Here is a 144,179-nt window from a genome sequence, read left to right as displayed (position 1 = left end):
CTCCTCTCAGCCTCCTCTCAGTACACACATCACCGGCGTTTGGACCGCCAAAATAAAAGCATGAGTATGTATAAATCAAGTAATACTTGCTTGAAAGGCAGAACAATAATAAAATGGCGTTAACGTGAGATTTTAAAAATTTTCGGCATTATTTAATGAATGCGTTAACGCTGTAAAAACGCGTTAACTTGCCCAGCCCTAATTTGTACATAAGTTATTTTACAAAGTTTACTTTACTTTAAAAGCACAGACATCATTACAAGTAAGACATATTACTCATAATTGAGACTGTAATTTAATACACACATTTCAAACAAAAGAACAAAACATGCCACTACAATTAATTAACACATACCTTGCTCCGCCTACCAAGGGTGCAAACTCCTCACTCATCCAGTGTATAACAACAGGTATGTGAACCAAACTGTGCTTTAACAACAAAAAAAACAACCCATTCCACATAACTGTCAAGCTTGATATTTGTTCAAAATAATGTGTCAAACAAATCAAACTCAAATGCTCTTTCTGCTCACCTCACTTCTCTGTTCAGCACAGTCCTGCTCTGCTCTGTGTGGCAACCCAAATGCATGTGGCAAAACAGGTGTGTGGCAATCAGCCTCATTATATCCCAAAAAGGGGTGTGGCAACAATAAAACAAAATGGGAAGAAAATCCAACAGAAAAAAAAAAAAAGGAAGAAAAATCTAAAATAGTAAACCGGCCACTATTACATATTCATTCATTTATCTTCAGAACTGCATTATCAGAGAGAGTGTGAGAGAGAGAGAGACAGCTGGACCCAACCCAGCTACTTATGGGTAAAGGTGGGGTACACCCTGGATTAGAGGTTGATCGATATGGGTTTTTCCAAGGCGATGCCGATTTTTAAAAAAATTTGGTCGGCCCATGGCTAATATCTACAGCCAATTTTTGAGGCTGATATTTTAGGCCGATTTTTTTTTTTTTTTTAAGCACATTGACTGTAAAATACAATTGAAACGCTCAGATGATTAAGATTTGTATGCAGCAATGAAATTATTAATACACATACACAAAGTACTTTTTTTTTTAACATTTATTCAACTTCAAGTGCTGCCCAAACAGGTGCCTGATCAAATATCCTATAACACTGATGGCCGATGTCCAACAAAATCAATATATCGGCCTACCTTTACCCTGGATGTATACCACCCAGTTCATCGCAGGGCAGATAACACTGGTCAACAACAAATTTATTGTTTAAGTTTTTTGAGCTGATTTAGGATCATTTTGGTGTGCTGAATCCAAAAATCACATTAATTGCAATCAGGTCAACTTTCTGAACTATGCTACATATTGGCTTTTTAACATTTTTGCTTACATTTATGGGCATTTTCACAACATATGATACACAATTCTTTCATATTTCTTCCAATAAACAAGTTCTGAAGATTTTACTTTTGCCAATTTATGATTAATGGTTTTTTTAATATTACAGGTGAATGATATGGCTTCGACTAGAAGATCTTGCAAAAATAAGCCTGACGTATTCTGCTACATCTGCGGTGAATACACCATTGTACCTAACAGGAATCCTGTTAGAAAATGATTTTTTTTCTCTTAAAACCTATTTTGGGTGAGAACTATATAAAAAATCAACTGATAAAGTCAAAAATGTAATCAATTTTGTGAGAAGATCAAATTTTTCAAAATCAAATTCGCAAAAAAACCTGACCTGATTGAGAAAAACAGATGTCATTTTTGGATTTAGCGGTGCAAAATGGTCCTAATTCAGTTGAAAAAACCTAGACAACTTGCAAAAAACAATTTTTTGTAACCCAGTGTAATTAGTGACACATAACTGATCACTCTCACATTCATACCTATGGGCAATTTAGATTAACCAGTTAACGCATGTCTTTGGACAGTGGGAGGAAGCTGGAATACCCGGAGAGAACCCACGTAAACACAGGGAGAACATGCAAACTCCACTCAGTGGCTGGTGTTGGAATCAAACCCAGGACCTTCTTGCTGTGAGGCGACAGTGCTATCCACCGCTCCACCACGTCACCATGTTAATGAATTTTCCTACATGTTTTTGTATTTTATTAATTTCAAAGACTTTTATTGGCAAATGACTCCCATTTATGCAAAGGGTTATTCTATGTCCCTGCCAAGATTTTAGGCCACGACCGTGGAAAGTATCAGTGAAATCCACCTTAACCCAGAAAGACCTAGTGCTACCTTGGTGGCAGTTCCCAAATATTTTTTTTTTTCTAATTAACCTTTCCTAAGTGATTTATCACCATTATTATAACATTATCCTCTGTATTTTATGTTTTTTCAGTGAAAATTATGTATTTTCTTGTATTTAATTTACTGATCATGTAGATCAGGGGTGTCAAACGTGCAGCCCGGGGGCCAAATCCGGCCCGCCAAAGGGTTCAATCCGGCCCTTGGGATGAATTTGTGAAATACAAAAATTACACCGAAAATATTAGCAATCAAGGATGTTAAAATAATTTTAGGTCAGTTAATTCTAAGGTGGATCAGAACAGTAAAATACTATCATATAAACTACAAATAATGAAAACTGCAAATTTGTCTCTTTGTTTTAGTCTAAAAAATGTAAAATTACACAAAAATGTTCACATTTACAGACTAGTCTTTTACAAAAAAAAAATGTGAATATCTGAAATGTCTTAAGAGAAGTATATGGAATTTTAATAATATTCTCCTTGTTATTTAATGTTTAGTGTATTTGTAGATCCACTGTGATCTCTAAGTTGTGATTCACGTGTATAAATGATAAACTAAGGCGTAATATTGTTAATATTGCACTTATTTTACTAAAGAATTTTCAGGTTGTTCATATTTGTTCATGTTATGTTCACGTACAATTTGTAGATGTAAACATTTTAATTTACGGAATTTTAAGTGTATTTTTGCGTGTATTGTAGGATATTTAAGCATATTTAAGTGTATTATTTATTTTACGGAATTTACTTTTTTCACTCAAAAGTTCTTATCCTATTGTTTATATTACTTTACTGGTCCGGCCCACTTTATTTCATATTAGGTTGGATGTGGCCCCTGAACTAAAATGAGTTTGACACCCCTGGTGTGGATGTTTATAAAAGCTCAGGTTAAAACTGAGGCTTATTATATCAGAAGCAGAGAAAACTGAAGTAAAAGTGACGTTTTCAATAAAATCTATCATTAACTGTACATAAACCAAGTGTCTCCATCCATTTTCATTTATCCAACTCCATGGATTTTACTGATGAATCAGTGTTGTAGAAGATGACGGTGTTTCCACATTCATTACAGAGTCTCTGAATGTTCCAAATGGGTCATTTCTGATGATGATTTAAAGCTGAGAATTGATAGGATTAATGGTTTAACAGTTATCAAACATATTAGATCAGTAGATGCTTTTGGTCGCTGGTGGCTGTTTGGGTCTTTATGGGTTAATGCTGTCAGCTGCTATAAAACAGAGGAACACTGCAGCTTTAGAAATACAGTGGACTCCCACTGTAGATATAAATGGATCATTATGAGTTCAGGTCAAAAGTTAAAGATTAGTTCACTTTATTATTCCCAAAGGTAAATTTGATCTCCGTATCATAATATATATATCACCTAGCATTAGCATCAGCAATTAGCATTAGCACTTAGCATTAGCAGTGCCCTGCCAATGAAGTTCCAGATCTTCACTAGTACCTTAATTACTGAGGAAACAAAAGGTTAAAGTCAGTTTTGTGAAATTATAACACTAATGAAAACATAATCCTGAATATTATTTTCCATTTATGCATTTAGATTATCATGACCCCCCCCCCTCCCAAATGAACCCACCCACTTCGGTCCTTTGAAGGTTGAGTGTAGAAGCAACTTTACACTGAGATGAATTTGAACTTTTTGAGACTGTTTTTAGCTTCTTATTTAACTGATGTCAAAATGTGTACCTGAAATCTGCGCAGGATACAAGGAAAGAGCAAATCAGCATTTCATAAAGTACTACATTAACATCTGCAAAGAAACCTGGCATCAGAAACCCTGACTGTGAATAAGCCACACAAGTATTGCTGTGAGTACAGTTTGTCCGTAGTCAAAATGTTCTTCAAGTCCTGTTTGATGTATTAGCGAATTACAAGATGTGTCCAAGTTATTTACACTGACTGACAGTTCAAGGTATAATTGGCAGCTGAAATATTAGGAGAACATTTTCAAGTGGGTCAAGATTTAGTTTGAGCTTTTGATTGGCATGAAAGACTAAAGGAAGTGAAACTAATCCACTTTGATTGTGACGGGCAGAAACCCGACCAATAATCAGGCTGAAGTTTGCCTTCAAGGCCTCCAGGACAAGTTAGACACACAAAGCAACAATTCTTGGCTGCGAGTGTAGGAAAGTTACTTGTCGACATAACAAAGAGAGACGACAGATCAAAGTTTTCACCGTGGCAGATCAAAGATGAACATCTGCAGTATAAATAGATCAGTCCTTCTCAGCATCTCCTGGGGATAAATGGTATGAGCTCGGATGGCATGAAAGGGGATTGATGCAACCTCCTGCAAACATGTGAGAGGCGACGGAGAAGGGAAAAATGATTGTGGTGGAAATCCCACAGGGACTTTCAGTGGGAAACAGTTTGTATTATTACCTTATCTGTCTGTAGGGCTTTTATTTCCTATGACACTGTAATATTTGTAGATTACTTTCACACAGTCGTGTACAGTTTACATTCCCGTTTCATCTTGGATTAGCGGATATACTACTGCAACTAAATCTGTATGTATATGTTAAACAGTTTTAATTTTCATGTACTATCTATCTGAACTAACTATCTGATCGAGTCGTTGGAGTCAAAACTCTACAGGGTGCCGTAAAAAGCAGTAAGCATGCATCATTGCCAACAATTATGGGTAGAGATAATGGGAGTGATGTCTGAATGGCATATAAATTGTGTTTCCTGTTTGCTTCTTGACATTGTTTTTCTCAAAACAAGGTCAGGGATTCTAAATGTAGCATTAAAGCTAGCAATCTGCTTCATTTATATGTTAAATAAGCCTCCTGTGGTTTGACAGATGTGTGATGATACTCAAGACTTTGACAGTGAAGATCATGTTTTGTTTTTCTGGTTCGCTCATCAAGGTTATCAGCTTCTCTTAATAATCTTGCTTACCTTCTTTTAAATCCAAACAACACTGTTACACTCTACAGGCACAATTTGCATCAACCTGGTAAATACATTCATACACCTGGTGGAGACCAAAACAGAGCTAAATACGAAAGTACTTGTTGGACTTACTGTTACAACAAAACATTTGAGGGTTGTCCCAGTTTTGATCTCATTCAGGATACAGAGTTTAGACTGGATATGGATTATTCATATCCCTGTTTACATGAAAGAAAAAAAAACATATCATGGTTATTCATTACTTTTATCATTTGCAAAGACACCTGTAATGCTTAAAATACGATCTATTAATTTAGTGAGATATTTCAGCAGCTGCTGACTCGTGATGTGCGGATCGATACTGAAATATCAATATCTCTGATACCAGATCTTTACACTCTAGAATTGTTACACAAATCAAAAAATATTGATATTTTTGAGGTAATATATATCAGGAACACAGTGGAAAGTAGCTACACTATTGGGATTTGTCCAAATGATATGCTATTGGTGGGAACTACTTCTTCTTCCGCCTGGGTAAGTGTGTACTGCGTCACACTTCTCAGTCAGTCTGTACTGAGCAAAAAACAGAACAGACTAAAGGGGAAAACAGAAAATATGCTAGTGTTCCTGAACAAAAACTTGTGAATGAGGAAAAGTGTCAATGTTGGATCCTTTTGTTGAAGTGATACATGTTCAGTATTTTTCTGTTTCATATTTACACTTCCATGTAATGTGAATTAATATGCAAGTTTTCATTTTATAATAGTCCTTAATAATTAAACAATAATTACTGACATGCCTTGTATTCTTTATGACGTTATGAAATACATTACTTTTTTTTTTTTCCACATATTAAGTGTATTTGTACAAAATATCAGCATCGGCTCGGTATCGCCAATACCAGCCTGAATTTTACTCGGTATCGGATCGAAAAGGCAAGCCATGGTATCAAACATCAATAGTGGTTGTTCATTTCTTTAACTATTTGCAAAGATGCCTGTGATGCTTAAAACATGATATATTCATTTAGTGAGACATTTCATTAGCTGCTGACTAACTCTAAAGTTACTACTTTTGTGCTACTTTTTTAGAAACTATTTTATTGTAGACTAAAATATTTTTACCTTTTTTCATGAAATGATTGTGACAACGTGATTTATTGTTGACAGATAATGTGTAATTGGGACTCAGTATGTAATCATTGCACCAGGTCAGAGGTGATTACTGATGTGTATAAATGGGAATAAAAAGAGAAACATTTCAGAAAACAAAATTGTTTCAACTTTATGGGCAACAGTGTATCTGTACTGGAGTAAAAGTGCTTTCCTCGGAAATGTAGTGGAGTTGAAATATCAAGTAGGAGCATATTGAAATACATGAGTAATGTACATGTATGTTGAAGTTATGCTTAAGTTGTAAAGAGTAGTTAAATTTACTGACTCACATTCCAGGAGTGGCATTTGGAAAATGAATTAACCCTGTAAAGCCTGAACCATTAAATAATTGACAGAAAATTCCAGTTCTTTGAAACTGGAGCCTTTAGTGATCCTTCTCAACAACCATAAAAAAAAGTTTTTTTCAAATATCAATTTCCATGTATGATTTTCAATTTTGCATCATATTTGATACATCGTGTTTCAATGCTCAAATATTATTATTTTTGAACAAACAAAAATGTAATATAACACAAACATGTCTAACAAATTGGTAATTCCTTTTCAAAATTGGCAAAGTTCTTCGTCCTTCCTAATTAATGACAATCTAATAGTGTCACTGGAAAGGCCTCTGGTGAACAAATTCCTCCCCCCTGGTGGATTATCTGTGTATTGCATGTATCTAATTATATACATCAGGTTTTTCAAGACAAAAAACATTACACTGATCATGTAGAGGGCTTCAGAACTCATTTATCAAATATGATATGTTCGGTCTTATAGGGTTAATTATTAACATATCTTAATATTTGTATGTAATTTGCTGTCAGTTGGTGATACAGTGACCCCCCAATCATTGTAGGAAACGTAGGTCTAAGTGAATCCTATTTTTAAGGTAATAATGAGGTCTACTCTTTCAGAATATAAAACACTCTGAAAATGTCTTCATGTTTTGTTCCAATTTTAACTTCATTTCTTTAACCTGACAGGGTTAGGAAAGTTATTTTAGATTATAAATTAGCCCTGGTGACTGCAGACAGCCTGGTCTGGTTCTCACTGTGAAGGCACAAAGATGATGAAACATTCAGTTTTTAACACAACCTGCTGATTCCCACAATACAACAGTTAACACAACTACAAACATTTAAAACATACAGTATTCTGCACCAAATGGCAGAAACTATATTCCTCTTCTCAACTCCAGTTGTTCTACTTCCACTTAACTGACAGTTATGTAGGTGTGGGTGGCATCAATAATAACTCAGGAAGTATTTCGCCTCCGTAAATAATATTATTATTGGATTTGTGTTTAATATTTTTCTTGAAAAGTAAATGCACAACAATGAGCCACCCACTACATATTTTCACCAACTTGACCTGATTTGACCTGTTTCTACATCACATTTAAAACTACTATATGTTGTATTCAGTACAATATTTAGAACTCGATGTCTTACTCATGGTCAAATCCAAGGTTATTGAGCTCTGAATATGTTTTGACATTCACTGCAGCAGTGCCCATGAAATCACTGAACGGATGAGAATTATTGAAGTGAAGTTCTGTAGTTGAATAAAGAGGAGAGGAAAGCAGAGCGAAGGGACATTTCTTCTCCTGCAGAGGAAGCAGGAGATTGAGCCTTAGACCTCTGTGTGTGTGGAGAAGGATGTGGGCTGCTGGTCAGGCACCAGTGGAGCTAATTAAGTGACTGGATTCCCGCATAATTTGAAGTGTTTTATGTTAATGAGGCAAAGTGATAACAGACTGCCTTCTGGATACGGAACAAGTGCATTCAATGCTGCTTCTGTGATTCAAAACTAAAGATTTGTTTTCCCAGAATCCCTTCTGGCTCGCTCTACTATGACATACAGACTGTGCTCAGCGTTTACTGGGACCCAGTGGCAGGAGGAGGTAAAGTAATGTTTGTCAAAAACACTTTATCGACCTGCATAAGCTGTTCGTACATCGCCGTTAGTGAAATGCACTGACCTGTCCATCAAGTGCAGGGTGTTAATTACAACACTTGGGCTTTATTATTCCAGGTTTTATCTGTCCGTTAGACATATATTCAGTCAAGTCTGACTCACTCAGTCTGTACTGAGCAAAAAACAGAACAGACTAAAGGGGAAAACAGTAAATATGCTAGTGTTCCTTAACAAAAACTTGTGAATGAGGGAATGTGTCATTGTTGGATGCTTTTGTTGAAGTGTTACATGTTCAGTATTGTCATGTTTCATGTTAACATGTTCATGTAGCGTGAATTAATATGCAAGTTTTCATTTTTATAATAGTTATTGATAATTAAACAGTGATTACTGTCATGTCATGTATTCTTTATGAAGTTATGAATACACTACTTTTTTAAATTTTTATTTAAACTAAAGAGTCATTTTCCCAGAATCCCTTCTGACTCACTCTGCTGTGACATACTGTGCTCGCCGTTTACTGGGACCCAGTGGCAGGAGAGGGTAAAGTGATGTTTGTCAAAAACACTTTATCGACCTGCATAAGCTGTTCGTATATCGCCATTAGTGAAATGCACTGACCTGTCCATCAAGTGCACAGTGTTAATTACAACACTTGGGCTTTATTATTCCAGGTTTTATCTGTCCGTTAGTACCTTAAATGAGTGTAAATATACTAAGGTGGGCTTATTCATCTGTCATCCCATGGCCCCTAGACATTTCTTGTGTAAGAGAACTTAATGAAAGAAACCTAGAAGGGATGAGAACTTATTACATGACAGCGTTGACAGGCAATTGATGGAACAACCGGAACTGGTTGCGCAATATTTTGTGGGGCAAGCAAAAAATTATAATAATAAAAAAAGGGCAGTGATGAAATATAACTGTAGTCAAACCGATTTCTGCGCTGGAATCCCTCCAGTCAGTGTTTGCCTTGGGACTCTACCTGCCTTTCAACTCTTTGACAGTTCATTCGCAGCCGAAGTCACAGGAGAGCTGAGCAGAACAGCAGAGCAGAGCTGCCAATCACAGCCTCTCATATACACATATATAACAGTGGGCACACATCTATCCCAGGGACATGTTATAATGATGCCTCCATGTGCGTTGCTTAGTCATACAGGTGTGTGTGTGTGTGTGTATGTTTGTGTGTGTGTCTGCAAAGGGTGGTTTTACTGAGAAATTCAAAATAAAGGATTTAAACACAATAATTCCCCCTTATTATAAAAGGGACATGATAAAGGTGGATGAGCCGAATGTAACAGATCAAGCCATGGGATATAATTAGAGAGATTCCAAACTTTATATCTATATCAGGGGTGTGAAACTCACTTTGGTTCAAGGGCCACATTCAGCCCAGTAGGATCTCAAATGGACCAGACCAATAAAATATTAACATAACAATCTATGAATGATGTTAACTCCAAACTTTTCTCTATATTTTAGGATGAAAATTAAGTAAAGAAGGTAAAAAAAAATAATAATAATAATTCATTATGAAAATGTTTACATCAACAAACTATCCTTTAAAAATATGCATAAAATGAACAACCGCAAACAACCTGAAATTTCTTAAGAAAAATAAGAACACACTAAAAACACTAAATTGCACTAAAAACTCTCCCTGGTAGCTCATGAATTCATGAGTTTACAGCTAGATCATGAGGGACAACATGTGTCATTACACAGCCCAACACAACACAACCTCATTTGCTCTTAAATCTCACTGGTAGAAGAACTCCACTCTTGTCTTCTTTTTGTTGAATTATTTATGCCTGATGAGTATCATACCTACTAATATTATTGCCTCTATATGTTTTGTTTATTTATTTATTTCATCTTTGATGGGGATGCGTTGTCCGGGACTTTGTGGGGTGAGGAGAGGGATGGTGTGGGTATTGTGCTTTGTTTTGTTTGTTTTGTTATGTAGAAAATCCAAAGTATTGATTTTCTTGTAGGACAACCATTTTGTTTTACCTTGACTCCAATAAAAATAATGTTGAAAATAAAAAGAAAAATAAGCGCAATTTTAACTATTTTATGTCTCACTGTCATTTACACATGTTCATTACAATTGACAGATCACAGTGGATCTACAAATACATAAAATATTTAGTAACAGGTAGAATATTGTTAAAATTCCACTTACCTCTATTAAGACTTTTCAGGTCGTTCATATTTGTTCAGTTTTTTTTAGAGTTAAATACATGATTGACAGCTGTAATTACCAATCACTGGTTAGACTCCATCAGACGTGTGTGAAAGAACTATCCTACTTCAGAATTGTGCTCAGATAGAAACAGTCAGAGGTATTTCTACCCTTTTTCAAGCAACACTGTAGGCATGGTGGCCAAGTGGTAAGGTGTTGGTCTCGTAAACCAAAGATCATGGGTTCAATCCCCATCCATGCCTTGGTTCAGTCTAATCAGTTATGTCTTTACTTCTGATGAAATGAAACAATCAATTGATGGTTTAGATGACAGTGATCTGAACCACAAAATTTGTGGTGCATTCTCACTTCTAACTCCACATTTAAATGTGTGTATTGAAAATCTGCATGCAGATGGACATGCAAAAGTGTATGAAATTAAGTGTTTATCGATGTATGCACACCAAGTGGCTTGGTGGCATCACCACCACCAAGACCAAGCGCCTGTGTAGAACCTTTCTACTTCACTTCCTGTTCTCTCCAAGCACAAAATACAACCACAAAACAGGAAACAGAACATGACAATTGCTATAACAACTCTTAGATGTAAATTAGAGCGGCTAGGACAACTTGAAGGTCTGTCACAGGGAAATAATCTGACATGTTGTTGTTTTTCTGTACTGGCGCCAACCTGTGATGTAAACGCTACGAAATGAGAAACTACAGTTTTACTATTTCAACCCTTTGGATGGTGACACGAGAGCGGAGCATTTTTAAGATTTCCACTCTGGTAGGTGGTTTTTTGCGTTTTCAACCCCCCAAAAACACTGTTACCATCTAAACGAAAGGCAAAATGTTTTGTCGTTTTCATCCGAGAGCGTGGTTGTGTAAACTGGGCCTGAGATGTTTCATAAATGTGCTATGGTCAGATGAGACGTCCATCCCTATATTCTGAACAAGTTGGGGGGTCCAAGTGTCATATACACCAGAAAGGTAAACAGACGCTGACCTCCACAGTGAGGGGATTTACTGACTTGAGAGGCATTTCACTCCTCCTCTCTTCACACCCTGGGGCACTGTGAAAAGGGGGGGTGACCATGACAAATTCATGGGGCCCAGCATTTCCAGGGGGCCTAGTGGATACAGGTTAGAAGTTGTGAAAATTTCATGTAAGCTCCAGAGTAAAAGAAGTGCTGAAGCTGAAAGTCGGACGTCCAAAGTTAAGTTTCAGTTTCGGTTTCATGCCAGTTGCAGTTGCACTTATGAAACAGACCCCTATACCCCCAGATACTTTCTTTTCTGAAGAGCCCACAATGCTTACCTTCCATGGGGTCCACAATTGGTAGTGGTGCCCCAGTTTACACCCCACCATCTACATGTTACAGACTCTGCTTCTTCCCTGGAGTCTCTGTGTTTTATGTCCTCTCAGGTTTTCCCTGGATCATCTCTGGACCTGCTGCTGTGGTCCTGTTTCTCTGCTGCCTCCATCATCATTATTCATTTATACATATAGTTGTGATAGTGTTTATTACATAGTTACATGGATGGTAGAGGTTTCTGTTATTGGTACTAACAAGTGCAGTGGTAGTATATCCACTGTTAGTACTTGGAGTAGTAGTATTAACAGTTATGGGTATTTGCACTAGTTATTGGTAGTTATACTAGTGTGTCAATTGATAGTCTGTTGATTTGATTTGAACCTCACACATCCATACCAATACTAGTCTTTAGCCCTCAAAGTCAGTTAGATAGATGGCAAACCTATAAATACCCCTTAAAATTACTTTTTTAACCACATAGCTTTCAAACCATTTTTACAGATTTGAACTATTTTTACATTATTTAACTTCAGTGACTTTATGAATTTACACTGGGATCAATATTTCAGCTTGTCACATCACAGGCATAAAAACTTTATAATGGCTGGTATTTAACTGCGGCCTTAGTATTAGTTAACTGGAGTTGCTGATTACATTTTTATTTTAGCACCAAGTCTTTAATTCTACATAAAAAAACAACAATCCCATATTCCAAAATCTGTTTTTTTCTGGGAAACAAGAGGATGTTTAAAAGGCACAGTACTTCTGCTATTCAACGCCATCTTGTGTCCGTTATGAGCGCTGCATCTTAAATTCGTCCTCAGTTACCCCAAGTATCTCCATACATACATTTCATTCATTGTGGTTAAACTGACCCCTATTCATCCGGATTAGTCTGCCGATGTCTAACCGCCATTAGTTTTCTCATCACAAACTCTCATTGCCACGATTTTGACATTTACTTGACATTTTGTACCGCCATTTATAATTTTTCATCTCCACGGTCTGACCATATTGTGACAGAAATACATTTGGCTACTCACTAATTGTACATATTCATTAAACTAATAAAATAATAATTTGTTATAACTGGAGGATGGTGACAGCTGCATTTAAACTCATTAACACACAGAGGTCAGAGGCAGCGGCTTCACTGACTAAAGCTGACAGTGATGACAAGCTGTGTTTATGTTGCCTTTAAGGAATATGTATGGGCTTCTGCTCTGCCGTCACAGGCTGAGGTTGTCGGGTCAAAGCCGATTCCTGTGGGCTTAGTAGTACCATTAAAAACCACAGATAAAAATGCAATACTCACAATACTACACACATAGAATTAAATTAATTAAATTAATAATGATGCATCAAATTAGCACTGGTAGCATTTAAATGCATAGAGGTGTTCTGCACATGCACTACAGCTCAAATTGTGTCCTGTAAGTCCAACATCATGCGTCTCATCTGCACAAAAAATAGAGCAGACAAAAACTACACTATGTAAAAATGTGCAACGTTGCCCATTGTCAAGCCAGTTTACCTCTGGGTTGATGACTTGCTAGCATAGCTGTTGACTATTATTATTATTATTATCATTATTATTATTGTTGTTGTTGTTGTTTTTGTTGTCCTCTTGTGGCTTTTTTTTGTACATTTTACTCATTTTTTCATTTGGTGATCATTCTGGCTGTGTTGGCTGTTTGCTTTTGGTATGGTCTGTTGTGTCTCTTCCGAAAAAATTCCCACAAGATATTTCTGAGATACTCAGTTCATAAAAATGGACAGGCATGAGGTCAAAACCAGCTTGACCTCTGAACGTTTGTGCCCAATATCTTCCATTTTTCCATTCCTGAGAGATCACATTTTAGATGCAACATGGACAGAGGGACCAACAGAAACAGCTTTTTAAAGAGATGGGCATAAAATTATTACAGGGTCTAAACATGGTTTTCGAAATCTCTCTGACGGGACGTTTTAGAGACAATTTGACAGATTAGTGTTGCTAAATGACCCACATTTTTACTTTTAAATTCATTTTTACTTTACTTGGACCATAAGGGATTATCCAAAACAAAGAGCTACTCTATATTGAAATAAATGTTGGAATGGCAATCAATTAAAATTCACTCTCTGACGGGACATTACTGTGTTTTGACCCTACAGTAAAATAACACAATGTGCTGTGCACTTTTAATCCCCTTCAGCCAAATATAGTGTAAGATTCTGTTGAAAGTTACTGCCCTATAATTTAGATTAGATTGTCTTTGTGTAAAACTTATTTCATACATATTTATATTTGAAAGTACTCAGATATTATAACTCCACAAGGCCATTGGACCTTGAAAAAGTAAGTCATGGTCAACTATTTTCAATAGGGATGCACCGATACCGATACGAGTATCAGGTCCGATACGCAGCGTGTGTACTCGTATTCGTACTCGTAAAAGTAATCCGATACAAATGCACCGATACCACTTACAGCCGTGTGGCATTCACAGTTCAGTGCAGCAGGTACGCGGTGGTGGAATAATGTGTGGGGAGTGTGAAGAGTGTGGAGGTTTTTCAAAATAAATGACGGTGATAAAAGTAACGCTGACTGCAAGTAACGTTACAGACACAGACAGATACGGACGCAGCGTTCTGTCTGTCCTCTGCGTACATTCCATCCGTTTTCCAGGTGCTCACGGATGCGTACCCAGACGGAGAATACCAGCGGGGGTACGGAGGAGTGCGGACCGCCGCCAGCGGAAGTGAAAGTGAAACTTATCACTCATTTCTCTTTTCCCTACCTGCTGAAGCTAAGCTGTTAAACCTTACCAGTGAAAACGCTGTAATATTAGTATCACATTAGTGTTACCGCTGTCGTCTCCATGTTTGTTTTTAATGACTTTCTTCTTCTTCTCAAAAAACTTTGCTCTTCTTCGCGGTATTTGTCCAGTATGGTTAATTCAGAGCAGCGCCCCCGGTGGATTAATTGAGAAACACTCATCCCAACACATTAAATGTCAGTAGCAGCATTTTTTTCCAGTCAGACTAATGACAACGACAATAAAGCACATTTACAAAACGAACTAACAACTGGAATGGGATTATTAGGCACTCGCATCGGTTCTTGGTATTGGCAAGTACTCAAATGTAAGTACTCGTACTCGTACTGGAAAAAAGTAGTATCGGTGCATCCCTAATTTTCAATATTCTTCTGCTCCACGCCAAGATGCACCCACAGTATAAATTTGGTGCAGATATGTCAGTGCATTCTTCAGATAATGTCGTTGAATGGATGGACGGACGGATGGACGGACAGACAACAAAATGATTACAATACCCCTTCGGCCAGAACTTGGCTGAGGGGTAAAAACTAAACCTTTAGGTGTTCTTGACTGAAAATGTATGCTTTACATATTTATGCTTTTTTTTTAACCAAAAGTGCATAAGTAAATTACCTTAAAGCTTCAAAATGTAAGTTTGTGTGCTTACATGACATTTGTGCTGGAGTCTGTTGAACTAATGGTAGCGAAGTGTTATACACACTGAGGAGGAAAGAAGCACTGAAGAACTAAAGAGTAAATATAATGATTTTCAAAGAAAAATCAACACCCACCCACTACATAAAAAGTAATGAATAAGCTGGATATCATTTAACTCAGAAGTTAAGTTGGTTGAAAGGATACACCTCACTCCAGCTCCCAGAAACTTTACATATTGAACCTTTAGTTGCCTCGATATTAAATTTGCTACAAAAACTTGGGCTTTTGGAATGCACTGTAATCATATATGAAACATCTACACAGAGCAGCATTAAAACTCTTTACACAAACAAAAGGATTTATAAGCTGCTTAGTTTTAAGTAGTACAGAGGTTGTTTTTTCTCAGCAGCATAAGGAAAAATGCACAACACACATCAGAAGTGCACTTTTGTTTTTGTGTTTTTTCAGATGCCGTTGTGTCAGGTCTGCCTGCCTTTATGCTTTAATCTTGCAACAAGGGGACTGTCATAAATTCACACATTAACTGCACAATTTTATTTTCTGTTTTTTGGGGCTCTCTGCTCATCAGAGCAACATTTTCAACAGGCCTTGAAGGCAGCATGATCACGAAAAGAGAGAGGTGAAATGTTTTCTATTATGACACTTAGCAAGAAAAAAAGAACAGCATATGTAAAAATGTCAGAGTTTCCCAGGGAACTTTATTTTTCCAAACAACATGAGCTCAAAAGTACTAAACTTCATAAAGAATTCAGAATACAAAGTGAGCACTTTATTTTCAGTATATCCTACCTCTCCTTTTAAATAATCTAAAATTGCCAGGATCAATAATGCATAGTTTTAACCTGACGGTCTCCAGGCTCTCGCAGTGTGTGTGTGTGTGTGTGTGTGTGTGTGTGTGTTTGTGTTTGTCGACTAGAACTGCCAACAGAAGCATAAACAACACTGACTGTATCTGAGGAAAAAGGGAAAAGGTTGACAATGTTGCCCTTTGCGTGTGTGTGCGTGAGGGAAAATGGGTGTATGTCAAGAGTGTGTGTGTGTGTGTGTGTGTGTGTGTGTGTGTGTGTGTGTGTGTGTGTGTGTGTGTGTGTGACTAAGATGACTTTGACTATACTTTTACAATACTTTCAGCACAAATACACAGTAAACTCTGGTAAAGACATGAAGACAGGTACTCTTTTCTATAAATTATGTTGTATGGGTAACATTTGCTTGTACATGTTAATGCTGGAGTGTATGTGTATTATACTGCAAGTCACTGGAAGATTTATGCTCATTAACTAACTCCGTTTCTATAGTAACAACAGTTATGATATCAGGTCACTTGATTTCGTCTCATGCTCTTCCCAAGTTTTGCATTATTTCTCTTCTGCAACTGTGCAACATTTTCTACCATTCACTCATATTCAGACTAAAGATAAAAGATTCCTCACGAGAGTCTTCACAGGGAAACAAGGGGCTGATACTGTATGTTTGAGTGGAGTATTATGACAGATGGCTCTGTTTAACCCTTCATAAGGCACTCATAGAAATATTCTGAAATTCAAAATTCCAACCTGTGTTATTGTGTTAACCTGTGTTATTGTGTTAACCTGTGTTATTGTGTTAACCTGTGTTATTGTGTTAACCTGTGTTATTGTGTAAAGTGTGTTATTGGAAGTCATAACAAGACTTTATTACTTTGGGAATTTTTATTTTTTATTGTCATTTAGAAAATAAAGGTCAATGAAGTTACCGTATTTGTTGGAGCCTATTTACATTATTACCTCCACCAGGGGGTATTGTGATCACTTTACTTTGTGTGGTTGTTTGTTTGCGTGTTTGTTTGTTTGTTAGCAACTTTACGGGAAAACTATTCCAACCATCTTTACCAAATTGTACCCACAGATAGGTCTAGGCCCTGGGACCAACCCATTAAATTTTGGGCCAAGTAGGCCAAAGTTCAAGGTCACAGCAAGGTCACCAAACCTCAAATTTTCCTATCTCTCATCATTGAGCAATTTTTGAAAATTCATAAAAAAAATTCAAAACGACTCCGATTAGCCTCTAATTTGATCCACCCGTAGCTTATAACAATATCTTGTATCTGGCCCAAAATTCTCCACATCCGCTGTGGAATGTGGACTCTGTGGACATTTCAATTTAACATTGAAAATCCCATTTACGACACATTTTTCTTTATAACTCAACAAATATTGATTGGAATTTAATATAATTTGACAAACACATGACTGGTACCAAGCTTCGACTTTTTTCTGCTGTATGGAACAACCTTGAAACTGTTTCATTTAAAAAGAAATAGTCGATCCACACATGCACACCGTTCGGGGTGCTTGGTGTAGGTTTGCCTTCTCTGAACACTTGTTTATACATTTTTTGGACAGTGGTAAATCAAAATAAGACCAATGGTCATATTGATTAATTATTAAAAGTTTTAGATGAATTATGATTGACTGACTGTTTTCAGCTGCTCAATCCCTCCTCCTGGTCAGACCGTCTCCCTCCTGTGATTAGGGAGAGAGGACAGTTGGTTCTCCCCTTGGTCTGACTGTCATGTTGAAGGAGTGAAGAGTGAGACAGTTTATCTGCCGCTAAATATACACTAAATATATGCTAAATATGCTATATCTGCTAAAGAAGTTTTTTGTTTGATTTTTGTGAAGTTGAAGTCAACCACAGAGAATATTTTTGTTGGTGAAAATAAATTCGGATCATTTTGAATATAGAAATATCTCCGCGAGTGCTTATTAAGGAATTTAATGAGTCATAGACCTCCTCCTCAGACTTCTCTGCTATTTTTATTTTTTACCCTTTTTCTGTTTTAATGCAAGAGTAGCCATAACAATATTTGATACAAGAAAAACATGTTAGTTGAAAGGAACATGTATTTTTAGAACATTAGACCAACATAAGTGCTGATCCAGACACCTGTCATCATCCACATTATCCCTTTGAACGTCATACCTTACATTAGTACCATTACTTCATGGTACCTAACAAAGCAGGTACACTCACTCAGTGTACCTCACTTTATATCCAAGGTAATTAAGTCTACTCACAGGAAAATAATGCACATCTCAGACAGATTTAATGCTTCATAAAAAGTTAATCTGATGAAAATATTGCATTAAAAGTGTTCAACTGAAAAGCTCATACACTCACCATAATGCTGTTGTCAAATGGGAACAAATGAGGTTTATTTTTCAGCAGAAGTGCCTTGGTATTAAATTTTTCTTCCTAATGATCAAAAAAGTCACCAATGGCAGGTATGATCTGATGACGCTTTATAGTCAAAAGTTTTTTTCATGTTGGAAAACAATAGTTAGTGACTTTTTCAGCAAATATATCAATAACTGAATGTGAAAACAAGCCTCTCCATCTGCTGTCATTGATCCAACTCCATTGGTTTTACTGATGAATCAGAGTTGTAGAAGATGACGGTGTTTCCACGTTCACTACGGAGCCTCTTAACGTCCAAATTGGTCATATCTGATGACCATGAAAAGATGACAAACTGCATTTTACACCAATTATTTCCATGTATTGATAGGATTAGTGGATCAACAGGTATTAAACAGTTTACATCAGTAGGTGATTTTGGTTGCCAGTGGCTGTTTAGATCTTTATGGGTTAAAAAGTACATTAAAACCAGATTAAAACATATTTTACTCTTGGTTAAAAGTGGATTTAATTTACCATGAGGCTGAGAATAAAATTAAAAACTAACAGAGGTGAACCACTTGCACATAGGAAAGGGAAAAATTCTAATGAGTTGTCTTGTGATCAAATAAACATTTCATGTTGTAGCCTATATATAAATGCTTTCTGCTAATGGTGGCTGTGGTTCATGCATCCCATGTTCAAATGATCCTTGACTACAGGAGCTGTCTGTCCTCAAAAGTAAGTTTTCTGTTGGACTCACCTCAACTGAAACGACTACATATTGGGTTTTTTTTTTTTGGTTTTTTTTGCAAGATGCCTTCCTCTATGCATAAGTATGATTATTTACAACGTAATTGCATAGTAGTACCTTACTGTAATTTCATTTTGTTCCCGGCTCTTGAATTACAGGTTTGAAAAGATGTACATGAGATAAACTATAGTATGTTTCACAGTCTGATTTAGGGAGCGGGCACATTGAATGGAAATGATGAAAAGATTTGTCTGTGCAGCAAAAAAAATAAAAATAAAAAAATAATAAAGAAACACGATATAGATTCAAAGAGTACAAAAGGTGAGAAATAAAATTGCAAATGTTTGACACAAAAGCAACATTTTCATTGACATGTAAAGTACAATTTCAGAATAGACATAATAATACATTTTAAAGGAGTGCACTTTACAGAAACAAATACAAAACTACACTTTCCTAAAGTATCGATGTGTCTGTGTTTGGTTGACAGTTGCTCATATTTTAACATTAGGTAACTGCATTTGTTGTAACTGTAGAGAAAACACTAGAAACCAGGAGTGATTGTAAGGATTTTGTGGGAAAAACTGCCTCTTTTCCTCTACATGCAAATCTGTCTGCAAACTGTTACCATACATGAAGGAAACTAAGACAGTCATTAGCTTAAAAATGTCATCAAACAACATAAACGATAAACTCCAATACATACTTAGCACACAAATATATGAGTATGTGTATCTTACATAATGAACTTTTAATAACCAGTAAGAGCCCCCCCCCCAAAAAAAAACAACAAAACAACACAGCCGACAAGTGTTCAGAGACCTCCGCCAAGCACCCCGAACAGTGTGCATGTGTGGATCAACTATTTCTTTTAAAATTAAACAGTTTCAAGGTTGTTCCATACAGCAGAAAAAGTTGAAGCTTGGTACCAGTCGCGTGTAATGTCAAATTATATTAAATTCCAATCAATATTTGTCGAGTTATAATGAAAAATGTGTCATAAATGGGATTTTCAGTGTTAAATTCAAATGTCCACGGAGTCCACATTCCACAGTGGATGTGGACAATTTTGTGCCAGATACAAGATATTGTTATAAGCTATGGGTGGATCAAATTGGAGACTAATTGGAATCGTTTTGAATTTTTTATGAATTTTCAAAAATTGCCCAATGATGAGAGATACGAAAATTTGAGATTTTGTGACCTTGCTGTGACCTTGAACTTTGGCCTACTTGGCCCAAAATTTAACAGGTTGGTCCCAGGGCCTAGGCCTATCTGTGGGTACAATTTGGTAAAGATGGTTGGAATAGTTTTCCCATAAAGTTGCTAACAAACAAACAAACAAACAAAGCAAAGTGATCACAATACCTCTAGAACTAGAAAAGCATTCGGAGAGTGCAGACCTCCACCAAGGCAGATCAGCCCCCCCCCGATCACCACCAAAATGTAATAATTTGTTCCTTGTGCCAGTATCAACATTTCCTTAAAATTTCACCAAAATCTGTCCATAACTTTTTCAGTTATGTTGCTAACAAACAAACAGACAAACCCCGATGAAAACATAACCTCCTTGGCGAAGGTAACAACAAAAATCGATGTAATTTCAGAGCTGATATCTATCCATTTTCCATGTTTTCTTGATAATTACCAAAATCACTTAAGTTCTTATATTGCTATTGTACTGACAAAAACAGTGCTTTTAGGCATTCCGTGTTTTCTTTTCTGTTTGTTTTAGTCACATGATACACACAGGAGTTTGTACTTGATTGCATAACCACTGATTTTGATGACTTTCGATGGGCTAATAATTTTTTCCGCAACTGTAGCAATAGATCCTGTTCTGATCAAATAATTTTATATTTGCTCTGGTGTAACTCATTTTTTCCAGGAAATAATCTTTTAAAAAAAGAAACAAACCAAAAAAGTAATGCCTTCTTAACAGCATTATGATACATTGCAATATATTGTATCATGATCCTAGTATTGTGATTTGTATCATATCAGCAGAGTCTTGCCAAAACCCATCCTGGTCATGATTGAGTGGGACAGAGCAGTGACTGAATGTTCAGTCCACATCTTCATGATAGGTTTGAGCTTTATCTCATTTAACTGAGAATAGTTTGTGGGTGAAAATACTGAACTATTTACCGTTTATAACCACAGTCCCCCTCTCTGCTCCTTTCAATATGCTGGGTTCTTTTCTCTCATCATTCTGTTTATCCACAAAAATAAATAGGTAAGCTTAAATAAATAAAATAAAGCAACAAAAATAAAAGGCTTGAAGGGTAAACGCTCCCAGACTCCAGTTCTTGTATTTTTAGATGAACCAAGTCTCGAACATTACGCTGTAGTTGTTTAGCTGCTGTCATGTCATCTCAGCTTTATCAGGTTTGACATGTTTGCCTGTCAGATGCACTTGAGAAATGATTAAAATAATAACAGCTCGTAAGTTTCTGAGTCCTTCTGACATTCAAAAAAATCTAAGTAATGCTCCCTAAGTGCCAGTCACTGATGACAGAGTGCGAGAGGGCTGTGTTTTAACAGATTGACAGTGTATGTCAACAAAACACTGCACTAGATACAGATTATGTTAGACGACACATACAGGAAAAAATAATACATTTAATGACTGTTGTTAATTATGTTTATATGTGATTATTTACAAGTTATTGTGTCAGTAAAAAATATCCAGACAACTTAATACAGTACATTATTCTGTTAAAAAAAATAGAATTTACCTCCAAAGAAGCAAATTTACTGACTTACTGACTTTATTTAAAGATTAGTCTAATCAAGAGAAAGTGAACATCAACATGAAAAAGTAAATTTGCACACATCATTTATCAAGTGGGCTCATTTTTTAGCTAAAGATCTGTATTTTATGGAACTGTTATCCTTTTTAAAATACCACTTACACAGTACAGGAGAAGTTCCGAACCCTCAGCTAGGCTGCATTAAATTAACAAAAAGACATGCAAAAGACTGTTTACGTTTTACACACATAAACATACAAACATGTCACTGTCATTTACCTGTGAATGAGAGCTTTTGCAAAATAGGTGCATTAGTGAGGACAAGGTGTTAGTGTGTTTGTTTGTTTTTTTTGTCTGCATAATGTTTTAATTGTCAGTCTTTCAACTGCACACATTTTCCACCCACTGGGAGAGTCCCTGGCCCACTTTTGGGCCTGGTGTTTTGTATTTATGGGGGGAATTAAACCTTAAAAATGGGCATTTGTTTTCATGAGGCTTTTAAGTGCAGTTGTGTGTCCCATATTTTCCCATCCCATCCCATCACGAGAAAAAATAAGCCTCTATTTGAGTGTGTAAACAATTAATCTGTGACATGAATGACTCAATCACATCTGATTGAGAAATAAACTGACCTGAGAAATGAACAGACCATTTCAGGAAGTGATATGACTCAGTTCGTTCAGATTTATTCTGTAAAGGCCCATTCATTCTCTACATTAAAGATGCATACGTATACAGACGGAGCGATCTGTCTGTCCTTTGCGTTCATTATGTGCGTGTATCTGTCTGCTCCCTGGGAGTTTGCAGATGGAAACCCAAACGGAAAATACGGAGCAGTAGCACTGGGAACCATGGAGACAGGGTTGAGATTTGAAGAGAATAATTTATAGAAATTATGTAAGTTTTCAAAGAGCGACTGAGTTAATGAAAAACTACTGACATATTTATGACAACTGTCCTTCTGAATATCAACATTAGTATCCACTAGGCCTGTAACGGTACATGTACCAAACCAAACCGTTTCGGTACACACCTGTTCGGTTCGGTACACAGCTGTACTGAAACAGCACAGTATGATGAGAAAAAGAAAAAGGAACGAAAGACGTTGTTTGATGCGGAACTTTTAATCTGCGCAAGTTCCAGAGGGACATATTGAAGGACGCACACATTGACCCGAACTACGAAATAGCAGCTGATATAAGGTAAATAAAAAACAACAAATATGATGTGAACCTGGAAGGAAGAGACTGAAGACCCTCCACCATCAGTACAGTCCAGTTTGAATCAGTTCAGGTCCTGGTGAAAGACAACAACGAGGAAAGAGACGGTGATAAGACGGACGTTGTTTACCGCCTATGAACTACGGTAGTTCTAAAACACTTACACTAGCTCTGTCTGTCTGTCTGTCTCTCTCTCTCCCCCGTACGCTGTATAATAGAGGAATAGAACCCAGGAGTTGGACTTTGAAAGTATAAAAAGTTTCACTTTCGTTTCATGCCAGCGTTAGTTATGTTAGTTACGGACCCCCCCACCCCGGCTCCGACCCAAAAAAAAAAAAAAAGACAAATCGCACCCTGCACGCACACGTACAGAAAGTGGCCTTAACAATTTGTTCTCTGCCCTAAAATAAAAAATTTGGTTAATTTTTTGTTGTCATTGTTTCTCTTCAGTTTGTTTAAAGAGAATAACTACTTGTCCTCTTGTTAATGTTGCACTTCATGTGGAATTTTTTTGGGTATTTTTATGCAGAATGTGAACTGACAGAACTGTGATTAGATTTTTGTTGTTTGTTCAAAACTACCTTTCAGGGAAAAGTGCAATACTCATGTTTAAAATACATTTAGTAATATTAATAATTTATTTTATCTTCTATTTGATTTATAGCAACAGAATTATATTCCTGTTTTTCTATATTCTATTGTATCCAAAAATTGGGGGAAAAATGTTTAAAAAAAACTCATAAATGTATTAAAGACATTTCGAGGGGTTTTCTTTCTTCCCGTACTGCACCAGAAAAAAACGAACCGTGGCTTTCAAAACCGAAAACGTACCGAACCGAATATTTTGTGTACCATTACAGGCCTAGTATCCACATTATAATACCTCCTCTGTCATCGCCATGTTTGTTATTTATTATTGTCTTTCTTTTTCTTCTCAAAAACTTTACTCTTCTTCATGGTATTAGGCCAGTATGGTAATTACAAGTGACGCCCTCTGTTGGATTGATTGACATTCATTCCAACACACTGGATGCATAGAAGTATAAAGGCAGTGATGCTTGACACTGTTTGAAATGGACAAACCTATTTAAGTACGCAAAGTGATCATAAATGAGCTTTTATGCTGTGGGAGGCATTTTACTGGCATGGTTTGTAGGGTTGTGCTGTTTGTCAACAATCCTCTAAAAGCCTATTCATGGTCACTTCATGGTAATGTGTTTTTGAGAAGAAGAAGAAAGTCAATAATAACCCACAAGGCGATGACAGGAAGTATGTTGATATCAATGTTGATATTGAGAAGGGTAGTCATCATCTCAAACAGTCGCTCTGCAATTTCTGGAAATTGTTCTCTTCAAATCTCAACACTGCCTCCATGGTTCCTGGTAGTACTGCTCCATTTTCTCCATTTCGGTTTACATCTGCAAACTTGGAAAATGGGCAAAAATATGCACGGAATGAACACAGAGGATGAACAGAACGCTCCCTCTGTATACATATCTTTAACATAGAGCATGAATGATCATTGAAACGAACGTACCTATTTACGTACATAAAGTGACCATGAATGGGTCTTTAGAGGTTTGTTCACAAACAGCACAACCCTACAAACTATGCCAGTAAAAAAACGTCTGCATGGCATAGGGGAGCTAAAAGACTCCCTTGCTGTAGAGGTCGATCACTCATGCCAGTACCGTCCTCAGCATCACTTTCCTCCGTCTCTGTGGACTGATGCTGATGGTTTTTCCTCCGCTGAACTCTCAAATGTACATTCATATTTGTAATGGGAGATTTATGTATCGCTAGACAACTGCTGTATTCCTCTGGATGTTACTGCTGATGGACTCCTAGTCTCATCACGTCCTGTGTTGACGTTCTTGGCCACCTGAGGAGGAGCTGCTCTCCAGTTTTTGACATTTACTGATGTCCTTCGCATAGATGTGAATACAGATGTCACCTTATTCACCTCTGCAACTGAACCACTGGCAAGTTGAGTAGTCTTTCCATCTGTACCCCAACACATCTTTTGATCTTTTCCTCTTTCAACGGCAGATTTAACCCCCCCCCCCCTAACCCCCCGCCCCCATTTGAACATGTAAAATGTTGAAAATATTATAAGCATTTTGGCCAGGATTCAACCCTCCAACCTCTTGCACCGCAGCCCATAGGATTACTTACTGAGCTATCCGTCCACATGCGCATTGAAATGCAAATTTATGCGCCCCAAGGCTTTCTTATGTCTTGTATTAGAAGGGGGTCTACTGTACATGTGCCATTTATGACGTGAGTCTATAAAGGGAGTTAAATCTAGACTAGACTAAAAGCTAATCATGAAGAGACAACTGTCTATTCAAGCAGCATTTGGGTCTGTATGAAAAACAGACGGGCAGCCACAGAAGGTATGGAGTGTATTAATATACAGTGGGAACCATAGAAGTGCATGGACTAAATATTGAATATCTTTGAACACAGACAGTGATTAAGTGAATCACACAAACTTGTCAAACAGAGGCCTATACCTCTACTGTATCGTGTTGTTTGTAATTTCAAATGATTTGGAATTCAATGCCATAGCTGAGGACAACCTTATTAAAGCCAAATCTTTGCTTTGGTTCCAAAAGTGGTCACATTAATGAGCTCAAACTGTATTCATTTAATCAGTGTTGGGAATAACAGTGTTAAAAATAGTGCCGTTACTAACACCATAATTGTTTTCCAGTAATGGGTAATGTAATAAATTACTATTTGAAACGTTACAACACCGTTACCGTTACCAGCAGTGAAATGTGGCGCGTCACTATGCACTGATATCTAACAGCTGTTATCCGTCCTGGCTCGCTCAACCAGGCACGAGAGGTGTGACGTTCACGGACGAGTTGAGTCTTTTGAACGGCTCTTAACAGTGAACAATAAGAACCGATTCGTTGCGAGCCGTTCTTAAATTCAAATTGCCCATACTGCCTTCATGCTTCACCTGTGTGTTCACGAGTCTGAGTTGTCCACGCTGCCTTCACCTGAACGACTAATGACATGTCCGAGTCTGAGTTGTCCGCCGCACACCCCATTCACTTGAACGCAGCTACGTGTGCAGCTAATTTAGGGGAGGAGTTATCAGTGAGTCCGACTGACTGGACTGAAGACATTTACCACTGGATCAGGGAGGAGCGACTGAAAAAAGAGATGTGGGATTAACTGGAGGAGCATCTTCTTCTTATAAATGCAGAGATGCACTTATGTGGTGGAAAAGCCAGGCCCTGGTGGACCCCAGCCTCACCACAGTTATGGTATGATACCTGTCTGCTGTTCTACTTTATGCAACTGGCCGTGAAAGACGCTCAAAAATCAGTTTCCTTTTACATATTTGAAGGTTTTTCAAAAAAAGTAACGCAATAATTACTTTCCCTGGTAACTAATTACATTTATGAAGGAGCAATTCCATTCTAATTCAATTACTTTTGTTGGAAAGTAACTAGTAACTTTAACTAATTACTTTTTTAAATTTGCCCAACACTGATGACAATAAAAAAAACAGACAGCTTTATGTGATTTAAAGCATATATAGTGTTAGTTTGGCTTTGCTTCACTTCACCCCCTTGAACCTCCACCAGGGTTCTAACCCTTGACTCCACCATTCTCCTGCGCCCCCCTGCCCCTCTTCTATTTTTTTCATTTTTTCTTTCCCTCTTGCTCTAAAATCAAACTGAACCTGCTCTGCTCACCCTTCTTATTCATGGCACTTCAGATGTTGCTGTTTCAGTTGTACCGTACAGTGCATCTGCATATGTGAAAGTATCTGCATTTGTTATATTCGTCTTATCTTTGTGCTCCTCCTTCCTTTAATTTGTCACCTGTCTTTCATAATCATAAAGCTGAGGTTTTATTCAACCGCCTGTGCATCAGTGCAAGGCAGACAAAACTACACTTCATCCTTAAGAGCTTATTCAGGTCAAAGACTACAGCTTCTATCCTGCCGCTCATGAGGAGAAACGGGAGGAGAAGTGTCTGCGGCTGCTGTGCGCGATGGCCTGTGATGTGCGAGTTGTTTTTGTGCTCCAGAGGTGGGCTGCTCACTAAGTCTCTGTCTTAGCAGCAGATCACCCATTGGCTTTGTGATAGCACATCATAAGCCTTTGTGGCGACAGGCGCTCTCCCTCCCACAGTTATTCATGTGCAGTTTACACTAAGTCCTATGGCTCTGACAGCCCCGTTCAGCGGGACGTGCAGAGGAGATGTGAAGTCGAGTGAAGTGGCTTCCTGTCTGTCCTCAGGATCCACCTTCCTGTCTGCTGCTCAATGCCACTGACAGCAGCAAAAGGTGACACCTCCTGCCAGCAGCGAGACGATCATATTTCACATCGCACTGCCTTTAAACTGTCATCAGAGAACATACATTCACAACATGTCATTCACAGATGTTTTCTCTCTTAGAATACTTAAAACTATACTGTATGATGTGACATTTTTACACTTTTCTTTTGTCATCTTCAAATGCTCCTAATAAGTGTGTCAAACTAAAATGTAAAAGAAATCCACCAGGTATTGAAACTCAAAAATGTTTAATTCTCATATATTTCTAATAGAAGTCTGACCAATCATTTTTGTCGGTCCGAATGAAATAATTGGCCAAACCTGACTGAGCCTCCTGTCAATCATCCATTACGGCCGTCCAGCATCCGATCCATTATCGCCGTCTCACATCTGATATGTGTCCCTCTCAATCTGACGCTTCATTGACGCTGCTCCTCCTGTCACTGACCACAGTCTACTGTCTAGGATGTGTTTGGATAGAACTGACATGCACATGTAGAAGGGATTAAACGGATTTATGAACAGAAATGACAACTGAGGGGCGCAAATGGGAGTCTGATGAATGAAGGATGGAGATAAAAGTCCGGAAGTCAGCTGTGCTGGACTGAACAGGTCTGCATAAAGCTCAGCTTTTATGACGGTGGGACTCATACAGGTACATGTACATGGTGTCACACACTGTAAGATGATGTAGGATGATAATTGTATGGACTATGAAACCTCAAATGTCCACGGAAAATTCGCGGAGGCCGCGCGTTCACAGTGCGCGCGCCCATCCCCTGGGCACTGCAGTGAAGACACTGACCCAGTACTGCACAGACCAGGTCTACTGATGGAACAGGAGCCGCGGGCCCGCGGCAGGTGGATGATGCATCTGATTACTGAGGGAGGGGTCCGCGGACACGCCAAAACGGACCGGACCTCCACCTCTGCTTCCTCCTCCGTTTCCATCGCGCATCAGATGAGAGGAGGAGATAGGAGGAGGAGCCTCAGAGCTCAGGCAGAGGGAAGGGGGCGGGGCTTTGGAGGGAGGCGGGTTGTTCATGTTCAAACTTTTACTAAGTGCTGTGAGAAATGCCACATCGGTAGGTATAGCTGTAACAGCCAGAAGTGGAGTAAAAATTTTAAAAAAAAAAGGATTTTGTCTTCTACATTTTAAAGTGTTCATTAGTTTCCATTCCCCTGTATACTGCCCAAACATTCAATGCAATCACATGACTGATACCTGTTGTATTTAGTGGAAATACATCTGCACCTGTCTCATTCATTTTAGAAATAATAGAAACTACTATGAGGATCTTAGTTTTGTCCCCTGAACTTCAGGAGAGCAAGTTTTGAGCAGTAAACTTTTCCTCTGGGAACCTCCAGGCCTGAAAAGGGAAGCCAGTGAGTTAGTGTCAGAATCTGCAGCACCTACAAAGTAAACCAGGGGCTGTCCCAGAAAGGATGTCAATCACTTTAGCCTCTTTTACACAGCACTTCTGTTACGAGAATATTTCGCCTTCATTCCAGAACGACATCTGTGTAAACGAAATGGTGGATCATTAGGTCCCACCTCTGTAACACCTCTGGAGGTAGTAACAGAGCCGTGATAAAGGTGGAATCATGATTCTGGAACGCTATGTAAAAGGAACACCTCTCGCTCCACAACCACAGGGTGACGTTTTGATGACATATTGCGTGTGTGACCCCCATGGCGGAGGGATTTCAAAATGAGCGCGGGCCGTGTACAGTAAACAAACATATCAGTGTGACCAGAATGTTGAGCTGGGAAGACGCCGAGATCCGTGAGCTGTTGTCACTTCGGGTGGAGGACTCTATGCATGCTAACATTTGTGGAATGCTGAAAGACTCTGGAGAGGTTAGCAACACCGTTATACTCGGGGTCTCTCCAAAGTGGAAGTGATACGTCACACTATACACTGCGTCTCCGCCCCTTTGATTGTGGAATGCGGGTCCACTGTGTAAAAGTCCAGCCTGTCTCACCTCTGTTACTCCTTTGGTTTGACTGTGGAAATCAGTCAATGGTGGAAAAAAGGTGGGATCACCATCTTGCCTTTTTTCCGGGATCTCTGTGTAAAGTGGCTTTTGTTTGAATTGCAAGCTTTACAGCAGAAATAAACTAGCCTGACCAGCCATCCGGTTTTCTGAGTGTAATTTAATATGAAGAAAACAGTCTGGAATTGGGCCAGTCACTGTGAAATATGCATAATCCATTCTATACCGAACCAGTCACAAGTCTGGGGGGCGGGTGTTTCGCAATGCGTCATGCAATTACTTTTTGTCACAAAACAAAGTCAGTTCCAAGTCCGCAAATCTCTTTACAACTGTTGTTGGTTGTTCACTTGATTCAAAAATAAGGACTGAATTACAGATTACACCCTGTATTCTTAAATTTCTCTGACAAACGCGTCACATCCGTCTTATTACCTCTGCCAAGGAGGTTATGTGTTCATCGGGGTTTGTCTGTTGGTCTGTCTGTTAGCAAGATCATAAAGATTCATAAAGTGTGCACTATGTTAAAAAGTGTCTGTATTACCATCTGTGGAGTAAAATTGTGGAACAAACTGTGTGTGGAGATAAAACAAATATCAAACATAATTCAGTTTTAAAAAAGATATAAAGAATTGTTTCTTGACAGGTAGAGTATTTAATAATGACAATGAGGCCTGTTTGTTTATGGACGATGTACTGATAAATATGTTGTAATTATTGAAGAAAATGGTTGAATTGTTGAGTCTGTTCGTATGACTGTACTGATATGAACATTTTGTTGTGCATAATTCAGTTACTGCACTATGTATTTGTTGTCGTTCGATGTTAAAATTAGGAAAATAGTATTGTTTGATTCTTGTATTAAGTTAGTGATAAAGGTGTAAAAGCACTGAGGGGTAGGATTAAATAAGTTTATACTTCTTCCTACTCCATTTCGACCATGCAAAATTCAGACTTGTATGTTCTTGGAGATAGATTCTGTCCATTGAAATGTTGGATTTTGTTTGATTTTATTTTGTTTTATTTTGTTTTTTTGCATGTTCGAAATAAATAAAGAAAAGAAAAGAAAAGAAAAAAGGATAACTCAAAAAGTTATGGAAGGATTTTGATGAAATTTTCAGGAAATGTTGATACTGGCACAAGGAACAAATGAATAACTTTTGATGGTGATCGGGGGGGGGACTGATTTACCTTGGGGGGAATTTAGATGAAATTTTCAGGAAATGTTGATACTGGCTTTACTGGATTTCTCATTGATAAAGACCAGGAATGTCAAACTCACTTTGGTTCAGGGGCCATATTTAGCCCAATTTGATCTCAAGCAGGCCATACCAGTAAAATAATGACTTAATAACCTATAAATAATGACACATCCAAGTTTTTCTTTTTGTTTTAGTACAAAAGAAAAAAACAATTAAATAATGTAAATATTCACATTTTACAAAAAAGATATGAATAACTTGAAAAAAAAGAAAAAATAGTGCAATTTTAACTCAGTTCCCTAAACTTATTATTTATACATGTACATTTACACACAATGTTTCATAAACATTTGGTAACAGGCAGAATATTGTTAAAAGTTTGGAGTTTGGAACTAAAATTTGAACAATTTCTACAATATTCTATCTCTTATTATTAACACAACTCCAGATCACAGTGGATCCATAAATGCATAAAACATTTAGTAATAGGCAGAATATTGTTAAAACTACACATTTCGGGTTGTTCATCTTTGTTTTTATTGATGTATTTATTTGCATTTTATTGTGAAAGAATAGTTTTGTAAATGTAAATATTTTCACAATTTTGTAATGTTATTTACTTGAATTTTTTCCACATAATTTTTCACAAAGAAAATTTGTAGTTGTCATTATTTATGGGTTATTGTGTTGTTATTTTTACTGTAGATCACATTGGTCTGTATGTGAAACCTGAACCAAAATGATTTGGACAACCTGGACTGTTCAGGTTCATTTTTGCACTTTCATTCCGTGGGCCGGAATGGAACCTTTGGCGGGCCAAATTTGGCCCCCGGGCCGCATGTTTGACACCCGTGATAAAGACGGATGGCTGGCCAGGCTAGAAATGGACATGTTTACAGCCTGTACAAAAAAATTGTTGTTTTGTCTGTAGTGGATTTCCTCCTCCATGACAACTGTAAGGGGATGGATTTTACAATAACTGTCCACATAACCGTCCAAAACCAAAGTAACATCCACAAACTGTGAAATATATGCACATATCAATAGCACAAATCAATAGATGATGTGATGGATGTTTTGTCTGTTGATACATACAGGCTATGATCTATAATGGAGGCCTTTCAGATAGAACTACTCCTCAAACTGATCCATATGATCATTAGTAAAGTTTGTGGCATGTAATACTATAAGTCATCTACTGATCTGCAGTGTTTAATAACTGGTGAACCACTAATCCTATCAGTACATGCAGTTTACCGGCTTTTCATCGTTGTCAGATATGACCCATTTGGACATTCACAGGCTCCGTAGTGATCATGGAAACACCTTCACATTCATGGTGTCACTGATCAAACACACGTTGTTTGACAAATAACAGTTTTTGTAGATGCTTCTTTAGGAACTCAGTTAATTATGTATTTTTCTTCTGACTTTCTCTGTGTTGATATAACCTTAGAATTGACTCTGAGACTTTATGAACATCTGTATTGCCAGTAAATTAAAGATAAGAAAATATCTGATTTTCACTGAAATGCAGAGAATGACATTGCAATAAAAGGTATTTAATCACTCACATAGAGAAAATATTCATTTGGAAGTCGCAGCAAAGATAGTTCTAAGTCTTTGAGGATTAATGCATTTCTTATGTAAATTGACCAGCTGCCAATAAAAACATTTCTTTTCATCTCCAGTAAAAGGAACATTTTATAAAATCAACCTTGAGATTTTCTTCATCAGTTTATCAGTTCACCACGGTGTCATCCCCTTTACTAGTGCTAACAGTTTACTTATGGCTTTTTCAATGGAATGACAAAATGCAATGTGCATTACTTAATTATTTTTTGGGAAATGTTGATACTGGCACAAGGAACAAATGATTAAATTCTGGTGGTGATGGGGGGGGGGGGTTTGATGAAATTTTTAGGAAATGTTGAAATGCACAAGGAACAAATGATTAACTTCTGGTGGTGATCGGGGCCGGGGTTGATCTGCCTTGGAGGTCTGCGCTCTCCGTGTGCTTTTCTGGTTTGTTTGTTTGTCTGTTGGCAAGATTACTCAAAAAGTTATGGACAGATTTGGATGAAATTTTCAGTAAATGTTGATACTGGCACAATGAACAAATGATAAAATTTTGGTGGGGATCGGGGGGGTGGGGATGTTTGTTTCTCTGTCTGTTATCAAGATAACTGAAAAAGTTATGGGGGATTTTGATGAAATCTTCAGTAAATGTTGATACTGGCACAAGGAACAAATGACTAAATTTTGGTGGTGATCGAGGAAGGGGGGGGCTGATCTACTTTGGCAGGGGTCAGCGCTCTCTGAGAGCTTTTCTAGTTTACATCTATTACTATGTATTTTGTAATTGCTTTGATTGTAAGACCCCCTAGTGGTGGAAATGACTTCGATTACACTGGGTTACAAAAAATGTTTTTTGCAAGTTGTCTAGGTTTTTTCAACTGAATTAGGACCATTTTGCACCGCTAAATCCAAAAATGACATCTCTTTTTCTCAATCAGGTCAGGTTTTTTTTGCTAATTTGATTTGGAAAAATTTGATCTTCTCACAAAATTGATTACATTTTTGTGACTTTATCAGTTGATTTTTTTATATAGTTCTCACCCAAAATAGGTTTTAAGAGAAAAAAAAAATCATTTTCTAACAGGATTCCTGTTAGGTACAATAGTGTATTCACCGCAGATGTAGCAGAATATGTCAGGCTTATTTTTGCAAGATCTTCTAGTCGAAGCCATTTCATTCACCTGTAATATTAAAAAAACCATTAATCATAAATTGGCAAAAGTAAAATCTTCAGAACTCGTTTATTGCAAGAAATATGAAAGAATTTTGTATCATATGATGTGAAAATGCCCATAAATGTAAGCAAAAATGTTAAAAAGCCAATATGTAGCATAGTTCAGAAAGTTGACCTGATTGAGCAAAATTAATATGATTTTTGGATTCAGCACACCAAAATTATCCTAAATCAGCTCAAAAAACTTAAACAATAAGTTTGTAGTTGACCAGTGTTATGTTCACAGCCACAGTACCACCAGACCATTAACTGTATTCATCATCATATTAACAGACATTACTATTACTGCTCAGTCCTGTTCAGTAAAAACCACAGTGATTATCTCTGAATCCTCAAACCAATATTCAAACTGCAAAAGAAAGCTGTTAGGATTACACTATACCAGTCAAAAGTTTGGACACACCTTCTCATTTAAATGGCATGAGATGAACCACAGATGGACGAACCAGTGCTCAGCAACACTGGGAACTCCTTCAAGACTTCTTGAAAACATTTCAGGTGACTACCTCATGAGAGAATGCCAAGAATGTGCAAAGCAGCAATAAAAACAAAATGTGGCTATTTTGAAGAATCTAAAATATTAAACATCCTTTGAGTTACGTCACACTTTTTTAAATACATTATTCCATAAGTGTTTATTCATAGTTTTGATGCCTTCAGTGAGAATCTACAATGTAAATATTGGTTAACCTCCACACTGCTGTATTCATCTATAAGGTACACAACAACCTACTTCCACCCAGCATACAGGAGCTGTTCTCAGTCAGAGTCCCAGTAAAACTTTAGGGGGACCTTTATGTTCAAGAAATCAAAGACAAGGACCAACACAAAAGGCAAATGTATATCTGCAATTGGAGTAAAATGATGGAATAACCTCGATAAAGAATTAAAAACCTGCACATCAGTTACTACATTTAAAAGGATGTTTAAAACTAGGGTAAATATTAGGATAAAGTAAGCCAATTATCAGTATGAATCTAAGATTTTGCTTAGATTGTATTATTTATTGTTATTATTGTTTAAAACTGCACCATCTTATCTTGTTTTGTTTCTGCAACTTTCCTTTTTGTAAATAGGGTAGGCATAAATAAGCTGTTGCTTCAGCCTATGCCTTTTCACCCATATTTAATATAGCAGTCCAAACTGTATGAATGTATGTATGTATATATCGTGTTCTGTTAACTGGACGAATAAATTACTACTAAGACAATAAAGCCTTTACTACAGCTTATGTACTCTGAGAGGATGATGACTTCCTGTCTCTCCATCGCTGCTGTCTCATCACTGTCTGTATCTTTCCCTGGATTTATGTACAACAAACCATGACAGTATCCATGTTATCTCTAAATATTACAAGATAGGCTTCTGAGAATGTGGCTGAGTAAAATTTTCAGTTTGTCACCATCTAAATGAGTCAACAATGGTTTTCCTCCAAGTAGGAATCTTACATCCAGGATGCTCATTAATGTTTCCAAATGCCATAAATTTCCAGACCTGTGCAGATGTTTCAGACTATATAGTTTATTTAAATCCAGGTTAAAGACCCGCCTGTTCTCAGCTGCATTTGAATAGAGTTTTTATTCATCAGTTCAGATCTGCACTGTTTCTTCCCTTATGCAAAGAAAATAAATTTCTCTATGTATTGACTGTCAATATATTACTGACTGAAAAATATATTACTGTATAATATATATTTATATCTAAAATATACAGAATAATATATTGTATCAATATATTTTTTATTATATCACAATATATTGAAAAATACATAAGGAATTGCCGCTTTCCATATATTGAAACATATATGACAATATATTTACTTACACATGTAAATATATGTCATTATATATTTAGTAATACACTTCATAATGTATGTATGCATATATACATACATATATTGTCTAGTGTATTACTAAATATATGTAATTATATATTTAGTAATACACTTCAAAAAATATGCATGTATATATATATATATATATATATATATATATATATATATATATATATATATATATATATATATATATATGTACATCTTTTTCATCCTATGTTGCCAAAATGACTAAGAAGCCATCATTTTTCAGTTAACACTTTTTTCATGTATATCACGATGCATATTTTCATGAAATATGTTATTATGCATACCACGTAATGTAAGTGTTGATAAATATCTGCTTTATCTAAACTTGTGTCAATGGAAAGAAACTGAGTTTCAATAAAACTATATGTAAAAATATAGGGCAGTTTTTGTCTTCATTGCAATATATGTTTTATATGTGTCAATATATGATTAAAGCATATATTGCAGTATATTGGAAAATATATGCACTACTTTCCCATATATGGAAATGTATTTTTTAATATAATGCATTATATTTTTCGATATATTGCCATATATTTTTGTTTCATAATGGTTATAAGCTTAAAGTTCTTATGTCTTACCTGTTTTATCTATTTACCAGATTTGTTTTTTGTTTGTTTTTCCTCATGCCTGTACTTTTCATTGCTTCCCTGCTGTAATGCTTTTAATGTTTTACGTAAAGCATTTTGAATTGTCTTGTACATGAAATGTGCTATATAAATAAACCTGCCTTGCCTATATTTTGGACATTTAACATTGATCATTTACATTGAAAAACCTGATGCTGCACTAAACCCCAGATGATGTGCCAGTTCTCCACAGAATCAGATCTTTTCACCACAATGGGCCAAATTGCTGTTTGTATGATTGAGTACAAATCATTAAAAAAAAAAAAAAAAAAAAAAAAGAGCACCAATCACCAAATTCTTAGATCCCCACTGCATAGAAACTACAGATCAATCCAACTTTTGTCTGTTCCAGAGAAAAAAGGTGTTACATATACCAGAAAAAAATAAATAAATCCTGCTGTTTCAAATCAGAGCCTTTTCTGCTGCTCAGATACAGCAATGCTTCCCTCTACTGGATGTTTACATCTCTAATCGGACAGAAACAAGAAGGAAATGTCTGATTCAAGTGCTTTGACTTCTGATCCGCTCTTTAAAACATATCCGAGTCACAAACCGAAACCACACAGTTGAATGTTTCAGATTTTTATTAGAAAAGACAGTGACAGTTACTGTGACCCTCCAGTAATATAATCACACACCAGCGGAACACAATGACCCATCCACCCCCCCAATTTGATTCAATCAACAGACACCCGCCTGCTTCTTCGCTTCCTTCATTTGCAGGTCAGTGTCAGTCAGGCAGGTATCCAGCGATGCTCACATGACACAGAGCAGCTAATGGCAGCGACAGACTTCCTGACAGAGGGGGAATGACACAGCACGGCTTTTTATTTTATCCCGTATCCTTTAAACAGGAGATACTAAGGCCTCTTCCTCTATTGTGCAATGTTGCCATCCGACTCTTTTCCACTTTCTGTTTAGTCGGTTGTATCTTTACACATGGACTGTACAGGAGCTACAAAAGAGGATGCCGAGAACTAAAAGAGCTTTCATCGCATTCATGTACATCTAATGAGACGGTCTCATCAAATAATGCGCCTCATTCTCACACACAAATATATATATATATATTGAGAGAGAAATAATTATAGAGTATATTTATTTTGTTCTCCCCCTTTAGTCAGTAAAACTAATCTGGTGTCCTTTGGCCTGAACTGGCCTTTAAAGCAGGTTAAAGAACAGAAGAAACAAATGAGTTCACAAGTCCTCCAAGTGCTGCAAATGAAAGTGTTGAAACAAAAGCTGACAGTCCTGTAGTTCTGCAAAGGTGTGAAATCTTTACCGTGCACTTAAATATATTTCTACACACCAATTTCACACCTCCGAGTTGTATTAAGTGCACCATAAAGTCACCTGAAGTGGATGTAGAACATTGAACTATAAAACAGTATGAAGACGGTAAAACCCAGTAGCCAACAGTGACCAAGAGTGAACTGAGCAAAAACAAGAAACATGAAGCCAATATGATGTCAGACAGAAAAAGAAAAACAAATTTCACTACCTCAGAATGTAAATTAACAGCTGTGTAAAAATAACAACTTATCAGAGTGACTGAGACAATTAAATTACAGACGTACAGAATATCACAGGATGTGGAGGAGAAATCACAGACATTTATCTTCTTACTTGAACATTTTACTGCCAAAACACAGTATCATAGTATAATATCGTGAGAATGACTAGGATTCACCTCATCTTTCCAGACAGATGCCCCTCCCATCCCCTCCCCGAGTCCACCCTGAGCCCCAAGAGTCCACCGTTGTCATGGACACCACTTGACAACAAAGTGCAAAAGCCCTACTGCTGGCCTTCCTTCTTCTCTCCCTCTGATGAGCTGGAGCTGCTGCTGCTGCTGCTTTCGCGCTCTGCTGCCATCTGCAGGACGGTAACATGAACAGTTAGAGAAGGCATCGGAGTTATGAGTTTTTCAAGATTCAAAGATTTTTTTCTTTTTTTATCATCAATTCACTACATGCATAGGAGAGAATCGAGATACGGTTTCTCTCTCACCTTGTTAAATGACATACAGTTAAAAAAAAAAAAGAGATAAAAGTAGAATAAGAATAAATGAGTGATATAAAAAGTAAGCATTAAGCGTATATGTCAATCTATTTACAGTAGCCGCAGTAGTGTAAGACAATAATGGTTATGAGCTGAGGAGGTGCATAAAGGATATGGCACAAGTGCAATGTTTGTAATACATCTGGTATCAAATATTGCCAGGCACAACAAACCCCACCCCTCACACATATTGTAGCTTAATTTTGGCATCAGTCCAGCTGATGTCATGATGTCTACGTGTGTGCTGATGTCAGCATATCAACTGCCTCTATATATGTGCCAAGTTTGAAGTAAATCGAAACAAAATTGATGTTGTCATAGATGTTTGAAATTTCACCCATTATAAGTAAATGGAGAAAAAAAAAGATTTAAAAAAAAATTCATTAAAAATTTTAACTTTGACCTACTTTTCCCAAAATATAATCACTTCTGGGTCACTGGCAATCTATAAACTTAATTTGGTATGAATTCAACCAATAGTTTTTTCTGTTAAGAGTGTTAACTAACAAACCAAACCAAAAACAACACCCCTAGCCTCCTCTTCGGGGGGCAGGGTAATAAAGTCATGGCATTATTATTATTATCATTATGACTAAAGTTACATAAAACTAAAACATAGCCTCTCAAATGTTTGAGAGGGCCATAATATTTTAGAAAACCAGGCAAACAAGCAACAACTACAAGCCACAACTACTTGCGTCAGCTGTAGCTACTATTAGATGAAATTCTGCTGCAAATAATCATCGGGATCATTTAGTCTTCAGTGCAAGATAAAAAGTAATCAGTGAGGAGCTTTAGGAATGTTTGAGGTCCCATGAACTTAAAATATGAATGAATACTTGTATTGAGGAAATCCATGACATAAACCTGAAGGATCTGGCCGGCTGATGGTCCTATTTGCATACTCTAACTACATCGGTGGTGTGAAAGTGGCCTCCTACCTTTTTGTAGGCCATTTCAAAGAGTTTGAGCGAAGCCTGCTGCAGGGTGGAGGCTGCTTGCTTGATGTTCTCTCCTGTTTCTGAGTCCTTGTTGGCCAGAAGATCCCTGACCTTTGAGATCTCCTCCTTCAGTTTGGTGCACTGAGTGGACAGAGAGCATGGAGGTACACAAATTAACACACCTAGGTTCACTTTTTCATCAGATTCCTCTCTATATAGGATCCGTTTAGTACCTCATCTGCAGGAAGTTGGTCTTTGAACTCCTCCATCTTGGATTCTGTGTCGTGGATGATGCCCTCTGCCATGTTGACGGCCTCCACTCTTTCCTGTAAAAAAAATACATGAATAAATGAATGCACCTGCCCATTCTCTTCACCTGTTGGACAGAGTTTATCACAGGGCTCAGATTTATTACCAACTGTGTCTCAACAGAAAAGTCTTTTTTATCTGCTTGTCAACTCAAGTATATTTCTATTTACAAAGGAATTTTGGGGAGACTTCCCTCTTACTTATGTTCACTATTATCCTGGAATCATGGCAGTTACAATCTACACTCAATGAAACCATTTGTTCCAAAGACAAGGACTAAATTAGGAAAAAAAATCTTTAAGGGTTTTCAGCTCCTGATGCAAGGAACAAGCTTCAATCTGAGCTCCATCTACAAACACTGATTCCTTCCAATTTTAAAAAACATTAAAACTCTGGAATCACAGCTGTTGGTCTGCACATTTTTTGACTGTATGTTTTTTCTGTGTTTGTTCTTATTGTAAAGCTATAAGTATAAACTATAAGTACAAATACACATTGTGGAAATAGTATTTGTTTAACAGATGACACTAGTTTAAAGTGGAATTTCATCATCAGAGGAATGTTCATGTTAAACTGCTGTAGAGATGGAGGTCCTTACCTTTCTCCTCCTGTCCTCCTCCGCGTATCTCTCAGCATTCTTGACCATGTTCTCAATGTCGTCTTTACTGAGACCTCCTGACGACTGGATAACAACTGAACAAAGAAAAAAGGATGTTTAAAAAGGATCCTTTTAAGACCTTTTTAGTCATTACAAATGCTAAAAGACCCCTTTCACATCCAAAGTGCTTTGACTTGCTTTCTGGATTTAGACAAAATATCACCATGTTTTTTTTTTTACCTTTTCAGTAAAACGACCCAACTGAATCCAATTTCATAGTTTCAATGACATCAATACTATATCTGTTCGTAAAACTCTTTTAGTTGTACAATTATATATAAATGACTAAGATGAATTAAAAAAAAAAAAAAAATCTACACCAATCCATTTTTCAAAATTGTAATAAAAATCATGCAAAAGTTAAAATCCATGTTACTGGCTTTAGACTTTAAACACCATTGCCATTAACATCTGTGAATAACCGAACAGTCGACCGGTCAATATAAGGACTAAAACAGAGACAAAATGCAGTGTTTAATCAGATGAACAACATGATGTTGCTAAACTTTTCGACTACTCTGACAGAATACACTCCAACTGGTCCTTGAGGTCACAGCACTGTGTTGTTTATTCTCCTTTTAATGTTTATCACACAGAATTAATTCCTTCTTAATGAGGCCTGCCACATTAAACATAGTCAAGGTTTGTACTTACTCTGCTGTTCGCGGCCTGTGCCTTTGTCCTTGGCCGAAACATGAACGATGCCGTTGGCGTCAATGTCGAAGGTGACCTCGATCTGAGGGACGCCACGGGGAGCGGGAGGGATTCCCACCAGAGTGAACTGCCCCAGCACCTTGTTGTCGGCTGCCATCTCTCTCTCACCCTGACACACTTTGATCTCTACCTGAGTTTGTCCATCGGCTGCCGTGGAGAACACCTGGAGGAGAGTAGAAGGCGACGTTTGCACTTTCACTTTTACCCACTCGAGTACATGTACATTATCAGCTCTGTATGGGGTGTCGTTTGGCGCATGTGTGCAGCTGAGGTACCTGGCTCTTCTTGGTGGGAATTGTGGTGTTCCTGTTGATGAGTTTAGTGAAAACTCCGCCCAGAGTCTCGATACCCAGGGACAGAGGTGTTACGTCCAACAACAACACGTCAGTGACATCACCAGCCAAAACACCTCCCTGAATGGCTGCTCCGATGGCGACGGCCTCATCGGGGTTGACTGACTTGCTGGGAGCGCGTCCGAACAGGTCCTGGACTGTCTGCTGAACCTGGATTAGAAAATATCATGTGTAAGCGCTGCTTAACCCTTTGACCCATGAGACATTATTTCAATGTAATGTGCTGCTGTAAATTTGCATCTGTAGAAGTGTCATAAAAGCTGCTGTGAGTATGTGATTCTGTTTCTTTTCTTCAGTGGTTTTGTTTTACTATGTGTTTTAGGATCAAAACAGGATGGAATAACAGAAAAAGACAAAAAGGAATTGAAGTTTTAGACGTTTTTACTAAAGACACTCCATATGTACTTGAACTTCTTGAACATGAACTGTGAACTGGAACACAGTGAACAAGATTTAGAATTTTGACCCAGTAGTTTTTGTTTTTGGGCTTTTTTTTCCTAAATCAGGAACCTGACTGAACTCCAAAAAGCAGTTACACAGCCAAAACTCTGCAAAAATACAGTAAAAATATAAAGGAAAATCACTACAACACTGCAAACAGTAAAAACAAAACATAGCACGTCCGCAATTTCCACAGACGGACAGACAGCGAACTGCTGACAACACCCTGCGGCAAGGGCTGGGGGTAAAAAAAACAATAAGGATAATGGTGTAAAAAAAAAAAAAAAAAAAAAAAAAAAACAAGAAAAAAAAAAAACTTTTTTTATTGTGAACTGGTCTCACTCTCTGCTCTGTGTTTTGCCCCCCATTCCACAAGCTCCAGGGGGTGCACTGAGCATGCTAATAGGTCTATGGAAAGAATAAGGTCTATTCTCTCACCACATTTTGAAATTTTTCCTATTGAGTAAATGCTTGAATTTTTTTGAATATTTACAACAAATCACACATTCATTCATTCATGAGCACTCTTTAACCAAGGGTTAAAGAGTGAAATCATACATTACATGTGGGACACACAGAAGACTGTAATGGTTTAACCTTAGAGCACAGCTAATAGGATGTAGCTCAATATGTCATTTATCAAATTATATCTAGCTTTACGAACTTCAGACTTCACAAAGATCACATAATGGATTATTCAAGAGTCTTAACGCTTGTTGAGGCCACACATACTGCACATCTGTAAAACTTGAAATACCACTTTTGGCCAGCAGATGTCCTCCTCTTGACTTCAGATTTTATTTTTCAGTGGATTTTAAGACTAGAATCAGTGTAGGTTCAGAGGTGACCAGAGTGAGCGTGTGTTGCGTACCTTGGGCATGCGGCTCATGCCTCCAACCAGGAGCACCTCTCCGATGTCTCCCTTGGACACCTCTGCGTCCTGCATGGCCTTCTGACATGGAGCCACGGTGCGGCGGATCAGGTCTGCAACGATGCTTTCAAACTGAGCACGAGTGAGCTTCATGTTGAGATGTTTGGGACCCGAGGCGTCCATGGTCAGGTAGGGCAGGTTGATGTCAGTCTGCACAGAAAAGACAAAAATGATAAGAAACAAAAACAAAACAACTTCAAACCTCCTGGAAGGACATGTCAGAATAAGCAAATGCAGCAGTGAAGACATCTGAAAAGCAACAGTCTATGCCAGGTCGTCATTAACAGGCACAACAAATCCATGTCTAAACTACATATCCCACTGGCAGAACATGTAAACTTCATTCTAAGCATGGGAGACAAATATTCAGGTAGTTATTTTTAGTCAGGGCCGATGCTTTTACACAGTTTCATAGCTTTAGAAAGCAGTGCTCATGTTTTTCAAGCATCTGTATACCATCATATCAGCCAAGGCCATGTCAAACTTCTTCCACTTTCACTACGACTCCTGTATGATCTCTATTACAGTTTTGGAAACACTCCTGACCCTGCATTAATGGGTAACCCCCAGGCTGATGTTAGACTGTGAACAGGGAGAAAGTAAAACTTTGGGACCAGTGATGCAAAACCCAGAATCACAGCCTGACTAGGTTATCAGTAGCCCAATATTTTGGTTCTTTTCATCCCTACGACATGACACTTGCAAGAAGAAAACTAGACATCAGCCTTACTAGGCTGTTATTTCAACATGGATACTGAATTACTGGTGAGTCTGTCCTCATCTCTGCTAGTGGCCATTGCATGATTAAATTCTGCATTTTATCATGATGTCATCTAAAAATCACAGCAAGCAAGATGTTATTTGAGCAATTTGCAACAGTAACCTCAGCCCACCAGTTATGCGATATGCTTTAGAGGCATATTGGAATGGATGAAAAAAAAAAAAAAAGATAAAATGAAAGTTATTTTCAGTCTTACTGTAGTGTATGTATTCAAGAGAAAAATTACACACTGGGGCAATATTGTGCAAGCTTTTGGTTCAGTGAGAAGGATTATTGAAAAATAGTAAAATCAATAATCATACTATGATAAATAGACCTTAGACACTCAGTGAAGAAAATCAGTACAACAATTAATGTGTACATATTCTCAAATGGTTCTAAAGCGACGCAATAAACTCCACTATTAATGTCATTAGTCCCTAGAGTAGTGCTGAAACTAACGATAATTTTAATAATCGATTAATTTGTAAATTATTTAAATAACTAATTGATTCATTGAATTAACACAAACACTGTGGGATTTTGGCCATTTTTTTCTCGATATTCAAGTTTTGCTACATAAATGGCGCACTACATTTGGTCCAAATGGGGCTGCTGTGGCCACCACAAACATAATGTAAACCTACCTTTAAAGATCTGGCACAGTATCTGAAGCCTCAGCCATGCTGCTGTGTTTTCCCTTGTTACACTAAACAGTGTGTGGGCATTCGTCAATACTAACATGCTCAAGACCCAACGAATCGACTGCCGAATTTGTTGCCAACTCTTTTAAGAATCAATTTGGATCGATTTAATGTATTAGTTGTTGCAGCAATACTGGATGCACCGTAGTTACAATTCATAGACTGTTCGGCTCTGTACTAGGCCAGTCCTGCCATGTGTCCAGGACAGGCCACTCTCACTGAGCCAAGCTCTGCTACAGCTCAGAATCAGCCGACTCTAAAACAGAGCCAGCCGAGCTGAGGACTAGTGCAGAGACTTCCTCTACCAGCACTGTAACACTGAGCCAGACACACAGGACCTGGACAGCTGACTTAAGAGCTGGACTCTCGCTTTAGATGATAACAGTTGTTTTTTTCCGTATACCTGCAGTGAGGAGGACAGCTCACACTTGGCCTTCTCTGCAGCCTCTCGGACTCTCTGCAGGGCCATGTTGTCTTTCATCAGATCGACACCAGACTGAAAGATAAAAAGACAAAACCCCCCATGAAAGCTCTGAAAACACCACAGAACACATGCTGAACTATTAAGTGGTCCCAGTCTTTACCTCTCTCTTGAACTCTTTGACAATGTGCTGGAGGAGGTGCTGGTCAAAGTCTTCTCCTCCCAGGAAGGTATCACCATTTGTGGACTTCACTTCAAAAACTCCCTTCTGGATCTCCAGCACAGAGATATCGAACGTGCCACCACCCAGATCATACACGGCAATACTGGGAACAAAGAAGCAGATTTCATTTACACACTTGCGCCACCAAGCATGATAACAAAACAGTGTGGATCTAATCATTCCTTTGCCATTTCATGTTTCAGTGATGACTGAACTAGTCTGGTTAGTGTCTGCGCTGTTAAACATCAGTCGTCATGGTGCTGTTCCTTTATACTCACATCTTATCCTGGGTTTTGTCCAGACCATAGGCCAGAGCAGCAGCTGTTGGCTCATTGATCACACGAAGGACGTTCAAGCCAGCAATCTGACCTGCATCTTTGGTGGCCTGACAGAGACACAAAAACATGAGAAACCTTGAAATGCTGTCGTGTTGTGATGTGGAGCACTAAGCCCTCAGGATCAGAACTGGGCTGTGAATCTAGTTTTGCTTTGTGCCTATATTACAGTTACTGGTGCTGCGAGCTGGTCTACAGCAGCCCCAAAAGCCACATCCACAACCATGGGAAAAGGAGCAGCTATAGAACAGTGAGCATGTTTTTCTGAGTCAAATCTCTAAATCAACCGTTATCACAAATCAGGCAGTGAGGCCCAGCACCCAATACAATACATAACATAACAACACATAAAAAACTGCTGTCATTGTGCTTGTGGGGGCTGAAAACACTTTAATAATTTTCATTTAAACATTGATGTTGATAAATTATCATTTCTCAAACAGCTTTATTCTGCATGTACACTTCTGTTTTGATCAAATTTAAAGATGTTCCACAGGAAAGATGTACCACTCTCTACAACATCAGCATATAACATCCAATAAGAAATATTCAGTAGTTTTTCAAGAAACACCAAATATTTGAATCTTTAGCAAAAAAAAAAAAAAAAAAAAAAAAAAACTTACAGACAGCTTGATAAAGTTACAGCTTAAACGCTTGGCCAAGTGTTTTTCTCAGACACCACAAACTCTACTGTAACTCAAAGATGGTGGCGCCCATGTCGGCTGGAGCTGCATTGGCTCTAGTGTTTTATCTGTGTTTTTATTGTGGCCAATGCAACGTAATTTCATATTGTAGTGTATCTGTGATGTAATTTTTAAATGGGAATCTGAACTGGTTTAATGTGAAAGACAGTGGCAGTGTGTGAGTACGTACCTGTCTCTGTGAGTCATTGAAGTAGGCTGGTACGGTGACGACAGCATTCTTCACTTTGGTTCCCAAGTAGCTCTCTGCAACACCAACACCACATCAGTACAGAAACTAACATTAAGGTGTAACAGATGTTGACTCTGGTCAGTGCACTGTCAGTCGTACCTGCAGTTTCTTTCATTTTCATCAAAACAAAGGCGCCGGCCTGGCTGGGGGAGTACATTTTCCCATGAGCCTCCACCCAGGCATCACCGTTGGATGCACGAACAATCTTGTATGGTACGTTCTTCCTGTTAATCAAAGACAACATAGGTACCGGTTAGGTACTTGTAGGAGAACCATAGGTCCAATCTACACAGCTTGGCCAAAAATAAATCCCGCACAATATATTGTTGATGACCTTTATTACACAATGTGTTCACTATGACATTGTTTACGTCACATCATTTGTTTCTATCTATACAGACACATCTATACTTAAAGTTGCATTAATTTTTTGTCAAGATCTTGTTCTGATGACGGAGAGGCAAACCACTGTAAAGTCTTCTTAATCACAACCCAAAGACTCTTAATGGTGTACAGATCTGGACTCTGTAGTTGGTGGCCAACCCATGTGTGATAATCTCTCATGCTCCCTGAAGAACTCTAACAATTATGTGGTTCAGAAACAAGACACTATTCACTGCATTAGCTTAAGTTAAAAACTTTTTGCAGCTGAAACGCATAAATCTCTGCACTGATATTCCAATTTAAAGATCTGCACTATTATCTTGAATTAAATCCAGGTGAAGTTTTTTTTGCCAGGCTGTGTACATTCTTTGGTGATAGACTGTGCTCTCATTCTGATCATTATTTGATGTCTAATTCCATAAAGAAAAACAATGCATCAATCCAAGAAAACTTTCTTCTTCAAAAAATATTGTCTTGCAATGTGGCAATTGTTTTTTAGCTCAGACAACTACACAGAATTTCAAAGTTAACCAAAGCTGCACTCACAGGTCTTTCTGGACCTCAGGGTCATCATAGCGGCGTCCTATCAGTCTCTTGGTGGCGTACAGTGTGTTCTGGGGGTTGGTAACAGCCTGGCGTTTAGCAGGCATACCCACCAAACGCTCTCCATCTGCTGTGAAGGCAATAACTGAAGGAGTTGTCCTGGCTCCCTCTGCATTCTCCAACACCTGAGGACCAAAGAAGAAGCCTTTAGCAACTTCAGCAACAATATTCACCAGGACACTGTGTTCATGTTCGCAAATCTTTGAAAATACTCTGACAAAAAACATCCCCAAGTAATCTGACAATCTAATGAAAAATTCAAAATTAAACTAGCAAGGAGATAACATTTCATAGAATACTTTGCACTACAGCTGCATTTCAAAGCCACAAATCAGTCCCATTAGCTGCTCAGTCTATTGTAAGGTGTAAACAAAACAGCATCGTTTGCATACACTGAATGTCAGAGGTTTAAAATAAACGCTAACTATTGAACTGTTGAGGGAAACAATGACAGACTGACAACTTTTACTGACAGTTTTTCAATTTACACAATCGGTTTATATCCTCTAAATCCGGTTTTCAGTCAAATACCAATATGCCAGATGTCATTTTCTGGTTGACAGTGGATGATATTGATCAACTTTGTTATATTAAGGGTTTCTTTCTGCCATTAAAGATAATGTAAGACTTGCTCTGCTGAAATAGTCATGTCAACCTATTTGATAGGATACATTGGCATTGTGATCCCCACTATCGAGACAATAGTTCAGTCAGAGAAGTCATTCTACTAATAGTATTTAGGATTTCCAGTGTCCACAAACTGATTTAGAATAAATTATGCTTTGGCTTGACCAATGATGAAGTTGACAGATGAGTTGAAACTAAAACCAACAGTTACAGAAAAGTACATTTTACTTTGGACATGTTTAACACAAGTAAGAAATAGTTTTAAATGTGTGTGCTAATTCAGCACCCAATCAACTCTTGAATGCACAGCTTGATATGAAGGATAAGGTTTTATGGCACAATACTTATTGTGGCATGTTTCACCCACATTAAAAAGAAACTGCACACACTAGCCAGCATTTAACTGTGCTTCTTTACACACACCACTGTGAAATCGAAAAAATTGAGAAGCAGAGTCTGGCATAAACAACATAGCATCCTATTGATATGACAAGTGTGTGCTCATCACCTTGGCCTGTTTTCCCTCCATGACAGCAACACAGGAGTTGGTGGTCCCCAGGTCAATACCAATGACTGCACCCTTGATGGCTTCTGACCTGTAATGCAAGACAAAAATGAATGTGTTCTAATTACATGTGGGTTATTCAACAATGAGTAGATTTTACAAGAATTTTCTGACAACCAATCTGTGTGGCAGTTGTCTCAAATTCAATAATGTGAGTTCAGCTTTCTTTAAGATGATCTGGCCATTTACCATTATGGGTAAACAGGTAATTTTTCTAGGTGTTTGAATGCCGATACTCACGCATAGTCCCTTCTGGACAAGGCTCTGAGAGCATCTGCTTGGAAGCCATTCCAGCATGCCTGTGGGGACATCATTGTAGGGTTATATAGCAGTCAACAGTTAATCTTACACCTTAACTCATATTAAATAAAATTGTCAGGTTCAGCATTGGTGAGCAGTGCACATCCTGTTAAAAAAAAACGATAAAAAAAAAGAAATTTGACGATGGCAGCAACACTAAGAGCTCAGGTAATTGAGTATTAACCTACACAGATGTCCAATCTTCAGCTGATAACATGGTTAAAGTAACAGCTAATTCTGCTCAATAAGTCAGGAAACCTACACTGAGCCGCAGCTTCTCATTGTATCTCACAAACTTTGTATCAATAAGACAAATGTTGCAGCATACTGGGGGTGGGGACACCTTACTGAAGGTCACTGAGCTCCAGTGTCGGGGACATGAAGCCGATGAACCGCTATCAAACACCACATGTTGGCTACAGCTTTCAAAAGAAACCTCGACATACGCCTTCAATTAAACTAAGTCCCAAAGTAATGCGCAGTTTGACCTAGCGTTAACTCAAGGCAACCTTTTGCGGACTAAAACCATGAAATTACCAAATCATCCTAAAAGCGACCTTACACATGTTCAACATCAATAAGCTACTTGAAAAATAATGGTATTTAACATTACCTGACGTTAAATTCATCTTAGCCATTTGTTTGCTTTCCTCAACCTAGCGACATATGACATTTTGATGGTCACGATTAGCTGATTAGCTAACACCTACCATGCTAAGCTAACCGGCTGGATGTCAAAATTAATTACTTCTGCTAAACCAAAAGAAATTTAAACAACATAGTTATTTTGCAAATCTGTTCGAAACTCACCTTCTTGATCAAAGAGGACACATTTCTGGTGCAGTTTCTTGTGGGAAGAGTCCTTGAAACGCTTCTGGCGACACTCAACATTTTCAGAACTCGGCTAGCAGGCTAACTAAATGCAATAAAACGTTTGTAGTTTCTAGTGTCAAAACACAAGTCTCAAACTGTTAAACAGCGAGGGACACGTAAAAGCTGTAAATGTCCTGGTGTGTTCAGACTTCCAAACGGTGTGTCCGAGGCAGAGGTACAGCTCTGGTCCAATTGTGCCGCTAGTCTTTGGACTGCTACAGAAAAAGGACTGCGAAGCTTCTTCTGGAATTATCCAACACATGTTGCACCATGCACCGCTAAAGGACCCCAAATTTGGCTTTCCTTAAAATGCCTGAAGAATTTTTTTGCAATTACAAAAATATTATGAGCAATTTATGCAATAAAAATAATTAAAATTTTAAAATATCAATATAAATAAAATTGAATAAAATTACTAGACTACAGTTGAACAAATTTACTATACTTTTTTTCTTGTTGTGATCATGCACAAGACAAGACAGACACCGTTAGTGGGCATGTGAAGGTCATGATGTAAGTAGGGGAACTATTGGAGGTTTTCACGTGTGTTACGTCAGGGATGGTGAATGAACGTAGCTCTTTAAATTCAATCACATGCATTGTTAAAGTCTAGTTAAAATTGTTCAAATATATATGCATATACAGCTGAGGGGCCTGCATAAATACAGTAGACAGACAATTTAATTGAGTGTGGGAGCAACCATTTCACTGTTTTCCACTGTGAACCTGGCTGATGTAAAACAACCTAGCAGATGAAAGCAACAGGAAATAGTTACAAACAAAAGAAATTACCAATATACAAATTGGGAGGCAGGATTTAGACTGTAGATATTCAACTTGATGCATTTCTGATATCTTAACATAAGTGATGTCTAAATATGATGATTAAAGTGATGTCTTAAAATAAAATCCTCTGAAAAGCTCATTCATTTTAAAATGTGAAGCAGCCACCTGTGAAAAATACCTTTGGGAAATGACAAATCTAAAATTTTCAAATATTAATAATTGTAAATCAGTAAATACTTTATTGTTTATTTATTTAAATGATGGTAGGTATCATAGTCATGTATCATATAGGCCTACCCTGTCTATGGCTGGTAAAGGCTGCTATTCATTTGCCCACTGGGTGGCAGCAGTTGCTGGTTACAAAAGCCTGAATATAATACCTGCTTACATGAACTATGACAAAGCACTTCAGCAGAGGCATCAAGTGAATATAAATACACCTTATTTTCTTAACATACATACATACTAGTGCTGGAAAAGTCCTGCCATGACTGGACCTGTCCAGTATACTGTATCCCTCATAACACTGTGCATCTTGTAATGTTATTTAAGATAATATGAAGATGAGCTCATGGGTCAGCTGACAAGAATTTCAGAACAACATTTTCTTAAAATTAAATATGACCACAATAGACCACATTCAGTTAACAAAAAATGGTTTTTGGAGGCTGATAATTCTATCAAGTTGTGTTTTTAAAAAATGTAAATGGTGACAATAATTTGATGCACTAAATGATGCTGAACAACAAAAACAGAGACACAATGAAGTTAAACTTAAAACATGTCTATGGCAATTTATTGACTTAGACATTTAGAAAGTCTAGGAAGTCTAAGTGTTGCTTAACCATGTTAATGCATGCACATTTAAAGCTCTTAAATATCCAGTGTCATTTGGTCATTTTGCAATATTTGGATGGGAGCCACAAGCTACTTGTTTAAGACAAATGATCAGCTTTCCCATTTTTGCTCAGGTTTACATCCACAATTTACCGCTTGCTTCTTTACTGTCACTTTACATTTTCTTCAAAGAGAACAATATACTTAAATAAAACATAACAGTAAGAATTCAACACTGTCTGGGCCTGTATGCAGCCAAAAATATATGCCTGCATTGTTTCTTATGGCTGCTTCTTGACCCAGTAGTACATATTGTTCCTCTAAAGTTTAACAAATATCACCATATCTGTACATCTAACCAGGTATGTGGTGTAAAAATATTTCTTCTGCTGATTAGAGAGAACTACAATATGTTCTCTGGAGACCCAGCAGATGGAGCTAAAACTAAATTAATCTAAAAAAAAAAAGGATCAACCATTTACCCTTTCACAGGAATCTTCCAGCAGCATCAGCAGATCTACCAATCTGCTGATGATACCCAGCTCTATCTGTCATTCCCACCTGATGACTCCACAGTCTCAGTGCGGATCTCAGATTGTCTCTCTGACATATCTGCATGGATGAAAGCCCATCACCTTCAGCTGAACCTGTCCAAAACTGAACTGCTGGTCTTCCCAGCTAAGCCAACCATACAGCAGGACATCTCCATCACTATTGACTCCATACCTCTGGCTCCTACCAGTGTAGTACGTAACTTGGGAGTCATGATTGATAATCAGTTGACCTTCACGGATCACGTTGCCTCTGTCACCCGATCATGCCGTTTCACTCTGTTCAACCTAAGAAAGATCAGGCCATACCTAACCGAAAAGGCCACCCAGCTCCTGGTGCAGACTATGGTTATCTCCCGTCTTGACTACTGCAATGCTCTTCTAACGGGCCTCCCAGCTTGTGTTGTCAAACCACTACAGATGGTCCAGAATGCAGCAGCGCGTCTGGTCTTCAATCAGCCTAAAAGGGCACGTCACCCCCTTACTCATTGAGTTACACTGGCTACCCATAGCTGCCCGCATCAAATTCAAATCTTTAATCCTAGCCTACAAAATTCTCAGTGGGTCTGCTCCTACCTACTTAGGTGCACTAATAAAAGCTTATGTCGCCCCACGACCACTCCGCTCGTCTGGGGAACGTAGTCTGGTGGTCCCCAGACCTTGTACAAGACAATCCAGGCTCTTTTCATGGGTCGTTCCACGTTGGTGGAACGCTCTACCAAGTGCTACAAGAACAGAGTCATCCCTGCCTATCTTCAAGAAGCTCCTGAAGACCCAGCTCTTCCGAGAGCACCTCCTGTCCTAGCACTTTCAAACATTCCATTTTAAATATTCTAATAAGGTTTTTCCCAGGACAACCACAGATTCTTTCACGATTATCTCTGGACCTGCTGCGGTGGTCCGGCCTCTTCCCTGCCCTCATCATCACCACTCACTTATCCTCAACCGCCTCCATGTGTCTCCCCCTACTCCCCCCTTCTCCCCCTCTCCCCCAGTCCCTATCTCTATCGCTCTCTCTTTTTCCCCTTCTCTACTCTCTCTCTTTAACCCCAACTGGTCAAGGCAGACGGCCATCCTCCAGGAGTCTGGGTCTGCTCCAGGTTTCTGCTGTTAAAGGGAAGTTTTTCCTCGCCACTGTCACCAGTCACAAGTGTTTGCTCCAGGAGGATTCTGTTGGGTTTCTGTAGAATTGACTTAGAGTCTGGTTTTGACCAACTCTATATATAAAATGTCAAGAGATAACTTTTTTGTGATCTGGCGCTATATAAATAAAATTTGATTGATTGAGTGATTTAATTGGTTTTCCCCTGTAAGTCGCTTTGGAAAAAAGCGTCTGCCAAATGCGTAAACATAAACATAAACATACCAGAAAACTGCAAAGCAATCACACAAGGCTTATGTGCTTTTTATTTAGTGTTATGACCCAGAGTCATTAAAAATAAATATAGGTTTGTATTTGTATGCGTATGATGTGCTGGTGTGTTTCCCCCAGTCCTGTAGGGGTGCTGTGTTTTTCTTTTACCTTTTTGCTTTCCCATGCGGGAGGAAGGTGACTGGTGGCGCCAGATTAATCCACCTTTAAAAATGGTCCTGGATGCAGCAGCTCAGTCTCTCTTTGGTCTCTGCCCATCTCGTGCATGTTCCCAGTGACCAGCACTTGTGTTTATTTGTTCTGTAGTTTGTCTTGTATATATGTAAATAGTAAATTCAACTCAGTCCTCCTTCTTCTTCTTAGGGTTATAAAACAAATGAATGGAATGAAAGAATAAAGTGAGAATACAAAAACATTATATCATCATCCACCCTATTTGAGAGCATTGTCTAGCACTGACATGAGGATTTAATTAGCAGATGAATGTGTCTATAGGAGCCTTGAGGAAGTAGTTTAACTGTACAGAGAAAGCATATTTTTGATGCCATTCCTTTCACACCTGCTGATGTCTGCATGCTTTCTAACATTTTTAACCCATAAGGACCCAAACAGCTACTGGCAACCAAAGTCATCTACTGATCTAAAATATTTAATAACTTTTGATCCACTAATCCTATCAATACATATAAATAATTGGCGTAAAATGCAGTTTGTCATCTTTTCAAGATCATCAGATATGACCCATTTGGACGTTCAGAGGCTCCGTAATGAATGATGAAACATCTTCTTCTTCTTCTTCTTCTTCTTCTTCTTCTTCTTCTTCTTCTTCTTCTTCTTCTTCTTCTTCTTCTTCTTCTTCTTCTTCTTCTTCTTCTTCTTCTTCTTCTTCTTCTTCTTCTTCTTCTTCTTCTTCTTCTTCTTCTTCTTCTTCTTCTTCTTCTTCTTCTTCTTCTTCTTCTTTATTTCCGGCTGGCTAGATGCCTCCCAGCATATTGTTGCCTCTCACAGGTCCAGCCTGGAAGTGACTTTAAACATGCACCTCCACTTTGAAGGGAGAGAACTGCTGTTGCTGATATAAAACCAAGACTGCTTTGACAACCTGTGGCTGATTTTCAGATGGATTTGAAATGTGTCGCAACAATATTCTGTCAGTTCCAAGTGACCAGAGGCCAAATGCCTCTCAGGCTTTTTCGCCACGCCCCAGGTGATTGCAATAGACAGAGTGCCTGCAGGCCCTAGAGCTAGAGCAACTAGATATAAACCAAGGAAAAGAAAGGCTGGGCTGTGACACAGAGTAAAGTCAGGTTTTCACACAAATGCATCTCAAATAATACGGCGCATTTGGTAAGACTCACACACCCAGCAGTTTGTGCTGGAATCTGTTTTGTCCTGAGAGCCGGTCATGTGACATAAGTTAAATCCTATTTCTTAGCTAACATCAGTGCCTACATAAAGGACGTGTTGATTTCAGGTCTGATTTTCCATAAAAAAATTATTTTGCTTTCCCTCATGTTCTGTGGTGCATCTCTTCCTCTTTCCATATCTGCAGGAGTATGTGACAATGATACTGTAAACTTAGAAACTGGGTCAGCTAATGTCTTTTATTGACTTTTATAATGTCAATAAAAGATCAGGTCTCAGCATAACACAGATGCCAACACAACCTCACATAAGCAAACACAAATATTAGATAGAAAACCTTCAACCAAACTTTCAGGAAGTCTTTTCTAAGCATAGGCACTATCTGCTGATCTAAGATGCTTAAACCTCTGAATCGCTGTTCCTATCAATAGCTTATATTTAAATAATTCAGATAAAATGCAGTTTCTCAGCTTTCGTCAACATCAGATTCATATTTCTCAGATGTTCAGAGGCTCCGTAGTGAACATGGAAACACCTTCATCTTCTGCAACATTGATTCACCAGTAAAACCCATGGAGTTTGATCAGTGACAGTGGTTGTAGACACTTGTTTATATGTTCAAATAATGATATATTTTGCTGATAAAGTCATTTGTTCAACAGTTTTCTCTGTTCTGATATAAAACCCTTTTAATTTATTCTGAGATTTTATGAACATCTACATGATCAGTAAATTAAATACAGGGGAAAAAAAGATTTTCCCTGAAAAAATGCAAAGTGCAGAGGATACAATTATAATAAATAGTTATAAATCACTTAAATAAAGTTAAATGTAGAGGGAAAATTATGATGGATGACGGAACAATGGTCTTGAAGTGATAGCTGTCAGTGATGTTTACACCACTCTGCAGAAAACTCACTGGGCTCCTTTTAGAAATAATCCATCTGCAAGTGCTGAGCTGGACTAACCAGATTTTATGCACTGAAACAAGTTGCGCATGTAATGCTAATGCTGAAACCTCACTCATGCCGAAAAGTGACTAAACAAGTTCATTTGTATAATTTACCAGAATAATATACACTTCCCTTTCCTCATACTCTCCTAGAAGTGTACTACTAGTGTAGATGGCAATTGCTATATTGTCTTGATCACCTTTATTTATTAATGTATTTGCTCTGATATTAGTTCCTTGTACACATAGAAATTGTTTTTTTTCTTCTGCTCAAAACAAATAAATGAATGGAATGAATGCATGAAGTGAGAATACAAAAACATATAATCATCCACTCTATTTGTGTGTATAGCATTGTGTTGTGCTTACATAAGGATTTAATTTGCAGATGAATGTGTCTATAGGAGCCTCGAGGAAGTAGTTTAACAGTATAGAGAAAGCATGTTTTTGATACCATTCCTTTCACACCTGCTGATGTCTGCATGCTTTCTAACATTTTTAACCCATAAGGACCCAAACAGCCACTGGCAACCAAAGTCATCTACTGATCTAAAATATTTAATAACTTTTGGTCCATTAATCCAATCAATACATATAAATAATTGGTGTAAAATGCAGTTTGTCATCTTTTCATGATCATCAGATATGATCTATTTGGACGTTCAGAGGCTCCGTAGTGAACGATGAAACACTGTCATCTTCTACAACACTGATTCACCAGTAAAACCCATGGAGTTGGATAAAGTCACTTTCTCTTCTCTATTTCTGACTTAATCCTTAACTTTAATCTGAGTTTTTATGAACATCTACATGATCAGTGAATTAAATATAGGAACATAATGCAAAGGATAAAACACTTAAAAAAGGTTAAATAGAGAGAAATATAAATTTTCGTAATTGCCAGAAAAGTAGGACTGTGTCTTTATGGGTTAATTCTGGATATGTTTTCATCACTGTTCATGAGAAGATATAAATGTGAACAGGACTGTTACGAGCCAGAAGGTCTAGGGTGCCGACACATAACAAAAACTAAAAGAAAGAAGATGATGGTCCGGGAGACAGCAAAGGAAAACGTGGAGAGCAGGTCGCTTGTAGCAAAATGACTGAAAATTTATTATAGAAAAATAAATGGTACATAGCCACAATTACTTAAGAAAAACATAAATAACATAAGCTGTGTCAAACAAAAAGCGAACTGCAGCGATGGACCCACTCTGGTCTTTATGGTCGGAGCTCCAGGCTTTTATAGGCATGCGAATTGAATTCAGGTGTTTTCAGTCAGCCTAAATTGAAGGCGGAGACAAGGAAAAAAAAAACAGAACAACCAATGGCCCCAGCCGTAACAAGGACACTGTGAAGGAACGTTATTTTTTGTCATTCAGAGAAACCTCCAACACATCAGCCCTCATCTGTATGGTATATATTCAACCTCCACTGAAAAACAAAGGTGTCTTTCTTCTTGTTAACACAAAGAGCTGTCTGATTTTAAGGACTCGCATTGGTCACATTCTTTGGCTGAAGTTTTTGTCACTGCAGACATACTTGGAACTGGTTGTCATTGACTTCTACATCTACGGCTTTATAAGTGTGACATAAACAGCTGAAAGTCCAATCCACCAGTTTTTAATAATGCATAAAGGATGCCATCAACAATTTAATTATGTGGTGAATATAAGTCACATACTATTCAGTGCAAAGACTGTCATTACTGTGTGTCATTATATGTCAGTAGGCGATGTTATAAATTCCTAGAGGATTAACTATGAGTGCCACTACTGGCAGGAGCACGTTTTACAGGAACAGCATGAGGCATCTTTTGCCTCAGGTGTAAGCAGAAACCCTACATAAGAACTACTAATGTCCAAGAAAAGACACCAACAGTCAACTGTGTTTGTTCTTCTCACAGTTCCACTGTTTTCTCAATATAACACAAAACTCATCATGTTCTTAATGGTATTCTACATCTAAATCCCTTCACTTGTTCAATACCCTTATATCTTACCTAGTACTACTTTTCTTGCAGTTGTTTTCTCTTTGTATTTTATTTATTGTCTTTTTATCCTTTGCTGTACAGTGTCTTTGGGTTTTGTGCAAGGCGCTTCCAAATAAAATTTATTATTGTTATTATTATTATTATTATTATTATTATTATTAGTAGTAGTAGTAGTAGTAGTAGTAGTAGTAGTAGTAGTAGTAGTAGTAGTAGTGGTAGTATTAAATGTTGATTTGTGACTGTTACAGCAATTACAGTTACTTAAACATAACGTGCTGTGCATTTTTAATCCTCTTCGGCCAAATATAGTGTAAAATTCTGTTGAAAGTTACTGCCCTATAATTTAGATTAGATTGTCTTTGTGTAAAACTTATTACATACATATTTATATGTGAAAGTGCTCAGATACAAGGTTATAATAGTTTTGGATTTTTCATTATAGTTTAGTTTTATTTAGTTTTGACTTTTTTTTCTCTAATTCAGTTAGTTTTAATTAGTTCTTAGAGCAGGTTTGCTAGTTTTTATTAGTTTTTGTTATTTTCTAAATGCTTAGTTTTAGTTTAGTTTATTTTTTCATATATTTTATCATCTTCGCCATCATATTGAAATAAATCCCAGACAGGACTCTGCTGCTTTCTCCCAACTTTAGTCTCCATGTTTCCAGGTAGAGTGGGGACCAGAAGACGACTCTAAATGACAAGTAACGAGAAGTGACGGACCATGAAGAGTCGTATGGTGCCGCTAGCTGAAATTGTTCGATGGAAATAAATTGATTTCATATCAATCCGACATTGACAAAGACGAAAACTGAGGAAATTTTATCCATAATTTTTATACGTTTTAGTTAGTTTTATAAGCATGCAATACAGTTTCAGTTAGTTGTCATTTTTTTCTTTTAATTATAGTTTTATTTCAGTTAACGAAAATGTTTTTACAATTCTAGTTTTCGTCATTTCGTTAGTTTTCGTTAATGATAGTAACCTTGCTCAGATATTACAATTGTACAATGCACAAGGCCATTTCACCTTGAAAAAGTAGGTCAAGGTCAACTATTTTCAATAGACTTCTGCTCCAAGCCAAGATGCATCCACAGTATAAATTTGGTGCAGATGTGTCAATGCATTCTTCAGATAACACTGGTCTACAATTTTTTAGAAATGATTTGCTTCAGAGATAAAATGTGCTAAATGTTACGTATTTTAATAAGATTAATTGGAAAATAAATGACAAAAGTGCCGGTTTGCTGATGTTTTCAAGGTATATGATTAAATGTTATTACGCATATATATTGGTTTATGTACATTTATATAATAGTTTTATAAATCTTCCACTAAATAGAACCTGTAAAGTGAATGTATTCTAATGTGCAGACAGTGTTTTGAAGTAGATCTTGTAGCTCTGAGACAAATATTCCTTTTGAGTCAAACCCATTCTCTCGTTAATTCTTGAATTTCACATTTTGACCCAAGGCTGTAACTTGGAAAGTTCAGCCAACCAGCATTTTTGACTTGATTTTTCTTTATCAGTGACTCTCATGTGGTGAAATTTCACTACTTTTATTCTGGAAGCATTTTCCTTGTAGACCAGTGTAATGCGAGTATGTCGTTGAATGGACAGACAGATGGACAGACGGACAGATGTCAGAATGGTTACAATACCCGTTGGCCGAGGGGTAAAAACAGCAGTAATAGTCACAAATCAAGGACTTAAAACTAACAGATATTTAACCAAATTTACAGGAAACAAAGAATGACCACAGTCTGATCCGGTTTTCAGTCTTTTATTATCAAAAGTTTATACATACAAAAATTTCCTTCGTCATAATAAAAATTCGATGGTAAATATCATTAGCTGAATGATTAATGACATTGAGCTAATAATATCAGTATAAGTTAATAATATACGAGTGTGCTTTTGTTCCGTTTGGTTCCATCTGGTCCATGGTGTTCAGTTTTCAGTACTTGGTTTTTCATGTAAGAACTCACTGATTCAACTGGACTCAGCATATGCAGCTCATCATTTTAACAGTAACACCAGCCATTAAAAAGACTAAGGGCAGTGATTGCACATAGTGTCAATGTATTTTAATATTTAGATCCAATTTAAGATTAAGATTGTTGTTAAAATACAATTAAATACAGTCAATTCGTCAATATTAACAGCTCAGTTTAGTCATGGAATTACAGAGGAAAAAAAACAATGGTGTCAGCGTTCCTACAGGATGAATCAAGAACTCTGAGCCACTTCTCGAAGTCAATTCAGGTTGTTCTTCTTATGTTTTAATGGAAACCACACCTTGAACCCTAGATTTGTCATGGGTTTTCTGATGCATCACTGAATATTTTTTGGTGTTTGGTTCTGCCATGTCGAATCTGCATCAAGTCAGACTGACGAAGGCTCTCGGACTGTTTGTGTTGCGTGTCTGGATTCTGTAAGAGTTGCATGAGCAAAGAAGGAAATGTTGAAAGACTCAGACTATGAGGAAGTGGCACAGAGTATATAAATGGCTTATTCACAGGAAGAAATTTCACATTCTGTACAAGACTGAATTTACAACTGAACTGATACTTGTACAACAACAGGTTCTCAGTCCAGTTACACAAAGTGAGTCTACAAGGAGTGAAAGGCGGATTTTTCACATTTAACAGTCAACTCATCGTATTATATTCACTTTATAACAGTGTTCAACCACTACTTACTTAAACTCAATGAAAATGTGCATATCTAATACAGGTTCTACATACATTGTGAACACAAAAACAGAAATGTACATTTTTGTGTACTTCTTTAAAGAACTTCTACATTTCTACATAACTGTTGACCATTCTCTGTTCCGTACTGTAGTGGTCTTAGTTTTGGTCATCATTTTCCCTTCATTTCAGTTACAATTGTAAAGTCTGCTGAACTACAGGATACACTACAGTGGACATCATGTATGGGCATCATTGGATAGAGACAAGAATATGTTAAAAGGTGGACTAGATTAAATTTAAGGTCATATATAAATGAGAACCACAAAACATCATTACATTATAATCTGTTCATGGATGTCTGGAAATTATTAGTTATTGTGTTAAAAAAATATGTTTTGTGAAGTCACAATAACATTTGGGCCCAAAAACACCACCTCTAAATGTAAAGTGCCATATGTCTTGATTTGACAATAAATCAAATTTGATTGCGTGATTGATTGATCAAAAAATGCGTTGAATTCATTGTTGAGCCCACATGAACCTTTGTCCAAATTTTATGATAATAACCCGTCCATTAAATATTGTGTTTGAAAAGTAATGGGGGTCAACCAATCAATTGGATAGACCTTCTAATGAGGAGCTGTGGTGTGTAGTGAGCCATGGTTCTGCCCAATGGGACCTTATTTCAGACAAAATAAAATAAAAAAATAAAAAAATATATATAATATTCTATTGCAGTCAATGACAACATTGACAAGAGAGACAATTTTTAGGATCTCAAATTAGCTACATTAGCCACAGTGCTATATACATTGCATTAGTTGCACACTTTTTTTTATATTAGTGTAATAATGCCCAGTCAAATAAATTTTAAACCTTCTTCTTCTTCTTCTTCTTCTTCTTCTTCTTCTTCTTCTTCTTCTTCTTCTTCTTCTTCTTCTTCTCATTATCATTATTATTATTATTAGTAGTAGTAGTAGTAGTAGTAGTAGTTGTATTGTCTCTCCCATCCACTACTGTTCATATTTTTTCTGACTTCAGGTCCAAGAGACACAGCAGAAGGGGTAGGACTTCAGCCCTATATACATCTAAAAATATCTCAATTTTAATTAAACTACATATAAAAAATACTGTGGTCCTGCTCCTGTACGCTAATGGAGCTGTACGTTGTTTTCACATCAATTGGTGTATCACTAAATATAACCTGACTACATAAAATACACAAATGAAGGTAATAAATACAAAGTGAACTATATAGTGTCATTTATGGTAAAGGCTCAAAGGCTTAAATGCCGTAATGGTAATACGGCTTTGATCTGTGGTGTAAACTACAGCTGATTTCTAGTTTTTTTGTTATTTTATCAGTGTCTTTGTTTTTTGTTTTTTATCCACTCGTAGGGTGACGTTCCAACACTGTGCTTCAGTCCTTTTCCTCTCTGTCCACAGATGGACCAGTTCAGCAGGGCTTCGCTTGTGGACCAATAAGATTTTGTGGTAAGCGCATTGTTCCTTCTCTTCCTTTTTTGGGAAGTCAAAGGTTAGGAATGCTGGGTGATGGATGGGGGCGGCGTTGAGTCGAATCATGCACATCCCCACATACACATCATCAATTGGGAACAGGTGAACCCTTTTAGAAATATTATGTAGGCGTCTGGCCAGAATACCTGAGTACACCACCCCACCACCACCTGCGTATATAGGATAGAGGCCTTTGTAGAATGTTTTTGGGATAAAGTACTTAGACGTGTTGATATTGTTGGGTTTGGCTGCTCCTATGACCTCCCCGACCATGAAGTCCATTATTGCCGCATGTTTTTGTGGCTTCCTCAGCTGGTCCAGGAGGTAGTTTATCATTACAGGTGAGTTGACAAAGACGTCGTCGTCCCCCTTGAAGATGAACTGAATTTGTTTGCAGTGGTGGTTGAACCAGTCCCAGAAGAGCACATCCTTCAGTGTGAGGTTGAAGAATGTTTCCTTGAAGTCCCACTGCAGAATGTCTCCATAACGCTGACTCTCCAAAAGTAGTAACTGAGATACGTCCACGCCGAGCTCATCAATGCTTTCTTTGGCGAGCAGAAACACCCTCCGGACGTACGCTCCACGTTTTCCTTCACCTCCATCATCCCTGACCCTGTTCTGCCCTGCCACCCATCCTGCCTGGCCCCACGTCTGCCGAATGGCCTGTCGGTTCTTAAAGTTCAGCTCTGTTGACTTGATAGCCATGAGTAACAGAGGGGGCTCCTTCTCATGCTTTGCCCCCGCGCCACACACTCCATTGGGTTCAATGATCACTGGGTATTCCCTCTTGTTCATGTACCTCACAAAGTCTTGCAACTGCTGTGGTAATTTGCTAACGTTGTGCATCACATTCTCTGGGTCACTAACCTCTAAGAAACTTTGCATGAGCACAGACTCAGAGATGTCACTAGCATGTCTCTGCTTGGTGATGTAGGGATTCAGAATGGGGTTGAAATGGGAATCAACTTTGAACTGAAGCAGGTTCCAAAGTGCATCCTGTTTCTTGTCAATATCCCAGAAGGTTACAGGCAATGGTGCTGAACTGTTACTGCGGGTAAGTCCTGAGGCCACAAAGTGACGAGGTAGTGGCTTGGACACAATAACACTTGGAGTTCCTGAAGTGTCGGGTTGCATCTTCATTGTCACAAGTATTCCAACATACATGAAGAATAGGAACATACAGATGCATGGGGTGCAAATACAGATGACAACACTACGCCAGCGACAGAAGCACCGCGCCATTCAGCTGCAAATAAAAAACACAAAAACTTAATTTCAAAAGCCAGAATTGTAAATACCGTAACACAACAAAAACTGAAAGATGGAGAACCCGGAATAATGGATTAGATTAGATTAGATTAGATTAGATTAGATTAGATTAGATTAGATTAGATTAGATTAGATAGTATAGATAGCTCTTGGGTAGAGCCCTCCAGGAAATTAAGGTTACAGCAGCAGCACAACACTGTATATATATATATAAGAACTATTAAAAGACAAAAATGAAAGAAAAGAGAAATAATAACTATAGCTATAAAAATAGAAGTGAAAAACAAGCAACTGCAATAACAGGAGGTGCTTTAGAGTTCTGTTTTGTGATCTATGAATGATACCATATGAATGCATGTACAGAAGAAACGAGAAAAAAGCCATGATGATTCATAGGCAAAAAGAAGACAGTAAATGTATTAAAAAAACATAGAAGAAAAAACATACAAAAGTCTGAGCAAACAGGTTTAGCAGGGCGTGACCGGAGTGCAAATAAGTCTTAAACAGAGTGAAGAGAAGATGAGCAGACCTGGCATGAATGAATGAATGAATGAATGAATATAAGGTTAACAATGTTGACAAATGTAAACACATTCTTTAATGTGGTAGACATTGATGTTAAAAAAAAAAAGAAAAAAGACTGACAATAGAAGAAGTATTGGTTCAGCTATCCTTCATCCTGCAGTTTCTGTGCAAACCTAAATGAAGCTCACATGATATTAATATAATCTTACTATTCTGTCTTTACATAAAACCATGAAAATAATGAACATTAAATTCAATCCAATATGCAACCCAGTGTCTGCAACAGCGGTCCATTTAATATCTTTGTCTTTTATGTATTATTTTGTCTTGTTGAACATGGTCTCAGATGGCACATACTTTATTTCGACCTGATAGCTTAAAACTGTTTTTCAACCTTGGGGTTGGGACCCCATGTGGGGTCGTCTGGAATTCAAATGGGGTCGCCTGAAATTTCTAGTAACTGATAAGAAAAACATAAAAAAAAAAAAAAAAATAGATGGTGAGTTGAGAGTGACAGTCACACAGTCACATACATAAAAGACATGACAAACTGTGAAGCTGAAACTGAAGCACTGTGGTACTGTTTATCTGTCAAATGTTCATTGTGGTCAGTTTCAGATGCTGCAGCTCTTTCATAATTCATAGTTTGAGTTATTGTTTATTCAGTATTAATTGTCAGCCTTGTAAATCCAAGCTGGACTGACTGTACATATCCTGACCATGGAAAATAAAATTCTTACTTTGTGCAGTAATCTACACCTGGCTTTTCTGCCTCCATCCATAATAATATACATTATATAGACTAAATTTAATCTAAAATTAACGTTTATTTGCAACATAGTATAGCAAACTATTACATGATCAAAAACAAATCAATGCTAGCAAAATAAAAAGTCTCTGTTTTGAATATCTGGGGTCACCAGAAATTTGTGACGTTAAAATGGGGTCATGAGCCAAAAAAGGTCGGAAATCACTGGCTTAAAATGAAATTTCTCTAAACAAACAGAACAAAATATGCACTAAAAGTTTCTAGTTGAGTTGAATCTACAGCTACATTTTCATCTTGTTTTCTACTCATTACATCTTTTGTGCCATTTTCAACTTTTTTTTTTTTTTTTTACTTTTAAGTCATTTAATCAAATTAGGTAGAAATCAGGCTTAATGCCGTGGTTTCCATGCATTGATGCAAAATAAAAAATAATCAGTAATTCCATTAAAATGCATAAAAACTAAATTAATAAGTTTTGACAGTATGAGAAGTTGAAAGAACAGAAATTTGTGTTAAAATATGAAATGGGCCTGTTGACTTGCCGTCTGTTTATAGTTATTATAATTAATGTTTAATTGAGAGGGTGCAAGACTTTTTCAGAGCTGGATTATAACTGAATTTAAAAAAAAAAAAGACCTTACCTGGTTTCAAGTTCTTTTATTCACTGAAGACTTTGTTTAAGCAAGAAAAACTTGTGGTCCATGCTAGTTATGCAAGACCTCCATCATTAGAACATTCCTCTTTGGCAACACCAGTGCTGAAAGTCAAAATGTTTCCCCTTTCAGCAGCGCCAATCTCTTTTGAGCTGTTGTCTTGTGAGGTTTCAGTCAAGACTGACTCAACAATGTCAGAAAAAAAGGTCAAATAACCTTCACTGAACACACACACACAGTCAGGTGTGTGCGCAATGGTTACGCCCACTCACAGAGACAGGAAGCAAACTGGAAAGACAAAAAAAAAGACAGACTGAAATTGGTTCGTAAATCAGGAGGCAACAACACAATTTGTATGAGTTTATAATCCAAGCAATTTGTTCCTCAGCAATTTTTTAAAACCATTGTGTAGCCTCTTCAGTCTCTTTATACAGTTGCTGTGTTGGTTACATAGAAGACTCTGCTTTAAAATAACACATTACAACATTCCTTCACCTGAAACCTGGTTCTGGTTCTGAATAACTTCCTATGACATGACATCATCCTCATCATCTCAGAGTCATCCAGTCTTCAGGTTAAACTGGATTTGACAGGAGAGACTTGTTTGGTTGAAATCCCTCTAGAACACAGTTGGCACTCAGACATGTGTGTTTGTTGCTATACTTTTGTTAATGGGGAAACAGGTGCAGATTTTGCAGCGACTGCATTTTAGTCTAGGTACTTAGTTATTTTCATACAGATTAGTATAATAGAAGGAAAAAAAAACATCACAGTTTCTTTCTTTTTTTTTTTTTTTCCTAAACCCACCACCACCCCCCAAAACTTTTTAATTACAGCTCGTGTTTAAGTAACAATCTCCAACTTCATATTCACATGTTCATTCATTCCTTGCTTGTATACACATACATAGAGGGAGGGCTCATAAAGCCCTAAGTGTACTGAGAGACGAAAGGGGAGAAGAAAGTGGCAAAGATCCCCACAGGAGAACACCAACAATACCACTAACAACAGCCATGGTGAGAACCACAATGGAAACAATGACCAAAACAAGAACCGAGCAAACTGGGCCGAGGGAAGAGAAAAAAAAAAAAAAAAATCACACACACACGCACACACACATATCACAGTTTCATATGTCGGATGATGATGTGCCAGGTGATAAGACCAAAAGAGTTATTGTTATCACGAAAATAATTATGATGATGAAGCTCAAATTATTATTTCTTGACTGTTTAAAGGCTTATTTTTGGTCCTTAGTCAAAGTTGAAGAAACCTGATGTATTTGTGATATTAAATTATTTGTAAAAAGCATGGCCAACGTGTTGAAAAACCTGTGGGAGAAAAAAAAAGTTTAAAAAAAAAAATGCATCTACAAGACATGTAAAGTTTTGTGTGTGTGTTTTTTCTGGTCAGCACATGACAAATACTCACCTAACACTAAAACTTTTCATGTGTGTGTGTATGAGTAAAACTCAATAAAACAGCAAAATGGCAAATGGAAGGTGACAATAGTTGCTTTTCCATTGACCCTCAAATTGCGCAAACATAACTTGCACATAAAAATTTGCCTAATTGAAAAACGACAATTTCACCAAAACTCTTGTTTTTTGATGAAAAGTTATAGCGCTTGCAAGAGGTGGTTTTTTTGGTGTATCGTGCAAAACTGCAATGGAAAGACCTTTTTGCGCAGCTAGAGTCACATGAACAGGGTAATGAGCATTCTAGATTCAAAACAACAGATATTTATGTTTGTCACCATGTCTATGGAATGACTTCTTGTGACATCTCGCGATAATAAACAAATCATCGCATTTGTGATTGAATTGAAAAAACAACGTTATGCCCTCCTGTTTTTTCGACATTTAGTAAATATCTGTAAAGTTTTGCGCATAAGTCCAATGGAAAAGTGACTAATGAAAGCAAAGAACCTTAAAAGACAAAAGACAAATGTATTTTACTTGACTTTTCTTTTTGGCACATCACTATATGTTGATTAATCTAAATATGCGAATGAATGTTTGACTGTGCAGCCGTGCTATAGTCATTAAGTTTCACAGTTTCACAGTTACATCACAGCCTAAAAAACAGGAACAAAAACACTACAAAAATCAGTCCCACTGAAATTAAATTTCTTTAACACTTGTTATGACCTGGCTCAGAGGCCACAACATAAAAGGGGAACACACCATAAATGAAGTTTAACACAAGAATATTTTATTAAATCAAATTAAGCCAAATTAAACCAAATTAGACCAAATTAGGGAAAAACAAACTAAAGTATTTTACAGAATGTGAATGAGCCATCAATAATGTCAGTAGTGTAGGTGTGCATGAGTGGACGTGTGCTGATGTGAGTGTTGAAAAGTGCAAAACAGAACAAAATATCAAAGCAACATAACCAACCCAAGAGCTTACAAACCAAGGACCTGTGAGGGCAGCAAGCAGAGAGCGAGAGAGCTCAGCAGAGAGAGAGAGCTAGAGAGAAGACTACAGGCAGACTATTTAAGGGCAGGAACTCTGGGCGCCACAGGTGTTCCTGGTCTCCTCATCAGGTGCCTGTTGGAAGACAAGAGCTGGAAACATACATAGCTCCCCCAAGAGGACCCCAGGGGCCGTAACACACTTATATAAAGTTCATTTTCTCACTGTTTGGAACTACAGATCTATTTAGACCAAGGAACGAGGACCTCAGCTCCAGAACAAAGCTCATACAGAAGTATCTTACATATGTCATTTATTTTCCCTCCCTCTAGGTGATCTGGTCCATCTTAAAATTTTTCTTCTTCAGTAAGATGTCGGACGGATGGACGGATAGAAACTTAACACAGTTTTCATTTTTTCTATTTTAATTTTTTTTTTTTTCTGGTGTAAATTCATATCTGGTCAATAAAGGTAAAGAGTCACAGTTTCATTTTGCGAGAAATGATTCATTTTTAAGAAACACCCACATGGTTTCATATTGTATTTCTGTTGTACTATTTGGTTTTAACCGGAGATGCAAGTATCTCAAGACGTGATTTCATTAGTTCCTCTATTTTTGCTGAGTGCTGTGCACAGATTAAAGACAAACTCCAAGTAACAGAGTCACATAGAAGTTCCAGTTCCTCTTTTTGTCAAAAGAACACATCCATTCTAACGGGAACTGAATGTTATAAAACTAGTTATGTATTACTGACACATTCCATTTCTAAGGGGAAGTTTAGACACACACACTCAGTTTTAAAAAACCTTATGACCACAAACTATAGTGAACTATGATTGCTATGAATGGACATTGCACAATTGTACATTAAAATACTGTAGTTGGGTCCAGACCACAGGCTTTATTCATACATTACATGCATTTGTATAGTGTTGCTAATCAGACTGCTGAAATAAGATTATTTCTGCAGCCTGAGAGAGAACATTTTTACATTAATTGGCATCAAATAACATTTTGCAAAACCTACACTTATTTATTTATTTAGTTAGTTAGTTAGTTAGTTAGTTAGTTAGTTAGTTAGTTTGTTTGACAGGGACAGTGTAGTCAAACATAGTTACAGTTGATGTGATGCATGTAGAGTTTATAACTAGTGTTAATTCTCAACTCTAGTCCCTGGTTGGGCTCTTCCACAACATTGCAGTACAATGTAACATGTACATCATTTAAAACAATCATACCATACAATTCAATAAATCAGTGTTGCATTTATATGATATGAGGCATTTATTCACTCACTCTTCCACACAATATACACATTATTTACAGATGAGAACAACTGTGTTCTGTCTTTAACCAGGTTTTGGTTCTGGTGGTGATCATCTTAAACTCTGACATGGATTTTATTTCTGATGGCAGTGAGTATCTAATATTGTATTTTCTTCTCTAATTTATGTTTATGTTTATGTTTACGCATTTGGCAGACGCTTTTTTCCAAAGCGACTTACAGGGGAAAACCAATTAAATCACTCAATCAATCAAATTTTATTTATATAGCGCCAGATCACAAGAAAGTTATCTCTTGACATTTTATATATAGAGTTGGTCAAAACCAGACTCTAAGTCAATTCTACAGAAACCCAACAGAATCCTCCAGGAGCAAACACTTGTGACTGGTGACAGTGGCGAGGAAAACTTCCCTTTAACAGGCAGAAACCTCGAGCAGACCCAGACTCCTGGAGGATGGCCGTCTGCCTTGACCAGTTGGGGTTAAAGAGAGAGAGGGTAGAGAAGGGGAAAAAGAGAGAGCGATAGAGATAGGGACTGGGGGAGAGGGGGAGAAGGGGGGAGTAGGGGGAGACACATGGAGGCGGTTGAGGATAAGTGAGTGGTGATGATGAGGGCAGGGAAGAGGCCGGACCACCGCAGCAGGTCCAGAGATAATCGTGAAAGAATCTGTGGTTGTCCTGGGAAAAACCTTATTAGAATATTTAAAATGGAATGTTTGAAAGTGCTAGGATAGGAGGTGCTCTCGGAAGAGCTGGGTCTTCAGGAGCTTCTTGAAGATAGGCAGGGATGACTCTGATTTGACTCTAATTGTGTCTCTAATTGAAATGACTCTAATTTGTCTAATACTGTAAACAAAGTCTACGTATTTAATCTACTTACCACCATCTGCCTTTCAAGTGGTAATTTACCAACATTTTTGCTATAAATAAAATTAAGAAGTATTAATTAATGACAGAGAGGACTGTGTCAGAATGTTATGGGCTATATTCAGGTTACATTATCATACAGTTGTGGATTTACGTAGCTATATATTTTTTCGTCTTGGATGGTTCTAACACTTCTTGCTTCAATATTTGTATCCCACTTCATTTTTTGGGAACATCTTAAACTATAAATGACACTGATTCAAACTTCTGCACAAATATTGCAGATGTTGTGAGTTAACGTCAAACATGTGGTGTTTCTTTGTCGCAGCCTCCCTGTGTTCTAACAGATGCTGCTGTAAGTTTTAACTGTCAGTTAGAAAAAGCGCACACAGAGGCAAAATCATGTGATCTGTGTCATTAAGGAAAAGAACTAGTACAACTAGAGCAATTATTCCTCAGAGGTGCATAAAAGAGCAGCATAAAATCATACTGTGATTGAGACATGAGCAAAAAAAAAAAAAAAATCACTGAAATGTAAATGTTTGATAATGATGTGAATTTTGCTGGAATCTGAACAAGATAAACATGTTCCTTATTTTTGGAGAATATGATTTTTAGACCAGACAATCTCCTTAGTGCCACAATCCAGTATTTATAATGGCATGTTTTATACAACTTCCATTTGATAAAAAAAACTAAAAAATAAATTATATCTAACAAGAACTACTGTCGATGTTTGTCAGAATTAGTTTGTGGGAGTCAGATTGTGTAGGCATTGTGTACAATAATCAACTCAAGAAAGTGCTCCTGTTTGAGTGAGGGGATGGTTGTGAAACTTTTTAATGAGGATGTGTAAACACTAAAATGTTATGTTCACACAACACCTGCCTTTTCTCAGACTACAAGAATTGGAGCTTTTACAGCCATTCTGTCCTGTAGTGTGTCTTTTACTTTATTTCACTATTCCTGCTAATGCGTTACATCTTACGTCTCAATACTGCAGCTGAATATTCCTTTGGTGGTGTTGGCTAGGTGAACGTACACTTAGACTGTGACACCTGCTGGTCATTTTTGTAACTACTTTGACATGCTAATGCAATTGGTCCGTTACAGATTTCACTGTCTACAGTACACCCTGAAAAAACTTCAGAAAAATGCTTCCATTTTAACAACAGACATGTTATTGACATGAAGAAGCAAAACATCAAAACTCTGTAGCTTCACATGACAGTCAACCAAAGGTCCAATCTATTAACCACATTCACCTAAATTTCATTCTGACAAACAGATGGCACCATATGGAAACATATACTATGGTCTAAATAAATAAATAAACAAACTAGAAAGGCACTTAGAGCACAGACCTCCGCCAAGGCAGATCAGCTGATATGACCATCAACTTTAATCTGAGCTTTAATGAACATCTACATGATCAGTGAATTAAATATAGAAAAACACAGGATTTATACTGAAAAAATGTGAAATACTGAGGATAATATTATAATAAATGGTGACAAACTACTTAAAAAAAAGTTAAATACAGAGAAACATTCATTTGTGAACTGACTCTAAAGTAACTCTGGGTCTTTAAAGGTGGGGTCTGAGATGTTTTCCTGGAGCATTTGTTACTATATTCCTTAAAATCCCCTTCACACTTACTTACTTTTATTGATTGATTGATTGATTGATTGATTGATTGATTGATTGATTGATTTTTAATAATTCTTGTCTAATCCTGTTAATATGTTCTAGTAAATCTGGTAAAATGGAGGTTTGAAGGTTTTCAGGGTCACGTCTTATCTGAACATTCAGAGGTTCTTTAGTGAACATGATGATCTGTAGCAGTAATACATGAAGAAAACACAGACAATAAAATCATTAAGTACCAGTAAGTATGTCAGCAAGGTTAGATAAGGACAACAGTTAATTTCTAAAACATCCAACTTTAACTTTATTAAAGAAAAGCCTATATGAAAGCACTGAGTTCAGAGCTCAAGCCCTTGGTTCTATTCTCTTTTTATGCTCTTATTCCTGTGTTTTTGACTCTAAAAACTTATAGTTAAATGTATTAGATTATTAAATCACATCATTTAACATTTCCACTTGACCCAGTGTTGGTTTCTGAATGTGGCGCTGACGTCATGGACTTCCTGAACCACAGCAGTGACACAGATGAGTCCAATTCAGCTGTTCTGACTGAAACTGAAGCACAAACAGATGAATGGTGAAGACAATGGGCGTCGACACACTGCAAGAGGCGGTTCCTCTGAGCGCTGAGGAAGTGGGCACTGGGAGGGGACCCGGGGGGGAGGGGGGACCTGGGAGGACACAGTCTGGGGGTGGCATATAAAAGGAGGGCAGTAGACATCAGAGTTCTGTCACCTCCAGTGGATCTATTTGAATCAAACACGTTCTTCTTCTTTCAAAAAGGGTCACACTGAAGACGGAGGATGGAGTCGACGGACAGTCCTTATGACTACTACGACTATGAGGAGACTGAAAACTCCACCAAGTGTGACTATTCTCTGTGGACACCGTCTTACTCGATCATCCCGGTGCTTTACATACTTATCTTCATCCTGGGTCTGTCTGGAAACGGGGTGGTCATCTTCACGGTGTGGAGAGCCAAGGGGAAGCGCCGCACCGCTGATGTCTACATCGGGAACCTGGCGCTGGCCGACCTGACTTTCGTGGTTTTTCTGCCACTGTGGGCTGTGTACACCGCCATGGGCTACCACTGGCCCTTCGGAGTGGCTCTGTGTAAGATCAGCAGCTACGTGGTTCAGCTCAACATGTACGCCAGCGTCTTCTGCCTCACCTGCATGAGCTTCGACCGCTACCTGGCCATTGTCCACTCCCGGTCCAGCATACACCAGCACACTCGCGTTTATATGCAAGCCTCTCTCAAAGTCATCTGGCTGCTGTCTGGTCTCCTGGCCACACCAACTCTGTTGTTCCGGACCACCAACCACGACCTATCCAGCAACCACACATCATGTGCCCTGGACTTCAGCCTGGTGGTGTCGACCACGGAGCAAGAGAGCCTGTGGATCGCTGGCCTCAGCATCTCATCTTCAGTGCTGGGCTTTCTTCTACCTTTCTTGGCCATGATGGTGTGCTACTGCTTCATCGGATGCACCATCAACCGCCACTTCAATACTCTGCGCATGGAAGACCAGCGTAAGAGGAGGCTCCTGAAGATCATCACCACAGTGGTGGTGGTTTTCGCGGCCTGCTGGATGCCCTTCCATGTTCTTAAGAGTGCTGATGCCCTGTCTTACTTGGACCTTGCTCCTGCTACATGTGCCTTCCTGCGCTTCCTGCTGCTAGCTCACCCCTACACCACCTGCCTGGCCTACTTCAACAGCTGCCTCAACCCTTTCCTGTATGCTTTCTTTGACCTGCACTTCAGATCCCAGTGTCTGCGCCTCCTCAACCTGTCAAAGTCCTTGCACGCCAGCCCTGTCAGCTGTCAGTCCTCTCAGAAGAGAGAGGCTCAGGCTCTGGCCACAAAGGTGTGATGATGAGCGTAAAGCCTGGAGGCGAAAGACAAGATGAACAAGAAAAGTACTCAGAGAGCGGAGACCTCTGCCAAGACAGATCTGCCCCCCCAATTACCACCAAAATGTAATCATTTCTTCCTTGTGCCAGTATCAACATTTCCTGAAAATTTCCTGAAATCATCCATCATCCATAACTTTTTGAGTTATCCTGCTAACAAACAAACAAACAAACAAACAAGCAAACACACAAAGCAAAGTGATCACAATACCTTCTGGTGGAGGTAACTGTGCAAAAACAATGCAGACTCTTCCAGACCTCCCAGTGTGTCTGCATCAGTTTGTGGACGTCCCTTCCATTCTCCCTTCCTGAATGAGTGGACTTTGACTGAAGACCACTGAGGATCCAACCACAGGTAATGGAGATGTTTGGAGCAGAAGCAGAAAACAGACTGTTTTTGGAACGTTACGTAGAGGACCACATGTTTGAGAACATCTCTCTTGCGGATTTTATTCAAAGTACTGAGTCCTGAACTCTGAACCCTGTCTCCTGGAGCAGTGAAGTGGACTACTGCTGTGGTTCTTGTTTTCACTTGTAAGCACTAGAGGTGTTACATCTGCCACTGCCCTGTGGTTCAGTCTGTAGAACCTGCATCACAGCCACCAGTGGAACGTCTGTGTGTGTGTGTGTGTGTGTGTGTGTGTGTGTGTGTGTGTATGTGTGTGTGTGTATGTCTGTGTGTGTGTGTGTGTGTGTGTGTGTATAGGTGTGTGTGTGTGTGTGTATAGGTGTGTGTGTGTGTGTGTGTGTGTTACTGCTGGGTGTTGCATGGTGGTGGTTCGGTTTAAGTTCTTCAGTGAAATATGTTCTGAGAGGGGGAGGAGAGATGGAGATAGTGGAGGGGGGAGAAAAGGGGAGAAGAAAGTGGGGAAGACTCCCACAGGAGAACACCAACAATACCACGAACAACAACCATGGTGAGAACCACAATGGAAACAATGACCAACACAAGAACCGAGCAAACTGGGCCGAGGGAAAAAAAAAATAATAATAATAATAATCACATACACACACACACACACACACATACACACGCACATCGCAGTTTCATATGTCTGATGATGATGTGCCAGGTGATAAGACTAAAAGAGTTATTGTCATCACAAAAATAATTATGATGATGAAGCTCAAATCATTATTTCTTGACTGTTTAAAGGCTTATTTTTGGTCCTGAGTCAAAGTTGAAGAAACCTGATGTATTTGTGATATTAAATTATTTGCAAAAAAAACAAAGCATGGCAAAAAAAGTGAAAAACCTGTGGAGAAAAAAATAAATAAATAAATAAAAATGCATGTATGTGACATGTACATTATATGTGTGTGTGTGTGTGTGTGTGTGTGTGTGTGTGTGTGTGTGTGTGTGTGTGTGTATGTGTTTTTATGGTCAGCACATGACAAATACTCACCTAACACTAAAACTTTTCATGTTTGTGTGCATGAGTAAAACTCAATAAAACAGCAAAATGGCAAATGGAAGGTGACAATATAGTCGCTTTTCCATTGACCCTCAAATTGCGCAAACATAAATTATGCATAAAAATTTGACTAATAAAAAACGACAATGTCGCCAAAACTCTTGCTTTTCGATGAAAAGTTTTAGCACCTGCAAAAGCTGGTTTTATGGTATATTGCGCCAAACTGCAATTGAAAGACCTTTTTGTGCAACCAGAGTCACATGAATGAGGTAACGAGCATTCTAGATTGAAAACGACAGATATTTGTGTTTGTCAGAATGGAATGACTTCTTGTGACATCTTGCGATTATAAATAAACAAATCATCGCATTTGTGATTTCATGGAAAAACTGACATTACACACTTCTGTTTTTTCAACATTTAGTAAATATTGGTAAAGTTTTGTGTATATCTCCAGTGGAAAAGTGACTAATGAAAGCAAAGAACCTTAAAGACAAAAGAAAAATGTATTTTACTTGACTTTTCTTTTTGGCACATTACTATATTTTGATGAATCTAAATGTGTGAATGAATGTTTGACTGTGCAGCCGTGCTATAGTCATTAAGTTTCACAGTTTCACAGTTACATCACAGCCTAAAAAAAACAAAAAACAAAACTCCACTACAAACACAATCAAAATAAATGAAATGTTTCCTTACAGTTATGGGGAAATTTCTTTAGAAGAAGTACTTCCATCAGGGATAATACAGTAAAATGGCATCTGTAACACTTATATAAAGTTCATTTTCTCACTGTTTGGAACTACAGATCTATTTAGACCAAGGGACAAGGACCTCAGCTCCAGAACAAAGCTCATACACAGGTATCTTATTTATATCATTTATTTTACTTGGTCCCTCTAGGTGATCTGGTCCATCTTAAAATTTTTCTTCATTAATAAGATGTCAGGGAAGATGAAGGCCATATTGTCTGCTGTGTTGGACTTTGAGTCACAGGTCTGTATGACATGTTGCTGTTTACTGTTTTACTGAATCCAGAAAAGCCAGCATTTTGCATTTGCTTACCTCTGACCCCTCAGGTTTCTGAAACTCTGCCCCTTTTGTCCAAATATGGTCACTTGCAGCTCCTAAAAGCTAACATGGAGATAGCCAAATGGCAAACTACATCAGTCAAAGGATCAATAAATATTGATAAATAATTCATCCTTAATTTATATTTAATAAGTCATGAGGGATGTGTTTGTATGTTTTCCAACAGACAACATCTCATACCACACAATATTGTCGTATTTCACTAACATGACGACATGAAATAAAGACAATGGTGATTTGAAGGGGTATAAATCAGTCATTGATTTTCTGAACTGTTTAATCTTCTGGATGGTTGCAAGGGTATGGGAGTCAATCCCAGGCACTATTATTGCAAAACCAGAATACACAGGATGGATGATGGATTAAAAATCTTTTTTGATGATGTTTACAACTGTCAGACTGTATTTTTTTTATGTCCTTTCTCTTCTCAATGGGGTCAAATTACAGTGATATGTTCAGTGGCCTGTAATCTACACATAAAGTTGAAACTGGGCTGTTTTAGCTGCTTATTACATAGTAGAAATATCATTAGGCTTCTGGCTGGCTGGCTGGCTGGATGGATGGATGGATGGATGGATGGATGGATGGATGGATGGATGGCTGGCTGGATGGATGGATGTGTGATACGGATTGTATTAAATGGAAGATGAATGTGTGACTTGTTCTAAAATGTCAGATGACCATCACACATCATACATCATGAACCAAAATGGAAAAGAAGAAGAAGAAATGTAATATTCTAAGTTGTTTGCTTAATCTTTGCATTACAGGTTGTTTTGCTTGAAGAGTCTTTTTATTTTTGTAGGTCTAAGTTGTTATATTCTGAGTTATATTTTCCAACTGTATCTTGTATTTTTATTTTAGGTGTACTGAACAGTCAGGTTTGGTTCGTGTGTTGAGTGTGGTTACACCTGTATGTGTTGATCTTAGAAAAGAGGTCGGGTGCAACGAAAAAGATGTAATTTAACAGCTTTAGAAAGAAATTGTGGTAAAGAGAGTCCATCAGAAAAAACAGATTATGAAATTAGGGATTTTTTTTGGTCAAGAAATGCTAGCCTAATTGTGCAGGTGTTAGAAGTAGACGCACTTTCTAAAAATTTGTTGTGATTAAGCTATGCAGTTGGTTTGATTGACAGGTGTCCAGGGCGCTTGTTAAACTCAAATGAACTTTCAAAGGTGTTTTTTCTTAGAATTAGCTCAAGTGACGTGACGTGTTTTGCCGAGTAACTATTATTAACCAATAATGTGTATGATGAATATGATTTTTAGACCAGAGCATCTCCTTAGTGCCACAATCCAATATTTTTAATGGCATGTTTTGTACAACTTCCATTTGGTAAAAAAAAATTAAAGAAAAATATAAATTATATCTAACAAGAACCACTGTCAGTGTTTGTCAGAATTAGTTTGTGGGAGTCAGAGTGTGTGGGCATTGTACTCAACTCAAGAAAGTGCTCCTGTTTGAGTGTGAGGGGATGGTTGTAAAACTTTTTAATGAGGGGGTGTAAACACTAAAATGTTAAGTTCATATTACATCTGTCTTTTCTCAAACTGCAGGAATCAGAGCTTTTACAGCCATTCTGTCCTATAGTGTGTCTTTTACTTTATTTCACTATTCCTAGTAATGTGTTAGATCTCACATCTCAATACTGCAGCTGAATATTCCTTTGGTGGTGTTGGCTAGGTGAACGTACACTTAGACTGTGACACCTGCTGGTCATTTTTGTAACTACTTTGACATGCTAATGCAATTAGTCCGATTTCACAGATTTCACTGTCCACAGTACACCCTGAAAAAACTTCAGAAAAATGCTTTCATTTTAACAACAGACATGTTATTGACATGAAGAAGCAAAACATCAAAACTCTGTTGCTTCACATGACAGTCAACCGAAGGTCCAATCTATTAACCACATTCACCTAAATTTCATTCTGACAAACAGATGGCACTATATGGAAACATATAATATGGTCAAAATAAATAAATAAACAAACAAACAAACTAGAAAGGCACTCAGAGCGCAGACCTCCGCCAAGACAGATCAGCTGATAAGACCATCAACTTTAATCTGAGCTTTAATGAACATCTACGTACATGATGAGTGAATTAAATATAGAAAAATACTGGATTTAGACCATGGCATCAGGATAAAAAAACTTTTACACTTACTTTCATTTATTTATTTATTTATTTATTATAATTCTTGTCTACACCTGTTGATATGTTCTAGTAAATCTGGTAAAATGGAGGTTTGAAGGTTTTCAGGGTCACGTCTTATCTGAACATTCAGAGGTTCTTTAGTGAACATGATGATCTGTAGCAGTAATACATGAAGAAAACACAGACAATAAAATCATTAAGTACCAGTAAGTATGTCAGCAAGGTTAGATAAGGACAACAGTTAATTTCTAAAACATCCAACTTTAACTTTATTAAAAAAAAGCCTATATGAAAGCTCTGAGTTCAGAGCTCAAGCCCTTGGTTCTATTCTCTTTTTATGCTCTTATTCCTGTGTTTTTGACTCTAAAAACTTATAGTTAAATGTATTAGATTATTAAATGACATCATTTAACATTTCCACTTGACCCAATGTTGGTTTCTGAATGTGGCGCTGACGTCATGGACTTCCTGAACCACAGCAGTGACACAGATGAGTCCAATTCAGCTGTTCTGACTGAAACTGAAGCACAAACAGATGAATGGTGAAGACAATGGGCGTCGACACACTGCAAGAGGCGGTTCCTCTGAACGCTGAGGAGGTGGGCACTGGGAGGGGACCTTGGAGGGAGGGGGGACCCGGGAGGCAGGGGGGACCTGGGAGGACACAGTCTGGGGGTGGTATATAAAAGGAGGGCAGCAGACATCAGAGTTCTGTCACCTCCAGTGGATCTATTTGAATCAAACACGTTCTTCTTCTTTCAAAAAGGGTCACACTGAAGACGGAGGATGGAGTCAACTGACAGTCCCTACGACTACTACGACTATGAGGAGACTGAAAACTCCACCAAGTGTGACTTATATGAGTGGACAGCATCCTACTCGGTCATCTCGGTGTTCTTCATACTTATTTTCATCCTGGGTCTGTCTGGAAACGGGGTGGTCATCTTCATGGTGTGGAGAGCCAAGGGGAAGCGCCGCACCGCTGACATATACATCGGGAACCTGGCGCTGGCCGACCTGACTTTCGTGGTTTTTCTGCCGCTGTGGGCTGTGTACACCGCCATGGGCTACCACTGGCCCTTCGGAGTGGCTCTGTGTAAGATCAGCAGCTTCTTGGTTCAGCTCAACATGTACGCCAGCGTCTTCTGCCTCACCTGCATGAGCTTTGACCGCTACCTGGCCATTGTCCACTCCCGGTCCAGCACACACCAGCACACTCGCGTTTATATGCAAGCCTCTCTCAAAGTCATCTGGCTGCTGTCTGGTCTCCTGGCCACACCAAATCTGCTGTTCCGGACCACCAAGCACGACCTAACCAGCAACCACACATTATGTGCCAAGGACTTCAGCCTGGTGGTGTCGACCACGGAGCAAGAGAACCTGTGGATCGCTGGCCTCAGCATCTCATCTTCAGTGCTGGGCTTTCTTCTACCTTTCTTGGCCATGATGGTGTGCTACTGCTTCATCGGATGCACCATCAACCGCCACTTCAATACTCTGCGCATGGAAGACCAGCGTAAGAGGAGGCTCCTGAAGATCATCACCACAGTGGTGGTGGTTTTCGCGGCCTGCTGGATGCCCTTCCATGTTCTTAAGAGTGCTGATGCCCTGTCTTACTTGGACCTTGCTCCTGCTACATGTGCCTTCCTGCGCTTCCTGCTGCTAGCTCACCCCTACACCACCTGCCTGGCCTACTTCAACAGCTGCCTCAACCCTTTCCTGTATGCTTTCTTTGACCTGCACTTCAGATCCCAGTGTCTGCGCCTCCTCAACCTGTCAAAGTCCTTGCACGCCAGCCCTGTCAGCTGTCAGTCCTCTCAGAAGAGAGAGGCTCAGGCTCTGGCCACTAAGGTGTATGACTAATAAAAAACGAGAATTTCACCAAAACTCTCGTTTTTCGATGAAAATTTTTAGCACTTGCAAAAGGTGGTTTTATGGTATATTGCGCAAAACTGCAATGGAAAGACCTTTTTGCACAACTAGAGTCACGTGAATGAGGTAACAAGCGTTCTAAATTCAAAACGACAGATATTTATGTTTGTCGGAATGGAATGACTTCTCATGACATCTTGCGATAATAAATAAAAAAAATCATCGCATTTGTGATTTCATGGAAAAACCGACATTACACACTTCTGTTTTTTCAACATTTAGTAAATATTGGTAAAGTTTTGCGTATATCTCCAGTAGAAAAGTGACTAATGAAAGCAAAGAACCTTAAGATAAAAGACAAATGTATTTTACTTGACTTTTCTTTTTGGTACATTACTATATTTTGATGAATCTAAATGTGTGAATGAATGTTTGACTGTGCAGCCGTGCTATAGTCATTAAGTTTCACAGTTTCACAGTTACATCACAACCTAAAAAAAACAAAAATCAAAACCCCACTACAAACACAATCAAAATAAATGAAATGTTTCCTTACAGTTATGGGGATATTTCTTTAAAAGAAGTACTTCAATCAGGGATAATACAGTAAAATGGTGTCTTTAACACTTATATAAAGTTCATTTTCTCACTGTTTGGAACTACAGATCTATTTAGACCAAGGGACAAGGACCTCAGCTCCAGAACAAAGCTCATACACAGGTATCTTACTTATATCATTTATTTTACTTGGTCCCTCTAGGTGATCTGGTCCATCTTAAAATTTTTCTTCATTAATAAGATGTCAGGGAAGATGAAGGCCATATTGTCTGCTGTGTTGGACTTTGAGTCACAGGTCTGTATGACATGTTGCTGTTTACTGTTTTACTGAATCCAGAAAAGCCAGCATTTTGCATTTGCTTACCTCTGACCCCTCAGGTTTCTGAAACTCTGCCCCTTTTGTCCAAATATGGTCACTTGCAGCTCCTAAAAGCTAACATGGAGATAGCCAAATGGCAAACTACATCAGTCAAAGGATCAATAAATATTAATAATTAATTCATCCTTAATTTATATTTAGTAAGTCATGAGGGATGTGTTTGTATGTTTTCCAACAGACAACATCTCATACCACACAATATTGTCGTATTTCACTAACATGACGACATGAAATAAAGACAATGGTGATTTGAAGGGGTATAAATCAGTCATTGATTTTCTGAACTGTTTAATCTTCTGGATGGTTGCAAGGGTATGGGAGTCAATCCCAGGCACTATTATTGCAAAACCAGAATACACAGGATGGATGATGGATTAAAAATCTTTTTTTGATGATGTTTACATCTGTCAGACTGTATTTTTTTTTTAATGTCCTTTCTCTTCTCAATGGGGTCAAATTACAGTGATATGTTCAGTGGCCTGTAATCTACACATAAAGTTGAAACTGGGCTGTTTTAGCTGCTTATTACATAGTAGAAATATCATTAGGCTTCTGGCTGGCTGGCTGGCTGGCTGGCTGGCTGGATGGATGGATGGATGGATGGATGGATGGATGTGTGATACGGATTGTATTAAATGGAAGATGAATGTGTGACTTGTTCTAAAATGTCAGATGACCATCATACATCATACATCATGAACCAAAATGGAAAAGAAGAAGAAGAAATGTAATATTCTAAGTTGTTTGCTTAATCTTTGCATTACAGGTTGTTTTGCTTGAAGAGTCTTTTTATTTTTGTAGGTCTAAGTTGTTATATTCTGAGTTATATTTTCCAACTGTATCTTGTATTTTTATTTTAGGTGTACTGAACAGTCAGGTTTGGTTCGTGTGTTGAGTGTGGTTACACCTGTATGTGTTGAGCTTAGAGAAGAGGTCGGGTGCAACGAAAAAGATCTAATTTAACAGCTTTAGAAAGAAATTGTGGTAAAGAGAGTCAAGCAGGAAAACCAGATTATGAAATTAGAGATTTTTTTTAGTCAACAAATGCTAGCCTAATTGTGCAGGTGTTAGAACTAGATGCGCTTTCTAAAAATTTGTTGTGATTAAGCTATGCAGTTGGTTTGATTGACAGGTGTCCAGGGCGCTTGTTAAACTCAAATGAACTTTCAAAGGTGTTTTTTCTTAGAATTAGCTCAAGTGACGTGACGTGTTTTGCCGAGTAACTATTATTAACCAATAATGTGTATGATGAATATGATTTTTAGACCAGAGCATCTCCTTAGTGCCACAATCCAATATTTTTAATGGCATGTTTTGTACAACTTCCATTTGGTAAAAAAAAAATTAAAGAAAAATATAAATTATATCTAACAAGAACCACTGTCAGTGTTTGTCAGAATTAGTTTGTGGGAGTCAGAGTGTGTGGGCATTGTGTACAATAATCATCTCAAGAAAGTGCTCCTGTTTGAGTGTGAGGGGATGGTTGTAAAACTTTTTAATGAGGGGGTGTAAACACTAAAATGTTAAGTTCATATTACATCTGTCTTTTCTCAAACTGCAGGAATCAGAGCTTTTACAGCCATTCTGTCCTATAGTGTGTCTTTTACTTTATTTCACTATTCCTAGTAATGTGTTAGATCTCACATCTCAATACTGCAGCTGAATATTCCTTTGGTGGTGTTGGCTAGGTGAACTTACACTTAGACTGTGACACCTGCTGGTCATTTTTGTAACTACTTTGACATGCTAATGCAATTAGTCCGATTTCACAGATTTCACTGTCCACAGTACACCCTGAAAAAACTTCAGAAAAATGCTTTCATTTTAACAACAGACATGTTATTGACATGAAGAAGCAAAACATCAAAACTCTGTTGCTTCACATGACAGTCAACAGAAAGTCCAATCTATTAACCACATTCACCTAAATTTCTTTCTGAGAAACAAATGTCACTATATGGAAACATATAATATGGTCAAAATAAATAAATAAAAGATGGAGGCCTATAAGTTATTAATTACCACCCCCCCCCGAAGGAGTGGCAAGGGATATTGTTTTTGGTTCAGTTTGTTTGTTTGTTAACACCTTTGCAGGAAAACTATTTGTTTGGTATAACCCAATTCATACCAAATTGGGTTTATAGATTGCAAGTGACCCAGAATCAATGTCATTACATTTTGGGAAAGGTAGGTCAAAGTTCACATTTTTCATGATTTTTTAAAATCTTCCCATGTATTTCAATTTTGCAAAATACATGTGAGGGGCGGGGTTTGTTGTGCCTGGCACCATTTGTTTGAATTGTCTTAATGAAACTTTAATAATAACTTTGATAAAATCGTGGGTCATACAAGCTCCTTTTGCTGTTGTACTCCCAATCACATGTATGTGTGGGATTGAAGCTTCCTCTCCTCCAGAACATCAAGATTGATAAATTTCCTTTTTCAACATTTTCACAACTTGTCACCGCAATAATTTGGAATATCAGATAATATATATCACACTACATTAAGTCTTTGTTTTATGAATAGTAGTTAGTATATGCAGCAAATGGTCTTACCGCTAGGCTCACATAATGGATGCTGGTGTTAATATATTAAATTCTGAACAATCCTGCCTTAACCATGTTTTAAACCTTCCCAAATCAGACTTTATCAAATTATTTCATGCGCTATCTCAAGAGTTTGTATCTTTAACCAAAGATTTAGTTGAATGTCAACCTACATAGCCATAGCTAAACCCCACTGTCAGTCCAAGGGATCTCATTCAAGAAATGAAAAAAATATGTTATATAGGCTGACTTGAAAACTATTTCTTGGAAGGTAAAACTAAAAGGACATTTTACATACATTTGACTGTCTCATTTATTATATTATAATGTTTTAAATTTTTATATTGTACCCTTCAAGCCTATGTTTTTAAATGGACATAATATGTGCTCATTTTGTGATAGTTCTGAATGTGCAAAATATTATATAAATATGTATATAAATTTATATTTTTTCTCATGTGCAGTATAATCCATGTGTTCCAATTTGATCTCTACAAATAGAAAAAATCATGATTTCCAGGTCAGACCGTGTGAGCCAACTCAGAGCGTTTGTTAGAGAAGGTGCGTTTTTATAGTAATTGAATGGGTACAGAAAAATACAGTATAGTTTACAATGAAACAGGGAGGTGACCCAACACAAAGACATATTCACTAATGGGATAAAGGGGTCAAAGCATCTGGTGTGGAGCAGACAGGAATTAAGAGGTTGGTACTGCGGGCTGGTGGGGGTCTTGGTGTTAATGCGGTAAAAGGTTAACTAGTATTGTTTGGCAAAGCAGTTCTTCTATGAAAGTAGAAGTAGAAACCTGGAGTATGTAATTAAAGAAATGGAATACCACATCTATAATCATGATTTCCTCACAAAGAAATAAGAATTGTTATGTTAAGGACGTGGGTTGCATTTCTCAGGGTTTACATTTCTACAGTGGTTCAGAACAGATTTCCTTTTCTCCTTTTTTAAAAACATTTTATAATGGGTGGCATGCAGTGCTGTCATCTTATATGTTTGAGGAAAGTTAATATTCCCTTAACTGAAAAGCCTAGAAGGAAGAAAAACTGCAATAAGAGACTTTTTCATTTTTATAGCCACTGGGGAGGGTGAACTTCATGAAGAAAAAACTAAAACTAGAAAAATTATTCAATATCCTCAAACACTTTCCCACAGAATTAAAGAGCTATGACATACCATTATTTATCACTTACTCATTTTTAATTTTATCCATCAGTTGGTTTTTCCTTTGAGTCCATGAATCATCATCACAGTGTAGGATATCCTTGATTTCTTTACACCCAATGGATAATGGATAGAAAAAACAAAAACAAAACAGAACAGAGAATTTTATTTGGGGATTTGTTTCATTTCTTTTTTCTTCTTTTGTCCCCTTGTACCATTACTACATCAATCTTAAAAAAAAAAGGTATATATGCATTATGAACAATCCTCTTTCAAGTCATAAACATAAGTTTACCCCTTTCATGCACAGTGGTCACTCCAGTGGACAGCTGTTCAAAGGTCTTCTCTTGTATATTTATGGGTTTTGTTGTTTTAGTTCCATATCAGCCAACACGGTGAACGCTTATGTATCATCCCATACATTGTAATTCATACCATTACTGTAAATTTGCTGTTCTAGATAAACCTGATCTGCCATAACATGTTTGAGTGTAAAAAAATAAAATAAAAATTGCTAATTGGTGTTAAACTGTAATTAAAGTTTTTTGTTTGTTTGTTTGTTTTTTTGCATATTATCTCCATGTAGATATTGTTAAAATGTGACAAAATATCAGATTAGCAGCATTAAAAATGTTTTTATCTCATAGTTTTCACACAGTATATCAGTAAATACATGTTTCTTTGCTTCTAAAATTAAATGCATGATTTTGTAACTCCATGTAAAATCGGTTCATAAAAAAATAATTCAATCACATTGTTTTTTGTTTTTTTCATGCCAAAAGAGGAATAAAAACACTTAGGAAAAAAAAATCTTGATTAAGGTTCTCATAATTCATGCATGAAAGGGTTAAATAAAACATTTTATTTCATCATACAAACACACATACACACACACACCACGGGGTATCATGTAATAAAAAAAAAAATATTAAGGAAGGTAGTTAATTGGTAGTCAGTTGAGCTAAAATAAAATGAAATGAAATAAAAATAAAATAAAACACAAATTTCATAGGGGTATAATTATTTTCTCATTTCTTTTCATGTCTTTAGTTGGTCGTTATTTTCCTTATCAGAAGTATGGTTGGATCGAAGAACACATGACTTCATAATTTTTCATCATGTATTACTTCCTGTGGGTGTCAAGTGTACCTACCAAAATAAAATATTTGTATTGTGGCTCAAACACAGTGAATGACACTTTGACTATATAAACCGACTTTTTGTATTTATTTTTCCAGAGTAATAAATTTATTAACAAGTAACTAAAAATTGTACGGAAATATTGACCGTATACTAGACGAGTCCTCAGTGGTATTTTAATTTGAAGGAAAATCATATCGAGAAGTAGTACTTCCTGTGTCATGGTTGTTGCTTATCAGTATAACGACACAACAATTTGGTGATCATTAAGAAGCATCCTTATTAGGCTGCAGTCGATTTATTAAGACGTTTTCAATCTATTTTACAATGGAGGCTTCTGTATCTAATGTAGAGGTCTGTAACTTTGCTTACACCGGACAATTTGAGAAGTTAAGACAGTGCATTTTGTCGGATAAAAGGCTTGCCTGTAAAACGGACCAGGTAAGAATGCATGACACAGCAAAGCCCGAGAGGCTTTTGTTTTTGTTGACTTACATTCATGAAAATCTATTCAGTATTTTCCATGTTTTCGTGTCTTTCTCTGTGTTTTTTCAGGATCACAGAACAGCCCTCCACTGGGCTTGTTCAGCTGGTCACACTGATATTGTGGAATTTCTTCTTGACATGGGAGCTGAAGTCAACCTGCAGGATGATGTAGGTTCATGGTCTGTCAGTGGACTGAACCTGCACAGTACCTCCCATTATTTTATGCAGGATTAGTGAATAGCAGCTACAAAACTGCACACATTTACCCTTATGCCCTCCACTGGAATTTTTATACATTTGTCTCAACTGTTTTTTGTTTGTTTGTTTGTTTTTGCTTTTTTGATTGAGTTACATTATGGAGCCATACTACTGTCAGGGGGCCCCAGGAAGGATTTATTTCTGTGTTTGCAAAATAACTTTTAAATCAACATCTCATTCATCAATATGAACATTTAGGCCTGGCCAAGTGAGTAATGGAGTGAGAAACCACTGTGTAGCAATACAAATAATTTCATAGCTGTTTAAAAAATTAATTTAACAGCAACCATAATAGCTCAAATTGTAGGTCTAAGCAAGTAATTTAACATACCGTTAAGGAATAATAACCAAATATTTAATAAAAACATGAATTTATCATTACTGACAAAGGAACAGAGTGAGGAAAAATATATAGCAGTTATTCACGGATTGGAAAAAATGCCAACAAGTGCTGTTTGTCAAGGAAAGTGCAAATATTTAGCACACCACACTTTTCTTAATATATGAGACAACATTATATCCAAAAATGAAACTGATATCATTTTTATTTTAGTTTTAAAAGACATTAATTCATGGTAACGGAGTGAGAATCCAAAAAAGTAATGGAGTGAGGTGTTTGTTCAGTGTGATGCATCATAATAGTAATCAAAGGTTTTATTTAAATACTGATAAAATTATCAGTATTTGGCCACATATGTTTCATTTCTATTTTTAATCCACATCTTTCTGCTGTTTTTTTTTTTTTTTTTTAATAAATAATAAATAACATTCAAAATCATTATAGTATTTGATCATTATGAAATATAAGATTAGGCACAGGCATATATGTGGAACATATTTATTTTTCACATTGCTATTTACATTCTGAATTTATGCTGTATACATTCATTTACAATCTTTACTGTTCTAAATTTACACTGTATTTTCATATATTTTCTTATATATCCAGTTGTAATTCAGGTAAAAATTAAATAAACACAGTTTTAGAAACTACAGATATATGTCTTTCATGCTGAGTAATCAAAAATATTGTTTTAGAGAAAAAAGAAATTGATCCTGATGTTCACTTTTTCTTGGCCAGGCCCATTTGTTATGCAAACTGCAACATCTTTGAAAGCTTCAACAACAAAAAACAACACAAAAGAACATATGAAATAGATTCGATTAAATTAGATTAGATTAGATAGAACTTTACTGATCCTTTGGGCAGATCCCTGAGGAAATTGAGATTCCAATAGCAGCACAATTGGCGGACGTACACACTCAAGAAATACTACAAACAAAATAGCAAGACAATAAATCTTAAAAAAAAAAAAAAAAAAAAAAAAAAAAAATTAGAAACAGACATATCCAGAGTTGGAATATGTGACATATTTTGTGTGTTTTACAGAAAGAGATAAATGTATTGAGAAGGTGTGTGTATTTAGTTTATTTCCAGCAGCAGACTAGCAGGTCCTGCATCATGTGACCTGGTATTCTACAAATATATCTGTTTCACTTGGTGCAGGTGGTAGTAAACCTCTTTTTAAGGCCTGTGTACAACCAGTGCACACACACACACACACACACACACACACACACCTGTCTCTCTGATTGAGCTGGTGGCAGCAGTGACAATGGCAGCATCTGTGGTTTCTGTGAGGGCATCAACAGTGGTCTGTAACTCCACCACCATGGCAGCTGCTGTATGCAGTAGGTGCTTTCACTGCATGATCTCTGGGGTTGCCATTGATTTCCACTGTTGCCACTGCTGCCACCAGCTCAAAGTGTGTGCTGGTTGTGTCCTAAAAAATTTTGAATATTTGGTATGTATTTAAGACATTTATGCAAAAAAGCCCAAAAAATAATGATGAGTATGATGATTTAATAGCAGTTTTTTTGTGTATGTTCATTTTTGTCACAAAGGTGTCCAGAGGATAGTAAATTTGAGGAGGCCACAGGGGTTAAAAAGACTTGTATTGTTAAAAACGGGAAGTGGACCTTATAGACCTAGAACTATTTATGCGGTGACTTAAAATTAAGTTTTCCCTCTTGATTTAACCTTTCCTCTGATTTATCAACATTTATAATTCTAAACCTTTGCATTATACAGTGAAAAGCAATGATTTATTCCTATATTTAATCTCCTGACAGTGTAGATGTTCTTTAAAACTCAGAATTTCATGCCTAGATTCAAAGGTTTTTATGTAAGAACAAGGAAACTAACAAAATAAATCACTATCTGAACATAAAAAACAAGTATCTACAACCACTGTTAGTTGTCAAACTCCATGGGTTTTACTGGTGAGTCACATTCACTGTGGAGCTCCTGAACGTCCAAATGGGTCGTATTGGATGCCTGTGACAAGCAGAGAAACTGCATTTAACCTGAATTATTTCAATGTTAGGAACAGGAATAGTGGTTTTAAAGTGAAAGTAGATGCCTCAGGTCACCAGTGTTTTTTTAGGTCTTTGAGGGTTAAATGTGGTGACTACTTAGTTTGTAAATACAACTGAAATTTCATCATTATAACAACATGAAACTGATTAATTTCTGTAGAATACACAGAAGAATAGTGACTTTCTAAAGGTTGTTAAAGTGAGTGGTTCAGGGCAGGGAAAATCTGAGTCATTGGCAGATATCATCCCTGTCAGGTACTGAAAATATCTACACTGCATGTCTGAAATTCTTTAAATTCTTCATAAAGGTGATTGCTTTACAACTTAACATTAACTCGTAAACACCTAAATGAGTAAATCTTAATCCCTGAAGTAATCATTTAGTAAATGGGAAACTGAACAAACTAAAACAAAAATCTAGGATGGCTTTTTTTATATTTTGAGCTAGTATTTTCCTTGTTTCCCAGTTTAGAAGACTACTAATAGCTGTCGGAGGTTATGGCACCAAGCTCCACCAATATGGATAGTTTGTAAAATGTCCAATTGGCCAAACTGTTTCAATGTTCTGTTGCTTTTATGCATCCACCGTATTGATGTTGGTATTCTGAATGTATGGATACATAATATTGTTGCACAATATATAGTATGTCCTTCGCAGCAAAATTCTAGTACTTGTGTATTCTACATGTTGTTAACGATACCAAAAGGTGGCACACTACCTTCATTGTTACCTACCTTTACATTACAAGATCATATCTGATCCATTTTTATTCTTCTGGCATGACATCACTATGTTTTGCTATTATAATGATAAAAATCTGTTTGATCAATTGTGGAGAGGTGCTAAGATCAGAAAGTGACTGAAGGTTAGGTGCTCTTGATACAGTGGAATTATCCCACTACACATGTCAGTCACTGCTTTTCACCTATTGGCTGCGTTAAACTGGTGACAGTGTACACCAACACTACCACCCTCTAATGTGTATGTAAATTGTATGTCAAGTATTTAACTATATAATAGGTGTTGCTGTAAATGTATATTCATCATTATTGACAATCAGTCTGGAAAATGCACTTAAGCGTACACAAAGTCATTGTGGTCCTTTTCGTTGCTTTTCTGTTGCTCTCCAACAACTACCAAAAATTGACAATATTAATAAAGTGTAAAACCAGTTCTATGTGATCCTCATGATCCATTGATTAGACAGTCAAGCTAACCATAGCTATGTCTACACAGGTGGGAGTGAACATAAGCACCTGTCGCCTCTATATGTACAGTATATTTGAGATTGCTTTAGTAACATATTTCAAAAGTATATCACTAAGCAACAAAATGGACTCACTGCCTTTGAGTACATTTATGGAAGCATGTTTTCCTCACACACAGCTGTCAGAAATGGTGAAGTAAAACATACATGTCTAGATTTCTAGCAGTACTTGTCATAATGTTAAATAATTTGCATAGTTTCCATTTGCATTAGTGTTGAATGCTGTTGTTGTACTGCAGCCGAGCACGTCTTTCTGTACCATGAATAGCTGACCATTGTCCACTTTTTGGTCTCAGCTGTAGTTGAACTGTGAGCTGACACACCACACTGAGTTTGCTCAATCTCCACCAAAGTGGACTTTGTTTAATGTTGCAGTTACATGTTCTGTCTTTCTTTCCAGGCTTCTTGGAGCCCTCTTCATATTGCAGCATCTGCAGGCAGAGAAGACATAGTGAGGTCTCTGATATGCAAAGGAGCTCAGCTGAACTCCGTTAATCAAAATGGATGCACCCCTCTTCACTACGCGGCCTCTAAAGACAGATATGAGGTGAAATCCCCAATGTGCAGTGACATTCAGTGATAGTCTGACGTACATACACAGACATTCCACTGTGGTCGGAAGTGAAAATCTCACTTCCCATAGCAGGGTGTTAGTTTCATGTAGGTGTTGTAGTGGACTTTCTTCATACCAGTGAAACAGGATCTGAGGACAAGAATTTGATTTAAATAGAAAACCACTGCATTTAATACTGTACCCATGATTTATGACTCATTTTTTTTCCCTTTTGTAGATTGCTCTGCTGTTGTTAGAAAATGGAGCGGACCCAAATGCCACAGATAAGCAGGATTCCACTCCCCTTCATAGAGCATCTGCCAAAGGCAACTACCGCCTCATCCAGCTGCTTCTCAAACAGAGCGCTTCAACCAACATCCAGGACTCACAGGGGAACACAGCACTGTATGTTTGTTTCGGTTCATGCTTTTCCCATTCAGTGGTTGTCTACTACTTCATTGATGGGAACACAGCACTGTATGTTTGTTTCGGTTCATGCTTTTCCCATTCAGCGGTTGTCTACTACTTCATTGATGATGGAAACATCTGAAGTTGTGAACTGTAGTAGGCTGACATGAACAAAGGAACCATTTATTCATGATAAAAATATTTTTACTGTTAAGGAATCGGAAGGGAATCATGTGTTTTCCACATTCCAAGGGCCCTTCAAACTCTGAAAAAAAAAACCAAAACATAACTTTGTATTCATAATTGTGTATGTCTTGTTAACCAGGCACCTGGCATGTGATGAGGAGCGTGTGGAGGCTGCCAAGTTGCTGGTGGAATATGGAGCCAGCATCTACATTGAGAACAAGGAGGAGAAGACCCCTCTCCAAATTGCCAAGGGTAGTCTGGGTACCATACTACGTCGGATAGTAGAAGGATGATGCATTTACTGACACATGTTGTATTCCCAATAGAATCTACAGTGTTGCTGAGTTACATAAAGAGAATTCTCTTCCCCTGTCGTCCTACTTGATGATAGGGACACATTTGTGTGTGTGACAGGTGGAAGATGATGAGACAGTGTTAAGAGAAGAGTTGGAACGGTCCGTATCGTTTCCAGCTCGTCAGATGCGGCGCTTAAACTGTTAAGATGTTAGATTTCTGATCAAAAACACACTCCTGCACTATGCGCAGTCGGTCAACCACTTCAAATTATTTTCTATGGTATTTTCAAGTGCTGCAACAATGGTGGAATAAAAATCCTTGTTCAACCTGCTGCAAAGTATGTTGGAAGTGTATTAATTTTGTATTTGCTGTAAGCATTTTGTTGTCAACTGTAATTTGAGTCTAATTGCTTGGAAAATCTGTTTATTGACTGATCACCCTTGAACTAATATTGAAGAATTACAAAAACACACAGTACAATCTCATATGTCACCATTTTCAGAATGGACCTCAACATTTCCATGTTTTGCTATTATACATTTTTACATCCTCATATGATTGTGATTCAACTGTGTGGCTTAAGAATAAAAAATAGAATAGCATTGTAACAGATATTTAGAATGGAAGTAAGTAATGATGTGAAGTATAGAGACACTAAATTATCTCTCTCCCAAAGTATACAGATAATATCTTCATTGACATCACGATGGTTCCAGAAACACAGAACTGGAGGTGAAATTCCATATCAACAAACTTTCAGACAAAGTTAAATATACTATATAACCAAATTTTTGCGACTCTTATTGGTCATACATGAGCACTGTTGATCACACCTTCTACAACTTAAGTACGTGTCTTGTATCTGAATAATGACACATTACATTTCAACTTAAATAGACGCACATTCAGTCAACTGTACTTCAGGCAACAGAAACAGTAACTGAACTTTCAGTGCTTTTGTGATATTTATTAGTAATGGACCAATTACACACAGACATTGACCAATCTGAGAGAAAATCCCCAACATTAAATGACTGAAAGTTTCAACTTTTTCAAGCTATTCACGGCTGACTGTGTTATATCCACTGCACTGCTACATAAGAGATGAAAAGATGGAAAATATAGGTGGAAAATACTGCAGGTGCACCTTGAAGCATAACAGCAACTTTAAAAACAGGTTGATATAACTGTGAGGTGAAGGTGTAATCACAAAATCACAGTGACCTCTGATTCTGAGGTGGACAAAGATTGAGTTTCAAACTATGAACAGATCAAAAGTAAGTAGTGCCTGTAAAGCATCAAAATAGCATATTTCTTCCCAGATGTTCAAATAGTCAGAGACTACGCCACTGTGGATACCACCTAAACCAAAATTAGTTTGAAGATAATTAAAACAAAGTGACATCTGCCAAATTGAATGGATGCAGCTTTAAAAGTTTTGTTTTAAGCTTTTCATCATTTCTTAATCTCTACTCCATTTAAACATTTGTATGCCATATGATTAAAAAAAATAATAAAATATTTAAAGGAATGTGACTTCATATAAAGCTATTTTTATTTAAGAATTTTACATTTTCTTGACACCAACCCAAGTAAGTAATGAATGAATTACTTGGATGAATTAGGAAAAATCTTGGAATACACAGATTACTGTTATCAACCTAGAAAAACCCAGAGAAATCCATGGTGGAGCTGAAAAACGTAAATTAGACATTGGTACAAGTGCATAAACTTACATAAATAAATAAATATGGTATTACATATCCCCCCCTCCAAAAAAACAAAAAAACCAGGAGAAAATATATATTGTAAATGTTTAGACAAGATTAGGCCAATTGTGTGAATCACAAAATGCACAATCTGTTAAATTTAAATAAATAAATAAATGTGTGTGTGTGGGAGGGTTTTTTTTTAATTTTTTTTTTATTTGAACAATTAACATTGAACAGTAAATATACATAATAGTATACAACAACAAGGGTAGAAAGTTCCATAATTCACAAAATGTTTTACATTATATAGAGAAATGCATGTAAGTAAAAACGTTAGGAAAGAAAAAATAAATAAATAAAAATAATAAAATAAATTAAAATATGTAATAAAAATAAAAAATTGCTCGAGGAATAAATAGAAAATATACAAATTTAATAAGATTATACATTTGACATTTTTTTGTTTTATTTCCTTTAGAATTTATACTGTTTCTCAAATTGTCTACGTAAGTGGAAAAAAGAGCTTTGAAAACAGTGATGTTTGGACGTTGATGTGCAAATTTGGAGCAATGAATGTGAAATTTGGCAAAAGTAATCAAAAGGTCAATAATATATCTTTTTTCTGGAGTTATTTTATCAATGTGTGATAGGCCAAATAAAATGTGTTGAAAGTTCAATTTACACGAAGAGTCAATTTTTGTGTTTATAAAATTATTTAAATCAGTCCAAAATACATGTGTGTAGGTGCAGTCCCAAAATAAATGACATATTGTTTCCTCTGCGTTGCTGCAAAAAGAACAAAGAGTATCAATATTTCTTTTATATTTAATCATGTAGGTCTTCACCGGATAACATCTATGGATCAATTTAAAAGTAACTTCTCGTACCTTATTAGTAATAATAAATTTCTTTGACAGGATCCAAGTGTTTTTCCAGTCTATGTCATAGTAAATATTATTCCAATAAAAAACAGCTGCAGGTTTGGAAACAATATCTCTTTGAATAATTTGTCTAATACATTGGTTAGTGGCTTTATCACTCAATAAAGGACAGATATTACCAATATGTATGTTAACAGGATTTAGTTCTGGGATAATACAACTTTTACCTTTAGGAGCAGACATCAGTAACCTTCTAACTCCATCTGGTATTGCATCAAAAACTATGGCATATTCTTTTGGAGTAACAGGGAAATCATAAATAGACAAAAACTCTTCGTAAGAAAAAAATTGACCATTGTCATTAAGCAACTGACTAACAAGTAAAATGTTTCTATCAACCCATTTCTGAATATATAAAGACTTGTTCTTAAACTAAATATCTTGATTGTTCCAAATGAAATATTTATGGGGAGAAAAGTTGTGTGAGTATAGCATTAACCAAGATGATAAGAGTTGACTATGAAAGTTGGACAGTTTTACTGGTAATTTAGAAATGCTGTAATTCCATTTTAGTAGAAAATGCATTCCTCCAAGTGAGTTAAAAACATGAGCAGTAATAAAGTTCCAGATTGAATTGAGATTTTTAAAGAAAAGTTGGATCCATTTAATTTTAAAAGAAGAATTTAGGGAGGTGAAGTCTAAAGAATTTAAACCACCTGAACACAGCTTATTTATCATGACATTTTTTAAATATAATGTATTCTCTTTTTCCAAATGAAATCAAATAATATTTTATCAATTTTTGTGCATATTTCTTTTGAAACATCAAGTGCCATGGCTGCATATATAAGTCTGGAAAGACCTTCAACTTTGGCCACCAAGGATCTTCCGGTAATGGATACATCTCTTTGAAGCCAGAGGTTAAATCTCTGTTGTACTGAAGCTATGAGTGGGTTGAAATTTTCAGATAATCTGTAGGAGGGTTTGTTTTTTTTTTTTTTTTTTTTTTTTTTTTTTTTTTTAGTGGGAGGGGGGTTCCTGGTGAAATTTCTAGCTTTCTTGACGTCATGGCGGTGGTCGACTGAGGTGCGCAGACCTAGATGCGCAGTCGTCTACAGCGTCGCTTTCGCTTCCTGAAAGCGAGGTCATATTAACTAAACAGATCTTTTTAACGACTGGATTTTCCCGTAGGCGTGGTCCACACGAGGTTTGATCAAAGGTACAAAGGCCGGAGACCTTAATCGAACGCACTGAAAGGTAACTATTCGCCCTGAACAGTATTAGTTAAGGAAGGAACTTTGAACCTTACGAAGTAGACCAGCTAGGCTAACGACCCTAGCAAACAGCTAGCTACTAAACGGACATCACATATCGAGAATCCTGGTCAGAGTCCACACGGTTTGTATTTACATCCTGTATGCTTTTCGCTCTTTAGATAGCTCTATCTAGTCATCTTACTGCTAAACTAATGCAATGTGTGCGTGTGTATATGTGTTTAGTGTATGTAAGGTGTCAGGCTCAGGTCAGTTTGCTGTCATCAGCGTTAGTTATCAACGCTCAACATCAACTCTGTGTGTTTGTGTTACTTTTGCCGAACAAAGCTGAGCGATGTTTCTAGAGTTAGCTGATCCACTGATTAATGCATACGCCTTTTCAAAAGTGTGAATGTACGGCGGATGAGTTATGACCTGTCATCACATGGTAAACGTCATGTACATTACTTACTTCCCATGCCACTTACTTCCCAAGTTTTGACGTTAAACTTTATCACAGCTGGTTTAGATGATTCCAACACTCTGTTGTGGAGTCTAAAGCTATACTTAAATTTTGTAAAGGATGTGTTTGTTTTCCTGAAGAATGCCGACTCCTAACACAGTTCAAAGATCACAAGCTACCTTGGTCAGTAATGCACTACTCTACCATCTACTGTTCGCTGAGGTGTAGCTCAATACATAACGAAGTGTTGAATCAGTACTGATAAAGTGTGTTTAAAAGGACACGTTTACATAGATATGCAGACTCAATGCTGTGGAGTTACAATGTATATAGATGTTAAGCTGTTTAACATATTAGTTCTTATGTCTTTTTGGATATAATTTTGCATGTGGTTGGTAAATACGCAGCACAGAATTTAGCATGTGTCTTTTAAAGGATTAAAAAATAAGGATTAAAGCATTAAATGTAGCAACGTCGCAGAAAGGGAAAGTTAACACATCAGAAAAATATTTGGAGCAGTAGTGTGGCATGCATTCTGCTATGTGGTGCAACATAACTTGTCCAACTATCAACAAACACTAGACATAGACATACTTTATTTGTCATTAAGATTTGCATCAAACTGAAAGTATGATGCACTATCTTGTTGGATTTCTTAAAAATATAATTCCATGTGTCCATAATCAATGGCGTCACACCTGCTCCTCCTTTGTTGCGTGCCTTTTTATCTTTTGTCGTCCTCGATAATGAGGTATTGGTTTGCTCTGAAGTTTTTGTTTTTGATTCCAGTGGGATACACCCATTGCAGTGCTTTAGTGTATTGCAGTGTACTGGGCTTGCACACAGTGTGCCTCTGTGGTTCCCATCCCTCACATGGAATATTCACCGCCTCCATGTGATTACAGCCTGCCTCTTTCTCTTAAAGGCACAGTGACCATTTAGAGATGTGTGGATCAGCTCTCTGGTGCCAGATACAGAAATCTGGTTAAGCAGAGAACTGTCTGTTTTAAATCTGCGTTTCCTTTTTTTGTAAATATAAAATGCCCTTTAATACCTTCCCTAAGTGATTTTTGTTTTGCTTGTTGTTTTATCTGCAGACATCCTGTCCATCCATCCTTATCTTATCATGTCTGATCAGAGGCAAGACGGCGAGTGGGAAGATGACCATGCTGATGATTTTTCCCAGATGAACAGTCGTCTGGACTCGTTCCGTGGTTCCAGCCTGGCACAGCAGGTGCCAGCAGAAAGACTGGCCCGAGCTGGCTTCTACTTCACAGGTGATGCTGACCGTGTCCGATGTTTCAGCTGCAAGAAGACTGTGGAAAACTGGTGCAGGGGAGACACACCTGTAGAGAGACATAAAGAGGTATTGATAACACTAATGAAGAGGACATGTGTTAAGCATCAAAGTTGTCACGCTAGCTGAATTTCCATCCAAATGTATTCCTAATTGAAGCTGTATTTTGAGAAAATCAGCAAAAATCATGCTAATCTATGTACATTCCCATCCACTAATGTTCCAAAAATGTTATGAGGTGCTACATTATTATCGTGGTTCACAACTTTGACGGTTAGAAGTAAGCAGTATTTCGTACAACAACATCGTACCTTTTGATTTAGGTGCTGCCAGATCTGTTATCTAAAAATCTGAAACCAGCTTTATCTTATTTCCCCAAACTTCTGATCTTTATCATAACATTGTGTCAGATTCCTCTACTTCCCTTTGCTTGATGGCATTTTGTTGCTGTTTCTCACCTAAAATGACATTTATTTCCTTTATTAAATGAAGAATGTGGTGGTCCACATATGCTGACACACATAATTACTAAACCGTTTTCCATTGCACTATCCACACATCATATTTTCTTCCTTACAAAAATAAAAACTTTTAAGCAATATTTATTTTTTTTTATTTAGAGTTTCCATTTGGTAAAGGGTAAATCAAATAAACACAGTTGGACCTGCTGTCTACAGATGCACCTGTTGTAAATGGCTAAATCAGATCTCTTCTGTGCTACAGGTTTCTCCACTTTGCACATTTCTCTCCTGCACCCACCGCACCAGTTTCATTCCAAGCTCTGATTCTACATTTATGAATGGCTACAATGAAGAAGAAGAAGACCTGCGGTTTCGTTTGAGTACAGGTGAGGTGGAAGACGAGTCCACCTACCCCATGGCCCCTCACATGAAAAGTGAAGAAGCCCGACTTCAGACCTTCTCATCTTGGCCCACCACTGCCCCTGTGAGACCCAGAGACCTGGCTGAAGCTGGTCTGTACTACTTAGGGAAGAATGACCAGGTGCAGTGTTTCTGCTGCGGGGGCATGTTAGGGGCCTGGGAGGTTGGGGACAGTGCCTGGGGAGAACACAACAAACATTTCCCCAACTGCTTCTTCATCCTCGGGCATGATGTTGGCAACATCCCATTCCAGAGGGGTATAGAGGAGGAGGAGGGTGGCAGTAGTCAACATGCAAACACTCATGTTTCAATGGGGAGCTATGAGGAGAGGCTTGACAGCTTTGCGGGTGTCCAGCACCCTATTGACCCCGAGAGACTCGCCAGAGCTGGTTTCTACAGCACAGGTACTGCAGACATACCTGACCAAAGAAAGCATAAACAAAGATAGAGGGAGGAAAAAAATCTTAAAGCACATTTTTTTTTGTAAGTTTCATACATTGTACATCCTCTTGCAGGTACAGGAGACAGGGTGTTATGTTTCTGCTGTGGTGGCGGTTTGAAAGGATGGCAGCCTGAAGAAGACCCTTGGGAAGAACATGCTAAACACTACCCTGGGTAAGAGCAACAATGATATTCCTCATTGTAAAACACTTACATTTTCAGTACGTAGTATATGGTAAGTTCTCAGTTTAATCAAAACTGCAATGACATTCCTTATTTAAACAGATGCCGCTTCCTGTTAGAAGAAAAGGGACAAGAGTTTGTCAATAATGTTCAGCTACAAGACCCTCAACGAAATAGAGCTGTAAGTGTTTCACACATTTACGCATCAAGTATCATTTTAATAAGATAAAAGCAGACTTCTTTGATGAGGAAAATGGCTGAACAAGCCTTTTTTTTTTAAATGTCCATGCCTTTTTGGTTTCCAATGTGGCTATGGGAGTGGGATTAAATAAGTTTTCTTCTTCCCACTCCTTTTTAAGCATAAATGAATGATTTGAAATGTTAAACTTGCATGTATTCTGTTGAATGTATTTGCATTATACGATACTCTTGTATGCAGGTCATTTGTGTTGTAAAATGTTTACTTGTTTACTTGAAATAAATGAAATGAAAATGAAATAAATCCTGTCATTTAAATGCAATGTTGTATGCAGGACTGTTGTGATCTTATGACTTTGATTGCACTTAAAACAACTAACTTTTTTTTTTTGTTTTCAGACATCAAGCCATCAGAATGGATTTTCCAGAGACAGGAATGGTAATTTTTTTTTTTTTTTCAATTTGAAGATCTTTTTCGGAATATTTTCAAAGATCTCCTTAACATAACTCATTTACACTGATGTATTCTCTTGGTCTTCAGAAGTGTTGCGGTCTACCGTGGCTCAGAAGGCCATAGAGGTGGGTCTTGAACCCAGCATGGTGGAGCAGACCATCCTAGATAAAATGAGCAGGACTGGATCGGGATACTCGAGCCTGGAAGAACTGGTGGAGGATTGCCTTAACAACCCCCCCCAGAGTGAAGCCTCCAACAAAGAGGAAAAAGGTACTTTAGCTCCCAAGTGTTGAACCAGGATTCAGACACAAACAATAACTTCAGTGCAATATATCATGAAACAAATCCTGTCTAACAAATTTGTCTTTAATTATATTTTGTTTTTTCTTCCAGACGAGGACCCGCTAGAGAAACTACGGAAGCTGCAGAGGGAAAAACAGTGCAAAATATGCATGGACAGAGATATTTGTATGGTGTTCATCCCATGCGGTCATCTGGTCACTTGCAAGGAATGTTCTGAGTCACTCATCAAGTGCCCCATCTGCTGCGGAGCCATACTGCAAAAGGTCAAGACTTATATCGCCTAAAGGGAATCACAGACTCTTGCCAAACTTCAAAGCTGCTTCCTGCATATTTTTATCATAATCTATTCTTAATTTAATTGTAGATAGACTGTAATATATTGAAATACCATGTTGTATGTGTGACAAATCAATAAATGTAAAAATAAAAACACTACTTTCACAATCACTGAGATGGTACACAGTTGTAAATAAGAGATTAGGGGATGTAAATATTTGTTCTTACTTGTTCTCCACAAGTAAATACTGAAACCTGTATCTAGACTTTAAAGGACAATTCACATTTTGCAGCACTGTTTTATGCCAATGGTGCCTTCTAGGGTTATGTGCTTGCGTGTCTTTTTCTATTGTTTGTTGTGGACGCCAAGAACAGTTTAACAGAACTGGAGATCAAAAGCAATATTTGTCAGTTTATATTATGTTCTCCATTAATCTGGCTTGTGATTAATTTTGTTGATGAAGAAAGGGAATGGCTGCATATTTGCTCCAAACCAAGGTTGCAGATGTTACTTTTTTCTTCATACTGTGTTTTGAAATGTGTAATGTGTCTATTAAGTTTCATTTTGTTTTTTGGGGTTTTTTGTTTTGTTTTTTTTTTGCTGAATTGGGGGTGTTGAATTTACTTTATGGCTTAAAGGTAGATCAGTAAATTCATAATGGCTTTACATGTATATTTAATAAAATCAAATCTAGGTTAGGGTTTGCAGTTAATCAGTGTTACCTGAAATGACCATACATTCCACAGTACAATCTGCTGTTTCATCAAGTGAATAAAATGTAATGATTGGACTTGGTATGAATTTCTTATTTCATCTACTGCTGGTTTGATGTGGCATTTATTAAACTTTAAGTGAACCATGGCACCTATCAACATACATTATAGATGTAGTTTGTGTTGAAATTTACAAGCGATCCCCTCGAATGTGAGTTTTTTCAGATGATTTTTCCTCTGAAAACACTTGTACTGATGGGTTCTCCGTATGGGACACATACATGATAACACACACACACACACACACACAGACATTGCAGCAGAACTCTGCGTTATCATGTTGAATGTTGCTTTTCTCTTCCCCCCCTGAGCGAATCAATGTGAGTGGATATAAAACTAGTATCTCATCTCTGGGTCCGCAGGCTGCATGGGCTGGAGTTGGAGATGACGCTGAAGTTGCAGCACTTCGAACCCAAGTCAGGAAGCCTCATTCTCAATGTGTAGTCCTTCCAATGCACCGCTAGGTGTCAGATCATCCGCGGAATATCTTCAATAGGTTTTGTTGCGGCCGCTAGGTGGTAGCTCTGCACCAGGATTTCCTCCTCTTAGGTCGTCGAAACAACAAACCGAACTACGGAGCAAGCGGGGTGAGAGAACGTCCGAAACCGCCTCTGACCGCGACTTTTAAACTCTTTTTACTGAATTGTAGTGGATTTCAGGGGGAGGCTATAAAAGACTAGTAGAAGTTACGATTGAGCCGCTGCTACATTTCACAACAAGGTAAGTTAGCTGTAAAATGGCGGAGAGCTATCTGGAAGTTAGTTGAATTGTATTTTGCTAGCCGTCTCGCTAGCCGAGCTAGCGCTAGATGAGCTCTGAGCGCGGATGTCTGCCTGAACCAAGTCGCTTCGCTAGCTCGCGGTACATGGCTACTTCGGTAGTTAGCAGGCTAAGGAACTGCATTTTGGTCACAGTAGAGCAAATTGTTCGGTTCATAAGCGAAAGGTACCTTTTATTGTTTCGAGTGAGTTAGTTGCACTTTATATATTTGTAAACAAAGTGTTTGTTGCTTATGCAATACGGCACTGGAACTCCCGAGGCAAGATGGAGGACGCAAGGACGTGATGTTTTTTTAGGCAACGTTAGCGGTAGCTGTTAGCAAGCTAACTAGTGGCACTTGTTCTTTGCTCGGTATTAGAAGTATATTTACCATGACTATTGGTGCTATGCTTGGACGAGCACTGGAAATGGTATGTAGATAAATAGATGTTATTGTCTTTGTTAACCTTAAGTTAGTGGGAATCCTTATTGTGTAGCCGTACTAGCTAACATTAGCTTGCGCTAGTACAGTAGGGCTTGCGTTGTTTTGTTATTAAGAATCCAACTACGATAGCATTAGTGTACGCCTGCGTGTTCCTGATATATTGCCACGATGCGTTGTACAATACTTTGTAACATTTAATTTCGGAAAACGTTGCCCATTTGCACTCAATATTTAGGCTTACTTCAGTTATTTGGAACTGTGTCGTTGTGGGAAAAAAAATCACCAGTTTGCTTGGCTAGTGGCGCTAGCACCAGCAGCGCACCGGTGTCAATTTTGACAGGCGCCGAGGAAGAGTGTAACCGCGTCGGCGTTGTTGGAGGGAACTGAGCCGTTAGTTTGTGACACGAGTGACTTGCAGGGATCGACACAATTTGGCTTCAGAATTTGGTTTTATGCAAGAACGACTAGCATCACCTCTCAGTAACAAGTTTATGAGATACGCTGACCAATTTGGCGCCACTTTTTCAGTCAACACCCATAGAATCCTGTCGCCTTGTAATATGTAGGAAATGAGCACGTAAAGAGCCTCTTCAAACAATAGTAACAGCTTTGTTAAATAAAATAGACCCCGCGAAGGCAACGTATCCCACTCATAGTACACGATTATACGGTGAATGAGGGTCTTTACTCTATGTAATTTTAAGACCAATATTGAATTTTGACAAATAATATGCTTGACGTGACCTGAACATTGTTGAAAGTAGGTCGTTTGCATGACACTCTGATATTAGTTTTTGGGGGTTTTTTTTGGTTTTTTGGTAGCATGTAATACATTTATATTGAAAACTCTTTGGAAGCCTAGTCAGGGGACTGTTGTAATAAATGTTGACCACTGGCCTGTCATCACATGAATAGCGTAGTAGGACTGAAAGACACACGTAGAATACACACGATGGGTGGAGTTTGTAATCTCCTTTTTGTAGACAAAACACTCCTCAGTGGAGTATTAATTCTCACTTTGGACGTTTTGGATGACCTTTACATGTACAAGCAACAAAGTAAATTTTTAAACTTGTGCTTTCACTTGTGATATCTGTGACACTAATATACACATCAAAACCATGCAATAGTTTCTCTGTGGCCTGCGGTATCTTGTTGATGTTGATACCGTCTTTTCATTGGCTGAGATGTGTGTGGGGCGGATATGACAGTGCCATATATGGACATTGAGGAAGACACTGAGTCTGCCTTATGTGACGTTGACTGTAAACCAAGGGAAACTGAGAAAGAGAGGGAGCCAATGGCTAGGAGGCTGAGCGTGACAGGAGCATTTGTGTCCGCCCCCTGTTACCATGTGAAACTGTTTTTTTTTCTCTCTCACTGAACGGCATCGAAGAAACACATACTCGCATAGAGATTGTGTTTTCTGAGAATATATACATGTTTGCTGTTTTTGGACTCTGGTTCCTGTTGTGTTTGAATGCATAATATGCACGTTTTGAGCTCTCTATCTTCTCCTGTTTCACAGTGTAGGTCATATGCAACCTCACCTAACGTGTATTTACTGAGGATCTGAAGCCAATCATAAGTTGAAGTTGTCCAGAAGATGTTACAGAAATGATAGCAGCACCAGAAATACCATCAGAGTTCCCCTATGCTCAGTAAGTGCTGTCTCCTGCTACATATTTGTTTTCAGAGTCTAGGTTGGTGTGAATCTTCATCTCTGATATGTCTTTCTCTCTACCAGGGATACAGACACCCGATTCTCCTCAGACACAGATTTCTCTGAGGATCCTGATGGAAGGAGTGCAATCTCAGCTAAAGGAAAGGTATAGAAGGCATCACATCTGTCCTCAGTCTGAGTCAGGTTGTCTTGTTGGATGACAACGCTGAAGTAATAGATTTTTGTGATGTGTATAAAAACATGTTTGTCTTATTTCAGTCTACCTTATTTTTACTGTAGTTCTCTTAATGGTCTTCTGTTTTTTTCCTAGGGTGGTAAGAAGGGGAAGAAAACGGCAGGGGAAAAAGGCAAAGGAGGGAAGGGAGCAGGCCGAATAAACGGCCACCACCAGGAGAATGGCATGGAAAACATGATGCTGTTTGAGGTGGTGAAGCTGGGCAGGAGTGCAATGCAGGTAAGGAAGGCAACATTTTTGTCACACTATCAAAAACCTTATTTTTCAGTTTTTAAAAAAAATGAAACTAAGAGGTGCAATTTTTCTCTTGTAGTCTGTTGTAGATGACTGGATTGAGTCTTACAAACATGACAGAGATGTCGCACTACTAGACCTCATAAATTTCTTCATCCAGTGCTCGGGATGTAAAGGTATGGTGGTGACTGTTCTTTAAGAGATGAAGAAAGTGTTTCATCCTTTGTGTGGCTCACTGCAGTGCTTTATTCTTTCTGTCAGTAATTTGACAATGCACTAAATCTTTGTGTTCTATCACTTTGTGTTTATCAGGTGTGGTCAGCGGAGAAATGTTCCGCAACATGCAGAACTCTGAGATCATACGGCGAATGACAGAGGAATTTGATGAGGTAAGTCCATTTTGTACACTGTAATTGTAACCATATTCACCGTAAACTTTCCAATTGTTGTCAGTGTATTTCATTGTTGCACTTCATATTTCTCTTGGTTTTTTTCCTTCCAGGACAGTGGTGACTACCCTCTAACTATAGCAGGGCCTCAGTGGAAAAAGTTCAAATCAAGCTTTTGTGAATTCATTTCGGTGCTTGTGCGCCAATGTCAATACAGTATCATCTATGATGAGTACATGATGGACACAGTCATCTCCCTTCTCACCGGACTATCAGACTCCCAAGTCCGAGCCTTCAGACACACGTCAACACTGGCAGGTGCGATTTTGCACTTCTTTTGCACTTGTGTGCTTTTGTGCTTTGCTGCTGTAAATATGGAATTTCCTCTTGTGGGACCAATAAAGACTTATCTTATCTTAGATGAATTGCAGTGTTTTCCTAATGGATACAGAGTTAGTTATGAAAACCAAATGGATTAGTGTTAGGGATTGTTTTCTACATTTGTAACTGAACAGGTGGAAGATGTCTGAAGTTTACTCTTCCATTTGTGTCATTTTTTTTAACACTATTCATGATTTTTTTAAACACTATAACTATTTTTAACACTATTCAAAAAGACTGTTTTGCTGTGCGATAAGCAAATAATATAGCCACCAATAAAGTCACTACATGTGTTTGACACCCCCACATGAGCATTTTCATTTAGTTTTGCCTGATCAGAGATTCCTTTGTTGTCATTAATCTTCAACAATAACATGTCCCTTTGTTTAGGCCTATATATACATCAGTGGTCAGGTACTGTCAAAGCAACAAAACTTAGATTCATCTTACACATCATCCTGGTGCTAGTATTCAGTGCCCTGTAAACAAACAGAACTTAAGTTGTTTTAAGTTACATATTTAACATTTAAAGCAGGTTTTAAATAAGGATTACTCTTGGTTAGATATGTTTATTCATGGATGTTGTCTGTGTTTGACAGCCATGAAGCTGATGACAGCCCTGGTGAATGTAGCTCTAAACCTGAGCATCAACATGGACAACACCCAGCGCCAGTATGAGGCTGAGAGAAATAAAATGGTGGCCAAAAGGGCCAATGACAGGCTGGAGCTGCTCCTGCAAAAACGCAAAGAGGTAGGATGGACAAACTGTAATTACCTTTCCAGGCACACAGTCACACCCACCACCTTGGGTGTTTCAAATTCTGGGGATGCATAGTCCAGAGTAGGACGTGAACATGTGCAATATGCAGGTTGTTGGAAGTGGACTGTGAACTTGTCAAGTTTGCTCACTAAGTAGTATTCTCCAAAGTAGAGAGCTAGTTTCCCTACATGTGGAAAAATGAACTAGAGTGTATGGCGTGTTCTCTCATTGTGGTTTGAATGTATTGATCTTTTTTGTCTATTTATTGTGCTTAGCTTTTGTTTAGAAAAGTTTTGCAAGTTTCATTGGCTACTTAATCAGTGTGGCATGTCATACTTTAAAGTACTTGATTAGGATTTTATGTCTCAAATGATAACATATGGCAGTGAACAATTATTTCAAAAAGTGGATATTTGAAATCACAACATATTTTCTAGTATAACAGCCTCATATTCTTGGTGATTGACTAGAGAATAGAGGTGGAGAATTTCCACATTTCTCTTAAACACCAGCTGAATGCTGGAATAGCTGTTAGTCTAATGACTTGTCAGTTCATTCCTTTCAACTCTCATCCTCTCCTTTGTGAGTTTCTTATCTGGTACTTAGCCTCATGACACAATATAAAAGTCCCTCAGGAAACCCTCAGCACATAAGTAACCATAAGTAACAGTTTAATCACAACATCACTCAGCTTTAATGACAGTATTTAATTGAGATATACTTGTGCCAAACCTCCGTAAGGACGATCAACAAACACTCGTAATTTAACATTTTCCGTCGTGCAATTTTTCTTGTTACCCCCCCCCCCCCCCATTCATAATAACCAAATAAGATACTACAAAAGTAATAAACTGTGAATTACTATAACTTTGATGTACTATGTTTTCCATTTTTAGAAATGCAGCTCTTCTGTAGGTGGTGGTCCTGCAGGGACTGTGCTGAGCATTATTCAGCTATAATTGTCAGTTTATTGGGTTATATAATGCTCGGTCCCACCGGGCATCCATCTGCTAGTTCAGTGTGCAGCCACACCATGGCGTGGTGGCATAGTTGGCTGTCACACATGTCTCGTTATGTTAACAATGCCTCCCAGTCATCTCTAAGTTAAGCTTTAAAATTGACTAGACAAAGGTGTGTCTGCTTAAATTTGTTCTGCTGTTCATTTCAGCTCCAAGAAAATCAGGATGAGATTGAAAACATGATGAATGCAATATTCAAAGGAGTATTTGTTCACCGATATCGGTATGTTTCCATATAATTATTTACATTTTACTCTTAACTGAAACATAGTAGTAAAAACATTTTTAACTCCTGTTTGTTTTTATACGGTGTTCTTGCTTTTACAGTGATTCAATAGCAGAAATCAGGGCAATCTGTATAGAAGAGATTGGAGTATGGATGAAACTCTATAGTGATGCCTTCCTCAATGACAGCTATCTGAAGTATGTGGGTTGGACGATGCATGATAAGGTGGGTTATGGTGAGGTTTGTTATGCTGTAGCATGCAAGGCCTTTTTCTGTGGTTTGTTTCACTCAGTAGACTTTTGGACAGTTTGGGCATGTAAAGAGTTAAAAGTTTTGTTCATCAATGTAAATAACACAACATAAATCTTTATTCTATTATTACTTGATGTTGCATCTACTTCTGCAGATTGGATAAATTACTCATTTTGAATTCTCTATTCCAGCAAGGTGAGGTACGTCTGAAGTGTCTGACAGCTCTGCAGGGTCTGTACTACAACAGAGAGCTCAATGCAAGACTGGAGCTCTTCACCAGTCGCTTCAAGGTTAGCACCACCTCCTGGACACTTGAAACACTGCAGCTCAAAATTCACTGTTTCACATACGTCTGTGTACACAGTGTTTTGAATGAATGGGCAGAATCTGAACTACTAATAGAATGACAGAGTCCAATCACCCACTGAAATTGCCATTTTTTTCTTTGCTTAGGACCGAATTGTCTCTATGACTCTTGACAAAGAGTATGACGTTGCAGTACAAGCAATCAAACTGCTCACTCTTGTGTTGAAGTAAGTAGCTGTGATCATGGTGGTATCTTTTTAGTGCCTCTGATGTCAGACTACCAGTCTCATATCCTTAGATATAGTTTGTATATGAAGGGGAAACCCTTTGTATACACTTTTCATACATTGTTTCAAGAGCTGAAAGAGACTGACACTTCTTGGTTTTTCTCTGCAGTAGCACAGATGAAGTGTTGACTCCTGAGGACTGTGAGAGTGTTTATCACCTGGTGTATTCAGCACACAGGCCTGTCGCTGTTGCAGCTGGGGAATTCCTCTTCAAGAAGTATGTTAGACACAAATCAAACTTACCTCTGAACAAAAGCCAAATCTTTGTTTGTCACCAAAAGAGGGATGAATATTATTCAGAAAATTCCAAATTGGGTTTGGGAGAGAGGAGGAAGAAAGGAGAGGTTTACCACAGTTGAATGAGATCTTTTTTTTTTTTTTTTTTTTTCTTTAGCAACAAGTAAACATTTACGTAGTAGTTCTATTTGGAATTGAGGGACAGGTTTTTGTTTGGTAGATAATTTTTTTTGTCAGTATTTCTGGCTCTTGACTTATAAGAAAAACAACTGTGTGATTGTGTTGTTTTTGTGTTTGATGCTCACAGGTTGTTCAGCCAGCGGGAACCAGAGGAGGAAGGTGCCCCTAAAAGAAGAGGTAGACAAAGCCCTAACGCCAACCTCATTAAGACGACTGTCTTCTTCTTCCTGGAGAGTGAGGTAGGCAACCGTATTTTGCACACACAGCCCATCATTTGTTTTCATTAGCAGTATGTAGGCAGCTGCATCATCTGTGCCTGTGCTTTGTCATTAGCTCCACGAGCATGCAGCTTACCTTGTGGACTCCCTGTGGGAATGCGGTGCAGAGCTACTGAAGGATTGGGAGTGTATGATTAGCTTACTGCTAGATGATCCATTGCCAGGAGAGGAAGGTATGACAGTCTTTTTTTGGATGTTTACCTGTTATTAATGGGGTCTGGAGCTCAAAACTGATATGAATATATAAGGAATTGTCTTTGTGTATTTCTTTTTCCACCAGCTCTTACAGACAGACAGGAGACAGCATTGATTGAAATTATGCTGTGCACTGTACGGCAGGCTGCAGAATGCCACCCACCTGTTGGAAGAGGCACTGGGAAGAGGGTAAAATGACCAACTATCCTCAGTAGTTCAACAAGAATGGTTAAAGGATACTTTTTAAATTTACATTTAACCTTCAGGTATTGTCATCATATCTCCTCAGATGAAAAAAATTAGCTGAGATTTAATTGTGGTGGTAGACAAGAGTAAACTTTACAAAAAGTAAAAAAAGAAAAGAAATTCTAATAAGGTCTTTTGCATTTGTAATTGAGAACTTTAAAAGAAACTGTTTCGCATTTATGATCAGGTAATGACAGCGAAAGAGAAGAAGACACAGCTGGATGACAGAACCAGAATGACAGAGTTGTTTGCTGTGGCTTTGCCCCCTCTACTGGCCAAGGTAGGTTATATCATGATGTGCTCTTCAATGCACAACAGAATGAGAGCTGGTGGCTTAAGTGGTATATTTATCAATGTAAATAATGTTGGTTTGAACTGCTCTTTTTCAGTACGCTGTTGATGCAGAGAAGGTGACCAACTTATTGCAGTTGCCACAATTCTTTGACCTGGAAATTTATACCACAGGACGCCTGGAAAAGGTTTGACTGCCTGTTAAAGAAGCAGCTTTTTTTGGTCTTTGGAGTTAATTCTATTTATTTAATGTTGTTGATTAGTGAAAGGTGGTCACAGATTCTTTCACCATATGATGATTTTTTTTTTTTTTTTTTTTTTTCTGGTCTGTTTCCTCACAGCACCTCGAGTCCCTGCTGCGTCAGATCAGGGAGATAGTGGAGAAGCACACAGACACTGAAGTTTTGGAAGCCTGCTCCAAGACTTACCATGCCCTCTGCAATGAGGAGTTCACAATCTTTAACAGGGTGGACATCGCCCGCTCTCAGCTGCTGGATGAGCTGGTAGACAAGTTCAACAGGCTACTAGAGGATTTTCTACAGGAGGTAAGGGAAACACAGGGTGCTCACGCAGGTCTTGAAAGTCTTAAAAACCATGGAATTTTGAAACACTGTTTTCCAGACCTTGAAAAGTCTGGAATTTGTCTGAAAGTCTTAAAGTATGGAAAAAAAGTTTCTCTCATAGTCGAATTTTAGAGTATGCTCCAAGGCACATAATCTTGTAAGAAAAGAATTACTTGAGGAAAGCATATAAAAAAACTTTGATTTCACTAGCTGGTCGGTACTGGAATGATTCTAGTGAAACTTGTTTTTGTGATATCCACTTTGTGATTTTCATATGTTTTGAAAAGATTTCTGTCAGTAAAACATAATTTACTGTGAATTATGTATTCATCCATTTATTAAAATGAACTTTTTTACTTCACGCAACAGATACAATCTCTACCGAAAAAGTAGACGCGCAAGTATAAAAGTACATGAATTGAAAGTCTTTTTTGTTTTTTGGTTTTTTTTGGGGGGGGTAGCAGTTTTTTAAAAAGTCTGGAATTTTTACATGGATAAAGACCAAACACCCTGGTAATAGGATGCACACACTTCATCGCTTCTGATTGCGCTTTAAAAAAGTGACATTTTGCTGGTGTTGTTCTTTGCTGTTGCATAAACAATTCATTTGTTGCTATGAAATTAAACTTTTTTTTTTTTGCCAAGAAAATAGGCCTAGGTGACTATTAACTTGTAGCAATTTTGTCAACTGTTTATAAAACAAACCTTTTCCAGGGTGCTTATGTTCAAAGCAGCTTATTTGTTGTGGCAGTATTTACAGGACAGACAGATTAGTTAATGGAAGACTGTGTCACCTCTAACTTTTTTCTTTGTCATTATTGCTAAACACTCAACACAGTTATTGTCAGTAGCATTTGTTTATGTTGTTGCTGTCAGGCGATCTTGTGGTATTTAATAGAGCAGAACCTTGGAGATACTGACAGGTTAACCTTAAGTTTTAATAAACATTAACTGAATTGCAACTTACTCTTAAAGTTGCCCAACAGACAACAGGGAACGTAGTGCATTCCTCTACATTAAAACACAGTCTATGGAAGCACAGAGAAGAGGAGGGAGCTGGACAAAGGTGTAAGAGCTGACACTGTGTATTTGGCTGTGTCTGCAGCCTCTAACCTTTTTCTGTGATACCACTTTTAAAATGTCAGTATAATGATAGTTTCCATTACATTGCAACTTCCCCTACATTGATTTTTGTCTAATGATCCTACTACAGTAATCAAGATGGGCAGGGCTGTGTCCCATTCCTCAGTAGATCTTGGCTACTTAAATAGAACGATATTATGTTCTTCAGGTGCTTTTACTTTTACAATGGGGTTATGTGTAATAATGTGGTTCCGACCTTAAGACTTAAATTGAATTGGAAAAAATCTTGTCGGCCCCTTCTCAGCCAGAATTGAAAATTAATTCAAAGTCATGTATCGATATCCAGCTCTATTGTGTAGTTGTTTGTATTTTGACATATTTTTCTGAATAACAAGAATCTTACAGGGGTGTTTACAAGGTTTTTTGGCAGAAAACAGCCTTCTAGTTTTGGCCTCATTAAATTACAATGGGTAAAAACAGATTCTTGTACTATGTTCAAAGCAGTTTTTTTTTTCTTCTAGCTGTCCATATTACAACACAGAGAGCATGTCTAAACATCATTTGTTTAGTAACAATACACCAGCAAAGCAGCATAATATTTTCAGTTGTATGTAATGAGCATATAATGCAAATCTCTCACACAAAATCTTTTTAAAACTTGTAGCATATTGACTGAATGTATGTAGACGTGATTGGAATTTTGTGTAGCTTAAGAATTAGTTAAACAATTTGTGCATAGTATAAGAGATGGGTATTTTCTTTCCCTGCAGGGATTTTTTTTTTTTTTTTGTATCCCGTCCGATGTTTGTAAAAATGTGTTTTTCAAAACTAGCACTCCACACATTAGCGGCAAGCACATACTTGAATTACACACTGCCGATGCAAAACAGAAACTGATAACACTTAGGGCATACAAACGATTGAGAGCTCTTTCAGTTTTCATGCAAGTGTCTCTCAGGAATATGAGAAGTTGTATTTGTATCAGGTATAGATCCATCCAATCCATTCTGTATCTGATAAGCAAACCTGTTGATCCATAAAACTTAACTATCTTGTACAATGTTTGTTTCCAGGGGGAAGATGCAGATGAAGATGATGCTTATCAGGTTTTGTCAACTCTAAAGAGGATCACAGCATTTCACAAGTATGAAATTTATTCTTTCATGTGTGTGTAATTTTCTGTGTGTGATGTATCATTCTAACTCTGAGATGATGCGTTACAGTGCACATGACCTGTCTGGGTGGGACCTCTTCACCAGCAACTTCAAGCTCCTAAACACAGGCATTGAAAATGGAGACATGCCTGAGCAGGTTATTAAACTTCAGTGTTATTCATTTTAAACACACCAAAAATTATTTTTGTAAATACTAACCAATCTGATGTTTTGGGCCTTTTTTCCGTGAGCAGATAGTCATCCATTCACTGCAGTGCACTCACTACGTGATCTTGTGGCACCTGGCGAAGTTATCCGAGGGCAGCTCCAGAAAGGTGAAGCTGACTCGATGTCTTTAGTCAGTGCTGCTTTGAAAAGTATCCCATCAATGTACAGTGAATGTACGATTCTAATATTATTTGCTAACTTGTATATCAGGATGACATGGTGACCCTGAGGAAGCAGATGAGGGCATTCTGTATGATGTGTCAGCGCTACCTCACCAACGTCAACACAGCTGTCAAAGAACAGGTGAGGCAGACGCACAGACTGCAGATTTACACATGTGGATCTTAACCAAAAATCTAACAGAAATGGAATGTAAAATGAAGAGCATTAGACTTAAGACAAGGTGATTTTGCATGTGGTTTGGCCACTGGAGTAGATTTTTTTTTGGCCACTCAGTGTTGGAATGAACTGAACGAAAGTAATACACTAAAAGCAAACCCTCTGTTTTCCTTGTTCATTTGCCATAAAGTACAACTTTTTGAGTGGGTGCTGAAGCCTCCTGTGCTTCATACATTTCCATAAATTTCTTGTTTCTTTTTTGTGTAACGATGCTTAAAAAGTTATTTTGTTACATCCGCTGACCTTTAACCTTTTGTCCCCTTTCTTTCGTCTGCAGGCATTCACCATCCTGTGTGATCTCTTGCTCATCTTCAGCCACCAGATGGTGTCCGGAGGCAGAGAACACCTGGAGCCTCTGGTCTATTCCCCAGAGGACTCGCTGCAGTCGGAACTGCTCTCCTTCATCCTGAACCACGTCTTCATAGACCAGGACGATGACACAAATAGCACAGGTACAGATGTAAATGTAGTGCTCTGGGAGTTTGTTTACTTTCTGGAGGAGCAAGTAAGGACACTTTTTCAGCTTTTGCAGAATGCTCCCGCTAACGTCTGCTGTTCTGTTTATGTACACTCAGATGGTCAGCAGGACGATGAAGCAGTGAAGATTGAAGCTCTGCACAAGAGAAGAAACCTCCTGGCTGCCTACTGTAAACTGATCATTTACTGTGTAGTAGAAATGAAGACAGGAGCTGACATCTTCAAACAATACATGAGGGTAAGATTCACTTTTTTTGTAAATGCCACAATTTTTGCTAGTTTTTATTTGATGTTTCAGTTTTTTATTTTAATTGACCAGATAAAATCCTATTGAAATCGAAATCTCTTTTACAAAGACTGGCCAAGAGGTCAAGCAGCACACACCATACCATAATGAAGAACAGCCTAAAAGATTTTTTTTTTTTTTTCTTAAGAAAAAGGGCAGTAATTTAGTTATAATACAAAATAATAATAGGAGTTTCTAGTGCAATGTAGTTGAGGTCACCAGCAGTTTTTTTTCAAAAGTGCAAGATCTGGTCAAGGTCGGCAAACAATATAAAAACACAGGCACTGCTGTTGATTGTCCATGTACATACACAAGTTAGTTTTGAATGGACGTTATTGGAGCCACATTAGCCACGTGGATTAGTATAATTCATTCACACAGTCATAATTCTTGTGCTTTGTGCTTGCTTTCAGTATTACAATGACTATGGTGACATCATCAAGGAGACAATGAGTAAAACTCGGCAAATCGACAAGATTCAATGTGCCAAGACACTCATCCTCAGTCTGCAGCAGGTCAGAGTGAACCCTTCATGTTTACTCATTAATGCTTCCATTAATTCCTACTTTTGATTTGTGTATTTGTCCTGTTTTTAATTGTTAATGTAATGTTGCATATCTCTGCTACTACTAGCTATTCAACGAGATGCTGTCTGAGCTGGGTCATGGGTTTGACCGCTCCTCATCTGCATTCTGCGGAATCAAAGAGCTGGCTCGCCGTTTCTCCTTAACCTTTGGTCTCGACCAAGTTAAAACTAGAGATGCCATTGCTATGCTGCACAAGTAAGTCTTCATTCTGGCTTTTTTTGCATTCGACTGCACTTTTTACGTTTGGCCTTGAATTCTGGAACTGTCATGTTAGACAAATGACTCCTTCAGTACTGTGTTTCCTCTTGCCATGTTATTTTTTCCTCTGGCTTTGGAGAGGCTTAGGTAGTAAAATGTTTCAGTTAGTTTTCCCCATTTCCCATGCTCTTAGTTTCACTCTTTCCCATGCACAGACAGTAATGCGGGAAAAGTACAGTTGAGGGTGGAAATTTGCATAGCTTGTCTAAATGCATTCAAATGTTGGTCTTCACAATTCACAAAAATTGAATTTTAATATAAATGTTCCGTCTGTTACTTCACTTAGCCCACCTACTTTATGTTGATGTGGAATTTCAGAATAATGATAAAATATGTCATAAACCCTATAAAAGCTGAAATTGAAAAATAAAAATGGAAGTAGTTGGGTTAAGCAAGGGAATGTATATTCATTAAAATATGTTTAGAATTATTTCAGTGCATTTAGCCAATGTGTATTTCAGGTTCTAACTTAATACCTAAAAAAAAAAACCAAATGTGTCATTCAATAACAACAAGGAACAATAGTGCTAAGCAAGTGTTGGTTGTATGTTAACTTGTTTTGAATAGGAAATGTGCACAGCATAGTACTCTTGCAACAACTGTAGATTCAAGAATTTACAACACAGCATAAATTTGTGCTGAAAAGTGTTATGTGTTTGTCACAAAATTCTGTAAAAACAAAGTGGGTGGTTCAGAAGAAGAAAATATTTGGAACAATACTACATGCATGCAAACTGATGTAGCCAGCCAGTATTTCAGTACATATTCCAACTTCTACATTAATTATTTTGTTTTTTTCTTGTGTTGAAAGTACATTTGTTATCTTCGACAGCTCATGTATGTACATGTACAGGGAACTTGAGCCTGACTATCCCTACAGTTGTGCAACATATGGGCATAACTGTGGAATGGGATATACTGGCTGTGCAGTTGGCATTAAACCAATGAAACACTGGTTAAATGTTCAGTTTTTTAACATGCACATATTTTAGATTTTTTTTTTTTTTTAATGGTTTAGAATTACACCAAGGTATAATGTGACATGACTATTGTAGTCTTGTGTAATGAACACAATTATGAACAACATGTTGGGACTGTGACAGAGGTAGAGATTGATGATGCCTACAGGCACCAGGAAAATACATTTTATTGTATTGTGTTAAGTCTCAATTTGCTTGTGCTTTAATGATCACATTGTTGACATTGATTTATAGTGTTAATGTAAGTATAATATTTTCTGTCAGGATCTTAAATTTAAAGAAAGAAGGAACAACAAAGTAAATATGCCAACCAAGGTGTAGCAGGTGTAAGGCAAATATCACGACTCCAAGTATGTAAATTAGCTGATCAGAGTCATATAACTGAACCCCAGTTTTTGCTGTTTTATGCTTCTAGATGTTTCTGCTGCAAAGTTTGAATCAAACTTTTTTTTTTGTTGTAAGTGTTCCTTCTCTTTTTTTCTTTTGTCACACCATTTTGTTCTTCTTTTCTGTTTCTGTGCATCTTTTAGAGATGGCATTGAGTTTGCTTTTAAGGATCCCAGTCCCCAGGGAGAAGGGGGGCCCCCTCTCAACTTGGCTTTCTTGGACATCCTTAGCGAGTTCTCCTCCAAGCTTATGAGACAAGACAAGAGGACTGTGTAAGTTTTTTTTTTTTTTTTTTTTTTTTTTTTTTTTTGCTGCTCAGCTGACTGTTGGGAGTTTTCAATGTCTTAGCGCAACAGGTGTTTGTGACAACTGGTGCAACTGGTGTTCCTCATGCATGAGTGGTTGATTTTTGTGGTGTCTTTTTTACCCGTCACTTGGAATGTGCACCTGGTTATGTTTGTAAAGTTTGTCCTGCCTATGCGTGAGTTCTCTCATCTCATCTGCGCGACCTTGCACTTCTCCCCAGCCACATGTACCTGGAGCGCTTCATGACGTTCCAGATGGCGCTGCAGCGAGAGGACTGCTGGCTCCCACTCATCTCCTACAGGAACTCTCTGCAGGCCGGCGGCGATGACGACACCATGTCAGTGATGAGTGGTTACTCCAGCAGAGGTTCTTCTGTCCGATCCAAGAAGACCAAGCCTCCTGCTGTTGCAGCTGGAACTTCAGCAGTAAAGAGAAAGCTGCCAGAAGGTATCACAGATTCTGGGAGTACTAAAATCATCAGTAATCATCGTCAACTGTTGTACAGGCAGCGTCAGTAGTTTAAAACTAACTTTCTTACCGCAGAGTAATATGTCTGTGTCGTAATCACTTCAAATTTCTCACTCCCCTGTCAGCACGAAGAAGCCGAGAATAGGTCCACAAGAGAATTGCATGCATACATACATTCATAATAAATCAGCCTGGCTTTGATGTTACAAATGCAGAGTTGGAGCTCAGATTAACCCAAATGCAGCCGTAACAGCCTGGCTCAACCATCTGAGCTGATGGGTGAGGAGATTAAACAGCAGATGGTGGAAGAGAGCTAAACGAGTCAAACTGTACCTTCTAATCACACAGGGTCACTTAAAACCATAGTATCTGCACACATGTGGTCTTCCATATAGTCAAGACAACCTGTCATAACTTACACACAGAAGATTAAACCCTGCCTCAGTGTGCATTAGTAGGTCACTGTTCAGCACTACCGTATTAATCGGCATAGTGCCCGATTTACTCTTTTGTCACTATTAATAATCTCAAATTCAATGTGAATAGTGCTGGATAGGATGTGATAATATTTATTGTCTTCCTAGGAAAGTTTGTCTTAGACCAGGGATGTCAAAGTCATTTTCTTTCAGGTTCCACATTCAGCCCAATTTGACCTCAAGTGGACCGGACCAGTTAAATAAAAGCATAATAACAGCTTTTTCTATTTTGAATACAAAAATAACCAAATTCAATTATGAAAGTGTTTACATTTACAAACTATCCGTTCACAAAAAAGATATGATTAACCTGAAAAAACTGGATAGCAGTTTTGAAAAAGTCTGGAATTTTTATTTGGATAAAGAGCAAGCACCCTGATATAAACAGCCCTTAAAAATTCTCCAGGCTTGAGCTCCATTGTTAACCTCTGGAGTGTAATCGAGAGGAAGCCACAAAGACACTGCTTGCCTTAGTTGTTCTGTCATTTTTCTTTTGTTACTTACCTACTTTGTATGTATACACACATACAGGCATAGATGGACATGTTAAACCTTAAATATAAACAGTTGCTTGAATGGAGAATGAGTTTGGTTATTTCCATGTATTTTGAGTCTAACACCTTGGCCCTGTTCCTCCAGAGGAGAGCAGCAGCAGTGAGATGTGGCAACAGAGCATGCAGACCCCAGTCATGATGCCATCCCCCCACCTCACCTCCACTGCCATGCGAGACCCTAAGAGGGCCCGCGATGACAGCTTCATGGGAGTCTACCCCATCCCTCACGACCAGCAGCAGCCCCACCAACACCCACAGCACCATCAGCAGACGCCCCAGCACCACCAGACACCCATGGACTACAAGTACGCAATGCACACCATAGTTTTAGTGATGATGAAAGCAGTCAGCATGCAAAAGTCACAGAAAAGCACTTTAATTCATGTCATAAGAGTTTTCTTAGCACCTTCAGAGAATGTAAACATGTTAATGTTTTCAAACTGCAGTTCAGTTCAGTAATAAACAGCATTTAAGCGTGCGCTCTTGCATTTAATTTTATCTATTAAAACACTTAAGGTTGTCGTAATGAATGTGGTCGATCTTTCTGCTCAATAAGCATATCACCATACCTCTGTATAATGGTGTGTTGCATATTGTTTCGATCATTAAATCCATTACTTTCCATTGGTTTTGACTGCCTAGCATTTAGGAAACTTCTTTAGTGTCCATTTTCATTTTAATTATGTTATCCTCCCTCATTTGTTACTACATGATTTCATAATATAGTTAGGCTCATATCCAGGCCCATCTTATTCTATGAGAATGAGATCAGAGGACTGGAATTTGAGCCAAAATACATTAGTACAGGGTTCAATGTAATTTCCCATTTGTGTGCTATTAATTATGAGGGCAAATGGTAGAAAAACACTTGCATTTTAACAGCCTGCCAAATGCCGGCCCTACTGGGACACCAAATGACTGGTTTATTTATCCAACATGACTTTCAGAGGCACCAGGCCAGTGCGTCATCCATACAATTGTAGTCAACACCCTCATGTTATCTCCAGTCAAATCGCCAAACATTTAGATAAAAACAGCCCTAATTAATCCTCGCTTGTGCTTTTAGTTCCCAGGTGACGTGGATGCTGGCCCAGAGGCAGCAGGAGGAGGCGCGCCAGCAGCAGGAAAGAGCCATGAACTACGCCAAGCTCAGGACCAATCTGCAGCATGCTATGTACGACACAGACCCACACACACACACCTGTTGCACTCAGTACAAGCGCACATCTTAAACTCTTCTGTTGTATTTGCAGTCGTCGAGGCACTGGGCTTATGGAAGAAGACGAAGAGCCCATTGTGGAGGATGTGATGATGTCGTCTGAGGGTCGTATGGACGACCTCAACGAAGGCATGGACTTTGACACCATGGATATCGATCTGGTGAGACGCATGAAGCTAATTTTGGAGTTTACATATTTAGCTTTAAACTGAAGCAACATGATGCAATGTTCTAGGCAAGGCAAGTTTATTTGTATAGCACATTTCAGCAACAAGGCAATTCAAGGTGCTTCACACAGGACATTGAAATAAAAGAAACAAAAAGAAACACATTTAAAACATTATAAAAGAAACATATGCCCTGTGTTCTAGGGCACAGGTGTCAAACATTCGGCCCGTGGGCCAAAACCGGCCCGCCAAAGGGTCCAGTCCAGCCCATGAGATTAATTTGTGACATGAAAAAATTACACTGTAGATATTATCAAATATGTCAAAATAATTACAGACCAATATGATCTAAAGTGAATCAGACCAGTAAAGTACTGTCATAATGACAACTCCAGTTTTTTCTCTGTTTTGGTGTGAAAAAAGTAAAATTACATGAAAATATGTACATTTACGAACTATCCTTTCAACAAAATGTGAATAACCTGAACAAATATGAACAACCTGAAATGTCTTTGGAGAAATTCTATTTTAACAATATTATTCCTGTTACTTAATGTTTGTGTATTTGTAGATCCACTGTGATCTGTAAGTTGTAATGTACACGTCTAATGATAAACTAGAAGATTTATCAAGAAATTTCACATTGTTCATGTTATTCACATTTTTTAGTTTGTAGATGTAAAAAAATTTTCATTATGTAATTTATTTTTTTTCAGCCAGAAATGTAGAAAAAAGTTGGTAGTTGACATTATTTATAGGTTTTTATGTTGTTTTGCTGCTCCGGCCCACTTGTCATTTTGTGCTGTATGTGACACCCCTGCTCTAGGGGCTGTAGGGATAAAATACGTAAGAGTTTACCGGTCTTTAACTACTCATCATTCATTGTAGGTGTTTAACATTTTGATGTAAGATTTTCAACTCAAGTGCCACATAAAAACTTACATTATGTGTCAGTAGGAACATGTATGAATTCAGTCGATTCAGATTCCACTTAAGAATTCTGGACCTTGATGATTCTGTTTCACTTCCAAAAAAAGACGTCGACTCTTAAACTATTACAGCGTTTCCCCAAGTTTGTGAAAAATGCAGGCATGTGAATAGGGTTAGTGGTCCTCAAGAATATTTTCCATATCGTTAGCCTCAGAACATAATTGCTGTAGTCAAATTTTTTTTAATGATGCCAAATAAAGCAGTACTGTTAGGAGAGTAAAGTTACGCAGGTATCACAGTTTGGCCAAAAATATGACTTTGGTAATCATGCTATGAGGCTAACAATATCCAAAAAATATGATGTGTAATTTTGGATGATTATAAATTCCTTATCTTTATACATAATATGGAAAAATAAAGCAGACACTAAACAAAACCCAAAAGCTTAAAAACAAAACTTCTGAAAGTAGTCCACAAGGGACAAACTAAAACTATTCAATCTGCATTTATTCGTTTGGTTATTTTTGATGTTCTCCACATTGATTTTGCATTACTTTGACATAGATGGTGCCAAATATTGGCTTGGATGTACAATAAAATGTATGACCTATATATTTTACTAGTCAAGGACAGACTGCCAAATTATTAATGGTGACCCATTTCTTTTTTTTTTTTTTTTTTTTTCAATAATTATTCTAGTCAGGAGAACAATGCCATCTGGAGTCATTAACAAGTAGCGAATCTCCCCATTGTAATGCACACAAAACCCACTATCAGCAAAGAAACTCTTTGCCCAGAGGTAATTTTAACTGTCACAACAAGCAAATGACTCACGATGACTTAGCCAAGTTTCAGCTCCTAACCTGCTGTGGAAGTCATGCTAATACATTCTTTTCTGTTATTAACAATACAAAAGAGTGATTAGTTGTACCTTGTTGTGTTTTGTTACCCATCATAAAATTGTGATTTGCATCCCTTTCACTTTCCATGTCCTCCTACAGCCTCTGTTTTCTGGACGCCTTCCTAAATGGTCACATTTAAATAAACATCCACGGCAAATAAACATCACTTTTAGACGCTTAATTCCGTCAACATTAGGACACAAAATTCCAGTTAGTGTTTGTACCAACATAAGGTCTGGTGTTTTTGATCAGTGTGTAAAAGCCATTTGAGTTTAGCATTTAGGAACATGACGGAGCCTGTGCTCCGCTGGCAGTGCCTCGTAACTGTTGGTACAACACGACACAACATGACTAATTTATTGGACCATCTACACGACCACCACAAAACCATGTATGAATAGCGTAAAGCCAGAGCTAAATTTCATCCAACACAAATGTCTATTTTGGATGCTTGTGCTAGTGCTGCACTCAATGAGAAAAGGCTCCAAATGTCATGTTGATTCAACCAGAAAATTGAACAACTGTCCTAGTTTCCCTAAATTCATGCTATTCATCGCACGGCTGATAAATTCTTTCCAGCCACTAAGCTAAAGTAGTTAAATACTGCACACATCTGGTGTAGGGGCACCATTTTTAAAACAGTGTATTGGAAAAATCAATAATATCACCGCATTTGTCATATTAATATGGTCACCTCCAATTTGTCATGAGGCAATGGTGACTGGTTGCAGCTACAGCAAACAAGGAACGTTGCCGTAGTATCGGCTCTAAACATCCTGTCTGCTCTGTGTTTTTTTCCAGCCTCCTTCTAAGAATCGGCGTGAGAGGTCTGAGCTGAAGCCGGATTACTTTGACCCTGCTTCTATCATGGATGAATCGGTGAGGGCCACTTCCACTCTCTCACCTACTTTAAGATTCTATTCAGCCTGATGTGCACCGTCTGCCCTGAGGCAGTTTGGCACACTCCAAATAAATCCAAATGTTTCACCGACTGCCGTTTCGTCTAGTACCAGACACACACCAGTGTGCTCACAGATACTACTTTTTCTTTGTAATGACGAGTTGGAGCAGCTTTCAGAACACTGTTTGGAAAAAACAAGCTTTAAAATAAGCAAACATAGTTGCAGGAAAATTCATACTTAACCCATAAAGACCCAGGGCTACTTTTATGTCAGTTCTCAAATGAAATTTTCTCTATATTTAACCTTTCTCAAATTATTCATCACCGTTGATTTATAATATTATCCTCTGTATTTAGTTTTTTATCAGTATGAATCAGATATTTTCCTATATTTAATTCATTGATCATGTAGATGTTCATAAAAGCTCAGATTAAAGTTGAGGGTTATTATATCAAAAACAGAGAAAACTGGAGAAAAAGTGACTTTCAGTTAAAACTATCATTAACTGAACATAAACCCAGTGTGTTCATCCACTGTCATTGATCCAACTCCATGGGTTTTACTGGTGAATCAATGTTTTAGAAGATGACGGTGTTTCCATGGCAACCACAGGGCCTCTGAACGTCCAAATGGGTCATATCTGATGACCATGAAAAGATGACAAACTGTATTTTACACCAATTATTTACATGTATTGATAGGATTAGTGGATCAACATATTCAACAGTTTAGATCAGTAGATGGTTTTGGTCGGTGATGGATGTTTAGGTCTTCATGGGTTAAATGGTAATAGACGTGAAATGAATGACTGCAGCTGTTCAGTCTGGACACTGAATGAGATGCAAAGACAGGATAAAATCGAATGAAAAGAGTTCTTAAAAGTACCAGAGCCAGTATTTCTACCTGTGCAAACACGACAAATTGTATTTAATGGTAGCATTTAGTTCTTGTCTCAACGTGTCCCATCGTTGTGAAATCCAAGCACTTGTCTCACCATTGGACTTTGAAATCCACAACCCTTCACATAGAGAAAGAAAAATGTTTGGTTGTTTTGCATGAACTTTACTGAAACAAGGTTGAAATTGCCATTATCACAAAAACAAGACAAAACACTGGGTGTGTGTTCTGTTCTTTTGTGTAGACTTCGATGAACTAAGGAAACGACATGTAACACACGAAGCTGTTGAGGCGTTTGACACAGCCCAGTGCACCCAGCTGAGACAACACCTGTTTCACATTATTAGTACTCTTCAATAGAAATGACATTTCCACACTGGAAAATGATGGAAATTAAACTATATTATGAAATGGCAGGAACAGGAAGTCACATACTGCTTTTTTGCAGTGAATTCAACACAGTCTGTTGTGTAAAAGAGATGAAGTTGGGGGGAAAAAAAATCTGTATGCTGAGACAGAATTGTTTGATCTTGTTTTAATTATCCACAACCGGATCTGAAAACGTGTCATTAGTTTAAGGGAATATCGAACAGGTCATGGAGGTGTTGAAGTATCTGAAAGTGAAAATATATAATTAGACTACACACCCAGGAATCACACGAGTGACGTCAATCAAACTTGTCTCTCGCCACAAGCTGCTCAGACAGTTCAGCAGCACAGACACGACCAGACTTGTGGTGGTTTTCACTTTTTTGGAACACTTTTAATTTGTTCTCAAGACCTTGTGGTGTTTTCAGACTGGGTATTCAGATCCGTGCTGTACCTGGATATTTTCACACCTTTCCCGTAGGTGTTGCATTCACAAGCACTTACCGTGGCCCGAGAACTAGTGGGTGTTACATGGCCGAAACAGTAGGTGGCGCTGTGGAAGGAATTCTGTCACTATCCAACAAACACGGAAGTGACAAACCCGTACGTCATCAACCGAGCAACTGTTGTGTTCACAGGCAATACTTTTCTTTCTGTTAGCCTGTTTGAGGCAAAGAGAAGAAGAGCAACCCTCTTTGTCCTTGATATATCACAGAGCGGTTTGGTCGATAAGGCGAGCTCGTGCCACTCAGATCTGCAGCTGGTATGGTGATTAGGCCACTTCCGGTCTCAGTTACAGATCGCTTTCACACTGCAACGTTCCATACTGGAATCTACGCAGTCTATACCCAGGATTATCTTCTCAGCTGGACTCGGGTACGGTACTCGTGCAAGGGACGTTTGCATTCACATTGATAATATGTGGATAAGTGGACTTTGGGGTCCAATGGACTCGGATACGGACTCGGATACCTAGTCTGAAAACAGCCTTAGTGAAACGTTGAAAAGTGAACACTGCTAAAATCCAAATCTTACCCAGTGTATTTTTCTCATTTCTAGTCAAAATATGTCATCACACTTAAAATTAGACACAGTCACCTAAAGAGTAACTTTTCAGTGTGATATAAGAACTTGTTTTTAGACAATTGAGCTTGAAAATACCAAGATAATTTTCACTTGTTCCATTGGCAGATTTTTTTTTTGCTTGAATTAAGGGGGAAAAAAAAAATCTTGAATTAAGCAAAAAAAAATCTGCCAATGGAACAAGTGAAAATTATCTTGGTATTTTCGAGATCAATTGTCTAAAAATAAGGTCTTATATCTCACTGAAAAGTTGCTCTTCAGGTGATTATGTCTTATTTTAAGTGTGATGACATATTTTGACTAGAAATGAGAAAAATACACTTGGTAAGATTTGGATTTTTGCAGTGAGGTACCTGTTGTCGACTAAGCACAAAATGTGAGACGAGAGATGAAGTTCAGCGACACTGAACAAAACTTAGAAAGTTATGGTTTGTTTTAACCCATTAAGACCCAGTACTACTTTTGTGGCCATTCCCAAATGATTTTTTTCATATATGTCACCTTTTAGGTGATTTATCGTCATATATTATAATATAATCCACGGTTGTTGTTTTTTTCCACGCTGTTAATTTTATATTTTCCTATATTTACTTTAGATGTCAGAATAAATCTAAAGGTTGTTATATCAAAACGGATAACTTTTTCAGCAAATCTACAGGGTGGGGGAGCAAAATTTACAATATTTTGAGGCAGGGATTGAAAGACAGTGTATGACCAGTTAGTTTATTGAAAGTCATGAGAATTTATTTGCCACAAGAAAATTGACATAATAGAAATTGTTTTTATTCTATGTGTCCTCCTTCTTTCTCAATAACTGCCTTCACACGCTTCCAAAAACTTGCGCAAGTGTTCCTCAAATATTCGGGTGACAACTTCTCCCATTCTTCTTTAATAGTATCTTCCAGACTTTCTCGTAATAGTTTTGCTCATAGTCATTCTCTTCTTTCCATTATAAACAGTCTTTATGGACACTCCAACTATTTTTGAAATCTCTTTTGGTGTGACGAGTGCATTCAGCAAATCACACACTCTCTGCCGTTTGCTTTCCTGATTACTCATATGGGCAAAAGTTTGTGAAAAGGTATGGATAATAGTGTTAGGTATGATTATGACATCAATATATGTTTGGTTTCAAAACAATTCACGTAGTGCCTGCTGAGAAAAAAACAACTAAATGTTCATTGTAAATTTTGCTTCCCCACCCTGTATCATCTAGTGAACGTAAACCAAGTGTCTCCATCTACTGCCATTTATCAGACTCCATGGGTTTTACTGGTGAATCAGTGTTGTAGAAGATGAATGTGTTTCCATGGTAACTACAAAGCCTGTGAGTTAAGGTCAGGGTCATATCTGATGACCATGAAAAGATGACAAACTGCATTTTACACCAGTTGTTTACATGTATTGATAAGACTAGTGGATCAGCAGGTATTAAACAGTTTCAGATCAGTAGATGGTTTTGGTCGGCGATGCATGTTTGGGTCTTCATGGGTTAATTTAACTTCGAACAGTATGTTTTATGTTGACAACCACAGGTAAATGACGCCTGACTGTCATACACATTTTTTTTCTTAAGTAATATTACCGTACTTCCCGGACTACAAGCCGTACCCACCCCATCTCCAACTTCTCACTATCGATTCATTGATGCCAAGGTTACGTGCAGCAGCTCTATTTCTTTCTTTGTCAGCTGTATCGATCGTTAGCTCAGAAAAAATAAATTAGCCACATCATTTTCGAGCCGCGGGTTCACAGTGTGTGGAAAAAAGTAGCGGCTTATAGACCGGAAAGTACGGTAACCTTCTGGGCTGTGTTTCAGTCTTAGTCTGATTTTATAAAGAGTCTTACCCTGTTTTATTTGTGCAGACGTGTACGATCCTAATCCAATTATGACCTACTGATGATTCTAATACGATGTTCTGTTTGATTCAACATCACATGTCAACTTTACTATTATTATGCTGAGGTATTAAAGCCTGTTTTCTTTCTTTTTCTCCCTCAGGTCCTTGGAGTGTCCATGTTTTAAGCTAATATCCAGATGATTTTGACGCTGGAAGAGAAGAGGCGCTTTGTATTTAAAGAGAATTTTAGACGCGATGACAGAAGTGTTTTCTGTTTTAAAAAACGAAAAAAAAAAAAAAAAAACAAAGAAAAAAGTAAAAACAAAACAAAACAAAAAATCTGGCTTGTACTCCACGTGGACCAATGACAACCCACACTCAGTGTTGCTTGCTCAGAGAGGACTTTGTTTCAAATATTTACTTTTATAATCTTGGGTAAGCTCTTCCTGTTCAGAAATAGTGTAACAGGCCACTTCCAAACCTATTTAGAAATGAGACGTGTCTGAAGAAAAATCCATAGCTTTTTTTTTTTTTGTTTGTTTTTTTTTTGTTTTCTTCTTTTTTTTAATGGGGATGAATTGGTGTGTTTAACTTAAGAAACTTTTTTTTTTTTGTTTATGTCTAACCCTTTTTACAATTGTAGTAAGTTACCAGGTGTGAAGTAGTAATTTATAAACAGACTGTAGTAGCTTGCTTGTACTGTGTTAGCCAAGTGGATGGAGGTCTTTATGTTTTTGTGCTCTTTTTTTTTTGTTTTGTTTTGTTTTTTTTTCTCCTCCCCCTCCCTCTACCTTTTTTAAGTTGGTTCTCCTGCTCTCGGGCCTGATGGGAGGTCCTCATAACCACTGGTGGTTCGGATGGTGAGATGTCACGTAGAATCAGTCAGGATCCCTTTATGCTGTGAATCCCAGAGTCCACTGAACGCCCCACACTGTCCAAGCAGCAAGTCCTAGAGCTTAGCCCAAGAATCGGACCACTCCTAAACCACCATCCGCTAGAGCAGTGTGTCCCCTGACAACCCCCCCGCCCCCCCCCCTATTCCCTGAAACCCCAATCTACGAGCGGAGTTGAACCCCAGTAGTGCCACTGTGTGGGCTCTGGAAGAAAACGGCTCAAGTCAAAGCAAATCATCTTTTTTCCTCTTAAAATTCAGCAGCATATTGTTGAAATGGGTATCTCTACATTTTAAATAAAAGTTATATATGAATCGGTGCTGATTTTATATATGTGCTTTCGGTTTTTCTTATGTTCGACTTTTCAACCTTCAGTCACAAAGTTTGAGAAATGTGTAAGTAACTAAAAAAATGAACGCATGTAAAGCCATGCATCAAGGAAGATTTTTAAATTTGTATTTTAATGTTCCTTTTTTTTTTTCTTTTGGTCTTGATAATGTCTTCGGGTTTCTACCTTTTTTCCTACATGTAAATTAGTTTGGATAAAATCAATGAAAAAGACTTGTGAAAATTCAGCTTTAAAGTTTTCTCAACATGAAAAAAAAGTCCTGTCACAAAACTACTTAGGTTTCAAATGTTAAAAGTGAAAGGTAGTCACTCAGACGATACTGAAGATGAAAGTTATTCAGCGACGCTGTGGCAGCTAGACAAAGCTTAGATTTTGACATATATTTGTCACACACAAGTTTTAATGAAATGTTTTGTCTACTGAGGTTTTTATTTTGTAGTCATTCCATGCTTAAGCCTTAAACATGCTTGTGAAGGTCACCTTCTCTCACAGTAAATCTTCCATGTCAGAGGATCAGTCATGTTTAAAGGTGGATAATTGGCTTCTTAGAACATGAAACATGAGGTGGTCAGATGTAATGTGATAAAGTAGATGAACAGCCTATATGTGTTTTGCCTAATTATTTTATGTAAGTAAAAAGAAAATTCTTTTAAGGAAAAAAAGTACTGTTTATTGTTTGTTACTTACCACTACATTGGTATAAATTCTTATTAGATCATGTGTATATATACAAATTTTAATTTTTCCTTCCTTTTTTGGTCATTTCTGTGTTTTATTTTTCTGCACTCTTGCCTACACTCTAAGTTGTTGTCTATTATCCCATCCTCTTTCAGTCACTCTGTTTTCTGATTTGTACTTGTCTGGAGACAGTAACTTTTGAATAAAAATCAACACATTTCATCTGTGGTAACATTTTTCTGACCACATCGGGAATATTACAGGGTTCCCTCAGGGTCTTATAAAGTCTTGAATTTACAAATCTGCATTTAATACCTTTTAAAGTCTTTAAAAGGTAGTAAGGCAATCTGATATGGTAGGTCTTAAGTTATGTTGCATAAACGTATTCGCTGTGTTGAGTTTAAATGTGTCTGGGAAATGTCAGAGCTGCAAAGTAACTTTAGTCTACTCCAGGGCGTCAGAATCGTTTTAGTTCAGCCCAAAGTGAACTCAACCGGGCCAGAGCAGTAAAATAACATAATACCCTATAAATAATGTCAACTCCAAACCTATCTCTTTGTTTTAAGAGTGAAATACAAATTATATGCTGAAAATGTTTTCTACAAACTATTCTTTTAAAAAAGGTGAATAATACCCTGAAATGAAAACATTTCCAATTTTAACAATATTCTGCCTCAGTTTATTTCCACATTTACAAATGTATATTACAACTTACAGATCAGTGGCTCTACAAATACACAAAACATTTGGGAATAGGCAGAACTTCTTTTTCTTCAGACATTTCAAGTTTGTGGATGTTCATGTTCACATTTTTTGTGAAGGAAAGTTTGTAAATGCAAACATTTTCATGCAATTTTACTTTATTTTTTTTAACAATGAAACAGTTGTCATTATTTATAAGTTATGATAGTATTTTTCAGACCCACATGTGATTGAGTTGGTTTGTATGTGACCCCTGAACTAAAACGATTTTGTCATTATTGACCATTAATGTCTTCAGTGTAATTTTTGCATTCCACAAATTCATCACACAGGTCAAACTGGACCCTTTGGCGGGCCAGTTTTGGTCCTCGGCCATATGGTTGACACCCCTGATCTACTCAGTTTCAACCCAACTATTTTTATTGAAATTTGGAAACAATCATCATTAACTTTGCAGCCCCCGGTGAGAAATGACTGCAGGAGAATCGAGGCATTGAAGTAAATAACTACATTTCCCTAAATTCTAGAAGTCATAAATGTTTACCAGTACGGCTGTGAAATGGGCATTAAATTCTGTTCTTAAAAAGTCTTAAATTTAACTTGTATAAACCTGTAGGAACCCTGTATTAGTCCAGTCTGTAATGAACGCTGTTAACTGCAGATTTGTGTAATTTTTGGGGTGAAGTTTAGTTGAAGGGGCTCAGTTTGTTAAGTTGTTCACTTTTTTGACACAAGGGGGCAGTAGAGTCCTGAGAGGAAAGCCACAGTCTCCTCACAGTGACAGCTTTAGCAGTCCATGTCACTGTAATATACAGTATTTATTTATTTATTTATTTACTTTTCAGGGACGGCTATGAATATGTATTCTCGGGTGCTGTTGAATGCACATCTCCCGCTCGTATGTGACAGCTTTTACATTTGTGTTGACTATCAAAAGAGCCCATTGTACTGAGTGTAATGTCTTATTCTGTGAAGACAAAGAGCTCCATAGTTGCTGTAATGATAAAAGTGAGGACATGAGGTAGCACAAGGATGAAAGCGAAACAGACTTCAGTGTTAAGTGCATGATTAATAAAGAGGGGCTCAGATCAATGCGGGCGGATTAGAATAGGACCTGGCAGAATCCCCTTCATGTCCACCCTGTGAAACATGAAGAGGCTCATCTATCACTACGTCAGTCTGCTTGTCACATGTCTACCAAGACAATAATGGGCAGAAAAAGCCCTTACCTTGACAGCGCCCGCTTGATTGTCTTCAGAGCTGTCAGACCCCCCTTTGTAACACGCTGTTAGCGGTGTTCATGCAGAAAAAGACCAAAGAGGAGTTTTATACAAGTGTATAGCTGTTGTCAAACCAGTTTTATGGAAGTTGAAGAGCTTGTTTTATGTCCACGGAGGCCGTCATCCTACAGGTCTTCCAAAAGACCCGGGCCCACAGTGCACCATCAGAACAGATAGCGTAGGGTTAACCCTTTATAGGGCAAGTGACTATTTTTGGTAATTTCCACATACATTACAAGACAGTAGTGGCTTTTCCATTGTACTCATGCGCAAAACTTTACCGACATTTACTAAATGTTGAAAAAACAGTAGTGTGTAATGTCGGTTTTTCTATTAAATCACAAATGCGATGATTTGTTTATTTATTATCGCGAGATGACACGAGAAGTCATTCCATAAACATGGCGACGAATGTAAATATGGTGTTGATTTACAGATATATTCATTATTATCATATATGACCCCTCTATCTCGTACGAAATTTTAAAATGATCGGGTTTCCTGGTGTGTCCACACATACCGCAACATGTTTCTTCTTCTTCTTTGCTTATAGTAATGTCTGTCAACATCTGTTTTTTTAATTCACCTGACTAGTTGCGAAAAAGGTCTTTCCATCGCATTGCTGTTTTGCGTGATATGCCATTTGCGCTACACCTGAAAAACCACCTCTTGCCAGTGCAAAAACTTTTAATCAAAAAATGAGACTTTTAGCAAAATTGTCCTTTTTCCATTAGGTAAATTTTGATGTGCAAGTTATATTTGCACAATTTGAGGGTCAATGGTAAAGCGAGTAGTGACGGCAACAGTTACAGTTCCTAGCCCCTTTTACACAGCCCTTCTGTTAGGGGAATATTTCACTTTTATTCTGGAACGATGTCTCTGTAAACGAAATGGTGGATCATTTAGTCCCACCTCTGTAACACCTCTGGAGGTAGTAACAGAGCCGTGATGAAGGTGGAATCATGATTCCGGAATGCTATGTGAAAGGAACACCTCTCATTCAGGCAACCAAGGTGTGTGACCCCCACAGCGGGGGGATTTAAAAATGAGCATGGGCCGTGTACAGTAAGTAAGTAAAGCTTTATTTATATAGCACTTTTTAAAACAACGTGTTACAAAGTGCTTCACATAAAGGCGAGATAGATCAAATCAAATTTTAAGCCAGTTTACAGAAACCCAACAGAATCCTCCAGGAGCAAACACTTATGACTGGTGACAGTGACGAGGAAAAACTTCCCTTTAACAGTAGAAACCTCGAGCAGACCCAGACTCCTGGAAGATGGTCGTCTGCCTTGGCCAGTTGAAGTTAGAGCGAGAAGGTAAAGGAGGAGAAAAGAGAGAGCGATAGAGAGAGAGAGAGAGACTGGGGCAGGTAGGGGGAGACGCATGCACAGATAACTGAACTAGAACATGTATAGAACAGTATAATAAACACTATCGTAACTATATGGTTAAATGAGTGATGACGATAAAGGTGGAGAGAGGCAGGACCACAGCAGCAGGTCCAGAGATGATCTTAGGAAAACCTGTGAAGATCCAGGGAAAAACCGGTGATAATCCTGGGAAAACCTGTGAGGTGATAAAGCACAGAGACTCCAGGGAAGAAGTCAAGTCGGTAACATGTATTCACTGGGGCGTAAACAGAAAAGATTTAATGAAATGCTTGTTTATAAAAGTGAGTTTTTAAGAGTCGCTTGAAGGTGTCTATAGAATCTGATGATCTGATGTGATGGGAAGACTATTCCAGAGGGTTGGGGCCAGAATTGCAAAAGCACGGTCTCCTTTTGTTGACAAGTTGGAGCGGGGGATGGATAGGAGGTTAGTAAACAAACATATCAACACGACCAGAATGATGTCGAACTGGGGAGACGCCGAGATCTGCAAACTGCTGTCACTTCAAGCAGAGGACTCTATCCATGCTAACATTTATGGAACGGTGAAAGATGGGCCGACTCAAGAGAGGTTAACAACACCGCTATGCTCGGGGTGTTTCTGACACTCAAGTTATACGTCACACAATACGCTGCATCATCGCCCCTTTGATTCCAGAACGCAGGTCCTCTGTAAAAGTCCAGCCTGTCTCACCTCTGTTACTCCTTTGGCTTGGCTGTGGAAATCAGTCAATGGTGGGAAAAAAGGTGGGATCGCCATCTCACCTTTTTTCCTGGATCTCTGTTTAAAAGTGGCTAATGTGGTCTACAGGGTCTGTAAGGTCCACCTCTGCATGAACTGCTTTGTTAGGTACCATGAAGTAATGGTACTAATGTGCAGGGTTCTCGCTGAGTCTTAAAAAGTCTTAGAAGTCTTGAATTTACAAATGTGCATTTAATACCTTAACAAAACTCTTTAAAAGATATTAAACTTAATATGGTAGGTCTTCAGTTATGTTCCCATAAATGTATTCACTGTATTGCGTTTAAAAGTGTCTGTTAAATGTCCAAACTGCAAAAAAAATAACATTAGTCTACTCAGTTCCACTAGTTCCAACCCAGCAATTTATACAGGAATTAGGAACCAGTTATAGCTAACTTTGCAGCCTCTGGTGAAAAATGATCACAGAACAGAATTTTTTGCTTGAATTAAGCAAAAAAAAAAAAAAAATCTTGAATTAAGTAAAAAAAAAAAAAAAAATCTACCAATGGAACAAGTGAAAATTATCTTGGTATTTTCAAGATCTATTGTCTAAAAATTAGTTCTTATATCTCACCGAAAAGTTCCTCTTTAACCCCTTTAGCCCTATCGGCCCGCCTAAAAATTTATATTAATATTCATCTACTATGAAAAAAATAATAAATGAGGACAATGGATGTTTTTTTTCAAGTTTTGCTCAAAGTTTAGACCCTAATGTTAATAAAAGTACATCAAAAGTGTATTTTAGTGCAAACTTTAATGTTCAAACATGATTTTTAATCTTTGTGGGGTGAAATATAGGCTATTAAAAATCTCCGACACGAACAATTAATTTATGCATATCATCGTCAATCCAGCCAAAAAAAAAAAACAGGTGAGGATAAAAAATTCTAATTTCTCTTTTAGTTTGTTACAGTTTACTCAGGCACAGTAATAGATACAATATTTTAGACAATGGGAATAGATTCTGTGAGGTCTCTAAATGTCCATAGACACCAAGAACATCCATATGAACCTTATTATTGTGAAGTAATTCTTCATTTACTTTGGGTATGTCTTTTTAGGCGTTTTTCCCCTGAAAATATGGTCAGTGAAATGTCTAATTTTCAGTGCGATGAGATATTTTGACTGGAAATGAGAAAAATACACTTGGCAAGATTTCGATTTTTGCAGTGTAACATTAAAAAATGTAAGTAATACAATCTTGTTACGTCCTCCAATAACACTCTAAGGTTGAGATTTTGAATTTCAGAGTATTTCTATGAATACTCTATAAAGGGTTAAATCATATCTTGCACAAATAAGTAAAACGCTGAAAGGTGAAAACTTGCTTTACTATGTCCATAGGGAAATTGGGCTTCTGCATTTTACCCCCCTAATACCCTCAGTACCTAGCATTAGCATTAGCATTAGTACTGAACACATTGATCTTCACCAGCACCATGATCAGGGACAGAATTAACCTACATCTACTTATTTTTAATGGCAGTACAAAGGTTGCTACTGAGACTGAGTTGTGTTAAAAATGTGCAACAGGAAAAAGAATAAGGAGAGAAAGGTGGTTTGAGGTGAAGTCCAGGCCTGATTTTATTTTATTTTATCTTTTGTGTGGCTGAGGTCAGGGCTGCACAGTTGAAATCAGAGCCACAGCCTGTGTTGAGCTTCAGGCTTGTATTTACTCCTGATAACCCGGAGGCCTCCACTGGTCCTATCAGTTTAGCTGGTGTTGAAGACCTCGAGGGGTCAAGGAGAACTGGAAACCCAGGATCCAAACTTTGATGTCCAGAGTTAACCTGAGGGGGAAACCCACCCAAAGAAAATCTGCAAAGTACAGGGTTCATACGGGTGCTTGAAGTCCTTGAAAATGCTTGAATTTCCAGGTGTGTAAAGTGCTTGAATTTTACTTTAAGTGCCTGCTATTATAGCTCTGTGTTGTGATTTATTTATTTTTAATATTAACTCAAGCCAAAGCTACTTACAGAGAGGCGATACATTTTGGAAAATAAAACTTTATGTCAAAAAAGAAAATTACTGTGCTCTCAGGTCGACTCCAGGTACATTTTTTATCTTAATCTCTGTCTCGGTGCGAGTGTGTCTGAAGTGGATTCCCATTTTTTTGGGATAAAACTTTATGTTCTCCTTTAATTTCTAAACTTTTTGCTATTATGAAACAATTTTAGGTGTTTATACCATAATACAATATACATAATTGAGGTAAAAAGTGAAAAAAATGATCATGATTATATGTATTTTACCCCAATGATAAGGTGCTGTGTAGGAAAAAAATTAAAATGACTCTTAAAAGTGCGTGAATTCGACCTCGAAAAATGTGTACTAACCCTGAAAGTATTTTCAAGGCTGTTTAAATGTTACATGTTTGTTTTCCGTGTAATGTTGAAAGCCCCTCATAGAATCAATTTCAGCTCTCGTGCTGTTGTGCGAAGAGGACTTGATGTTTTTCAGTGTTTTGCTACTAAATAAATCCTGAGAATTTTAATTCCATGGATAAATCATTAATGAGCACATTGGGTGTAATCTCCTTAGCTTCGAAGAGGGCGAAGGGAGGCAGCTGACCCTGGAAAATCATTTACGAGGACCTGTCTCAGATTAGGCGCACAGATAAACTGGCATTACCAACACTGAAGCTCACAACTCCACACTCATCTACTAGTACTGTCTCCAAAATGTCGGATCTGGACCCAAAATAGGCCCTGGACCTGTGTTTACTGGGTCACCACCCGTCTGACTACAGGCTACAGGAGTCGCCACCTGGATCAATGGAAAGTGCACATGTTGGCTGTTTTGCGCTCAGAGCCGATAACCTCAATAATCAGATTTCTATGTAGAGCAGGGGTGTAATACTCATGTTCTTTCAGGTTCCACATTCAGTCCAATTTGATCTCACATGGTCCAGACCAGTAAAATTATAGCATAATAGCCTGCAGCTAATGACAACTCCACATTTTTTCTTTGTTTTAGTCCTAAAAAAACAACAAAATAATAACAATATTTACATTTACAAACTATCCAAACAAAAAAAAAGATACAAATAACCTGAGAAAACTGAAATTTATTAAGAAAAATAAGTGCTGTTTTAACAATATGATGCCTCACCTTATCATTTATACATGTGTATCATGGATCTACAAAGGCACAAAACATTTAGTAACAGGCAGAATATTGTTAAAATCGTACTTAATTTTCTTTAGACATTTCAGGTTATTCATGTTTGTTCAGGTTATTCACATTTTATTGTTAAATGGGTTTGTTAATGTACATATTTTCATAATGTAATGTAATTTTTTTGCACTTATATACAGAAAAATTTGGAGTTGTCATTATTTATAGACATAATGTAATATTATGTTTTTCACATTTAACCAAGAAGAAAATTTGGACTCATTATTTATAGGTTATTATGCCATTATTACCCTGCCCCTCGAAGGGGAGGCAAGGGATATTGTTTTTGGTTTGTTTGTTTGTTTGTTTGTTTGTTTGTTTGTTGACACTCTAGCTGCAAAACTGTTGGTTGAATTAATACCAAATTAGGTTTATAGATTGCCAGTGACCCAGAATAAACGTGGTTACATTTTGGGAAAAGTAGGTCAAAGTTCAAATTTGTTATGAATTTTTTTTCTTCTCCCATTTACTTATAATGGGCAAAATGTCATATGCCTATAAAAACACCAATTTTGTTTCAATTTACTTCAAACTTGGCTCATATATAGAGGCTATTGATATGCTGACATCAGCACATGCATAGACATGATGACATCAGCTGGATCGATGACAAAATAAGCTACAAAACATGCGAGGGGTGGGGTTTGTTGTGCTTGGGAAAGGTAGGTCAAAGTTCAAATTTGTTGTGCTTTTTTAATATCTTCCCATTTACTTATAATGGGTGAAATACATGCAGTTGGAGGGGTGTGTTGTGTCTGGCACCACTTGTTGACTTTGAGATCACATTGGTCTGTATGTGGAACTTCAACTCAAATGAGTTCCTTGATTGTTAATATCTTCTGTATAATTTTTTTTCATTTTGTAAATTCATCCCATCATGTTTGACACCCCTGATGTAGAGGACTTGTGTTAGATTTTCCATAGAAGTCCTTCTGCTTACTGTCCAGCTCTTCACTGCTCTTCTCTGCTCCTCTACATCTGCAGTGATGTAGCTTCTTGTTAGCCTAGAAATGCAGTTAACGTCAACAAAGTTCTGGCCCCAGTGCAACAGAATCCTACATAATGAACCTTAAGTATAGTTGTTGTTTTTTGTTTTTTTTTACATCAACCTTGCAGATATAAGTGTTCTACCTCACTAACCCTGTGTGTCGGTGTTGGAAGTGAAAGCTAGTATTTTTGCCAACGTTGATCTGCAGTTTGACTTGCAGTCTCATTCCATGTGGATTAAACAGCACAGTGTGTTTATTCAATATTGTTTTAATAGAGGAAGAGTCAGAACAACAGTGTAGATGTTACAGCAGTGTTTTAAAACATTTGAGAACCCAATATTCCTGTACATCAGCATCCTCTGATTATCGATTATCTGATTATGGCTCTGAACTGGCCACGTTTTTGCATGGTCACAATCAGTTATATAGAATTAAAGTCAACAACATATGTCAAAAACAGTGTTAAGATCCAATTTTCTATGTCATGACATTCCTACAACAAAATATATACATATATCCCTTCATTCAAAACAGATTATGATGGGCATCAATAGTTAACTCCCATAGGCCCACAGACCAGACTGTCTTCATTTAATACTCATTTCTGGAAACTTTCATGACATTCAGGCTATGTTCAGACAGCAGGTTTTAATGTACAATTTGAATTTTTTGGTGAAATCAGATTTTTTTTTTGTGTGCTCGTTCATGTTACACATTAAATGCAACTTCTATCAGTTTTGAGTATGAACTGAATGTGACCCTGAAGTGACCCACATGTGCAAAAGAGGTCCTGACATAATACATGACCACACAGGCGCACACTGTGTTTGTGGAAGTAAATATGTTTTTCCCTCCGCTTCTCTTCCTGGGATGCAGAATTGTGACTTTTGTTGCATTTCAATCACGTAAAGGTCGGATAAATGCGATCTGGCAGTTCAGACTGAAGTCACATTGCAAGATACCAGATACGTATTGAATTTAAGACCACACATCTATTCTATTCTATTCTGTTCTATTCTATATGAAAGTGGCCTGTGTCGGATTAAAAAATTTGGATTTGTGCTGTTCAAACTGTCTTTAACAGATCGGATACAGGTCACATATGAGCAAAAAAAATTGGATTTGGGCCTGTTTACATGACTATAACATTCTGATAACTGGGATTACTCAGATAATTGTAATAATCAGGTCTAACACATTTACATGCACTTAAGAAATGCAATAATCAAAAAGTACTGGTTTAGATGCCCTTGTCCACAGGTGTCAAACATGCGGCCCGGGGGCCAAAACCAGCCCGCCAAAGGTTCCGATCCGGCCCGCAGGATGAATTTGCAAAGTGCAAGTTAGGGCATCAATCTCAAAAATAATATCATAAAAACTTATAAATAATGACAGCGCCAATTTTTTCTCTTTGATTTAGTGCAAAAAACATTAAATTAGGAAAATGTTTACATTAACAAACTATCCTTTAATAATAAAATGTGAATAACCTGAACAAATATGAACAACCTGAAATGTCTAAAGAAAAGTGGAATTTTACAATATTCTGCTTGTTACTAAATGTTTAGAGTCTTTGTAGATCTGATCTGTAATGCACATGTAAAAATGACAAGTAGAGGCATAATATTGATAAAATTGTACTTATATTTCTTAACAAATTCCATTTTTTTCAGGTTATTCACATCCTTTTTATTTGAATAGTTTGTAAATGTAAATATTGACATAATTGAATGTTATTTTTTGCACTAAAACAATTTGGAGTTGTCATTATTTATTGGTTATCATGCTATTATTTTACTGGTCCGGCCCACTTCAGATTAAATTGAGCTGAATGTGGCCTCCGGAAGAAAATGAGTTTGGCACCCCTGCTCTAGTCCATTATCGGATTTCTTTCGGAGTACGTACATACATAGTAATGGTAGACTCAAACTTCCTGTTATTGTCTTCCATTCACGTTTGACTACGTAACTTCCGTTCTCTATTATTTGAATTGTTTTTACATATGCGCAGATGTGAAAGAACAAATAAATCAGATTAACCTGTATACATGCAGAAAGACATCGGAGTATTGGGGTTGAATCCAGGTGTGTTAATCTGATTTCTCATAACCAGATTACTGCTGTTATTTTATAAAACATATCAGATTATCCTGTTTACATGGTCATTTAAATAATCTGATAACTCCAGAAATCAGATAATGCTCAGAGTATTTGTGTGCATGTAAACAGGCTAAGTGTTTCAACTCCATATTTAACACATTCAAACTCACACTTGTGCTACATTTTGCCCACGAACACGATGAACTGAACCTGACAGCTTTCAATCAAATGTCTTCTTTACCACTGAAGTGGCCTCCAGCCGACCGGGTGTCTTTGAAGCATGTCTGCCGTCATAAAAATCCAATATGTAACGGCTTAGCATTTACAACTTTTGTTTTTTCTTTCACCATACACTGGCTGACCCTTTCAGAACAGGTCTGCAGCCCACTTCTGGGTCACGACCCGCCTGCTGAGAAAGCTGACGCCGCACCAGTAACAATCCAACCTTGCCGTTTCTTGTCCGTATGATTTCATCAGTGCATTGCATATCAAATAGAATATCTGGTTACCAAATAAAGGAAAAGTCTTTCTGCTGGATTAAGGAGAGATGCCTTGTCGACTGTAACAGAGATGTCAAGGTGAATGTGAAATGAGGAAAGGATCAATGCCCTTCATTATGAGGAGCAGGTTTTATGAGACAGGCCAGAACAGGTCGTAGATTCCTGTGGAAAGCTATGAATAGAGTCCGTGGGAACCTCTGCCTCCTGTCGGTTTTCTCCGTATTGACACACAGACCGAGTGTTAAAGGTATGCTGAATGAGTGAACGAGTGACAGGACCATTGTAGTGGGAGGACAGAGGCAGGAGGATTAGTCAGTATTTGGCACTGAGGGCTGAGATGGTCCGGTGTGTGGAGGGAATCTGTCATCGGCAGAGCTGCAGGTGGCCCAGAGGTCTAGTCAGGGCATTCGACCCCTAGAAGCGAGAAAACAAGAGTTTCCATCTGGGAGTTGAATGATATTTACCCTGGTCTAGCCCTGGAATCTGATTCTCTACACCTTCTCTCTTCACCTCGCCTCATTGTTGTCGATCCACTTTCACTCATCCCAGTGGGCCTGAGCTCCGCAATCGACTATAATAATGGTTTTTCCCCCGCAGGAAGGAGGAAACAAGATTATGGTTTTTCAATTAGAGGCAAACTCAGAAAACATGCAAGACAGCAATGCGCCAAAACAGGGACTCTGTTTCTTTTTGCTTCCACTTTGAAATCCCTTGAAGCTCATTCAGAGGTGACTCTCAGATGAGTGAATGGATTTCTGGGCCAAGCCTGCTCTGCTAAATCATGAGTCTCAGTAAAGTTTGGATGAGTGTCTTATAAGGGCGTGATGAGACAGGTCTCATAAAGATGACGGAGAGCCCTGCATGTCACCAGCCTCTGCCAGGAAACCCCGGTGATAAACGAGGGCCAACACACCTCTGCTAATAAGACTCATCTCTTTAATTGGCTGCATGACTCTATGACTGTGCAAATGGAGCGGTGTCCACGTTAAATGGCCGTGCAATACCCACGTCTGCGCTGTGTTCATTTGTGCACGTGTGTGTGGGGGTGTTAATGGGTGTGTCTGCATATGTACGTGTGGGTGGACGGTCCGTGTATGTGACTAGTTTGCTTCCTTGCCTCCCTCACAAGCAAGACTTGATGTAGGTAGCCTCATTAGAAAAAGAGCACTTCTATTGCAAGCCAAGATTTAACACCTCACCCAATAATAATTTATTCAATCTATTCTTAAGTATTGCATGCGCTGGAAGATAGGGGTTAGGTTATGTAAGAGTGTGACGGTTCCTAGTTTGAGTGTGATATGATGATAATTATAAATCCAAGGGAGACGACAGATGGTGGGGTACTTTAAAGGTTCAGCAGGTATAAGTATTACTACTCTGCTGCCAGACCACTTCCCCGGGAGAGTGAGGAGGGAAAGGGGAAAAAATAAGACGAAACAAAGACAAGAAGAGAGAGTGCAGACACAGTCGAGGCAGAGCTGGTCCTCGTTAGCACACTATTCATCAGTCTTGTGAGGTCAGGGTTCAGCGAGCCCTGAGGGGTGGTGTGCGACCCTTCACCTCTCACCTCCGACCCCCCGCCAACACCTGGAGCTGAGGTATTTCCTCATAACGTTTTCTGGTAACATTTTGTCTCCGTAACTGATTCACGGTCAGCGGGTTGAGGGTCTTATGGCTCGCGTCAGACGCCCAATGGTTGTAAATTTGATGTGGTATCTACAGTTTACAACTCATAAAATATGTACGAGGCATCTCTGGCCCTTAAGTACGCCAGAGCATTTCCACCACTGAGATGAAAAAACCAAGACGCTGTAAGTCAAAATAATGAGTTAGTGTCTCCAAGGAAAAACTACCTCCAAATAATCTATATCAAAATACTGACTTATCACCTCAAAAATAAGGACTTATTTTTTTGGTAAATGACTACATTTAATAACTAGCATCTCAGACTAATTACTGATGATCTCAAAATAAAGACCATGTCTCGTATGACGTCTCAAATTAACAACTTATGTCAAAATATTAATCATTCATTTCAGCCCTCTGGAGGGTTGGAGGGAGGTTGGAATCTAACCCAGCTGACATCAGCCAAAGGTGGGTTACACCCCTGACATATCACCAGTTCATTGCCAGGCTAAAATAATTTTTTATTATCCAAAATTATGACATAGTATCTCAATGTAATGGTGTAGTATCACAAAATGATTTATTATTATAAAATAATGTCTTATTAAGTTACAATAATGCCTCAGTATCTCAAAATAAAGCCTCAAAATAATGGTGTATTATCTCAAAATTACAAGGTATCTCAAAAATAATGGCTTATTATCCACAATAATGACATGGTATCTCAATCTAATGGCTTAATATCACAAAATAATGGTATATTATTATGAAATAATGACTTCTTATCTCAAAATAATGACTTATTATGTTACAGTAATGCCTTAGGATCTCGAAAATAAAGGCTTATCATATATTTAAAGACTTGGTATCTCAAAGTAATGGTGTATTATACAACAAGGTATCTTAAAATAATGGCTTATTATCACAAAATAATGACTCTGATCTCAAATTAATGGCTTACTTTGCGAGAATAATGCCTCAGTACCTCAAAATAAAGGCTTATTAGCTAAAAAAAAAATAAATAAAAATGAGACAGTATCTCAAAATAATGGCTTCTTGTCCAAAATAATGGCATAGTTTTTCAATCTAGTGGCTTATTATCACAAAATAATGGTATATTTTTATGAAATAATAACTTTTTGTCTCAAAATAATGACTTGTTATGTCACAATAATGCCTTAGTATCTCAAAATGAAGTCTTATTAGTTAAAAACAAAAAAAGACTTGGTATCTAAAATAATGGCCTATTGTCCAAAATAATGTCAGTTTTTATAATCTGATGTCTTATTATCCAAACCGATGGTATATTATTATGAAATAATGACTTTTTATCTCAAAATAATGACTTATTTTGTCACAATAATGCCTTAGTATCTCAAAATAAAGGCTTATCATTTAAAGAAAGACTTGGTATCTCAAAGTAATGGTGTATAATAAAACAAGCTATCTCAAAATAACGGCTTACTATCACAAAATAACGACTCTGATCTCAAAGTAATGGCTAAATTTGTGAGAATAATGCCTCAGTATCTCAAAATAAAGGATTACGATTACAGAAAAAGACTCAGTATCTCAAAATAATGACTTATTATGTCAAATATATGAGGGCATAAGTCATTATTTTGAGTCATTACTGGCCCATGTACTTGACTTCCTTTGTCCCGTCACTGTGGCGGAAGTGGACTCGTCTTGCGTTGGTTCACCCACAGGCTGTGTTTGCAGAGCAGGGAGTAGTTGACTCAAGGCAAAAGGGAGTGGACGAGGCAGAGAGGAAGGAGGAAATGCACAGAGGACAGGGAGGTACAGGAGACAGACTGGGTGGAGGAGGAGGGGGTGTATGTGGGAGGGGGTGGTCAGGGTCACAGCTGCGATAAAGAGGTCAATATGAAAGATGTTGCTTCAGTCCGACCGTGAGGAAAATAAACACCCTCCTAAAAATAGTTGGGAGACCTGGTCATCTGTCATTTGGGTTGCTTTAGCCAGGTGTGTGCAACTTTGCTCTCAATAACAGAGCCGGGAATCTGCTGACGTCTTCTGGCGAATTTGGGTTGATAATGTAAAAAAGGTGTCCGAGGAGGGGGCTCGAGCGACTTACCCAGAGTTCATAGACCCACTGACAAACAAAGTCGCTGATGATCTTAACCCCTCCAATAAATATGACATGGCGGTCTTAACTTCATATATCCCGCTGGCCACTAAATCTTCAACTTTGACCTTTTACCCCAAACGGAGCTGTTGACCTTTCTTCTCTCCATATGTCTTAATTTCCCGTGAAGAATTCATCTTGCCCGCTGGGCTGAGCCGAGTCGAGCTCTTAAAACCCCGCTGCTTGGAAATCAGTTTGATGTTTCTGAAGTATTTTGGATCTGGCTGATTGACAGATTGCTGTGAGAATGGGCCCGAAGCCTCTGGGCAAATAAGACAAGCCGGAACACACCCTTGTGTCTCCCTCTGCCTATCTTTCTTTTCTCTGTTCCTCTCTCTCTCTCTCTCTCTCTGTGCCCCCTCGCTTCTTCCGTTGCCCCTCCTTCTTTTATTTATGCCTGCAGAGCCACTTTGTTGTGCTTTTAGTGGCTGGGTTTGTAGATGGAGCAGATGCTGAAGCTGATATTCCCTGATCCTACAGCGAGCCGAGATAAGAGCAGATTTATGCCAGAGTGAGGGAGCATGGGAGTAATTGCTGGGGCTTTGATGATGCAGCTGAGAGCACTCGTGTACCCTCGGCTGCTTACTAACAAGGACATCCTCAGATTTAAGAGTTTGTCTCCCTCGGTTTAAAGTGTGTTTTTTTTTTTTGTTGTTGTTGTATATATCTTTAGTTGCCAAAGGTGTGTTTGTGCAATAGCGCACGATAGGGTGCAATTTTCCCTTTGTGTTTGTCTATGCTATGCTCATGCGCACTTGCGTCTTCACGGGCTGAGATTATTCATGTGTCTTTTTATTTAAAGACATGCCACAATGTAAGTGTGTACATACGCATTACACACCCCAAACCTCCAGGATTTTTACAGCTTCTGTATTTATAGCAGCATGGAATTACCCTTAGCTGAAAACATATGACATAATCAGGATGACAGATAACATTCTATCTCCAGATAAGGTTATCTCTATGTGATTCTGTATGGTACAAATATAAGCTTGTGTTTCCCAGAAAGAGATAATGGCAACTGGATCTGTAAAAAAAAAGGCCTTTCAGACTATATTTCTTTACTGTCAGTCAATAGGAAAGCAATGCAGGACTGCCGTGCCACCTCTTAAAATAAGCGCTAGCAGTGAAGTAGTAAGTTAACTACATTTCACACTAATTTCCTGGTAGTTTCATGATGATCCAGGCATTTAAGAGCTTAAGTGTTAGCACGGCTAGCACTTGACTCCAGATAATAATGCTATCCCCAACAGCATCAGCCTGCCAAACATCTGTATTGGGGTATTTATCCAAAACAAATATACACTGCCAGGTCAAAAAAAAAAAAAAAGGTCCCACCTGGATTTAAGCAAATAGGTAAGAGCTTTCCACTGGCAGGTTATTGCAGTAGTGACTAATGCAGTGAGTAGCTTCTCATTTCTTAAACTATCATATCAAGACATACCGGGTCATTGTGGAAAAGATGTGAGGTTCAAACTATTGGTCTGCACCAAGCAAAGAAAACAACTAAGGAGATGCTGAAACTCATAAAACTGGGTTAAAAACTGTACTTTGCTTTATTAAATCCTGGAAGGAGGGTGGGGAATCATCGAATATGGTAAAAAGTTATGTGGTGAAATGAAATCATCGGGAAAATAGCAATAATTAGAACTCACAGCTTCGTACAATAGTGAAAGGAAAAGCAGCTACACACACACACACACACACACACACATACACACACAATGCAAAGTAAAAACTCACGGGACTAAGCAGCTGTGTGCCTTATGAAAACCATTTGTCAATGAAGACAAACGGAAACAGAGGCTGCAATTTACTGGAGAACATAAAGATTTCACTGTGTTTCAGTGAAAAGAGGCCATGTGGTCTGGTGAGTCCAGACTGACCCTGCTCCAGAGGGATGGGTTCATCAGGGTGAGAAGAGAGGCTGGTGTGTCGGTCATTACCCATCATGCCTAGTGCCTATCATATCATCCTGTGGGGGTAGTGTTATGATCTGGGGGTCCTTCAGTTGGTCAGAGGTTCATAATGTTCTGTGTCCATAAAATGAGGTCAGCTGAACCTGAAGGTCTGAACATCAGTGGATTTATTTCATCCCTGATGGTTCAGACAAATTCGAAGCCGACAATGACATGAGTCATAGATTTTTATAGGTGGAATCTTACTTGTTTTCTTTTTACCATACATACATCATGTATAGAGCACTGGAAAAGTTCTGAAATGGGTGACCTTGACATATTTTGGGATCATTTTTTCCCAGGTCAAATGTCTGAAAACAGCATCGTTCCTGTAGGGGGCGCTCCACTGTATGCAAAGCAGCAAATTCAGGTAAAATTCATGAAAATCAACCCTTCACTTCATTCCAAGTTTTAACCAGGGCTTTGCCAAGGGGGGCTCTGGTTTTATTTTGTCCAGGCTGTGCACGTAAAATATTTTGGAGGTTGGAAATCTTAGCCGTAAAGACCCAGTGTGACTTTTGTGGCAGGTCCCAAATAAAGTTTTCTGCATTTTTAACCTTTCTTAAGTGATTTATCACCAATCACTCTAAATTTATGCTCTGTATTTTGCATTTCTAAGTGAAAATCAGGTCTTTTCTTATATTTAATGTACTGATCATGTAGATGTTCATTAAAGCCCAGATTAAAGCTGAGGGTTATTATATCCAAAACAGAAAACCAAAGAAAAAGTTCCATTTTTCTGCAAAATATATCATTATTTGAACAGAAAACAAGTGTGTCCATCCACTGTTATTGATCCAACTCCATGGGTTTTACTGGTGAATCAATGTTATAGAAGATGACGGTGTTTCCACGGTAACTACGGAGCCTCTGAATGTCCAAATGGGTCGTATCTGATTATTTATTTATTTATTCATTTATTTTTATTTCAAATATAAAAAAAAACAAAAACAACAAGGAAAAAAA

The 144,179-nt window shown here is 37.8% G+C and overlaps 7 protein-coding genes and 2 non-coding genes across 13 annotated transcripts; 6 read left to right on the top strand and 3 right to left on the bottom strand.

Moving 5' to 3' along the window:
- Positions 1 to 10,617: 10,617 nt before the first annotated feature.
- On the top strand, positions 10,618 to 10,689 carry trnat-cgu (transfer RNA threonine (anticodon CGU)). The gene has a single exon. It is a non-coding gene; the product is annotated as a tRNA-Thr (tRNA).
- Positions 10,690 to 36,489: 25,800 nt separating this feature from the next.
- Positions 36,490 to 49,308, bottom strand: hspa9 (heat shock protein 9). Its single transcript, XM_030145389.1, has 16 exons — positions 48,994 to 49,308; positions 48,124 to 48,182; positions 47,827 to 47,914; positions 46,635 to 46,816; positions 45,804 to 45,928; positions 45,645 to 45,718; positions 44,715 to 44,821; positions 44,377 to 44,539; positions 44,196 to 44,288; positions 42,269 to 42,478; positions 40,879 to 41,106; positions 40,544 to 40,766; positions 39,830 to 39,924; positions 39,156 to 39,248; positions 38,923 to 39,063; positions 36,490 to 37,795 (listed from the first exon to the last, which is right to left on the bottom strand). The coding sequence occupies exons 1-16, from the start codon at positions 49,072 to 49,074 to the stop codon at positions 37,718 to 37,720; spliced, it is 2,040 nt and encodes a 679-aa protein (XP_030001249.1). The 5' UTR covers positions 49,075 to 49,308; the 3' UTR covers positions 36,490 to 37,717.
- Positions 43,954 to 44,155, bottom strand: LOC115427753 (small nucleolar RNA SNORA74). Its single transcript, XR_003936546.1, has one exon. It is a non-coding gene; the product is annotated as a small nucleolar RNA SNORA74 (small nucleolar RNA).
- Positions 49,309 to 58,680: 9,372 nt separating the features above from the next.
- LOC115427035 (N-acetyllactosaminide beta-1,3-N-acetylglucosaminyltransferase 2) lies at positions 58,681 to 64,565 on the bottom strand. The gene is made up of 2 exons (XM_030145392.1): positions 64,325 to 64,565; positions 58,681 to 62,366 (listed from the first exon to the last, which is right to left on the bottom strand). The coding sequence occupies exon 2, from the start codon at positions 62,360 to 62,362 to the stop codon at positions 60,956 to 60,958; it is 1,407 nt and encodes a 468-aa protein (XP_030001252.1). The 5' UTR covers positions 62,363 to 62,366; positions 64,325 to 64,565; the 3' UTR covers positions 58,681 to 60,955.
- Positions 64,566 to 71,304: 6,739 nt separating this feature from the next.
- Positions 71,305 to 72,432, top strand: LOC115427037 (apelin receptor B-like). The gene has a single exon (XM_030145396.1). The coding sequence runs from the start codon at positions 71,362 to 71,364 to the stop codon at positions 72,430 to 72,432; it is 1,071 nt and encodes a 356-aa protein (XP_030001256.1). The 5' UTR covers positions 71,305 to 71,361.
- Positions 72,433 to 77,926: 5,494 nt separating this feature from the next.
- Positions 77,927 to 79,003, top strand: LOC115426850 (apelin receptor B-like). Its single transcript, XM_030145079.1, has one exon. The coding sequence runs from the start codon at positions 77,927 to 77,929 to the stop codon at positions 79,001 to 79,003; it is 1,077 nt and encodes a 358-aa protein (XP_030000939.1).
- A 6,035-nt stretch (positions 79,004 to 85,038) lies between these two features.
- Positions 85,039 to 90,984, top strand: psmd10 (proteasome 26S subunit, non-ATPase 10). Its single transcript, XM_030145397.1, has 5 exons — positions 85,039 to 85,253; positions 85,368 to 85,466; positions 89,604 to 89,750; positions 89,995 to 90,161; positions 90,490 to 90,984. Exons 1-5 carry the CDS (start codon positions 85,140 to 85,142, stop codon positions 90,641 to 90,643), a joined length of 681 nt encoding a protein of 226 aa, XP_030001257.1. The 5' UTR covers positions 85,039 to 85,139; the 3' UTR covers positions 90,644 to 90,984.
- A 3,367-nt stretch (positions 90,985 to 94,351) lies between these two features.
- On the top strand, positions 94,352 to 99,780 carry xiap (X-linked inhibitor of apoptosis). Of its 2 annotated transcripts, none has more exons than XM_030145394.1 (8): positions 94,352 to 94,497; positions 96,054 to 96,322; positions 96,977 to 97,538; positions 97,650 to 97,749; positions 97,861 to 97,939; positions 98,356 to 98,395; positions 98,498 to 98,680; positions 98,804 to 99,780. In XM_030145394.1, exons 2-8 carry the CDS (start codon positions 96,083 to 96,085, stop codon positions 98,995 to 98,997), a joined length of 1,398 nt encoding a protein of 465 aa, XP_030001254.1. In that variant the 5' UTR covers positions 94,352 to 94,497; positions 96,054 to 96,082; the 3' UTR covers positions 98,998 to 99,780. The 2 variants fall into 2 exon arrangements, with proteins under 2 accessions (XP_030001254.1, XP_030001255.1); XM_030145395.1 differs by lacking the exon at positions 94,352 to 94,497 and adding an exon at positions 94,505 to 94,638.
- Positions 99,781 to 100,273: 493 nt separating this feature from the next.
- Positions 100,274 to 126,825, top strand: stag2b (STAG2 cohesin complex component b). 4 transcript variants are annotated; one of them, XM_030145387.1, is made up of 34 exons: positions 100,274 to 100,350; positions 102,496 to 102,628; positions 102,715 to 102,796; positions 102,962 to 103,105; positions 103,200 to 103,296; positions 103,433 to 103,509; positions 103,623 to 103,827; positions 104,490 to 104,641; positions 105,819 to 105,892; positions 105,997 to 106,120; positions 106,339 to 106,437; positions 106,601 to 106,680; positions 106,850 to 106,957; positions 107,285 to 107,396; positions 107,491 to 107,608; positions 107,716 to 107,819; positions 108,064 to 108,156; positions 108,266 to 108,355; positions 108,509 to 108,712; positions 110,887 to 110,957; positions 111,037 to 111,124; positions 111,222 to 111,302; positions 111,406 to 111,498; positions 111,872 to 112,046; positions 112,170 to 112,309; positions 112,771 to 112,872; positions 112,991 to 113,139; positions 114,713 to 114,841; positions 115,096 to 115,322; positions 116,459 to 116,678; positions 117,440 to 117,547; positions 117,627 to 117,753; positions 120,393 to 120,470; positions 124,845 to 124,868. In XM_030145387.1, the coding sequence occupies exons 2-34, from the start codon at positions 102,585 to 102,587 to the stop codon at positions 124,866 to 124,868; spliced, it is 3,819 nt and encodes a 1,272-aa protein (XP_030001247.1). In that variant the 5' UTR covers positions 100,274 to 100,350; positions 102,496 to 102,584. The 4 variants fall into 4 exon arrangements, with proteins under 4 accessions (XP_030001247.1, XP_030001245.1, XP_030001246.1 ...); XM_030145385.1 differs by having other exon boundaries at positions 100,281 to 100,483; positions 124,845 to 126,825; XM_030145386.1 differs by having other exon boundaries at positions 100,281 to 100,483; positions 102,501 to 102,628.
- Positions 126,826 to 144,179: the final 17,354 nt, after the last annotated feature.

This window comes from Sphaeramia orbicularis, chromosome 10 (assembly GCF_902148855.1).
Source record: "Sphaeramia orbicularis chromosome 10, fSphaOr1.1, whole genome shotgun sequence".
NCBI lineage: Eukaryota > Metazoa > Chordata > Actinopteri > Kurtiformes > Apogonidae > Sphaeramia > Sphaeramia orbicularis.
The sequence above is the reverse complement of the archived record's forward strand: the minus strand, read 5'-3'. Positions and strand labels throughout refer to the sequence as shown.

What these genes read in the sequence shown, in the direction of transcription:
- hspa9 (XM_030145389.1), bottom strand. Translation starts at nt 49,074, where the DNA reads ATGTTGAGTGTCGCCAGAAGCGTTTCAAGGACTCTTCCCACAAGAAAC. An exon ending in CCTGAGGTCCAGAAAGACCT is followed by an intron (nt 45,929 to 46,634) that starts GTGAGTGCAGCT and finishes TTTGATTAACAG; the next exon opens with GAAGAACGTACCATACAAGA. An exon ending in GCATGAGCCGCATGCCCAAG is followed by an intron (nt 41,107 to 42,268) that starts GTACGCAACACA and finishes TTTCTAATCCAG; the next exon opens with GTTCAGCAGACAGTCCAGGA.
- LOC115427035 (XM_030145392.1), bottom strand. Translation starts at nt 62,362, where the DNA reads ATGGCGCGGTGCTTCTGTCGCTGGCGTAGTGTTGTCATCTGTATTTGC.
- LOC115427037 (XM_030145396.1), top strand. Translation starts at nt 71,362, where the DNA reads ATGGAGTCGACGGACAGTCCTTATGACTACTACGACTATGAGGAGACT.
- LOC115426850 (XM_030145079.1), top strand. Translation starts at nt 77,927, where the DNA reads ATGGAGTCAACTGACAGTCCCTACGACTACTACGACTATGAGGAGACT.
- psmd10 (XM_030145397.1), top strand. Translation starts at nt 85,140, where the DNA reads ATGGAGGCTTCTGTATCTAATGTAGAGGTCTGTAACTTTGCTTACACC. An exon ending in AAGTCAACCTGCAGGATGAT is followed by an intron (nt 85,467 to 89,603) that starts GTAGGTTCATGG and finishes CTTTCTTTCCAG; the next exon opens with GCTTCTTGGAGCCCTCTTCA. An exon ending in CCTCTAAAGACAGATATGAG is followed by an intron (nt 89,751 to 89,994) that starts GTGAAATCCCCA and finishes TCCCTTTTGTAG; the next exon opens with ATTGCTCTGCTGTTGTTAGA.
- xiap (XM_030145394.1), top strand. Translation starts at nt 96,083, where the DNA reads ATGTCTGATCAGAGGCAAGACGGCGAGTGGGAAGATGACCATGCTGAT. An exon ending in CATGCTAAACACTACCCTGG is followed by an intron (nt 97,750 to 97,860) that starts GTAAGAGCAACA and finishes TTATTTAAACAG; the next exon opens with ATGCCGCTTCCTGTTAGAAG. An exon ending in ATTTTCCAGAGACAGGAATG is followed by an intron (nt 98,396 to 98,497) that starts GTAATTTTTTTT and finishes CTTGGTCTTCAG; the next exon opens with AAGTGTTGCGGTCTACCGTG.
- stag2b (XM_030145385.1), top strand. Translation starts at nt 102,585, where the DNA reads ATGATAGCAGCACCAGAAATACCATCAGAGTTCCCCTATGCTCA. An exon ending in TCTTCTTCCTGGAGAGTGAG is followed by an intron (nt 107,397 to 107,490) that starts GTAGGCAACCGT and finishes CTTTGTCATTAG; the next exon opens with CTCCACGAGCATGCAGCTTA. An exon ending in AGACAAGACAAGAGGACTGT is followed by an intron (nt 114,842 to 115,095) that starts GTAAGTTTTTTT and finishes ACTTCTCCCCAG; the next exon opens with CCACATGTACCTGGAGCGCT.